This window comes from Uloborus diversus, chromosome 2 (assembly GCF_026930045.1).
Source record: "Uloborus diversus isolate 005 chromosome 2, Udiv.v.3.1, whole genome shotgun sequence".
Classification (NCBI taxonomy): Eukaryota; Metazoa; Arthropoda; class Arachnida; order Araneae; family Uloboridae; genus Uloborus; species Uloborus diversus.
Window position 1 is genome coordinate 150546069 of NC_072732.1, and position 127493 is coordinate 150673561.

At 34.3% G+C, this 127493-nt stretch overlaps 3 protein-coding genes across 3 annotated transcripts; 1 reads left to right on the forward strand and 2 right to left on the reverse strand.

Moving 5' to 3' along the window:
• Positions 1 to 20220: 20220 nt before the first annotated feature.
• Positions 20221 to 34349, reverse strand: LOC129217414 (3-hydroxyacyl-CoA dehydrogenase type-2-like). The gene is made up of 5 exons (XM_054851713.1): positions 34175 to 34349; positions 33794 to 33958; positions 29704 to 29868; positions 25814 to 26051; positions 20221 to 20472 (listed from the first exon to the last, which is right to left on the reverse strand). The coding sequence occupies exons 1-5, from the start codon at positions 34196 to 34198 to the stop codon at positions 20282 to 20284; spliced, it is 783 nt and encodes a 260-aa protein (XP_054707688.1). The 5' UTR covers positions 34199 to 34349; the 3' UTR covers positions 20221 to 20281.
• Positions 34350 to 34560: 211 nt separating this feature from the next.
• Positions 34561 to 41966, forward strand: LOC129216076 (AP-2 complex subunit alpha-2-like). The gene has a single exon (XM_054850223.1). It carries the CDS (start codon positions 34662 to 34664, stop codon positions 37497 to 37499), a length of 2838 nt encoding a protein of 945 aa, XP_054706198.1. The 5' UTR covers positions 34561 to 34661; the 3' UTR covers positions 37500 to 41966.
• Positions 41967 to 46461: 4495 nt separating this feature from the next.
• On the reverse strand, positions 46462 to 109112 carry LOC129217415 (protein regulator of cytokinesis 1-like). The gene is made up of 2 exons (XM_054851714.1): positions 109034 to 109112; positions 46462 to 48650 (listed from the first exon to the last, which is right to left on the reverse strand). Exon 2 carries the CDS (start codon positions 48620 to 48622, stop codon positions 46721 to 46723), a length of 1902 nt encoding a protein of 633 aa, XP_054707689.1. The 5' UTR covers positions 48623 to 48650; positions 109034 to 109112; the 3' UTR covers positions 46462 to 46720.
• Between the last annotated feature and the right edge of the window lie 18381 nt (positions 109113 to 127493).

Consider the following 127493-nt stretch of genomic DNA (forward strand, 5'->3'; position numbering starts at 1 on the left):
ATTGTAACTACTTTTATGCCAAAGAACAATGATGAAAGATAAATAACACATTGAAAAAATTTTAATTTTGGAAGTATTAAGACTTGAAATATGGAATTTGGTACTGGTGTCGGACGTAAAATCTTGGTGTCGGACGTAATATGTACAAAACTACATATTGTCGGTCGTAAATATAAGTTTTAAATACCAAGTTAAATGAATTTTATTTTTGTTTTGAATCTTAAATAATATGGTAAAGGACAATAAATGAGATATATTACAATATTACTTTAAATATTTTCATTAAATGTGAATTGTCCTCAACTTCCTATTGGGATAGGAGGAGAAATTTTTTTAAAGATATTTTCTTTCAAGTAAAAGATTTTATCCTCTTTCCTTTGGCCATTTAAAGTGACCTTCTGCCCTATGCATCACTGAGACTTCAATCTCTTCAAAATTTAATTGAGTGATGCATCCTGGGTAACGTACAGACTCATACCGAACGATAACCCAGTCATTTACTTTAAGATTTGAAATAAAATCCATTTCTTCAAACTCATCGGAGACAACACTTTCAAACACTTCTTCTGTCAACAGCATAACAGTCTTAAACGTTTTTGAAGAAGAGGTGTCTGAAATACAATTTTATTGGACAAAATCGCTTTGACACAGTTTCACGGATTGAATACTTGGAACTGGAAGGATTTTGTCCCAATATTGGAGCAAAGTTGCGGAATCCTGCATAATTTCTTCCGATGATATGTAGTGTACATGCACGTCTTTAATTAATGACGAAGCCACAGATGCATACTCTTGCGGTGTACTGATGAACACCTTTCCAGCTCTTACATTCCTTCAGACAGTTCTTTTTATTGTACCACCTATGCCATCGACAACCCCTTTCCCATGGGACGTCGCAAAAAAATTCCAGATTAGTTTCATATTGCACTTCTGTTCAAATAAATATCTTTGTTTAAATTGTGAACTGGGCCCATCTGAGAAAATTTGAATGTTTTGAATACTTGGGTAGTTGGCTTTAAGGTAATCTAAAAGGTAACTTACAAATTTATGTATAGTGATTTTAGTGTGATCTAAAGTATCGGAAATTATGGCTAAACTTGGAGTGATTTCTTAGGAAATCCATGCGCGAGCTGTGAAGACTGTGGCTTGGGCATGTGCCTAATGTGCCGATTGAATTTCATTTTGCTGTAATATTGCAGGGTTTTCAGAAAAATCTAGCTGCGTTACAACATTTCACCATTGACTTGAGATTTTAACTGCTCAAATGTCTGAGCTTGATCGTTTAACAAACGTGTGAAGGAGAAAATTTCGTTTCTGTTTTACAAGTTCCCCAAAAGCATGTACTAAGTAATTCTACTTTTGACATTATATTATCACCTTTTTGCCACTGAAAATATCGTATTGGGGTAGATTGGATGTCTGCTTTTGATTTGAACAAGTGAATTTTATTAATGCAAACCTCGCATTCAGAGTACATGCACTCTTTTATTCCAGGATTGCATGTTATTTGCTCAATAAAACTGGAGAATTCTACATTAAGGTCTGAGCCGCATGTTTTCAGCGCTTGTAAACTCAGCCTTACATTCTCATGGTAAATACAAAAGCATACATTGCGCGGTATATATTATATACTGCTGAAGAATGTGTGTGTGTGTGTGAACACTGATTTAACTCATGTTCAACACTGAACTTTGTGGAGTTGAGTTGTGATGTTTGAAAAAAAAAATGTATATTCATAATTCTTTTTTAAGTTCATTTCTTCTAGAAAAAAAATATTTTGTAAAAAATTGGATGAGTAATAGTTAATCTATTTCCTGGTTCATTATTAAAAAGAAATCTTTTAAAGGAAGTACAACTATTAATAAAGACATTTTTAATGACTACAGTGCAAATAAATGAGATTACTGCAGTCCCTCACCTCCTCTGTTTGAATTTTGAGAAATCCCATAGCTAGAACTAGGTATTAAATTTTAAAATTATGGTGTCGGACGTAATGCGGTGTCGGACGTAATTTTTATCTTACGTCCGACACCATGAAAAAACAAAAAACTATTATTTTGAATTTCGATTGGATTGCACATTTTCAATAGCAACTGATGTTCTGATTTGCAGGTAAAATGTTTTGTAAAATATTCCATCCAATTTTACACAGCACAAACATTTAGGTAATTTGGTGTCGGACGTAATTTCATCAAAGTGCCTATTATAAATGGGCTTCTACAGAAAAAAAAAGAAACATTCAGGTCTCATTTTTTATGCTACATTTGTTCTACAGTGTTGTGGCAAGCATCTGAAGTAGATACAATTTGAAAAATATTGCAATTATAGCTTAAAATACTAAGTTCAATAACATATCAAAAAATGAGTTGTGGCAGCGTGTCGATTATACCTTTGTTTAAAGGCTTGTAACTCTCAAATGATTGTAATCTTGTACTAATTTGTGTTATTTTCTTATACTGCAACTCATAAGCTTCAAAATGACACCTAATTTGTGAGAAAAATATGATTTTGAAAAATTGGTCATCAGTTCCCCATTTCTGTGGAATTGCCCAGTAGAGCATATTTTTGGCAAAAACCTCTTTAACGTTAATCATATTTATCAATAATACAAGTTATGAGTATTTTCAATTAGCACAAAAGATGAAAATATATGCATTCTCAACTATAATATGTGCTCACTTTAAACTGAATTAAATCTGATAGAATATATCTGAAATATTTATGTACAATTACAATCAGCTTTTTACATAAAATGACACATACTTTTTTGTTGATTACGTGAAACTAAAGCACCAAGACTTATTAAATACCAATAAGCATTAATTTAATATCAAGCCATCAGATTCCAATTAAGCTTTAGTTAAAATCCTTAAAAACAATCTTTTTTGTTCAACTCTTTCACTTAAAGAAACCCAAACAATCTTAATTTAACGTGTTCTTTTAACGATACAAACTGTATTGCAAAAATCGAAACAGGAAGGAAAAAGAGATTTATTACAATTCGAAAACTCACCCATGTGACGGAAAAAAGTCCAACAAAATAAACATAATTAGTCGCACATCCTAAATGTACCCAAATATGAGGCCGGTGAATGATAAACTTACACTTCAATCAATAAACATTACTAAAGAAACATTTTTCATATGCTGAAAAGAGTTAAGAACGTTGAATGTGAAAAAATAAGAAAGGGCAGACGATAAATGTCCGAATAGAGAAACCAATTTTAAACTAATTAAAAATGAAATTCTAGATGGAAACGTTGTTTTAAGATTTGGACAGCAGCCAAAAAAATCTCTTTTGACACAATTATTAGAATTTTATTTGCTCACCCATATGCAAAATGGCAACAGGAAAGAAATAAAAATTCCTGAATAGCGTTATGTTAATTAACGTTTTAATTAATATCTCCGCTAATTAAAGTCGTACAATTATGAGACTGGTCCTATTGTTTTCTTTGGAAAATTTCGAATTGATCGGTATCTCGTTTGACTTCTGATTCGCAGTGGTTCTCGAGAAGATCGATCTTCAGACAGACAGACAGACAGACGGACGCGAACAGATTTTAATATTATAGTGGATGGATGATCAGTTTCAAATGAAATAAATGTAATTGAAAACTGTCGTCTAAAACTATGCCCAAATAAATCATAACTGAAAGAAAAAATGTTCAATCTCTTCACTGGGGAAAAAAACCGTCTTAAAATAAATATTGAGTGCCAAACTATAGATAATGCTGCCATCTAGCAACCATGCTGCCAAAGTCTTCGCCAAGCCCTTCCACTAGTCACATGATACATCTATGAACCAATTTTCTTCATCAGCAAGAATGAGAAAGCTCGGTCTACTCTTATTATTAGTCTATGAAAACAGCGACTGAACGTCTTTCAAGATTATTTTTTAAAGAAAGAAAATAAGTCAAAATAAAGAAAAAAAAATTTAATTTGAATTTTGACATCTTGAATTCAAATTATGTTTTTCGCTATCACGAGTGTATGTATGTAGTTTTGTATGTTTGTGTGTGGGGAGTAAGTGTGTTTGTGTGTTGAGGATATGTGTACGTGTGTGTAGGCATGTGTGTTTGTGTCTGCGTACTGACATAAGTGTGTGGGTAGTTGTGTGTATGAATGTGTATGCGTGAGGGCGGGGTATGTGTATGTGTGTAGGCATATGTGTTTGTGTCTGTGTGCAGGCATGAATGTGTGGGTAGTTGTGTGTATGTGTGTATGTTTTTGTGAGTGTGTGTGTGTATGTGTAGGTGTCTGTATGTAGGTGTATGTGTGTGTATGTGTTTGTGTGTGTGTAGTTGTGTATGTATGCGCGCGTGTGTAGCACATGGATGCAACCTGGAGACGGTTTTCGCTATAGGAGCAGCATCGCACAGTGGTTCAAGGGCGGAAAAAATAGCCATTTTCAAGTTTTAAGATAAAAAATATTTCATGCCGTAATTACTTAGCCCTTGAGTTGTAGTACTTACTCCATAAAAGTTTTTTGAAAAAAAAATCCTTTTTTCACAAAAATAAGCCAAGATTGTTGAACAATTATGTTTTTACTTTTTTCGAACGTACGCCTTATACTTCAGTTTTAATTCATTCGTTCAATAAGGAGGACTAAAATTTAATAAAAGTCATTTCTGACTGTTTTTTCACACTTATAGGATGCATATTACATCGTAGTTAAAAATAAAAAAATCATGAAAATTGAAAACTACCTGAAATAAAAAAACATTATTTTCCAAAAAATATAATGAAAAATATTGTGGAATATACTTTTATCGGCGGCTTCCGGTGAGCTAAAATTTACATATATCAGTAGTTTAATACTTCCTGTAAATAAACAACAACATTTTAGCTGCGACCACCTGCGACTGTGGTCGTGGCAGATGTTTTGTTTGATTTCCGCTATTTACAAACACCAATATAGTAAGCTGTAAAATAACCCGTAACGTTAAGACGGGGTTAAATTGCTTTTTTTATCAAAGAAATTGGTCATCAAACTTGAGATGCTCCAGACTAACGTATGTCACAGTTTCACTACTTTGTAGGAGAGCCTAAAAACGTTTGTTTACTATTTCCGAAAGTTGGGGCTCTTGAAACATTCATCAATAAATATAGAGGATTTTTTTAACAGATTTACGTTGTTATGGTTTGCTGCTGAGCATTATTCTACATGCAATGCAATAGTAACCTGAAAATAACAATTTTCGGACCCGTTTCGTATGGCTTTAAAGAAGATACATATGAGAAAGAAATTTTTAAAACTCACCCATAATTCTGTATGAAAAGTTAAATAACCATTCTGTTCAAAAACAATGAAATTAGAATATCATCAAACGTTTGAAATTTCTGATTTCCTTTTCGAAATCATTCTAGTATAAAGCTGTTCTCAGTTTGTCAACATTGCCAGAAAATATTGTTCAACGGTATCAATTACAATAAAAAAACCTTGCGTGTGGCATACAGCTGATTTAATTTATATTTTTCACTAAAAACAGAAATGAATTTGAACTACAGAGAAACCCCGATTTCACGTTTCTCAGTGGCCTGAATCAAACATAAAATACATAAAATATGGGAAAACATAAAGTATGAGAAATGTATAGAAAGCAAAAATCAGATAAGGAAACAAAAATAATAATAAATGTTGCTACGATGACGCTTATAAAAAGGTAAAAACGCGATATTTTGCGAAAAGAACATTATTGTGCATACCAATTTAGATCATTCTAACATATTAAGTTACGAATCCGGGCGTTTAGGTTGAAAATAGTCAGTAATAATGAGTCATTGAATTCATCCAGGATTGAAATACTTTGCAAAGTTTTTTCCTGGTTTTTATGATAGAGAAAATAGTCTTTCACTATTAGTAAGCTCTTAAATACAGTATTGAAAGAGGAGACGAGTTGTGTTTCCTCTTCTTGTTCATCTTCATTGGCAGCCAAGGTTGGCTACGGATGAAGCAGTAGCATTTCTGTTTTCATGGATTATCTTTTAACAGAGTGGATTATGTTTAAAAATGCACAGAAGGAAACACGTTGCTTAATTTTAAAACTTTTTTTTTTTTAACTGCCAAGGGAAAACGTAAAATGCGGGGTATTCATAAACAATGAACTTTCCATACGGGTTAAATTAATATTATTAAAACACGGAAAAACTGGAAATTGATGATAAAAATCGTAAAACGCGGGGGAAACGTTGATTCGGGGGACGTAAAATCGGGGTTTCGCAGTGAATACGATCAGCCAGCAGGAAGATAAATATTACCATACAACAATTTCAACAATTTTTCATAGCATTTTTTAAGAATATTCAAAGTTATTGAATTTTTTTCCGCTTTTTTGTCGTTTTGAACCACTGTGCATCGTGAGAAGCCGGTCGACGGTGATGGTGCGGAGGGTGGCGGTGGGAAAATAAAATGATAGGACGCCAAAAACAGTCAAGTGAGAGCAATAAGCAATCGTGATTTCTCAAAAATATATATAACTCACCCTATGTTGTCAACCTTGTTCTTTCAAAAAATAAAGAGAGAAATGGGAAACAACCCAATTGTATGATTAATTAATAAAAAAAACTGTTCAAAATTTTATGTGTTTGAAAAAGATTACTTTCGAGTCCCTCTAACATTAAGATGTCATAAATAAAAGAAATTTTAACCCGTCAACACTCATGCCTGACTCTAGTCAAGAATACTTTTACTAAAAATCATTCTGCAAATTCTGCCTATATACTCTTTCGGATCTATCACGTTTTTCATCTTGTCTCCTGGAAAGTAGAAGATAAAAAATGCCAAAAGCTTGGCGATAATTGCGAAGTGTTTGACAAATTATAACACCACTTGAGTTAGCATTGAAATTAACAATGATTCCCCCCCACCCAAAAAAAAGGTGTAAAAGACCCTCTTAGGAACATCCGAGTGCAACCAAAAGGGAAGGTGCACAACTAGACCCCACTAGGAACTACGTACCAAATTTCAGCTTTCTAGGACATACTGTTTTTGAGTTATGCGAGATACATACGCACATACGTACATACACACATACGCACATACATACGTACATACGGACGTCACGAGAAAACTCGTTGTAATTAACTCGAGGACCATCAAAATAGATATTTCGGGTGTCTGTACGTTCCAGTGGGGTACATTCATTCGGGGATGAGCAAAATGGAAATTTCGGCCGATTTTTGAGTGAAAATTTTTTTGCGAATACAATAGTACTTCCTTTTGCAAAAAAGGAAGTATTGTATTCGCGAAAAAGATTTCACTCAAAAATCGACCTTAATTTCCATTTTGCTCACCCCCGAATGAATGTTGTTTTTTTTTTTTTTTTTTTTTTTTTTTTTCGACCCGACCACACGTGCATAATACCTAAGAATGTAGAGACAGCCGAAATATCCATTTTGACGATTCAAGAGTTAATTATAACGAATTTTCTCGTGTTGTCTGTATCTACGTATTCATATGTGCGTATGTACGTATGTGCATATGTATGTCACATAACTCAAGAACGATATATCCTAGAAAGATAAAATTTGGTACGTAGACTTATAGTGGGGTCTAGTTGTGCACCTCCCCTTTTGGTTGCATTCGGGTGTTTTTAAAGGGGTCTTTTGCACCTTTTTGGGAGGAAATCATTGTTAATTTCGATTCAGACTGAAGTGGTGTTATAATTTGGTGGACACTTGACGATCTATTGCCAGTATTTTGGTCGCCTAGTTTTGGCGTCAACTTGGCGACAAATTTGGCAATTTTTTTAAAATTTGTTTTAATATGGTTACTGTTGGTGATATTTAGAGTTAACTATTGAATCACATTAAAATTTCAATAATGGGGAAATAACATTAAATTGGTGTAAACGGAAGTCATGTGATGCACACATCAGCTCGTTTGTAAAAGGAAGTAAAAAACGCAATTCTGTACTAGAATTCTCCAATTTGGCCGAATTGTCAGACAAAATGTGTCGAATAAGGAATTTTTGGGAGGTATCAGTGACCTCCTGTTGGGGATACAATACCTTTTTTTTTTCTTTTTAATGAAATAATGGTAATGCCTACTCAAAACTGTTATGAGAGGGTCGAATCCTCGATTTGCATGTTGAATTACTAATTCTGCTTGAAATCCTAGATAACTGAACTCTGAAACCTGAACTTGGAAAAAACTGAACTCTGGAAGCAAGATTGCCCCATAGAGTTGTGTTCATTGCACGGGTGTCACATGAAGCAGTAAAATGATCTGCCATCCCACTCCCGCCCCCCCCCCCCGCCAAGAAAAAATAAATAAGTCAATAAATAAAAACCTGTTAAGATTTTGTGTAAACACGAAGTTCGTAAAACTTTCAGAGAAACAACTCCTCTTTACTTCTTCTATATCTAATGTACGTTTAGAAAAAAGTATTGGATCCGTGCAAATTTTCGAATTTCAAATTTTGACCGGATTCGAACGTTTTGAGGTGTGCTGAATTCATTTCGACCATTTTTGCAAAATGTTTGTTTGTGTGTTTCACGTATGTGTGTGACCAGTTTTTTGTAGCCGCTCTACAGCAAAAACTACCGCATGAAATCGAACGAAATTGGGTATACATATGTGCCCCTATGCGAACTTGTGCCCATTGGTTTTTGGCGCGAATTCCTCCAAGGGGGGTGCAACAAAGGGACGTTTCTTGAGTAATGCGTGCCTGCTATTCCCCAGGAACTAACTGGCGGAATCAAACAAAATTTGGTTCATATGTTGCCCCAGGCAGGTACAGGTGCTGATTAAAATTTGGTGTCAATAGCTCAAATAGGAGTTGAGCTATAGAACGTATTTTGTCGTCAATTGTGACTGCTGTATCTCAAGAAATAATGAACGGAATTAAACAAAAATTTATCGACAAGTAGCCCTTAGAGGGTACAAGAGCTGATTCTATTTTGGCGTCAACAGCTGAAAAGGGGGTGGCGCAATCGAACGTTCTTTCTTTTCCATTGTTAGTGCCATGTCTCAAGATGTAATGCTATCTTCTGGATGAAATTTGGAGTAAATGTGAATCCATATGTAAACAAGTGTTGGTTCAATTTTGGAGCCAATCGCTCCATGGGAGACTGATTTTTTTTTTTTTTTTGAGCAATCACGATTGCTTATTGCTTTTATTTGACTGTTTTTGGGCGTGCTATCATTTTTCCCACCGGCGCGGCGCCACCCTCTGCCAGCACCACCCGTCGCGTCGGCCGGCCTCACGATGCTGCTCCTCTAGCGAAAAACGTCTCCGGTTGCGTCCATATCCTACACACACACGCATACATACACGCACACACAAACACATACACGCACCAACACACACGCACACACAAACACATACACACACATACACACAGTCATGCATACAGACACCTACACATACACACAAATACACGCAACTGCCCACACATTCATGCCTGCACACAGACACAAACACATATGCTTACACACACATACACATACCCCGCCCCCACGCACACAAACACTCATACACACAACTACCCACACACTCATGACTGCACACAGACACAAACACACATGCCTACACACATACACATATCCCCCCCCCCACACACACATACAAACACACACTCGTGATTGCGAAAAACGTAATTTGAATTCAAGATGACAAAATTCAAATTAATTTTTTTTTTGTGTGTAAATAAAAATAGTTTTATAATGGGGTTGTTTCTTTTAGTCAAAAGTAGTACTTTTTGTCACTGAAATTGATAGAATAAGCAAAAAAATAACATGGACCCAGAAAATGCTTTCATTTTTCCAACAGTTATATTTTAATTAATTTTTTAAAATGTCCGATTTTTCTAACAAGGCGTGGTCTTTATGACGTCACAAATGATGCAGTTTGGATTCAGTTTCATTCAGTTCACAAATGATGCAATTTGGAAATTTCGCTTCTTGATTATCATAACGTTTTCACGTAATGATAATCCAGAAGCGATTTAAATACTGCGCTCTACGCTTGCTATGAACCATATCGTTGCTAATACACGTGAGTAAAGATGCGAATTAAATATTTTGCTCTGTGAATAGCAACACTGAATGGCATTTCATCATTTGTGATGTCATCGGCAGAAGCATAAACAATAAAAGCGCACCGATTTAAGTAATTTTTTAAAAATATTAAACTCAAACACTTTATTTAAAAAATGGTCAGATCCTTTGATTTTAAGCATGATCTTTCAGAAAAAGAAATACCTTTAAAATTTTGGAAACGACCCCATTCGCAACTCCAATAAACTATAGGGGGCGCTGCAGCCACTGCGGATGAAGAAGGTAAAACAAAAAAATGGCGTAACTTATAACTTGCTTTGACGCTTAGTGAATGACAGTAATTTTTCATCGTGTTTGTGGGAAGCTTTCTTTTCTATTATTCTGAAATTACATTACACGACAAACTGTCTGAATCCTGTAATTTTCCCTAAAGAAAACACGTGAAATGGAATGTTTAACCTTTTTTTTAGTATTGTTTTAGTATAGTAAAAATTTTCACTCAAAAATCGACCTCAATTTCCATTTTACTCACCCCCGAATGAATGTTGAGTTTTTTTTTTTTTTTTCGACTCGACCACACGTGAAAAAATGCCTAAGAACGTATAGTCACGCGAAATATCCATTTTGACATTCCCCGAATTAATTACAACGACTTTTCTCTGACGTCCATATGTACGTATGTATGTACAGTGGCTCCCAAAAGTGTTCCTACACTTTGAAATTTTTTAGTAAAACCAAAATAACGCGAAACTAAATTCGAATATGAAGTCAAATTTTTTTTCACATCATTCCTATGTCATTCTAAATAAAATCCTGTATTCGTTTAAAAATATTGACGGATCTTCTTTTTGAAATGGGTCAAAAAAACGAAAGAGACAGAGAAATAATATGCCACAAAAGTCATCGTACACTCAAATATTTTTGAATAAATTGATGATTAAAATAATCATATGTCGTTTTTTATTACTTTTGCATTGTGTTGACCCTTAAAAGTCATTTGGCTTTATTTTTTTGTTTATATATTCCTTAATACTGTGCTTATTACTTTTAAATGGCTGGTATTCGTAAAAAACCACAAACACCATTCCAAATTTGAATTTTTTTCTTCATAGTAGCGGTAAATTGGTTTGAAATGTCTCTAAACTAGTTAATTTATTCCATTCTATATTAAAGTGCTTGATAAAATGTTTAAAAAAAAAGAATCGGACCGAAAACAAAGTAAGAAAAGGTCAATCGGCAAAGTTGACAAAACGTGATTGGAGATTTAATCTTAAAGAAATTATAAAAAAAGACACATTTGAGTGCTGTGAAAGTTTCTGCAGAGTTAAACTAAAATTTTTACATTTAATTTTCACCTAAAATTGTTCGCCAAGCTCTCTGATTAGTTGGATTAAATGGGACCTCTTCCCGCAGAAATTTTCTTGGCCGTGCGAAAAACAGAAAGCTTACGCTTTTCGTCGCAAAATCAATGATAAATAAGCTCAAAACGTTTCGAAATTACGTCTTACTTACAGATAAAAATATTTTTGGTTAAACTATTGTATAATTATAAATAGAAGAAAAAAATAGGAACTTAATCTTAAGAACTTAGTTGAACCAGTTAATCAGGACGGTGACGGCGTTTTTGTGTAAAGGGTGCATATCAGCATCAGGACTTGGTACTTTGAAATTTTTTGATAAAATAATGAATCATGCTGTTCATTTAAATATTTTAAAAACCAATTTTAAACTATTAGCCAAAAATTTGGTTATCGGAGAGAACTTTGTTTTTTATCAAGACAACGATAAGAAGCACACGTTTTACGACATTTGCGTCTAGTTCCTCAAAAATGGTCCTAAAGTTTAAAAAATACCCCTTCAATCTCCAGATTTGAACTTAATGTGATATTATATTATCCAATATTTAGAGATATTTGGAGGCTAAATTACGAAAATACGGCTTTAAAACGAAAATAGAGCTAGTAACAATGGTCTGGTTGAACACTTACTCAGAAATTACGCAAAAAAAGAAAGAAAAAAAAAGAATGAAATCCATTCCCAGACGTTTAAAAGGTGATATTGATACTGCATGATATTCTATTAAATAATAACTTAATAAAAAGTTAGATTGTTCAATAATATATAGACATTTTTTAAAGTGTACAAAGACTTTTGTGAGATAAAATTTCCGGCACATTTTGGTTTTTGATTTTTAAAAAATTAAGTTCTAATATTTTTTTTTTTAAATCATGTAGTTTTGTTGAAAATTGAGCATACATCTTATGATTAAATACCTATCCCGAAACATTAATTCTAACAAATGGATAGGGCTCTATTTCATTGAAAGTCGTAGGTGTACGAACACTTTTGGGAGCCACTGTATGTGCGTACGTATGACGCATAACTCAAGAACTACATGTCCTAGAAAGTTGAAATTTGGTACGTAGGCTCCTAGTGGGGTGTAGTTGTGCGCCTCCCCTTTTGGTTGCATTCGGGTGTTTCTAAAGGGATCTTTTGCCCCCTTTTGGGGGGAAATCATTGTTAATTTTGATGGATACTCAAGTGATGTTATAATTTGGCCGACACTTGGCGATATATCGCCACTCTTTTGGTCGCCAAGTTTTTTCGCCAACTTGGTGACAAATTTGGCGGATTTTCTTTATTTTAAAAATCTGGTTTCAATTTGGCCACTGTTGATGATATTTAGAGAGTAAACTATTAAATCACATTAAAATTACCAATAATGGGAAAATGACATTAAGTTGGAGTAAAAGGAAGTCATGTGATGCACACATCAGCTCGTTTGTAAAAGGAAGTAAAAAAAAAAAAACAAAAAAAAAACTTATTCCCATATAGGCAATATTGTAGAAAGAAGCATCATTCCCAAAATGTAAACAAAAACAAATAAAGAATGTTTATGTTTGAAGAGATATCAAATTCTCACTGGTCGAAGACCCACCGTCGTCATTAATGGTGGCTGGGCGACGTTAAATATGCTCGTGGTCACAATGTCCTCCAAGTGAAACGATACCTCTGGAGTTGCCAGACTAGGAAGTTATTCGGCTCCTAGCCTGGTTCTAAATTGTCTCTCGAACTGTTCATAGATGGCACCACCATCTATTGTGTTGTCTGTGTGCTGTCCTGGAAAACAAAATTCTGGAAACATTGTGTGGATTAATAGAGGTATAAGCTTCCCTAGTGGAATAGCAGAAACCTCAATATGTGTGTGTGAAAGAAAGAAAGAAAGAAAGAAAGAGATATCAACTTAACACAAAGGTCGAAGATAAGGCCCTAAAAATTTTCAGGAAGGAAAAAAAATTCTTGAATTCTTTTTCCTTCTGCCTCTTTTAATTTACTAAAATGCTTGGATAAAATTCTATACTTTCAGGGTGGGGTACAGTGGTCATGGGTGTACCTTGGCTATGCATCAAATAAAAGATATCTTTGAAATAAACAGAGAATAAATAAATTTTTTATTAGATTTTAACAATTATAAATTAAGCTTTAAAGTCAAAATTTTAACACTGGCAATATTTTATGAAGTGGACCAAGTTTCGTTTGTCTTTGAAACATTTTAAAATCAGAACACCACTTGACCACTTTGAACTTCTCTGTGAAATTTTATTTGACTTTTCATCGCAGAAAGTTTCTCTCATGCCTCGATACTGTTTTCTCGTAACAGCCAAGACAGATTCATTTCATATAATATATATAGAGATTCTGGAACAGTAGCTTCTAATCTTTACAAGCTCCCTCTCCTCCTCACACGCACGCTTTCTTCCTTGAAAAAAACCATAAGTTGGTGATAGTGAAGATTGATATTATTGAAAGTATAAATACCTAATTTTAATTGGAAATGAAATGTAATAATATATAAAGCAATTTTATCCCATCACTCTTAAACTAAAAAATAATTAAATAAATAAATAAATGTACTTTTTTTTTTTAAATCTTCCTTTTGAAAAACAAACTGAGCTATATATTGGAAGGGAAATACTTTTAAAATGCCATTTACTCAAGGCCTAAAATTGAGGCCCTCCTAGGCCCACAATAATTTGGAGGCACCATGAAGATTCTATAAGGGAATACACATACAGTGGCTAATTTACAGGTCTGAAGTTCGTCGGAATGCATTTTGGGGGGCCTCTTTTTCTATAACAGAACTATGTAAATCATTTATCATGTGCATTTATAAATCCCCTTTGGGGTCGGGGCCCCTCATAATTTTGACATGGTAAATTCACCACTGGCAGAATGAATAAAAGTCCTCCTTTAAGGATTTTTTTTCTTCCTTATTACAAGTCATTACTTTTTTTAATTTATTTTAAAAATACATGTATTTTTCATAGTTTTAATGTTATCAGGGGCCAATCCAGGATTTTTTTCTCGCTACCTATTTTTGTGAAAGTATTGCATCATTCTATTTTTGTGAATTTTTTTTTTTTTTTTATCAGCATTGTTTTTGTGAAATTTTAGACGCATCCTATTTTTTTTAAAAGAAGTAGTGGAACAAGTGAAATTTTAGTTCGAAAAGTGTAAATGTCATCTAGTATTATTTTTAACAGGTTTCTTTTTTTTAGGGGGGGGAGCTAAAAACCTAAGTACGAAAAATACCATCGTAATTTCAGCTTAATGGTATATGTACTGTGTACAATATAGGAAACTATGAGAAAAACGGTTCCTTAAGACAGATGTTTGAAGATTGCGATAATATTGCATAAATACACTTTGGTGTGAAACAGCTAAAAATTAGTCAAAATACCACAAAAAGGTTTCTATTTAAGCGACTGTTCATATAAACCTGCTTATAATTTTATTGTATGAGTATAATTTGTTTTAAACAGAGAAACAAATTTTATATTTTAAAATGCGAATTTTTGTGAAATTTTCGATGTTTTTGTGAAACTACTGATTTTATTACTTGACTCTTGTGAAAGTACCGATTTTAAAATAAGATTTTTGTGAAGATACCGAAAAACGGTAGCAAAATCAGCCTGTATTGTGCCCTGGTTATGCATAATTCTTGAACTAAAATCTGGTCCTTGTGCCACGATCTCTGTCAGCCCTCTCTAGTTACATGCCTGCTCTCTCCTCCAGTCTGAACATACAGTAGAAAACCGTTATAACGCACACCTTGGGACCAGAGCTTTTGCATTATATAGGTCATTTCAAATTTTGAAACTAATATTCATAATATATCAAAACATTAGCACTTCAGAATGAGTTTTATCTGCAATGAGTATTAAAGTACTAATATTACAATTAGTTATTCACTAATAAATGTGTTTCACAATCAAAAGAAAATGAATTATCCTGCACTTCTGCGGGCTTCATGGTTTGTATAACAGCTACATATTCAAGAGTCATCTGGTATTTTCTGTTTACTGTGAGTACTAATTTTCATTTTAAAGCTTTGAATTCAGATGGTAAGATGAAAAAATGTTTCAAAATTTATTTGCCTAATAATTTTTATGCTTGCAAAGCAAAACAAAAGGATTTTTTAAGCTTCAAAACCTATTGTTTACTTCTGAAAAGTTGTGCGGTTTATACAGAATTGCGTTATAAAGGTATTCTACTGTATAACCTAAAACTTGGTGTTAAAAACAGTGTCAAAAAATTGCTGGGTGCAGCCTCCAAAACTTTGATCTTTCATCTAACGTGATTGTTAGGAGTTCTCCAAAGATTGCCTGAAATTGAGCTTTACAGCATGCAGTTTCAAAACATTTCCGAGAGAGAATCCTAAACAGGGAGATTCTTTCCTCGCTTAGCATCTCAAAGGTAGCATAAAATTGTGTTTTTAAACTCTAATCTAAATGAATTTCCATGGGAGAGTCCCCGACTTTTCACCCCTTTATCTAACATCACCACAAATAGCTTAAAATTCAGATTTTAGAAAATTCCGCGGTACAGCCACCCTTTTGCTTCTAAAAGATAACGTCAGTTTTGAAAACATTTCTAGAGGGAATCATCAACTCTTTCCTGTCATTATTAAAATAGCCCAATCTGCGTTTCTAACACTTCAATATTGACAAATTTCCGGAGAGTCATCAGACTCCCTAACCTCACCAAAATTAGCTTAAATTTTCAAAATAATTCAGTCCCCTTTTCTTAATTTTACTGAAAATTACCTAGACTTGCGATTTTGGAATCAGTTTTCAAAATTCTTCCAGAAGAGGCTTGTGAACACCTCTCCCTTCACAAACCTCTTCTGACTAAAACTGCGTTTACAAGACTTCAATTTCTAAAATTTTCCTGGCGTCATCAGTCTAAATTTAGATCTTTTGATCTTGTAGCATTTGGTATGTAATTTCTCCGCAAAAGCAATAAATTGTGCATAAAGAGTTGTCTTATGTTTTTAAATTCACTCTAAAATTTTGCTTTCGTGTCTCAAATTAAATGCAATTCTTCTCTAAAGGATTTCACCAGAATTCTCCAATTGGGTTCCGCATTAAGTAAGGCCGGCTCTGGCCCTGCCCAGGGGAAGTCATTCCGCCCTATCTCACCCGCCTCTAAACTCTAAAAAGGGCCGGAGATATAAATTGATAAAAAGTTTACAGGACATTCAAGGCAAAGAGCATTAAAATCACCAACTGTCACTTGACACAGGCGGCATTGAACCACCACAGGGGGCAAACAGGTCTTGACAAGCGAAAAGAGCAAGCGGCGGAGCCCCCTGATATATATATTAAAATTAGTGCAAGATTGTAATCCTATATTATTTGATGATAAGATCTAGCACTCCCTCCTTTTGCAGCTTTCAATTTTGTCTAAGGGGAGTGGGGGAGTTAAGTTTTCTCTGTTGACTGTAGTCAGATTTGTATATGAAAGTCTAAAACTAGAATGAGACATTAAAGCTAAGATAAAACTTTATTTTCCCGCATAAGTACCAAGGACCATTGAGACATTTTTCATACCACTTGATAAGCTTCAAAAAGCTGTTCAGGAAAAACTCAGGATTTCACATAAGAAAAAAGTGTTTAACGGCTCATTTGACTGCAGCACTGCTTCTAAAGCACCTTCCGCCAAGATTCTTCTTCAAAGCTGGAAATATATCAAAGTTCCTCGGTGCGAGATCAGGAGTGATAGCGGATGATGTAAGCGTTGCCAACCAAGAATTGCAATATGATTTTGTGTTGCTGTCGCTGAGTGTGGTCTAGCAATGTCATCAAACATCAGAACGGAAGATTTGAGAAGGCCAGGCTGCTTTTTTCAAATCACCTCTTTCGATTTTGGCAGGGAGTCATAGCACAGCGTAGCATCATTTGTTGGCAAAGCCTGGTGTTCACCTTCGTACCTTCCATGTCTCCTTACGTTGTTTGACTTTCATGCACACTTCTGTTCACAATAGCCAGGGGAACTTATATTCCTACTTACCCTCGTACATTAATTTATGTCCCAAAAAGACTTTTGTTAAACATTAATGAAAAAAACTAGAAACTTAGAACTAGAAGTATGTTGCATATGTTGAAGAATTAGATAAAGCTTGATCAAAAATATTTTTCCTTTTGTGTTTTAATAAAGTAACACTTTTTCTTTGTACAATAACAATGATCAGAATACATGTAGGAAAACATACCCAGAGGTACTGATATACAAGTTTTCCTTCTAAAGGATTGCTTGCAATTTGCAACACTTACTTGCAGCCACTCATTATGATTTGCATGATAAAACCTTTTCGTGAGTGATCCCTTACAATTCGTCGCCTATCCGAGAATAATTAAAATGCTGCTTATTAAATAACCAATATCTTTCTAAATTTCAAAGATTTGCAAGTGGAATTTTTTCATGAGTTGTCAAATTCATTTGGTTACAAAATGTTGAAAGTTATAAAATGCTATCTTTCGAACATGTTCAGTGGCAAATTAACTGCTTGTCTATTCATGTTTCATCTAACTTTCAAAATTTTTAGTTCAAATTTTTAGTATAATGACTAGGGGGCTCAGCCACCAGGACGGAAAACTCTGCACCTTCTGATGGAAGAGCCAAGAACATGTGAAAAAAAAAATTATATTTATGAAAGAAATGCGCATATCTTTTGTGAATATAAGTGATACTTTTACGAAAATCTATAAAATATTCGTGCATGGTAAGCAAACTAATTTCTGAAATATAGCTTATTCCATGTTATTTACGATGAAGTATAATCAAAAAATTTTGTTTTCTTTAATTTGTTACTGGTCCTCTAAATCAGCGATTCCCAACCGGTGGTTCGCGAACCCCTGGGGGTTCGCGAGAGGTTTTCAGGGGGTTCGGGAAAAAAATATTGTAATGGCGGAGTTTAAATATGCCTGTTTCTGATGAAGTCTCATGGTGCAAGCGATTTCAAGCAAATCATGAATATACGTATAAATATCTAAAATATTTTGATGTTAAGTTTCTTGACCATTAATTTGAGTCCGAGGAAGAGCTATTTCTTTGCTGTTGTGTTGAGCCAAAAATGCATAGAAATGCATAGAAGTGAGATCACTCTGTTGTTTGTTGATATAACTTTCACACTACATATTCTACAATTTACTTCGAGCTTTATCGTCGAAAAAGGAAAAGAATGGCTAGCAACCCAAAAACAGCACAAGAAGTATAAAAATTACTTACTATAAAAAGTTTTGCAATGTAAAACTTTCTGTTTTACATTGCAAAACTTTCTGTACTGTTTACGCAGTAAAAAAAAAAAAAAATCAGCAGAATTTAATCATGCAACTTAATCTGCACTCCACGTAAATGAGGAATTTGAAATTTGTGAAGAAAGTGTCTTTTGAGGTAAGTGAGCAAAAAAATATTTCTTTTGTTAAAAATTACCTTATTTGTGCAAAAATTAAAGTAAATGCGTATTTTGAGCATAGATGCTTCTATTATTTTTTAATATACGCATTTTACTCCTCACTTATGCACTAATTACAAGAAAACTTTTCAGCAATCAAACGACTGATGCACTTAATATATCTTTATCAATCAGCTAGGTTCGTAATCCCTTTCAAGAAGACTTAAACATTCAGATCTTTCTCATTTTGCTGTAAGAAAAAAAATCATTTACTTAATCTGAGACGGTCCCCTGAAAGGTATTTTAAAGATCATTCTTTATTTGATTTCTGATTTAGTGATAATAGAGATGAAAGTACCCCTGTGTCAGAAAAAAATTTCAGCCAAGCTTTGGCCTCTTTGTTCCACAAATATCCACTTTTCAAGTTCTTTTTAAAAAGTTGATTGAAGCTCGACGTAGAACAATTACTGTGTTTATTTTTTGGTGAATTTGTTTTGCATTCATTTTTAGCGATCATTTTAGTTCGTAAAAATATTTGTAATTCTATATTTTATAATTATGTTTTCGCTCTTGTTATAAACTATGGAGCAGCATCAAACTAAGAGAAAAATCTCCCAAATTTTATTGTCTATGTGTGTGCGTGCACGCGTTTTTTTTTTTTTTTTTTTGCTTGTTACTTATTAACTTAGTACCCAAGGGGTTCGCTAACTTCTTTCGGAGTTCGGAAGGGGTTCGCGTAGGGGAAAAGGTTGGGAACCGCTGCTCTAAATAAACGGGTGATATAAATCGAAAATGACAGAAGCAGCATAATTTTATGGGACAAAAGTGACAGAGGATTTAATTGGTGTCTCCTTTCTCAAGAAATTTGTAGAAATGTGAATTTTTGCAAGTGTATTGAAATTAATGAGTGGTAGTGTTATAACGTTTTTAATTAATTATTTTTTCACTTAAATATCAATTTTACTGTTAAAACTAAAAATATAAGAGTACAAAACGCTTCTCATGTATTATTCAAAAATTCAAAGAATATTTTCTTCATGTTCACAAGGAACAAATGTAAGACTTATTAAAAGATGACCCCAACAAGTAGCACTATGACATGTTTAACAAATATCTGTTTGGAAATTTCACCTTTAATCTCTCTTTCTAAATATTTCATTGCTCTTTCGTTTCTTTCTTTTTTTTGGTGCAATCAGTACTTCTTTTTCTTTGATCCAAATTCTCCTATAAGTCTTTTTTCTGCAGGCAGATGAAAAATGCACATAATGAGCAGCGGTTTGGCTTTCTTCTGAACCAGAAGAAGCATGAAACAAGAGAAAAATAAATGAGTAGGAATAAAGTTTTGTATTTAAAACTACAGTGGAATCCTACCATTCGTCCACTCTGTTCCAATACAATTTTTATTTACTCAAAGGCTACAAGATATTTCAATCCTTTCAATAAATGAAAGATTAATTTTTGATTAAAACAAAACCACAAATGAGTTGAAAAAAAAAAATTTAATGATTTTCTACAAAATGCAACATAGAAGAAACACATATCTATAAACGAAATCGTGATCCACCATCTAATCTTATAACTTCGCCATTTAACATAGGATTTTCTATTATACATTGAACAAGGTGCGCAAATTCATCAGGTTTACCAAATCTCTTCGGAAATGGAGTAGTATCGGAGATAAAGTTAATTACTTCTGGAGGTAAAGTTCCCATTAATTCTGTATCCATAAAACCTATCAAAGATATTATAAATATTTTTGTAATTGATATTATTCTAAATATCATATATAAAATTCATAAAAGTTGCATGCAGTTTACATTAAAACACAGATTAATTTTATTACAAAAACACAATAATAATACTTCATCACATTCTTTTGAAAAAAACAAACATTATCACCTAATTTTTAAACAAGCTGCCATTTCCACCGTTGCCGAAGAAGCATTGAAAATGGCTACAGAATACCAAGGCTTTGCTGGTTTGTAGCAGTTAAAAATAATTTTAGAATGCATATAGTTTTGTTGGGCAAAAAAAAAAAAAAAGCATCCTCATGACAAAATGGAAAGAAATATCACTGAGGAAAATTCTGGAGGTTTGGGGGTTAAAAATGATATTTCAGGGTTCATACTCAATTTCGAAAATTAAAAGTAAGGAGTTCATTTTACTTATTAATGACTAGTTTCTTTTTTAAAGAAGCATGTTTTAAAATGTATTTCAGAAAAATTAAGCACAACTCTTTTAGTATTTACTTTGCTTTCGTTAGAATGTATTGAATGATTGAATGCACAAACATATTAAATTTGTAGTAAAATATGCATTTACTGCTTCTTAGACTTGAGTCAACTCGAAATCAAATTCATATGTGGGGGGGGGGGGGGGTTAACCATTAAAACATATCATATTTTGAAATTGAATAAAAAATAAGTGAAATTGATTGAAAATTAGTATTTTCTCAAAAACAAAACACATGCTAACAACTTCCAAACCAAAAAAAAAAAAAAAAAAAAAAAAGAAAACCAGACTTTAAAAATTAAATTAATGTTAAAATAAGAACTATAATAAGGCGACTGAAAGTAGTAGAGGCCAAAATAACTTCCAACTATCAAAATAATTGAAATATTTACAGGATACAAAAGGACAAACTTCAAACACAACAAACAGTTTTGGGCGAAGCTTGTGTTAGATTTTAGCATATTTTTAAAACATAAGGTTACTCATACGCAATTGAAATACAGAAAATTCAATTTAAAAATTAAGGATCCTTTTGTAAAATTGTACAAATTATATTAATCTTTAAAGTTGATCAAAGTTTTGTAGACGATTTTAAAACTCTAAGTTTATGAACATAGAAAACTGCCAAATTTTAAAGATTTTTCTTCTAAAAACTATGAAAATTATAATTCTAGGAAATACTGGTACTACTGTTTAGCTAATAAGTTGCTCTTTCATCTATCGCATAAAATGCATACCTGCCAGCATTCAAAAAAAAAAAAAAAATCCAGTAGATTTTTTCAATGTGGCGCAATATGGCTTTTTTCCATGTTCTTGAGGGGAAAATAGGGATTTTTTAATATCTCTTAAAGTACAATCATACGCAAGTTCCTTGAGTCATATACACAGAGATCAATTAATGAAAATATTAAATGGAAGAATAAAAGTTAAAGTAATACTTATCCAATGAAAAGTTATTTAGGGGAAAAAAATATTTCAATTATCTGTAGAAATACAATCATAGACAAGTTTTTTCAGGTCTTCAACAAGATTTAAATCTACTTTTTTTGGCCGCAAAGTGCCCGATGATCACAGTTTGGGGCAAATGGAATGGCCAGCTAGATCTCCAGACCTGAATCCAATAGAACATCTTTGGGACCATCTTGGCAGATAGGTTGATGCTTTAATGGTGCCAAGCACCATTTGAGCATGGTTTACTTCATTTATGAAATGTCTCAGTCATCTAATAATATTTTCACCTGCAGTTTTTATAATTTCTATGATCAATTTGTAAATCACATCTGTGTAAGGAAAATAATATACAAAATTACTACATTAAAATCGCTCTTGTGGCGTAGATAAGTTGTCAATCGAAATATTTCAAGTTACTGTCATAGAGGAAGACTATATAGCTATATACAGTGGTAGTAGAAAAAATTGCATCACCCGCGTCGCAAAGGAGAGGAATATCATCCCGACTGCATTCAACACAGTCAAGCATCCCGTATCCAGATGATTTGGGGATGTATTTCTGATCAAGGAGTTGGTGGGCTTCACTTTGTGCAAGGAACAGTAAACGCCCAGGTGTATATTGGCATTTTGGAGGAGAAATTGCTTACTACTATCTGGGGATCACTTTACTTCAGTTCCAAACATCATTTTCCAGGATGATTCTGCTCCGTGCCATAGGGCAAAACTGGTAAGTAACAATTTAAAAACCTTTGTCTTGCATTAGACTTAAATTGACTTCAGGTTAAGTAAATTTTTTTTCTCTAAACTCACACGCAGGTTCAGAAATGGAAAAATGAACATGGGGTCAGCAGTTTTCCTTGGCACAGAAACAGCCACGATCTACGTAAACAATTATTGGATTCCTGCTGCTAAATGTTTATTTCATAAGTTTTGCATAATTTCACATACATTCATCGTTAATTGGTCGACCAAAACTTCTCACATAATCCCATTGTTGTGAAAATGGCAGGATGATGCAATTTTTTTTACCAGCACTGTAGTCTTGAACTAAGAAAAAAGGAGTTTTGAAGGAGTTCAAACCAAAATAATGGAGTTTGACGGGCCCTTCAAAAAAATTTCCTAAATGAAGGAGTATTGGAGGAGTTTTGAAGGAGGTACGATCTCTGTTAAAGGACATGAATTTTGTTAAAAACTTTTTTTAATGATTTTAATAAAAATATAAATATAACTTAATTTTTTGCTTCTTCATAAGGCATAGTAAGTGTCATAAATGCAAAAAATCTTTTCCTATGGCGGATGCAAAGAGATTGCGATTTTTGAAGTGAACACGTTAAAAGTAAAAAGAATGGCATATAAAATAATTTAAGGAAAATATTTTAGAATTGCATTTTAGAGCTCTACAATAGCCGTATTATTAATAGCAATCGATGTAATTGAAGCAAAAGTCAAATTAAACCAGTGATTTAGATTTCAACTTTTTGACTCTCATAAAGGACACAGAATTTCGTTTGAAATTTCTAACTTTGCTATTGTTATACGAATAAAAAGTAATTTCATTTATATGCCCTATAAAAAGCATCAAAAATCAGAAAATTTTGATTCTCACATTGGATGCAAAGAGATTGCTTTAATCAAAATCAAGGCATCAAAAGTCTAAAAACAGTAAATAAAAAAAAATTATTAAAGCGAAAAAAATTTAGAATGGTACTTTAACAAGTCTACAAGATGTATATTATTAATAAATATCAACACAATCATCAGAAATTTAATTAGCGAAAGGAAAAAAATTTCGGATGTGGGGAAGAAAATAATCTAACAAAAAAATAAAACTTCTGGTATTAACAGACGAAAAAATGCCGGAATTCTATTAAAATTCGGTATAACGTATTCAGATTGCAGATAGGCGAAAATCTTGAAAGCCGTGTAGAATAAAAAATAAGGAGTTTGTAAGGAGATAATAGCAAAATTCGGGAGTTTTAAGGGCCCTTATTTTCGTTTCTTAAAAAGCAGGAGTTTATAAGGAGCGTACGAACCCTGTATTTTTCTACTGATATTTTGAGAATTTTTTTTAAAAATTCGATAATTCCCTGATTTTTTCCAGAAATTAAAATTTTCCTGAGAATTCCCTGATTTCCAGGTTTTTCAGATTGTGTTACCACAGTGCTATCTGAAAAGAATGTTATAGTTATTTTAAATGCTATGGGTTATATTTCAATGATTAATCATAGTATGTTGCATTGTTCGTTTCCAACTGTTACAAGCTCTAATTTTATAAATCATGAGTAGTAAGTGAAAATAAATGAAGAGTAATTGATTTCCAGAACTATACTTTAAACAAATAAGAAGTTCTCCATGGAAGCAGTCATATAGGGCTTCTGAAAATAAACCAAGCAAACACAACATCTTCCAAAATAATAATTTCAAAACAATTCAGAACTCTCCCGAAAGAATCTTCGAGAACGTTCTTCACAAATCGGAAATTAACTCCAGATGCACTGGCAGAGGATTTTGACAGGCCTTACATTTCACTTTGGGGGAAAAAGTGCAAAACAGGGCACTCTAGTGCTCATCGCTAAGTAATCTGCAAAGTTGAGCAATAGGACATTATTGATTCTTCCTTGAAACATTTTTTTTTCATTATAAGGGCCATTTACTGAATGTACAACACAATTATAAATATTGTATAATTAGCTGAATAATAAATAATGCAGAACAGCGGTCAATTTAGTGATGGAGTCTTTGGAACAGATTTTTTATGAATTTGATGAGCTGAATTCAAATATGATATTAGTTTTTCCATGGGAGCTATAATTTCTGAGAAATCTTAAATTTATTAATTAATGTCTCAAATGTATAGATCACAAAACACAAAACTTGGAATTTTTATTATTACTATAGTATACAAATACCCAAAGCTTGATTACTGAACAGGCCAACAAGGCTAACCTTGGGAGACTAACTTTTAGAGGCATTAAAATGACTAAAATGTTTCGATGAATAAAGTGAAAAACTGAGGTAAATAAAGAACAAAATCTCAAAAAATACAGCATATAGCTGTTTCAAGGCCAGAATAAAGCCTCTTCATCAGTGCAAAAACTCACTACACAACCAGAAAGTTCTGAGCGAACAGAAAGTCTACGTGAACACCAGTATTCATACCAAATGGGTCAACCAATAGGAATTCAGGATGAGAGAGGACAATCAATTAGAGAACAATACATAAACCCCGGGGCGTGCAGCAAGGGCAATCGATCAGAAGCCAGGAAACAAAAAGTGGGAGAACAGGAACAATCAAAGAAGCAAATTATAAAAATTGCTTCCAAATGTCAGGAAAAAAGGGAGTGCTGGAAAAATCATTGACTAGAGAGAGAATTTTTCCAAATATGAGAATTCACATCTTTGCAAAATTTGGTAAAGCTTCTATGATGCTCAGGGAATAAATCTCTTTTGATGCTCAAGATTTCATGGTTTTTTTCCCCCCAATGGAGGGGTGAACCCAACTCCCCCCCCCCCCCAAGGTGTTTTGCCAGAAAATCATAAAATTGAATAATTCATGGTTTCATGAACAATAAAAATAACTGAATTTTTTGGAATTAAAAAAATCCAAACAGGCCTATAATTAAATTTTGAGTAATGAAATTGTTTTTTTTCCCTACATGTAAATTGGTTTTTTTCCCTACATGTTGAAGAGTAATTTTTATTTATTTTTTTCTTTTACTTAAATCTGATTGTTGAGCATGTGTCACTCGATACAATTTTCATTTTCGAAGTTAACTGTGCAATGCCAGGCAATACAGCTAGTATTTAATATATTTTAAGAATATTACTGTAATGGTTTTTGTAAGGACACAATATGAACACAATGAGCCAAATTTCAATAAAATACGTACCTGGAGCAATAGTACAACAGCGAATGCCTTGTGGAGCAAGATCCCTTGCCATAGGAAGTGTCATGGACACTATAGATCCTGCAGTAGAAGAATAAGCACTTTGCCCAATGAAACCATCAAAAGCTGAACTCCCTGATGTATTAATAAGAACACCTCTCTGTCCATCTTCATTAGGAGGATTTTCAGCCATTAATTCCACCGCTAGTCTGTTGACATTGAAAGTTCCAACAGTGTTGACCTGTTATAAATTCGAAATAATAATACACATAAACAAACTAAATAACCTCAACTTATGTGCAACAAAAAAATTCAACAAACTGTTGAACAGCATTTATATTACACAATATTTTTCAAGTCTTTTAAATGAAAGTTATGCTTTCAAGCACCTTCACAATTCTATTGACCAACATCTTCTTTATGAACAACATTTCAGGAGCACCTGATGTATGCAGAGAAGCTATAAGTTATCTTCTTTCTAAACTAAACCCCAAGACAGGGTTTAGATAGAACTACAAGTATATACTGACAACCTGGTTAGCTGGGATGTCAGTACTTTTTTACGTGTACAGAAGGCGCCGCCTAACGCGATCAGGGTTAATGTTATCATTTGCTTAATGTTCACAAAGTCTCGGAAGACTTGTATATTAACACGCATTAAAAAAGTCAGATAGTAATAATAGTCTTTGTTTATTGTGTCATCACTTTTTTTATAAACTTTCAATTTTTTCCCTGTTTTTGTTCCTTAATCAACAGAAGTACAAAAGCAAACCCTGACAAGACTAATTTTCTGTGTGGCATTCAATAGCAAATCAAACTTTTTGTAAGAAAAAAAGACACAAAGTTCGTACTCAGTGACCACAGACATATTTATATAAAACAAATTGGAACCTATAAACAACCAGCCATATTGAATTTGAGCTATTCTCTAATCAAGAACTTAGGTTTTAATAAAAGAATACAGTATTTTAACTATTAAAAAATAGTAAAAATATTTACTTATGTACACAACTCAATTTCAAATGATCTTATTATTAGTCAAAAAATCTTTTGTAACAAACATTGAAATGTAAAAAAAACAATACTTAATTTCAAAATTTATAGTATATAACTTGGTTTTAAAATAAAAGAACTTAAAAGTCGAAAAAAAAAAAAAAACCCTTCGTGTAATCTAAAGTGACAGCAAATACATACTAAGATGGCAAAAAACAAAGTTGATTTTCATTTAACATTCAATTTTAGCAATCAAATTGAAAACGCCAAGTAAAATACCTTTTAAGCTCTTAGCAGTATCAATTTAAAAAAAAAAAAAAGATTTTTCTTGAAATCGTGATTACAGTACACTAACTACTTCAAGACAATGAATAAAGGCAATGGAGCAAAGTCTTTAATGGCGGCTTCCTCTTTGCCTGTAGGGTTGTTCATTTTATGTAGCATGGAACGCCAGGCAGAAAAATTCAAACTATGTAAAATAAACAACTTTACTGACACAGAAGCTTAGGAAGTTCATACTGTGGTTAATAACTTAAGGTTCAATACCTTGGCCTTAAGGGGAAAAAAATGCACAAACATGTGTCAGTGTATAATCGCACCAAACTAATTTAACTTTTTTTAACAAATAATTGGTGGAAAATGCACAGGGAAAAAGGGTATTTAATTTTGCAAAGCAAAAAAAAAAATTTTTTTTTTCTTCATTTGATCCAATTTTCCCTGAATTTTAATTATTTTTTCAAAATTCCCTGATATTTCCCTGATCAATAAAGTTCCCTGACTTTTCCCTGATCTCCCTGATCTGTCGCCACCCTGAATCTGCTTTGAAACTTGTTTACAAATATCAGGGGATAAGATGCAGGAGTCAATGGGAAAATTTTATTTCACCTATTACTATGTTTTTTTTCCATTGAATATTTTAATTTTCTCTTTTATAGTCCAACCATTTCCGTTCTGCTGATTTAGTAATTTATAATTTAAAACAGTGTTTAGTTGAGTCTTGTAGTTTTAATTTGCGGCTTCAAAAAAAAAAAGCTTCTTAATTGAAAAAAAAAGGATTTCGTGTTTCCTGGATTCTATTCGGTTATTGTTATTTAATTATATTTGTCCCAAAATGATCACATTAAGCGGCATCTGCTGTATAATGCAGTTTGCATGTAGGGGAAAGTGGGGCAAAGCAAAATATTTACTTTGCTTTTAATATCACCTATCTGGTAATATTTGAACTGTGTAGTAACACATATTCTATTCCCATTCAGGAAAAAGTTACCTCTAAAGGTCACAGTTGTCAGTTTTTGACAAAAATGGTTAGCAAAAATAACTCTAAGATTTGGAAAATTTGAAATCTATTCCGTATGAAAATGGTTTCCGACTCATTTCTTCATTAACTAAAGCCTGCATTATGAGATGTTTTGAACTATGGAAGACAAAAATTCCTTAAGGTTCCTTATACAAAGTATTTTAGAGTCATCTTAGTAAACCTAGTAGAAGGAAAAGCTTCAGTCTGATGAACACTATTGTCTCAAAATCAAGGTCAAGGCTAATGATTTAACATGTGGCAAGCCTTTATGTGCATAAAAACTATCGATCTAAGAATGGAACAGAGAAAGCCCACTGATTATCTGGCTATAACATCACAAACCAGTGACTTGATAAACAAATGTGGGGGACAAGCAAACCAGTGGCATCAGTGAAAATTTTTACAAAAACTTTATATTTTTAGTAAATATTTGAATTACATCAGCAATTATTTTTCATTAACTGTTTGCATAAACTGTTAATGCTGTTTGCATAATGTTTGCATAATTTTTAGTCAATAATTGTTGATTGGTAATAAATAAAAACCGCAGACTTGCCAACCTTATGAAAAGAAAAAACGGGAGATCCAGTCAAAGCTTTAAGGGATAAAAAGGGAGATTTTAAACGATGCTATAATAAGTAAAAAACACTGTTATAACAAGTATTTATTTGATTTTTTCATGAAAGAGAATTCACTCGTATAATCGCTCTTTTTGTTTGTAGATATTTCTTTTCTTCAGACATCGCTAAAGAAGAATGTTAAACAACAACGCACGCTGTAGAAAGATCAAAATGAAAACACATGGCGCAGTTAGCATGCGTCTGAAAACTGAACGATACCGCGAAAACGGCAACGGCGCATGCGTGAGATAGAAGTGGAAGTGCGAACGTAGGGTTAAACCAAAACACCATCTCCGGAAGCATTTCGGTCGACACTCCGAACGCATCCATCGGATGTTTGCCGCTCACCTTGCGTTCGACGAGCCTCACCGGTCGATCGGTAAGTAACCAGACTGTCACGTGATTAACTAACCGGTCGTGCTCGTCGAACGTGAGCTCACTGAGCAGTGCGGGTTTGCTCTGCTAGCCACGTCATCTATTAGGGCTGTGAGTAACTATTTTAAGGAAGAAAATTTAGTTTAATTTTAAAAAAAAAGAAAAAAACCCGAAAAGAATAAAAAAAAACGGGAAAAATGGATACTCAAACGTACAACCGAGAGAATGGAGTAAAAAACGGGAGTCTCCCGTGAAAAACGGGAGAGTTGGCAGGTCTGAAATCGCATAATTTTTTAATGCATCACTTGAAAATTATGTTAATATTCAGTGATTTTACACAATTATATCATGTAAGATTAAATCCTCACCTTCCATGCTGATTGATAAACAAAGCTAGACAAAATCCAAAATTAAATTTCAAAATTTTCATTCTCTAGTATGGCACTCTGGGAAGAAAGAATTTAGATAGAGCATTTTATAATTTACACAAAATAATGCACGATAACATTTAGTAAAAAAGAAATCACATTTAGGGATCTATTACCCAATTAAAACTAAGCTATATAAGCTGAACAAATTTTTTTCAATGATAAAAAGGAAGTAGTCACCTTTGTTACTTTTTCTATATCACTCAATTTGTGACAGGTTTCTTTGAGAAAATTATACAATTTAAAAGCTACACTGATTCCTGCACAATTCACAACAACATCTAGCTTCTTAAATTTTGATTTCACAATTTCAAGAGCCATTTTAACATCAGCTTCAGAAGAAACCTGAAAATAAATAAACATAAATTAACTTATCATACACACTTCATTTGGTATTCATAAAATATATAAAATCAATTACTACCACTAACTAAGGTTTGTTCTAACTCTCCTTTCACAGGAACTTAACTACAGTGAATTCTCACAAAAGCAACCATGCAGCGCTCTGAGAAAAATCAGCCATTAAGAGAGGTGGTTGCACAGAAGTGAGAACAGTGAAATGCGTAAATTAGGGGTTCCCAAAATGGGTGCCGCAGGAAGAGGCAAAGGGTGCAGCAAAATGCATTTGGTAACAATATACAGGGTGATAAAAAATGAAGTTACAATTTCAAAACATTCCAACTTTTAAACCAATGGTCAGAATGGCTTATATTTCACCAGAATAAGAATGAGGCAATGGAAATTTGTTCTGCATAGTCCAAAAAAAGTTCCAAAATGCACTGTCACAATAATGTATTTCATAATCAAACTGCAAAAAAAAAAAAAAAAAACTCTTTACTTATTTTAAAAAAAAAATTGAAGATCAGAAGATGTTTTCACACTTCCCCCAAAGCAGAAAACTTGACGACGTTCCGCAAAGTTAAATTATTTGACTAAAATTGTTCTGCAAGAACTTCAAGCATTGAATACACAAAGCAACAAACGTGACCTTTTCCACAAATCAGGAGCCTTAACTCAAAATCGATTCATAGAGGTGGGGATTTTTTTTTTTTTTTCAGTTTTTTAAAACTTCACTGTTGTTATGCATGGTACAGATGTGATATACCCCCCTCCCAAATTTGCGACATACGATTTTTTGCACAAAATTGGAATATTTTTATCGCCAATGAGATAATTTTTTAATCATGGCATTCATGGCGAAACTAACCTGTGTTTGGCAACCCGAAGGCAATCTTAGATCTGTTGAACTTGTTATTGGTTTCACGCAGGAGAGATTCTTGTTTTTTCGTGCAATATACCCTACAGGGAAGCTTATTTTGTGTTAGTTTAAATTCAGTAGTTGTGTTTTGATGAATAAATATTAGAAAATGCCATAGTTTCATCAAACTTGAACGTTAATTAAAAGTAAACTCCAACTTGGTGTGTATCTGTAAGGTGACATTGTCATATGTTGTTTTGTTTCAGACTGAGTGTGAGGATTTATACCATAAAAAGATAAGTTCTTTTTTTAAGAATTAAAAAAAAAACTCTCACTTCCGAAATTCTTTGTCTTTACAAAATCTTTTAACTTTTTTTTTACTGTATGTAAATTAATTTTACAAAAATAGTACGGTCATTTTATTCTAAAAGTTAATTCTTATCAATGCCACAAATTATTTATACATATTCCATAAACGTGCCTCCTTTAGGTACTGAATTTCTGAAAATAAGTTGACTCTAGCATTTTATAAAAATATGAAGGTGTTATTTTATGTAAAATATAATAGGTATTTTGATAGCATGTCTGGATAGCCAAATCGTATATGCTATTTTTGTATTGATTATGTTTGGGATGTTCTGTTGAGACATTTCTACTTTTCTCGCATCGAAATTTGAGTAACTAAGTTTCTTTTTGGCTGAAATAGTTATTGATTTTGGGGATGTTTTCCGCTTTAAACATCGTAGTTTGAATCGCTCTGCTCTGTTTCAGCTGAGTGTGAGAAAAGTTTTTGTTCGATGAAATGCATGTTGGAAAATAGCTTTTATTTCTATTTATACATATTTCATTGGTAAGCTACACTGCTCAAAACAATTAGGGGAGCACATAGTTTTAACAAAATTATGCAAAGATGTATACTAATAAGGTACGTAATATTAATCATCCATAATTTAAAGCCTACCTGGAAACAGAAGAAGAAAACTTTATAAGCAAATCAGTGTTCATGACGTCAAATAACAGAAAAAGGAGATAAGAGCAGAAATAGGGATGTTGCAGAAATGTCTGTTTTATAGCTGTAACTGTAAAGTTCGATTGCACAGTGAACTTGAGACTACGACCTCAGGTTACTTGAGAATGTGGCAACAAAGTGATTTACCAGAATCCATGACATGGCATGCTATAGGCAGACTGGAATCTGGGCAAATATAACATAGTGTCGCGGACGCTGTTAGAGTCACCAGAAGTGTTGTTGCAAGCGTTTGAAATGGATTCCAAGAGATGGGAAATGTTAGATGTTGACCAGGGCAAGTTAGGCCACACGCCACTATAGCAATTGATGACTGGTATATACTATTAACAGCCCATCGAAACAGAACAGAGAATGTTACGCAGCTGCAAAGACAGTTGCTCTTGACAACAGGTCAAAGAGTGTCCAGCCAAACAGTAGGTAAGCGTTTTCATGAGGAGGGGCTCTATGCATGTCGGTCAATGGTCTGCATTCCGTTTAACCCCCGCCATCGTTTGGCCCGAAGAAGATAGGCCGCTGAACATCGAGATTGGGATCATCATGATTGGAGCCAAGTGCTGTTTACAGACAATTCCCAAATCAGTCTGGAGTGTGACACCCGACGTGTTCTGGTATGGAGAGACAGGGGCACTCAAAATAACCCCACAGTCATTTGTGAAAGGTCCCAATACAGATGAGTTTGTTGGAAGTTGGATGATATGGGGTGGAATCAGCATAGGCGGACGTACGGACCTGCATATCATTCAGAATGGCACTTTTACGGGCCGAAGGTATGCAGACTAGATACTACGACCTCATGTCATCCCTTACTCTGGAGCCGTTCGAGATTCCTTTGTTTTCCAGGATGATAGAGCTCGTCTGGTGGAGAACGTGCTTGAAGCAATAGAGCATACTGAATGGCCAGCGTGCTCTCCTGACCTGAATCCAATCGAGCATGTTCGGGACATGCTCGGACAATGTGTTGCTGCGCAACCAAGGCCGCCTGTTACTGTTCGAGACTTGGAGATTGCACTTCTTGAGGAGTGGAACAGCATTCCTCGAAGGTGGATCGATAACCTCATCGCATCCATACAAACAGTGTGCAGCTGTTTGAGGAGACCACACGCCCTATTAAAACTCATGATTCATCATGTCTAAACAGTACCTTTTTTTTATCATTTACATGGAACCAAATTGTTGCCCTACATCATCTTTTCATGTTTTTTTCCAAATTTTCAAAGAATTAAAGCTAATTTCCAAAACCTTTTACTTTTTTTTTCTGTATTTTGCATTGATACGCATGTTTTATCCATCATATGCCAATACGTGGCTGTCTTGCATGGTTTTCTTCGCTTTTTTGTTTGCTCCCCTAATTGTTTTGAGCAGTGTATTATAGTAATTTGTTAATTTAAGCATTTTAAATACTTTCTAGTAATTGTTCTTTGGGTACAAAAACTTTCTAGTTTCTGGTAATTTTTGAAGCGTATATTCATGATATTTGTTGTGGTTTTATGTTATTTTTATATATATTGTGTTCTGAAGTGCTTGATCATGTTTTTTTACATAAATTTTTCCTGTTGGCACTAAAAAAGCATCGCTAAGAACGATATATAACATATGTCGTCATACATCATTTTCTTGGAGCCAACAGAAAAAAGTCGCCAAGGGTGGGGCATATGACATTAATTCCCTATGCATTTCTGTAGAAGGGGCATTCCAAGGTATTTTTGACATTATGTAGAGTCCGTAACGTGACCTTTTTTTGCCATAACTTTTTAATTTACCGTTTGATTTGCAAATTATTTTAATTTGAGCTGGTATGTTGGTTGGTAAAGATCAAAATAAAATAATATGCTAATCAAACAGTAAATTAAAAAGTTATGGCAAAAAAGGTCATGTTACGGACTCTACATAAATGTCAAAAATACCTTGGAATGCCCCAGAACTTAAACCGATAGAGATTTCACATACAAAAATATTTTACATTCTTTTTTAAATGCATAGCAAGAGCAAAGATACAAAATTTTAGAATGAAGCAGAAGTTTTTGAATTTAAAAAATTCTCACATCTGTAGGTGCAAATACACAACTTTCTCCCAGAGATTTTGCAATTCCATCTCCACTTGATGTTGGCAGATCACAAATTAATACACTACTCCCATTGCGAATGAATCTTTCAACAGTAGCTCGTCCTAATCCCGACGCTCCTCCAGTTACGAGTGCCACAAGACCCTAAAGTAAAAACAACGAACACTCAGTCAGAAAAATGGAATTAGTGCTTCTGATTATATTATTTTAAAGTTCGTGGTTAAAATCAATCAAGTAAATCTAGTATTTAAAGCCAAATGTAAAAAAAAAATAAATCGACATCAGAAAAACATGATCGGAGATTGAAATACGAGCAACAAAGTTGGTACTTTGTAAAAAAATATTACAAATACTGTTTACCTTCAAAGACCGGGTGGCCGCCATGTGTTTTTGGTGTTTACTCCTGAAAAGTTTCCACGCTTTGAAAACAAATGTTCGCAGATAATCATATTCGATGAAAAATTCCTATCCGCGAATCCTAAGAAAAAAATGATCAAAACTTTTGTGAAAAAGTGAATAAATGTTATGAGTTTTCTTTTGCCTTCATCATGCCAGACGATTCTCTACTGAACCAAAATCGAGTGGAGCCACAGGTAGCAGTGTAGCCAAATTAAAAAAAGTTTCATGAAAATTATTTCCTACATATTTGGCAGCATAAAAAGTTTGTTTATAAATGTCAGAAAATTTTGGAGGAGGTAACCTCGATTCCCAGGTCTAAAATCTCGAATGCTTCTATCCCCTGAACCCTTTGGAATTGCGGCTTCAAAATAATACACACTTTCGTCATTTAAAGAGGGAAACAAGTTTTTTTCCTGAGAATATTTCTTGATTTGCACTCTGCTTAACAATGCCTGCAGTACGAGGAGAGGGTATGCGTGGACTTGCAGTTTTTATTTCTGACATACGAAATTGTAAAAGTAAAGAAGCAGAGATAAAACGTATCAACAAAGAACTGGCAAATATTCGGTCAAAATTTAAAGGGGATAAAGCATTAGATGGTTATCAGAAGAAAAAATATGTATGTAAATTATTATTTATATTTTTGTTGGGCCATGACATTGATTTTGGTCATATGGAAGCTGTAAATCTTCTTAGTTCCAATAAATACTCAGAGAAACAAATTGGATACCTGTTTATATCTGTATTAATGAATGCAAATAATGACCTGATGCGATTAATTATTCAGTCTATTAAAAATGATCTCACTTCTCGTAATCCTATTCATGTGAATTTAGCCCTTCAATGCATTGCTAATATTGGTAGTAGAGAAATGGCTGAAACATTTGGATCAGAAATTCCAAAATTACTTGTGTCTGGAGAAACAATTGATCTAGTTAAACAGAGCGCTGCACTTTGTCTGCTCCGTTTGCTACGTACCATGCCTGAAATTATACCTAGCGGAGAATGGACTACTCGAATCATTCACCTTTTAAATGACCAGCACATAGGTGTAGTAACATCGGCAGTAGGCTTGATTAATGCTTTCGTGAAGAAGAATCCGGAGGAATATAAAGGTTGCGTAAGTTTGGCAGTTTCCAGGCTTAGTAGAATTGTAACTGCATCATACACAGATTTACAAGATTACACATATTATTTTGTACCAGCTCCTTGGCTCTCTGTAAAATTATTGCGCCTTCTGCAGAATTATCCGCCACCTGAAGATGCTGGTGTTAGAGGTCGTTTGATTGAATGCCTCGACACTATTTTGAATAAAGCTCAAGAACCACCAAAGTCAAAGAAAGTACAGCATTCTAATGCCAAAAATGCAGTCTTGTTTGAAGCTATTAGTTTAATAATTCAAATGGATAGTGAACGAAATCTTCTCATCCGTGCATGTAATCAATTGGGTCAATTTTTACAACACAGAGAAACGAATCTGAGGTACCTTGCTCTGGAAAGCATGTGCTTGTTAGCAACTTCAGAATTTTCTCATGATGCTGTGAAAAAGCATCAAGAAACTATTATAAATGCATTAAAGACCGAAAGAGATGTTAGCGTTCGTCAGAAAGCTGTCGACCTATTGTATGCTATGTGTGATAAAAGCAATGCAGAAGAAATTGTTGGGGAAATGTTGTCATATTTGGAAACTGCCGATTATTCAATTCGGGAAGAAATGGTTCTGAAAGTTGCTATCTTGGCTGAGAAATATGCATCAGATTACACTTGGTATGTTGATGTAATTTTGAACTTGATACGCATTGCAGGAGATTATGTCAGTGAAGAAGTATGGTGCAGAGTTATCCAAATTGTCATTAATAGAGATGATGTTCAAGGCTATGCTGCCAAAACGGTGTTTGAAGCTTTACAAGCTCCTGCCTGTCATGAAAACATGGTGAAAGTTGCTGGCTACATCTTGGGTGAATTTGGAAACCTCATAGCTGGTGACCAAAGGTCTAGTCCCTTGATTCAGTTTCAGCTTCTACACTCCAAATATCATCTCTGTTCTGCAGCAACGAGAGCATTGCTTTTAACTACATATATCAAGTTTATAAACCTGTTCCCAGAAATAAAGCATGAAATTCAAATTATTTTGAAAAGCGACAATAACATAAGAAGTGCCGATGCTGAATTACAACAGCGCACGGTAGAATATCTTCAACTCAGCACCATTGCTACATCTGATGTTTTAGCAACTGTCTTAGAAGAGATGCCCCCTTTCCCAGAAAGAGAATCATCTATTCTAGCAATCTTGAAGAAGAAAAAACCTGGTGTTGCGGAAGGTTTGCCCCCAAATGCTGTTACCAAAGAACATCCTGCATTATTTAATAACAATACCACAAACAGCATTGAGATGAATAATTCTCAACCTGCCACTACTGGTGATCTCTTAGGAATTGCAAGTTCTCCAACAGCGCCTCAGCCACATGCTGCCCCTACAACAAATGATCTTTTAGTTGACGTCTTTGGCGACCTTGCTCCTAACACTCCCTCATCCCCTACACTAGCTCCAGGTGCTGTTGTAATTTCAAATGAAGAAGGCCTTTACAAGTTGGTGTGTAAAAATAACGGCATTCTGTTTGAAAATGATTTACTTCAAATTGGAGTCAAAAGTGAATTCAGGCAAAATTTAGGACGAATTGGTCTTTTTTATGGAAATAAAACACCATTACAGTTTCATAGTTTCACATCAAATGTTTCTTGTTCAGATACATTAAGCAAAAGAATAAATATTCAGTTTAAACCTGTTGAATCAACTATAGATGCTGGAGCTCAAGTGCAACAACAGTTGAATGTTGAATGTATTGATGATTTTAGTGAAAAACCTGTGTTAACAGTGCAATTTATGTATTCAAATGTTCTCCAAAAATTAAATATGAAGCTACCAGTTATTATTAATAAGTTTTTTGAACCTACTATCATGAATTCTGAAGCTTTTTTCACCAGGTGGAAAAACTTAAACAACCCTTCCCAAGAAGCACAAAGAATATTTAAAGCCAAATATCCTATGGACACTGAAATTACGAAGACAAAATTGAGTGGTTTTGGTTTTCAGCTGCTGGACGGCATTGATCCTAATCCAGATAATTTTTGTTGTGCTGGCATTATTCATACAAGCGCTGTTCAAGTCGGCTGTCTGTTGAGACTAGAGCCCAATCGCCAAGCCCAGATGTATCGGCTGACTGTGCGAACAAGTAAAGATTCAGTATCTAAAGAATTATGTGAACTTTTGATTGATCAATTTTGAAGTTATGAAGACACCAAGAATTGTTGCACTATATTTATTTTATCGTGTGTTTTAGGAATTGAAAAAATTAAACTGATTGTTAGAATTGTGTATTTGGACCGGGAGCAAATAGTAAAAGTGCTTGTGATCGAGTAACACATATACACAATTTTGTTCCTGATCAGTGTAAATTTGTGTAGGCATAAGGACATAGATTTTGTGTTTAAGAAGGGAAACTTGAAAATAAGTTGGCAGATGTTGCAGTTGATTAGAAATATAAAATATTATCAATGCTAGGAAATTGCAACTTCATTTATATTCTTCCTTTTGTCCACCCTTAGAACTGATGTGGCACAAGACTCTGTGTTTGCTCCCTTTTTATTCTTGATTTATATCCTCTTAATCTGTGATGATCATACCAATCTCTAGTAAAAATGCCAAATGAGGCTAAAATTAAACTCAAAAATAACTTTTTCCTCTATTATCCAATGGATTGAAAACTGGAAGCTCACAATTGTCCCTGAAAAAAGTGTTGTCATCAATTTTTTCAGAAAAAAAATCTCCAAACTTCCACTTTGCATGGAAAAATTATTCCTGGAATAATGAAATTAAATTCCTTAGCATCATTTCACAAGCAACTTCATCTTCAAAATCATATGAATAACCAAAAAAAGAAACCTTTTTAGTTTTTAAATTATCCTAAAGCCATGGCCAATAATAACAAAAGTATCAGGACCAATAACATTATTATTATTGAGCAATGTCTCATTGGAGGTTTGATTGACTTTGGTGCTACTATGTATGATGCTGCAAGCAATAGGAGTTCAAGTTTTGTATAACAGTGAGCTTCGCTGGGATCTGGGTCTTCCTCCATTGGGCTTCTCTCCCTGTCATAAATGGAGAAGCTAAAGAGAGTCTTATTAAAGATTGGCGCATGTCCATGATCGATAAATTTGCCATACGCCACATTTCTCTCGACTTGATGTCTCTCATACATAGCAAAACCAAAGAAAGCAAAATTGACAGTCACTATAAAAAAAAAAACATATTTTTACTATCCTTTACGAGTTCCTCTTGACCAAAAATACTCATCACAGTAAAATAATTTTTAAAAAAGTACCAAAGATGGTCTTCATAGATTGAAAAATCTTTCAATTATTCTGGATGGACTTCCTTTCTGGGACAAGGATGTTATTCCAGTCACCACTTGCTCCCTTTTTACTGAATACATCCATAACAGTATCAAGAGCAATATCATTTTATGCACCGATGTTGCCAATAACAATAATTTTACTAGCACTAATGCTATTAACATTACACAGAAGATTGAAAAAGCTGTCATAATTAACAAAAACACTGCTATCTTCACTGCTGAAGCTCTTGCCATCTCGCTAATTTGTTTCCAGTAATGAGAATTACGTCATCTTCACTGACGGCAAATCCAACTCTAGTGCTTCTTTCCTTTAACCTCGAATCTCACTCTGCTGTTTTTTTTTTTTTTTTAAACCTTAGAAGCAGTTTTTGATGTTCTGAATAAATTGACTACACTCATCTGAGTTTCTGACCATCTCCATTGATGGACGTGTTAACAGTCTGGCTAAGAAGGATCTTTCAACAGTTCTTTCATCTGTTAGTGTCTCTGAATACATCGTTTCTATGAGTAAAGGGGAGGAAAGGTGAAGATCAATGTTGATTATATTAGCAACACATATACCATATGACTATAACCTAACCATAGGACTCAACTTGGTCAAAACTATATTAAGTAGATAGATAAATGATAGATAATAGAAAAATGTTAGTTCTAATTATTAGATTATGAACCAGGTACTAAATAACATCCTTCATTGTTTTAACTGTAGCAATAGTCCTCTTGGCACCTTTTGATCCAAACTATTGAGCATATTCCCCTCATTTGACCAAGATTTGTTTTTCCCTTTTTACCAGTCTCAGTATTTCAGCTAATGAAGTTTCCTTTCGTGCCAATTCTCCAGTTTGCTAAATTGTTCGTCTGTGTATGCTTTCTGTGCCTTTATTGCCCTTTCTGATGGTTTGGGTGTCTCTCTCAATCACTCGATCAAGAAAGTTCATAGTATTTAAATTTTGAAATTTATGTTCACATAACTTGTAGAAAATGTAAAGTATTAAGGAAAGTGCTAAAAGAGTTTGAAATTTTTTAAACAGTATAAAATGAACTGACTAAAAAGTTCAATTTTTTTTTTCCACTGTTTGTTAACATCAGTTATGATTAAATTTCATTATTCTTTTATATTTTCTTGTAAAGAGTACTGTACAGCAGATAGAAGGAAATCTTTTATCTAAGACACTTGTTTTGGAGGTTACAAGAAACTCCATTTTTAATGCAAAAGCGGGACAAAATGACATCCAACAAAAGCGAGTTCGTTTACCCCTGTTTTTATGTGTTTATAGCGTACTAGCATGTCATCTATATTTAATTTGATTCCAATCATATGCATTTGTATTAAATTGGTTTTATAGCACGTTATGAAAGCTGTTATTGAAGTAATATTTGTAATATAATATTTTTATATTTTAAAATATATCAATTTCAAGCTTAGTTATATTAATAATCACAAAATTTTCTAGAGTATTTTTGAATCAAAAAAATTTGAAAAAATCTGATTTAAATGAAAAAAATCTGATTTTTTTGACCTATTCAAAAAATTATTTTTTTACTCTGCTTTCTACTATAAATAGCTACGATTTGATTGGTTCTAAACCATTTATGGATAGGAATACTTATGTAGTTTTGTAGTAGGCTGTTTTAAAAAATAATCATTAATTTGGAAAAAGAAACTTTTCACATTTTTGCTGCATGTTTGATGTCCTCAAAATAAATTTTAATTCATGAAAAATGTTTTCAAAATTTCTATTCATTATTTCTTTACATTTTATTTTTGAGCAGGATTTTTATTCTGGATGTTAAAACAGCTGTGTGCTATCTAAATAGTAATAATATCTACCTAGTTTTTCATCAATTTTCAGAAGAAGCTTTTGCTCTATAAGTATTTGACTAATTGATTGAAACTTAATTAGTTTTTTGTGACTTGAGTATGATGATTGAGAATATTGTTTAAGATACATGAAAAGCTTAAGTAATGTTTCCTTTTTCCAAATGATTCTTTTTTTTTACAGTTATAAGATTTTTTTAAATGAAATTTGAGACTTGGCCATGATTTTTTGAACATTTTACTCAGTATAATTACTTATACTCATTTATAATTTGCTTTTAAGTTTATCCAATAAGCCATTTCTTGAACTTTTTACTGATAATTTTAAAATTGGGCTCCCAAATTCCTAGAGATGCACATTTCAAAATAGTTTGTGATATTGCTAAATTATAATAAATGTAAGTAATTAATCAAATATTTCAAGTTGAAATATTATAAGAAAAATGTATGGCTAATGCAGAACTGTGTTAGCAGAAAATCTTTTTCCCCTCTTAAGGATATGACTTGTCTTATTATCATTGTTTTTGGATCTTGTAGAGAAATTAGGCAGTTTGTAATTTGTTAGTTATATAAAAACTATTCATGGTTGGAAGATTCTACTATTTTTGATCATTTGAAAAATTATCAATAAATGTTTGACAGTTGTATGTTTCGGAAATGTTTCTTTCATTTTATGCTTTCGAATCAAGAATGTTGGAACTATTTCAAAGACTTTTTGTTCAATGGAATTCTTAAAAATAATTAAGAGAAGTTAAAAGTAAAAGGAATAGTTTAAAACTTTCTAAAGAAATTCATTACAAGTAAAATCAATTGCAAATCGTTCAAGTTTATTCGATTATTGATCTTTTTTTTAATCAATAATTGATGTTTGCGGCATCCAAGACTAAAGGCAAGTTGGTCTAGTCCAAAATGAATTTTTCTGCTCTGAATCCAGAGCTTACATGATTAAATAAATACAAAATATAGAGTGAGCTTGTCTGCCCTTTATTCCTTTCTTTTATGTTACTCACCAAGGTTGCTTTTAGCTTTTCAACATTTCTGATTTATCTGTTGCAGAATTAATTTTCTGAATTCCTTTTGTGTGAGATAAAAATGTTTGGAAAAGTTCTGGTGAGTTGATTATGTTTGGCAGAAATAATTTATAAGATGAAAATGTTACTCAAATCATGATTTTATGTACAAGTATAATCTTTTTCTTTGTTGTTACTACTCAGATGGCTCTGGTGTTAAAATGAATATTAAAGCATGAACTTGAAGTGTGTATAATTGATTTACTCCTACTTGCTTTTTGTTTTTTTTTCTGTTAACAGTGAAATCACACTGTAATTCAAAGTTAAACTTTGTTTACAAAGACAAGTAAATATATTTACATCAAATTTTCAGTTATAATTATTTGGGAAGGTTCCAATTATTTGACTGGAGAAAGTTTGAAAGCTCAGTTTTTGTATCTTTTATTGTTTCTTGATATTGTATAAATGATTCTTTAAGGCTGTATTAAAAATTCTTAAAATTAAAACTATCTTGTGACAATTATTTTTATTTTTTTTTAACACTTTTCTCCTTTGAGAAACAAAATAATTCATCAACTTTGTGGCAAACTTATAGCCCAAGGGTTTCCAAACTTTCCTGATTCATGATACTAAAGGTCGGCCAGTAGCCACTAGACCCCAAAAACTTAGTGCCCACCACTGTTGCTGAGCTTTGAAATATAAAATTGGGGGGGAGGGGGGAGATTTACTATTTTTTCATTCAAAAAAATAATTAAATGGAACTCTGCATAAACTAAGAGAATTATTCAATACCTATTTAATCAGAGATTTAAAATAATTTATTTCCTTCCAAAAAATAAATGAGGTCGGCAGGAAACTGCAATTTAGTTGAAATAGCTTTAGTTTATAGCCAAGCCTGCAAAGCAATAAAGATCAATGTGCAAATAAAATTTCACACTTTAAGAAAATAATTATATAAGAAAAATAATAAACAAACATGATCTATTGCATATTTGATGTTAGTTTCAATAGTTTGCATTGAGATAAACATCCAGTTCTGTTTTTGGAAACTTGGGCATAGTCTCGTCTACTTCCATCTGGCGAATGACCAAACATGGCGACTTTGCAAAAAAAAATTTTAAAAAATTTTGAATTTGTTGCATAAAAGTAATTGTAGATAATTAAAAATCCTTTAATTTAGATCACATGACTTCTCTATGCATGTTCTGCAAATTTTGGAAAGGTCAACTCCCATACTTGTTTTGTTTTACCAATAGTATTTTAACTTTGATTATTTAATTAGTGTTTTTTGAGAATTTTGTCTAATATCCAGTCCAAAAATAAATATATTTCCCATTAAATTGTTCTCAGCGTAATCATGCTGTCAATAGAAAATATGCTGATTTTAATGAGATGGTTTAAAAAAAAATAATTTCTTTAAAAACTTTTTCATATCCAGTCGGAAGTTTTTGATTATATGTGCATAATATTATAAATACACTTTCATTTTACAAGGATAGATGTTTTTCAACAAATTTAAAATGTGAATTATCACTTTAAAAGGATATAATTTTATGCAATTTTCTGAATGTAAAGAGAAATACCATGGACTAGGATACGTTTCTGTTGTATATGAATGATTTTCCTGTGTATTATATATAATAACATTTTTGTTATAGTTGTCCAATTTTGCAATTATGATTATAGAAGAATGAAATTAAAAGTAATCAAAATGGTTATAATTAATTTATTGGATGAATTGGTTCCAAAAGACACAGAAACATCATTCCGGCACTGCGGTTTTGGGAAAAAATATTTTCTTTTCACATAAAATTGGTCATGATTCTGGATTCAGTTATGTCTTATTGCAATTCCCATAAGGGAAGTTTTTTCAGTTCATCCCTGAAATACATATGGACCATTTTATGGATTTTATTAGTGGCGGGTACTGTATATATACAACAATATCAACTAAAACTATAATCTTAGGTGCCAAGCAAATTATTTCTCAGATTTTATTGACAAATTCGGTGTAACTTGGCATTTTTTTAATCGCCCAGGATTTATTGGACCTTATGAAAATAAGTTTTTTTTTTCAATGGTGTTCTTTTGTTTAAGGATAAAAAATTGAGCACGAAATTTTGTCTCTCGTAACGAATTGCCATATCTAAGAGCAGGTTGTGGAAAATTTTATTACACTGGAAGCCTAAAATTTTAGGGGGTAAGTACTTTTGATTGTCAACATGTTCTAGTATTTCTATGGATTTCAGTTCATTAACTTTTGTGTAGCACGCATGCAAATTCGTAAAAAAACGCAGTGGAGAAACTTTTTCCTAAATTTTAGAATATCATAAATTCTGAACAAAAATGATTCAAAAGCTCGTACTTTGTAATTCCATTGTCAATATACATGTCTATAATGGGTTATAGTTGCAGAGCGTAAATATTGATTCTCTAAAAGATATTAGCATCCAAAGAACTGTCAAAATCCTTCACATGAAAAATGACATATTTTTAATGCGCTGTAACTCAAGTTTGTCACCTTGCATCTCCTTTTCGTTGGTACCATTAGAAATAGCATATTTTTCCTATGAAGATAGTTTTTCCTTCTGATGGTGTTCTTTCAGATAAGGGTATAAAAATGAACTTGCCGTTAGACTCAATATCTCTCGTTGCACAATTTCCATGGCATTCACAATAAATAAAGAATGGTGAATGCCATGGAAACTGACTAATAAAGATTTTGCAACTGTTATAAATCAGAAATTGTTTTTTATTTATCTTTTAAAAAGATACTTTCCAAATGAAATATGATAGAAGAAAGTTATATTGTTTTGTCTATGTATCAGTCTGCTTTCAGAACAGGATATTTTTATGTTTCTATCATATTTAATTTGCAAAAGAACTTTTAAAAATAGAATTAAAAAACTATTTCTGACTAATAACTGTTGCAAAATCCCTATTAGTCAGTTTCCACAGCATTCACCATTTTTTATTTATTGTAGAACGAGATTTTCTCGCTATCGACAAACAGTATTTCAAGCTCATTTTTTAATTCTTGTCTGCAAGAACACCATCGGAAGGAAAAGCTATTTTTATAGGAAAAAATATGTTATTTCTAATGGTACCAACGAAAAGAAGATGCAAGGTGAAAAACTTGAGCTACAGCGCATTAAAAAATGGCCGTTTTTCATGTGAAGGATTTTGACAGCCACTTTGGATGCCAATATCTTTTAGAGAATCAATATTTATGCTCTGCAACTATAACCCATTATAAACATGTATTATGACAATGGAATTACAAAATACGAGCTTTTGAATCATTTTTGTTCAGAATTTATGACGTTCTAAAATCTAGGAAAAAGTTTCTCCACTGCGTTTTTCTTGCGACTTTGCATGCCTGCTATGCAAAAGTTAATGAACTCAAATCCATAAAAATACTAGAACATGTTGACAACCAAAAGTATTTTATCTCCCTAAAATTTTAGGCTTCCAGTGTAATAAAATTTTTACAACCTGCTCTTAGCAGGTCCTGCACCATCAAAAACAAAACTTATTTTGAAGCAAAAAATTTGTTCTTTCTAATGGTTTTAACGAAAAGATATGAGGTGACAAACTTGAGCTATAGCGTTTTGAAAATAGGCTATTTTCCACTTGAACGGTTTTGATAACCACTTTTGATGACAATATTTTTTATAAAATACATATTTAAGCTCTGCAACTGTAACCCATTAAAAACAAGTATTTTTACAATAGAATTACGAAGCACGAGCTTTTGAATTATTTTTGTTCAGATTTTATGACATTCTAAAATCCAAGAAAAATTTTCTATATCACGCTTTTTCACAAGTTTACGCGTTTGCTACACAAAATATATGAGCTCAAATTCACAAAAATACTTGAATATACTGACAGCCAATCGTACTTTAGGTGCCTGAAATTTCAGGCTCCCAGCGTGATAAAATTTTCTGTAAACTTTGTCTGAACTTGGCAATTTGACACAAAAAGCCGATCTGCCATTTTGGATCACATTTTTCGGAGATCCTAGATCCTCAGAATTTTGATATAAGAAGCTGAAAATGAGCATTGGTTAGTTTCAAAGACATCTCTACACCTTTGTAACCTTTCATCCAAATCGGAGATGGTCAAGTGGGGACCCCTAGGTTACTTGACATGCAATATGCCAACAGCCCGGTTATCACATGCACAGATGGCAGTTTCATCCTTGTGGACATGGTTTTCATCCTGGATGGGATAACCGGACTGTTGGTATATTGCATAAGTTCTGCCTTAGCCCTGGCTTAAGGACAGTAACTTACTGCTTAATAGGTGTTTTTTTCTTTAAATAAGTTGCCTTGTTCTGCATTTCCAGGTTTGATTGAACAGCAAGTATTACACAAGTGCTATTAAAGCATAAATATGAAACTCCCTCATTAGCATTAAAAAGTAAAATCAAAGGTGAAAGAATAAACAAATCCTATATCTGCAACAAAATTAAGTATTTATCTTGCAGAATTCTATCCATATTAGCAATTTTTTATTTTGAATTAACAAAAATAACCATAAGAAAATATGTCTTTCAAATTCTGCTACGGAATTTTTTCGGTTAAAAAAAAAAGCATCTGCATATTTGGCACAGCAATGTGTAGAATGCACAGTCATAAGCCATCAGGGAAAATTTCTTGAACTTCACCAGAAATTTTATATTAAGGTACCTAAGGTCTTTGTGTTAATTTTTCACAAATTTAACAAGTATGTACTTGGTAAAGGTACAAGTTTAACAATTATATACTTGGTTAATATTGCAAATTTCCCAAATGCCTAGAAGCATTTAAATGCTAAGCAGTTTTCAGTGAAAATTTAGCAATCTGGTAGTGAAATATTTTTTTATGGAAGGTATAGCACAATATTATTATAATGTAAATTTTTGATCCCTTGTATTACTGCTCATGTACACATTTGTTAAAAGTTTTGGATTTTAAAAATCAACACCAGAGCAATAAAACAAAGTTTAATGTTAAAATAATGTATTAGATTTCTAAAAAAAAGAACAGGGAGATAATTATACACAATCTTTGCAAAACCTTATGCTACAACACATATTATTTACAAGCTGCTGTTAAAATGTTTATAAGCAAACTAAATTCAATATATGTCACTTATCACAATAGACAAACATACTCAATTATGACAATGTATTCATCAAATTCCAATTAAAAATTTTTGAAACAATTCCACGAAATATAAAAAATCAAAAAGAATAAATCCAAGCTAATCAATCTTATATGAGAAATGGCAAACCAAGATTTCCCCTGGCTGGAGTGGTGAATTTTGCCGAAACATTATTTCTTGTAGATCTTCGCAATGATTTATTAGTACTTCTTTGTTTATTTTTGTTACTGTTTGAAATACGTTTCTTTTTGTTACCATTTGAAATGCGAGTGCCAACAGTCTTCTTAGACGTCAATACTGAACTACGGAAAAGATATCTGGAGGATTTATCCACTGTACTAGCAAAAAGGGAATAAGTAGTGTCATCTTTTGATCCTGACACAACATTGTTTTGCGATTTCTCTTTCAAAACAGCTCTTTGCTGGGTGCCATACAAGAGACAATTTTTCACAGAAGATAGCTTGGTGACACTTTTCTTGCCGGTAATTCGAGGACTGTTTTTAGTTGCACTCAGAAGGGGAGTTCGACACATTGCCACACTCGAAGAAGATTTAAAGAGCTTACTAGGTGTGTTTCTGGGAGTAGCACAGAGAGTTCTCTTTAAACTGGGAGTTCCTAAGGTCGCTTCACTTTCCACTTGTAACATACGTTTCTTGTGTCTCATTATCTTCTCATTTTCTTTTTGCATTCTTCTTTCTTCCCACTGCTTGAGAACTGTCTCACGATAGTTCTCTCCATGGTAGAGAAAGCTAATCCCATTTTCAGCTTCAAAATTTTCAATATCGATAAATATTTCATTTTCAAGGGCAGGTAGGTCTTCTCCCAATTTCTTCCGATCCTTCTCTTCTTTTAAAAGATTTCCTCTTCGATTTTTAAATCTGTTTGGATCGTTTGCTTTATTTTCAAACACAGTCAGCAAATCCCACAATTGATTTCGCTTCTCAATTTTCTTCCTTATATTCTCAATCTTTTCATAAAATTTTCGCCATTTTTCAACTTCAATTTCATGTGCTTTTAAGTTTTCTTCTGTAAACTCCTCAGACTTGAAAAGGTGAAAGTTTTCTTTTTCTTCATCAGAAGCAAAACAGTCCTTCCAAAGTGATGACAGCTCTTCTCTTAAATTACAAATGTACTTTTTCAGGTTTTGTCGCTTCAGCTCTTCACAATTTTGGATTTCATCTTCGATAGACTTCAGAGTTGAAACTTTATAATCCTGATGCTTAGATAGAAACAATTTTCTTTCATTTTCTGGAATCTGCAATCTTTCCCATAGATCATTAAGTTTCTTTAATAACATTTTCCTTTGATTTTCTAAGTCTGCTTTCCTGCTTCTCACTTTCTTCAGCACTTCATCCAAAACTTCAAATGTTTCATTGGTAAGAGTAATGGTATCTTCACTGCTACTTAAAATTTTTTTCTCCAATGGCAATTCAGGCTGTATTTCAGTTATTTCTAGAATAGTGGTAAGTTCTCTTTTTGCAGTACATAATCTTTGAAAGCGTAAGTTTCTTTCTTTTTGCAAAACAGATACATACTCTTCCAACTCTAAGATATCCCGCTCGCTAGGGACTCCAGTTTTAGATGTAATTTCCAAGGCTGACCAATCCAAAATTCTGCAATACTTGAGTTCCACATTACGAAGTTCTTGAAACTTTTTCATTCGTACATCTTTCATTTCCTTCAAATCATTTACTTTCTTCCTTAAAATTTCTTCTTTCACAAGTAAAGTGCCTTCAACTTCTTCCCCACAAGGGACGGAGAGCTGCTTTGATAATTGTGAAATTTCTTCTGAAAATACTTTAACCCGCAGCAACAGACTATTATAAGTTGTATTATCTTCATTGAATATGTCTTGAGATAGTTCAAGGACATGCTGCCAGGCTGTTTTACATCGGATAGCTTTCTTTTCTTCTTTCATACCAATCAAGTCCCATATTGAATAAAGATTATTCATAGTTCTTTTCAATTTTAAGATGCTTTCATCTTCAATACTTTTGACTGATTCGTCCATGATTGAGTCAATAAAACATTTATGGCACCTGAAAGAATTCAAAACACCATAATAATTAAAACGTCACAACACAAATGAAAACAATATTTTAATAACATGGTATATAAAGTCAGAAATGAATCTTTCAAGTTGTTGGTGAAAAAATTTTATATCGGAGGTGAACAATCAATATGAGGGTTCGCAGAGGAAAATTTAAAAAATATAGGAATTTTTAAACAAATTATTTAAATAATTAAAATCAGGGGTCTGGCCAGAGGATATTTAGGTCCGTTAACGGACCCTTCACAAAAATCCGATCAACCAAAACGGACCTTTCAAAAAATCCCGATCAAACAAAACGGACCCTTCACAAAATTCTGATAAACAAGATTGGATCTGTCACAAATTGTTTATTGAAAGAGCAAATCTGAAAGCAAAATAACGCATATTTCTGTGTATAAACAGATAATTTTTGGAACCTTTGTTTAAGTCAAATTAGAGGGATCAGCTTATACAAAATCGGCTAATTTTGAAAAAAAAAAAAGGGGGGGAGCACTCTTGCGATGCTCCTGCAAGCGATAAATAATTGCTACTGCCAAATAAATATAATGGTTGTTTGTTTTATCACAGCTCATTAGTAGTGGTGTTGTTGTTGTAAACTTTTCTGAAAAGGCATTAGTAAGCACTTTTTTCCTCTCATGATTTAATAAACAATAATATATATCTGTGAAATGAATTTAGAACTGCAAAGGGATAGTAAGGGTGAGGAAAAAATATGATCGCTTCAAATAGGGTTACCAACTTTAAACATGTCACCACTCAGTGTCTGGCGTTGAACCTTTATAATGACTTGATTAGAAAATATTCTCATCATTTTGTGGGCTTGTCAATATTTGCGTTTTTATGGTGCAGTGAGATGTTTAATTGTTATTTTGAGAGAAAATTATGTGAGTTTTGATTTTTCGATGCTAACAAGGATGATTAACTTTAAATAAACTATTTTAATTACCGTTTTTTTTCTTTAGATGTCTACATTTTGAAAAATGCAATCTTTTAACATCCGATATGAGAATTATATTTTGTTCTTTTTTCAAGCTAACTTCGCTTTATTAGGATTCAAATAAATGAAAAGTCTCTTTATTTCTGTTAGAACTCTCATTTCAAGTTTTTAAAGCAAAATTCCATTTTCTGTTATGAGTCAAAAATTTATTTTATTTTTTTTTTTTTTTTGGGGGGGGGGGGGTCAACTGTGTCCACAGATATTGATATGTTTATCATAGGACTCTAAAATGCAATTTAAAAATAATTTTATCAAAAATATTTCTTTTACAAGCCGTTTCTATACTTTTGATGCCTTCACTTTGACCAGGGCCGGATTAGCTATAGAGCAGAAGTAGTAAATGATACGGGCCCCGCGCTTCTGGGGGCCCCGCGCATTAAGAAAAAATTCCAGAAAAAAAAGCTAATTTCTGCACTTGAATTCGTTTAAATTTATCTCTATCTTTCTCTTTTTATTTAGATCTAGCTTTTTTAAATACTCAGGTAAATTAAAAATCTTATTTTTTTCGTTTGATTGCTTTCCAGAAATTTCTCTCAACTGAAGTCTTAAAAACGCAATCTTAGTTAATCTTTCTTAATGGAAGGAGAAAAAGCTCCGTTGGGTCAGAAAAGTTTCAAAACTGACCTAAAAATTACAATTTTAGGCAATGTTTGGAGAACGGAAAATTAGGTTTTCTCTAGATTTTTTTTTCTTTCTTTTTTCAAAATGAAGTTAATTTTAAGGTAACTTAAGAAATCTAAGGGGGTTAGGGTCCTAAAACTTTCTGCTATTCAAACCTAAAAAAAAAATTAAAAAAATTAGGTTGTTGGATAACAATAGAGGATAGGGAAAGGGGTTCTTTCCTGAAATTGTGTTCAAAACTGAAGTCAATTTTAGGCTATCTTTGGGAGGAAAGAGTTTGAGGGATCGTCCCACGGTATAGCTGAAAACGAAATTTCAAGCTATGTGGGAAGATTAGAGAAAGGGAACCCCCCCCCCCCCCCTCCAGAAACAATTCTGACGCGATTTTAGATTATCACTGGAGACGTTATCGGGGGGGGGGGTTGCTTCGTAAAATGTTAGAAACTGAATTATTTCCAGACGCAGGCTATCTTTACTTTTAGCTTTGGGTAAAGTGGTGGTTTGGAACCTTTCATCCCGAATGTTGAGAAGCTAGGCAGCAGGGTATTCTCCTTTGGAATATTTTTGAAATTTTGAAATCGAGATAGTTCAAGGGCTTTCTCCGGAATTTTTTGCAATTTGGGGTCTAAAAATTTAAGCAATTTTCGTTGATAGCCGGAGATGGAGGATGCTGAAACTCTTAAAGCACAAATCCTAAAACCACATTTCAAAGCTCTCTTTGGCGATGTTTGACAAGAGATGGGAAAGGGTTACCATCCAGAAATTGTTTGAAAGTGGCTTTCTTCTTAAAACTTTCGAAATAGGCGTTCTGAAAAGGTAATTTTTAGTCATCTTAAAATCCTCTTTAGTTACATAACTTCATGTCAATTTATCACCCTCAAAATCTCCCCCCCCCCCTCCCCGTGACACGAGCCCATACATCCGGCACTGTAAACAACAATGAGCAAAATTAAGAGATCATGCTAGAAGAAAAGAAAAAGATTCTGAGACTTCACACTTATGCTGAGCGAAATAAATAAATTGGTAAGAGGATATTATTTTTTGATGATCTAAAATAATTATGGGTAGAACAAAGACTTTAGATATCGTTTTTAGCCTACTTTCCCAGTAAAAGTCAGAAAAAGAAGAAAAAAGCATGAAAGAAGGTTTAATGCATCTTAAAAATATCGCGAAAAACAAAAAGAGTCAAAAATAAAATAATTAAATAAATATCGAAAAATTAAAAATTGGAAAGTAGGGTATTGAGATGGGGAAAAATGTCTGTCGGTCTGTCTGCCCCCCCCCCCCCAATAACTTTTGAATGAATAGTCCGATTCGAAAAAACTTTTTTTGTTCGAAAGATCTCGGCAAGGACACTTCATTCCCATGTTTCACTTTTTGATTTGAACTATTTTTTGTTCAATTTTGAACAGTTCAAAAAAACAACATTAGCGCCTACGGGGGAAATTCAAGGCAATTCCGAACTGTGAGGCGAATTTGCGTCAAACTATGTAGGAAAATGCTTTTGATGAAAAACTTGTTTATAAGATATCTTTTTGATTTGAACAATTTTCCGTTCAATTTTGAACAGTTCAAACCCCTTAACATTAGTGCCTACGGGGTAACTGAAAGTCAATGTAGATTCCGTACTTGAAGGCGGATTTACTTCAAACGAATTTTGTTGGAAATAGCTCTTGACGCCGAACTCCAGACTCCGACTTCACGAATTTAGGGGCGCCCGACTCCGACTCCTGTGCCCGACAATGAATCGAACTCCAACTCCCCGACTTTGACTCTGACTTCGTAGTCTTGGCAAAAATTTATACACGAAGGACAAATGACTGAATACGAGTCTTGAATATTCGACTCCGACTCCTTTATCACAAAATGAGGTTGACTCCGCAGCTATGGTTTTAACTGTAAAATAATTATTGTTGATATGACTTGTTTTTATTTTCACGCTAAAGTTTTAATTTAGGTATTCAGTTTTCGGCGAATAAACTCGAAGTCATTTATGTTTCTACAGAAAAATATGCGCAGACGATTTTTTTTTTTGACAATGAAAATTATTTCTTTAAGTTGACATTTTATTGATTTTTTATTTATTTTGGTAGGTGCATTAATTCATTTAAAAAAATTTTGGCAACCGGGGAAAAAAAACGATTTTTTTTAATATATTTATTTTAATGAGCTTATTAATTTTAATTATTATTTTTTCGTTTTGAAAGCTGTTAAAGAATTATTTTTTAATGAAAAAAAGTGTATTAGCTGCTTTGTTTAAAAGGTGCTGCTATTTTATTTGTTTGTTTTTTTTTTAATTTTATTTTTTTTACGCATCTATTTTTTTTTTAGATGAGTAAGGAATATTTTATTCCTAGAAATCAACTTAAAATATTAAAAAAATATGTTTGAAACAATTTGCGATTTTAGCTATTTTTGAGAATATTGATCAGGTACTAGAAAGTAGTATGGGTATACGGGAAAGTAGGCTCGTTTAGTTCTAGACGGAACTTCTATATTAATTTTTTCCTCTGAGTATGAGGGAACTATAAAGCTGCTGCCCATGCCCCGAACCTAACCCATTTCTTTTGCATAACCAAAGGTAGCCAAAAAAAATTTTATTCAAACTTTAAATTCAGAAAAATTCAGGAAGAAAATTGTTTAACATAATCGAAAACCAGCTAAAACTGCTTCCTGGAACTTCAGTTTCGAAAAATTTCCACAGGTGTAATCCCTAGCTCGATCCCATCCTATAACGTCGTCTAATAAGGTGGCCTACAAGTGCGTATTTTGGACTATAATTTCGAAAATTTTCTGTGGTAGTGTACATCTCCCCCTCCAACATCGTTAACGATGGTCCAAAATGTACTTTTTAGATTTCAATTACGAAAATTTTCCGGGTTGCCTTGAAGAGTGCCTGAACCCCATCTCATACCGAAACGTAACCCGCGATGGCCTACAATCTATCACGTTTTCACAACTTCACTTTCAAGCAATTTCCAGGGGATGGCTTTCGTGAACTCCGCCCCAGAATCACCAAAGAAGGTAAAAAACTACCCTTTCAGAGTACAGTGAAACCTGTGCATAACGATACCTTCTATAACAAGAACCTGTATATATATATTTGGCCCCCGCAAAATGTCAGCATGAATAATCAAACTGTCTATAACGATAACATGTCTATTACGATATTTTTTTAATGTCCCAATAGTATCGTTGTAGGCAGGTTTTACTGTACATAATTTCGAGAATTTTTGCTTAAGATTGTGTTTTTATATTAATAATACGTAATAAACTCAAAAATTTTCCAATGGGACCTCCTTGAACACCTCTCATTCCTCTCTCTGCAGTATCATTAAAGATAATCTACAGTTTTATTTAAGGGTTCAATTTTAAAAAACTGCATGGAGAGAGTCGTTGTGAACCCAAATTTTTTCCTTTGACCTTACCTAAGATAGGATGCAATCGCGTTCTTTGACTTCAGTTTCTCCAAATGATGACCTCCGAATTTTCTCTTCCTAATATCACCAGGAGTCGTTAGACGTCAGTTTTTAATATTGAAATATCTAAAATTTTCTGGGGGTAAGCCCCCGAACCCCCCTCCCTTTATATGTCCAAACATTGCGTTTTTGTGTTTAGAAGTTGAAAACGTGTAGTAACGGAAAGAAGAGGGGCAACATAAGAGGGTCCTAACCGTCGTAAAGTTCTAAAATTATATCCACATTTATGTATTCATGCGTGTTATAAGTGCACCTCCCATCTGCATGAAGAAGAGCTCTATTGTTTACTATATCATGCAAAAACGAGGGCCCCTTGAAAACATTTGCTACGGGCCCCGCGCTGGCTTAATCCGGCCCCGACTTTGACAATTGCGATCTCTTTGCATCCGCTATGGGAATACGATTTTTCGAATTTTTGATGATTATTACGCTTTGTTAAGAGGTAAACAATTGAAATATCTTTTTATTTTCGTTAAAATCACGGAATTTATAAGTTTTAAACGAAATTCTGTGCTTTTTAAGAGTGTCTTGGGTCAAAAAGTTGAATGCTGAACCCTATTCTGAATTTTATTTTATTTATTTATATTTTTGTTACAATTATTTTAAATACTGTACAGAAATATATCTAGTATAATTTAACATAATGTAGAATGGTAGATAAATATTGATACTTGAAAGAGCGATGCCCCCCCCCCCCCCCGCCAAATATCAGAAAAAAAATCCAGAATGATTTTCTCATCATAGAAGAGGAAAACACTCAACTTTAAGCTTAATTGATGCAGTTTGTACCATCTCTAAATTCTAAAATTTCGTTTTAAGAAAAAAAAATTTTTTTTTTTTTTTGAAAATTTTTTTGACTTTTCACAAAATTAATTCATTTTTCACAAAATTATTTGATTTTTCACAAAAAACGGACCCTGTGAAAAATCCTGGACAGACCCCTGAAAACTGTACTAAAATGATCAATAGAAAGATTTCAGTTTCATGCTTCCTGCATCAATAAGAGCTTTTTGTCAGTTCTTGAACTTTTAATTCGAGTAGGGTAAGAGTTGGGATAAAAGGAAATGGGTAAATACAGGCCCGGCTCCTGGGGTAGGAGACCTATGCCACCCTCTAAGGGATCATTCCACATCAAATCAACACAATTTTTGACAAAATTTTACCTCACCCTCTCAGATTTTGATGAAATTTGGTACAGAGGTACTGTTAATGTAGACATAATAAAATACAATTTTTTTTTTGAAAAATATTAAACGGTTTTGAAGATACAGGGCTGTAAAGCTACCAAAAAGGGGTCAAAAAAACGTGAAAGATCCAATTTTCAAAATGACCTAGAATCTTTTCTAATTAAGATAAAGAGTTGTGGCGAGTTTCATCTGACAGCACTTTTAATGACCTTTTCAATGATATACAACATGGTTAGGTTTGAAAAAAAAAATTATTTTAATTAAATTTGAATTAAAATTTCTCAAAATGCACATCCTCAATTTCTTTCAAATTTTTTTTAAATAATGCTTATACACTACTCAAATGGCTGTAGAAGTTTCAAGATGGGCTTACAATGGGTTCATGTTGAATGCGTTCATAAATATTACCCCACGCCGACCTTCCCTAAATGGCAGGACTGCCTGTTGAAACATACTTGAACTGGTAAATGTGAGTAAAAGTTTGTCAGTCGCATAACCCCAAATTTTAAATCTATCATTACTTCATTTTTTAAAATAAATTAATGTAAGAAATTTAGACAATAATTATTTTGTTCTAAGTAATTTTTATGCTTTTAAATTTTTTTAAATATAAATAAACCTTATGAAATGTAATGAAATTAATTTTGAGGCATGCTTGCTTATTATTTAAAAAAATATATATACAACTGATTAAAACCAAGTTATCAATTATTTGAATGGTTAACTTGCTAGATTTAAAAAAAGGGGGTGGGAGTGTGTGAGTTATTTGGTAGTCATTAAGATGACCTCACATAGTTGAGAAAGAAAGATGAAAAAAGTAATAAATTTAGTTACTAGATCTCCATACGGTTTCATTAGGCATAACCAAGCAAGAAGGAATAGAACTTTGTTCATATTAAGCTACATCTGGCATATGTAGGTCTGACATATGGGCTTCATTATAATGTGCATGTCTGGATAGATTTTGTATATCACCACAGTTCCTTGTTTTAAGCTCAGTGTTAATTCTGATCAGCCCCAAGTCAGATGTGTGTTTCATTGGAGTGTGTTAAAGAGATAGGGAATATATTGAGTTTTTGTTGACTGCAGTATTATAGTGAATACAAGGAAATTTTAGTTTAAAATTCTTATTATTTTTAAATTCTTATTATTTTGTACATACCAAATTTAATGTATTTAGTAATCACAAAAGTTTTTTAAGTATTAAGTTTTTGTAAATATAGAGTAAAATGTAAATATTATGTAAAATTTAAGATATGGCTGATCAAAGATACTTGACTGCACAGTGTTTTAATCCATTTAAAAATGATAATCGCTGTGTTAGAGACAAAAAGAAATTACGTGAAGTTGCAGGTTGGATGACAGAATACTTGAGTGGAGTTCCAGAAAATGCTAAAATTTGCCATACTTGCAGAAAAGAATTGTCTCTTTTAAGGAAAAATGAAGACTCAGGTCAGCATATTGAAGACTGGATGTTCTGAAAGTTGTGATCCAAATTTTGCCCCTAAGTCAGAAATTGTTGAAACCTTAAATGTGTCTTTACAAGAATTGGGAGAGTCTCCGATTGATAAAAGGAAATCAGAAAACAAAGGTTATTCAGCAAATAAGATGAAAAAGATTAGTACTGCATTAAAATGCAAACTGTTTACTAATATTGAAACATCTTCTGAGAGTGAGCCTGAAACAGCTGAAGAAACACTTTTAAATAATTTGAAAACTAAATTCACAAATTCTTCTTCTAATGTTAACAAATTGCCTGCCTGAGTTACTTACCTGCCTGCCTAAGTCATGGAGTATACGAAAAATTATGCAGGAATTCAATGCTCCTAATTACATGGTAAGAAAATAAAAAAAACTCTTACAAGATAAAGGTATCCTGGCCAGCCCGAATCAAAAACCAGGGAAAAGTCTTCTCCTAAAATTGCAGATAATATAAGAGCTTTCTATGAAAGTGATGAAATTAGTAGAATATTACCAGGAATGAAAGATTGTATATCTATTCGCACCGAAAATGGAGATAAAAGTAAAAATATCCAAACGGTTGATTCTCTATAATTTGATGGAGGCGTATAGATCTTATGAAGATAAATATCCCAACTTTAAGATAAGTTTCTCCAAATTTGCTGAACTAAGGTCGAAAAATTGTGTACTTGCTGGCCAGAGTGGAACTCACACAGTTTGTGTATGCACCACCCATCAAAACGTAAAGCTGATGATTGAGAATGCAAAACTTGATTTATTAACTCATGGTAAGCTGAAGACTTATAAACATTGCATAGCTAAAATTATATGTAATCCTGCATCGATCGAATGTTTAGGAAAATGCTCTTTTTGTCTAGGAACTAAAGAAATCAAAGACATGCTGGAATATTCGTTTGATGAAAACATGATAGAAAAAATAACTTTTTGTCAATGGATATCAGTTGATCGTTGCAACCTGGAAACTATAGAGAAATCTGCAACGGACTTCACAGATTTATTTTGTGAAAAGCTTTTTGCTCTTGCTCGGCATGATTTTATTGCAAAGCAGCAAAGTTCATTTTTGAATGACATTAAGAGTAAATTAGTAGATGCAGAATTCATAGTAATGTGCGACTTTTCTGAAAACTATAAATTTGTCCTACAAGATGAAGCTCAAAGTTACCACTGGGCAAGTGAACAAACCACAATTCACCCATTCATAATTTATTATATTAGTGCAGGAAAACATGAACACATGAGTTTAGTTGTTATAACTGAATGTTTAGAACATAATACAGTGGCAGTGTATTGCTTTCAGAAAAAGCTGATTGATTTTCTAAAAGGAAAATTTGATGACAAGATTAGGAAGATTTTTTACTTTTCAGACGGTTTAGCAGCTCAGTACAAAAACAAGAAGAACTTTACCAACCTGTGTTTCCACAAAGAGGATTTTAATATCAGGGGTGATTGTGAGTTCATCAAAAAATACCTGAAAGTTTCAAAGCGAGAACGGGGGGGGGGGGGGGGGGGTAATCTTTGGTCACTATTACTTAAGTGCACCTTTGCCATAGTATTAAACAGTTCTGAGTCAAAAATATTGTGTGTACATGTGATTAAATTTTTAATGGGTTACAAAGTTACTTTTGAGCAGGTGTTATACAAATTTTCTTGACATTTGTCCATCTTAAGGGATAGGTGTCCATCTGAAAGCTCTTGCAGGTATATTTGATGATTATTATATAATTTTAAAAAATGTGGAGGCAGGGGAATAAAAGCATAACAAAAACAAACATAATTCTGGTATTTTCGGACATAAAAATACCGGAAATACGTCCGAAATACCGGAAATTCGGTAAAATACTGGAACACAATCACCCCTGTAATATAGAAGCTGAGTGGCACGTTTCAGCCACTGCACATGGTAAGGGGAGCATGTGGTGGTATTGGTGGTACAGTAAAGAGGTTAGCAGCAAAGGCAAGCCTACAGAAACCTTATGATAATCAAATTACAACACTAGTACAATTGTATGAATGGGCTGTACAAAATGTCCCATCTGTCAATTTCATTTATGTCACTCCAAATGAATATATGAACACTGAAAAATTCCTTGCAAATCGTTTCAATAAGTCAATAACCATTGAAGGAACACAGAGAGTTACATGGATTTACTCCTGTAGCGTCTAGTATATCAAAAGTCAAAGTCAAAACATTTTCTCATTCAGCAGAATTTGTTATTGAGAGAGTAAGTTCTTCAGAAGATAGGCTCAAACTTTCAGAAATACAAGGTTATGTATGTGTAATATATGAACATAACTGGTGGCTTGCATATGTGCTTGAGAAAAATGAAGATACTGATCAAGTCAAAGTAACTTTCCTTCATCCAGCAGGACCTTCATCTTCTTTTTCTTTTCCAACACAGCCAGATACACTATGGGTATCAGTCACTCAAATATTATGTAAAGTAAACCCAATGACTCCAACAGGTCGGGAGCGTAGCTAAGGGGGGGGTTTGGGGGACACCTCCCCCCCCCCCCGAAACGTTAGTCTCAACAAAAAAGAGAGAGAGAAAAAAAGAAGAAAAAAAAAATCAAACCGACTATTTTCGGAGTAACAAAGGTCAAAAATTCATTTCGCTCCCCCCCCCCCCCCATGCCATTGAAAATCTGCTCCATGTGTGACCCTCAAGCATAAAGACGCCTCCCTCTACTGCGAAAATTTTTTGATAATTGAGTGAAATTTGACACTTCGCTTTAGAAATGAGATTGATTTGTAAATCCACGTATATGCAGCCTTTCTTTGTCATAGACTTTGCAAATTGTTAAATACAGCGAAACCTGTGTAAGTTGACCACTCGCGGTGCAGCACTTTGGCGGTCAACTTAGACAGGTGGTCAACTTATAAAGGGAGGTAATACTTTTTTTTTTTGTCATTTCTTGCACTATGTATTCATTTTTTGAGGAATTCACCCTTACTCTTTCTGTTCAACTCATTTTCATTGTTTAATATTATTGAAAGTGAAACAATAATTAAAAATACTATTCAAATAATTTTGTTAGTTTTTAATTGCTTTTAACTATATTAAACACTTTAGTTTTAGAAATTCCTTATATGCCAGCTAATATTCTCTGGCTTTTTCCATTTTCAGTTAAATTAAATATTTCATACTTTTTATTAATCTCAAGTTCAGCTAATTTTCTTTTTGAAGCCCAGTTCATAAAGGCAAAATCAAGATGTCCTATCTCTTAATCCCTTGCACCAGAAACATGTAACTTTACTCATTAGCAAGCCCAGATCTGCGTACCCGCAGTGTGTGAGAGGCTTGCTTCCTTAAAGGGGCTAACGGCCCTAGAAATTGAAGAAAAAATAGAAAAAGAAAAAAAACTAGTACTAAGACTTATTCACTTTACTAAGAGACACTGCTGGCCTGTAGGTATGGGCCCTACATATTGTAACGGATTCGGTGCGACTTCCACTTTCTTGAAATGAAGACACAGTTCTTGATAAAAACACAGGAGCTTTATTTACACTATGTACAGGAGAAATCGTTAACAACTGCTAAATTAATCATCAGCAATTAAGCAAATATCACTCAACACCGTAAACTTAACGGTTACACACGTATTTACTTCCAAACACGAAAACAACACAGCGAAATGCCTCGCTATAAACAGAGCAAATACGTTCTCCCTTCGAAATCTCAATCGAAACTCTCCTTTTTTATCACGCAGGACGCTTTTATAAACATCGAAGAAGTTTCCACAACATTCTTACTGCTTCTCGAAATGCGTAGACGGTTATCAAATTTTATCAATGAAAAGAAAAGGAAATGGGGGATCGCATACTTCGGCCGAATGAAAAGGGGTTGAATATTCATTACGGGAAACTATTTACAGGTTACTATTTACAGAATTTGTAACATTGCCCTCTTCCCAAGGACTGCACGTCCTGGGCAGTACAATCCCCAGAAAGGGTGCAAACTTCAATCACAAGTTCACAAATACACACATTAAATAACAACCAATAATGCATAGGAAACACAATAATAACAAGAAATATTACTTAACATTAAAAGCAAAAAAATTATCTACAACTTTTATGTTATCAACCATGGTTGTTTACGTAATACTCATGAACTATGGCCATAGTAGGGGGCTAACCGATCATAATGTACAACCCTAGGTTTTGCATTAGGTGATTTTTGGATCCTCACTACGACGTCATTCAGTCGGCTAAGGACTTTGTAGGGTCCATCCCAATGCGACTCCAACTTGGGTGAAAGACCATTCCGTCGGATGGGATTCCATAACCAAACCTTGTCGCCTTCGTTGAATTCATGTCCAGTAGACCTTGTGTCGTATCGGGTCTTCATCTTCTCCGCCGCGATGTTGATTCGCTTTCGCGCGAAGTTATGAACGTCTTCCAACCGGGCCTGGAGATCCTGGATGTACTCCTCAGGCGATGCAGGCGCATCCGGAGGACGACCGAAAAACGAGATCACAAGGTAGCCTTAGCTCTCGTCCGAAGAGCATCAGAGATGGGGCATATCTGGTAGTCTCGTGGACAGCACTGCGGTAGGCCAGCAGGAACAAAGGTAGCTTCTTGTCCCAATCCTGTTGATTTCTGGATACCATAAACGAGAGATTATTCAGGATTGTGCGGTTAAATCTCTCCACCATGCCGTCCGATTGTGGGTGTAGTGGTGTTGTCCTAGTTTTCTCAATTCTGAAGATTTGACATAGGCCCTTAAACACAGCAGAGATGAAATTCCTCCCTTGATCGGAATGAATCTGCAAGGTGTTCCATATCTGGAGATCCAGTGTTGGACTAGAGTCTCTGCTACGGTGGTAGCTTCTTGATCTGGAATGGGATACGCTTCGGGCCATTTGGTGAAGTAGTCGATGGAAACAAGAATGTATTTGTTCCCATCAGCAGTTCTTGGTAGAGGACCCAGGATGTCGATCCCAATTCGTTCGAAAGGAGCTCCAACGTTGTACAGATGTAGCTTCCCTCTGCTTCTCTTCTTCGGTCCTTTACGAGCAGCACAGGCGTCACAAGAATGGCACCACTTCTCTACGTCATCCTTCGCCTTGCTCCAGAAGAAGCGCTCCCGAACTTTATTGAGGGTTTTCAAGACACAAAAATGTCCTCCAGTCGCACTACTATGTATTTCTTTCAGAACATCTGAAATCCTTAATCGGGGAAGTAGTAACTGCCACCTAGATGTTTTGCCGTCATCAGATTCCCATTTTCGGTACAGTACGCCGTTCCGTAAATGGAGTGAGTTCCATAAAGCCCAGTATCTTTTTGTTGCAGGACTGAAGATGGAAACGTCCTGCCAGCTAGGTCGCCAACTGTCACTCTCCATGAACTCCAAAATTGGTTTTATGTCGGGGTCTTAGAGTTGATCTTTTCGAACTTGGTCGTCACTCCATGGATCAGGTTCTGGTGATGCTGGAGTCACTGTCACCTGATAGGCAGTAGGGCTAGTCGTTCCATACTGTTTCTCGATTCGGGAACAATAATTGCAGTTCTCAGGACAGGGTCTCCTTGATAAAGCGTCTGCATTACCGTGAGACAACCCTTTTCGGTGCTTGATCTCCATGTCATATTCCTGGAGCCGCTGTATCCACCTGGCTATCTGGCCTTCTGGATTCTTGAAGTTCAAAAGTCAAGTTAATGAGGCATGATCTGTCCGAAGCAGAAACTTTCGGCCGTAGAGGTAATGATGGAAGTGTTCTTCAGCTTTCACTATGGCTAGTAACTCCTTTCTGGTGACGCAGTAATTTCGCTCCGACTTTGATAAGCATTTGCTCCAGTAAGCGATGACATGTTCATTGCCGTCAATTTCTTGGGATAAAACAGCTCCGATGCCCTCGTGGCTCGCATCAGTGTCTAGGATGAAGGATTTTCCAGGCTGAGGATATGAGAGAATAGGCGTTGATGTTAAAGCAGGGTTGGCAAAAACCCAGGTTTTTTTTAAAAAGCCCATGGACCCAGGGTTTTTTGGGTTTTTTTGAATAAAACCCAAAAAAACCCAACTAAAGCTGGGTTTTTTAAAAGAAATGTGGGTTTTTTGTCTTTTTTTAGGGAAAATGTGGGGTACTTGTAGCATATTGTAGCGTAAGTATATGGACAAAGCACAAAAATTGTCTTAGGGTAAAAAAGCTGGAAAACTAATTAAAATTCAGCGTTTTCTGAAGAAAAGTATAAAAGACAACAAAACCCAAGAATGGTGAAGTTTCAGATTTTTTAGTTTTCATGATTACCAACAGTTGAGGCAAAGTTACTTCTCGAGTGAGAAAATCTCTTGTTCGTTTTTAATTGCTACTACTTTTTTTTTGCATTTTATTTTCCTGAATTTCATTTTGTTATGCAAAACTACTGTAGAACCTCAAGTAGTTTTTGCTCCCTTTTTACTGAATTCCAGCTTAATCAAGATATTTCTTTCAATTTTATGTTGCCAGTTTTTCTATTTCTGTGTACAAACTAAGAAATATTAAACTTTTTCATAAGATAATGAAAATACTGTACATCCTGTTCTGTTTTCTGAACAACCGTTTGACAAACCTGTTAATTTCTAAAAAATATACCTTGTGTTTATTCGAGATTTGCGACGTGTTTGTTTGCAGGAAATAATTCACATGAAAGCCTTTTAGCTAGAGTAGTTTCCTCTGTACAATCTGCAAATATTTGGAAAATCAGACGTGACAGGACTTAGTCAAAATAATTTGAGTCCATTTATTTATCAGTTAAAGAAAAAAGTTAAATATATTTAGTTAAAATCTTTGAAACATTTTTTTAATGCTGTTAAGAGTTGAGAAATATTATTTCAAAAAAATCATTTTTTTATGTCCAATGTCTATGGTGAAGAAGAAATGAAAAAGAAGTTTAAATTGTGAAAGTATTTAAATTAATTTTTTTTAAAACTTCTCAGAAAATTTAAAAAATCCAAAAGTGGGCTAAATAATAGGTTTTTTTAAATGGGTTTTTTCAAAAAAACCCATTGGGTCCAATCCGGCCAAACCTGTGTTAAAGCCTCCTTCAGTCGTAGAAATGCATATTCGCATTCTTTGGACCATTCAAACTTTTGCTTGCTCTCCGTCAGCTTATGCAAAGGTCGTGCAATGTTGGAAAAACCCTTCACAAACTTCCTGTAGTATGTGCTGAGCCCCAGGAAACTTCGCAGCTGATGGGTGTTTTCGGGACGACTACAACTCTTGACCGCAGATACCTTTTCTGGATCGGTTTGTACACCCTCAGAAGAGATGATGTGACCAAGGTAGTTCACTTCCCGGCGGAACAAATTACATTTGGACGGGCTTAACTTCAGATTGGCTTCCTTAAGCTTTTGCAGCACTTTCCTAAGATTAGCCAGATGTCCATCGAAGCTGCATCCCACGATAATGATATCGTCTAAGTAGACCAGACAGGATTCGTAGGAAAGTCCTCTTAACACTGTCTCCATAAGAGGCTCGAACGTAGCTGGTGCATTGCAGAGGCCGAAGGGCATCACTTTAAACTGCCATAAGCCTTGTCCAGTTGTAAACGCTGTCTTCTCTCGGTCATCAGGGTGTATCTCAACCTGTCAGTAGCCGCTCTTCAAGTCCAGGGTCGAAAACCACTTGTGTCCGGAAAGAGTGTCCAAGGTGTCGTCTATCCGTGGAAGAGGGTAACTGTCTTTCTTGGTGATTTCATTCAGTCGTCGGTAATCGACACAAAATCTGGTGGAGCCATCTTTCTTTCGGACCAAGACGATGGGAGAGGCCCAAGGACTGGATGAAGGTTCGATTACATCATTCTCCTTCATCTCTTTCAGGAGGGTCTCAACCTCTTCCTTCTTGGCGAACGGTAGTCGTCTTGGATGCTGTTTGATAGGGGGGTGTTCTCCAGTGTAGATCCTATACTGCGTTAAATTCGTCCGGCCCACATCCTCCGATGTAGATGAAAACAGATGCTTGAAGTCGTCCACCAATTGTTCCGCAGCAGTTCTTTGATCTTTCGTTAATGGTGCACTCTCAATAATTTCGATGTCAAGGACTCAGAAGACACAGTCTCGGGGGAATTGATTCTTCTAATGATGCAGTTTACTGGAGTACAAGTTGCTAACACTTCACCTTTCCGGATATTCCTTGGCCTTTCACTCACGTTGGCGACTCTCACAGGAATTACATCCTTAGAAAGGTCCACAAGCGTAGATGCTACCAGCACTCCTTTTAGGTTATTGCTTAGGTTAGGGTATTCAATGAGTCCAAATCGAAAACTATTGCTTTCTTCAAGGGAGCCGGGTATTAATGATTCTGACCTTGAGGGAATCAATAAATCTGTTTCGGCTATTATTTGATGAGCGGATTTTACATCACTTTCTGCAGGGAAAACGGCTATGTCTTCTCTCATCGAGTGCAGCTCATTAGTCTTGAAGTCGAGAGTGAAGTCATATTTCTTCAAAAAGTCCAATCCGAGAATGAAGGGGTCCGTGATATTAGCGACGAATGCCGTATGATGGTAGGTGGCATTCCCAAACACTATTTCCAAGTCCACTTTACCGTCAATCTCACTCCTTTTGTCACCTGTCACAGTCTGGAGATTTACGCGTGGCGATGTCCACAGCAGTTTCAATCCAAATTCACGAGCCACATCTGTCCTAATGATTGTCACATTGGCTCCAGTGTCGACAATCAGTCTGCAGGGGTTCCCATTTACATGTGCGTAAATGAAAAGTCCATCACTGCCACTACTAGAAGAGGAAATCTGCAGAGCTCTGGTGGTGGTGATTTCTTTCCCTCGCGTAGCTTGGCGAGCAGGACAACTCCTTCGCAGGTGCCCTTCACTACTGCATTTCCAGCACTTCTGCTCTTGTTTCTTTTGGGCTGTAATGCTGTTCAGATGTCTTGCCAAGTCACCGAGTTGTCTCTCAAGTTCAGCGAGATGGGACGACCTGGAATCAGACTCATCAGCTTCCTGAGTCCGGATTAGATGGCGATCCACACGGGTTGCTTCTTGGGCGGCCTCGTATCTCATCGCATACACAACAGCAGAATTCAGGTCTTTGACATCCGCCATCCGTAGAGCTTTCTGGATTTCCGGATCTCGAACCCCGTCGATGTAGTAGTTGAGTGCCAGGTTGTCTCGAACATCCGCAGGACAGTCGCAAAAAGCAAGATGAGACAGTCTCTCGACGTCCGCCGCTAGCTCTTGCAGGGTTTCCCCAGTTTTCTGGAAACGGGACTTCAACTGGAGTCGGCTGAAATCTTTCTGGCACTTCTCGCCGAAGCGAAGCTCCAACGCAGATGTGAGGGCGGCGAAATCCAGGCGCTGGCTGTCCGGAAGGGTCTGAAGATTGTCCGCTGTGTCACCTCTCAGGGATGCTGCAAGATGGCAGGCCTTGGTAGCAGCGTCCCATCCGTTCACTTCCGTCACTATCATAAATTGAGTTTTGTAAACCTGCCACGAAGTTTTCCCATCAAATGTGGCAAGTTTAATGGACGATCGAACAACCGACGTGGGAGCGCCAAACTGTACAGAGCTGCTTTCCGCGGTCGCCAATCTCCTTTCCACGTCCTTAAAGATCTCTTCTTTAAGTAGATGAAATCTTCTATATTCTTCTTCAAATTTATTTTCTACAGCATTGAATCGGCTTTCAACGGTATCAAATTTTTCTTCAATAGCATCAACTCGATGCTCTATGTCATTAAATTTATTTTCCATCACAGTCTTAACCGAAATAAGGTCGTTTTAATTTCTTCTTGGTTAGACGTTAAGTCCTTTTTCAGCACCGTTAAATCACTTTTTAACTGGTCTTGATTTGCCAACATACTTGCAGTCAGATCACTTTTTACAGAGTTGATTGCATCAAGCAGTTGTTTTAATTGTTCATCCATTGCGCGAGTAATCACCATAAAAATAAAGTCCAAATTTAAAAAGTCTTTATGAAAAAAATGTCCAAAGTCACACTTACTGCAAGAAAGTCCTGAAGTAGCCCCACGTTAGGCGCCAATTGTAACGGATTCGGTGCGACTTCCACTTTCTTGAAATGAAGACACAGTTCTTGATAAAAACACAGGAGCTTTATTTACACTATGTACAGGAGAAATCGTTAACAACTGCTAAATTAATCATCAGCAATTAAGCAAATATCACTCAACACCGTAAACTTAACGGTTACACACGTATTTACTTCCAAATACGAAAACAACACAGCGAAATGCCTCGCTATAAACAGAGCAAATACGCTCTCCCTTCGAAATCTCAATCGAAACTCTCCTTTTTTATCACGCAGGACGCTTTTATAAACATCGAAGAAGTTTCCACAACATTCTTACTGCTTCTCGAAATGCGTAGACCATTATCAAATTTTATCAATGAAAAGAAAAGGAAATAGGTGGTCGCATACTTCAGTCGAATGAAAAGGGGTTGTATATTCATTACGGGAAACTATTTACAGGTTACGTTACTACAATAATTACTATTTACAGAATTTGTCACAATATTTTGTTGCAGGGGAATCAAAATGTATAGATCCGGGCCTTCTCTTTTTAGCACAGTTCCTGTGTTGTCACAACAATTGCAACTGAAAGAAAAGACTTTGAACTTTACTACTGACATCTATTTTCATTGAACACAGTACAAAAAGCTATCTCAAATAGAACAACAAATGAAAAACAAGTTTGGAGAATAAAGAGCAGCGTTAAGCTTTATGCTGCTGTTTAGTTAGTAAAATGCTGTTCCGTCATTAAAGCATTAAAAACATTCTTAGAAAGCTATGAAAAATAATAATAATAATAATAAATAAATAATAAAATAAAATAATTTGCTGAAGAAAGTTTTAAAAAAAAAATCAACCAAGTGGTCAACTTACAAAGGGTTTTTTACAATATTCCTAACCAAATTTGGCGAACATTAGTGGTCAAGATAGACAGGTGGTCAAGATAGAGGTGGTCAAGTTACAGAGGTTTTCCTTCATTATATGAAATAGGACTAATTCCGTTCCTGACAAAAGCGGTCAACATAGACAGGTATTCAACTTACAAGGGTGGTCAACTTTACAGGTTTTACTGTATGTTTAATTTTTATGAGCCGCGCAGTGGGAATATTGCATACAGTCGAATCTTTATATTTCGAACTTCGTATTAAAGAAAAAATCGAGATAAAGAGGTTTTGAGATACGGGGGTTTTAAGAAACTTTTAATAGATATTTGAAATATGATGGTGAAAATTTGAAATCGATACTAAAGACAATATGGGCTCTTGATTAAAATTCCTCTTTATTAGTTTTGTTAGGTATTTATTCTATTGTTACATTATTAAGTGCTTTATTGAAAGTTTAAGGAATCATTTTGACAGTAAAAGAAACTTTAAGCACCTCTTTTTCAAGAAAAAGTCTTTTATTGCTTTTTGGCCCGTTTTTTTTTTTTTTTTTTTTTTTTTTTTGATTTATTATTTATCTTCTTGAGGTTAGCAATTGCTGCAAATCTAACTTGGCCAGTATTCTACGGTTTTCCTTTTTTTAATCACTTGAAAAAAACTTATACTTCTTTTCACTCCTATCATTTCGGTTTTCTAAGGAAACAATTATAAGAAAGAGAGCAAACAAAGAACAGTACTAATCCAGATAACAGAGTGAAATGGTTTTTAACTTAAATGACCTTTAACCGTGAACTTGAAATGTTCATTTTACATGTCAAACCTGTGAATTTCACCCCTTTACTCTTCTTCCAAGAAAGTGCGCGAAACGACTGTCCTTTGGTTAATCTTCCAGGAAAGATTATTCGTGGAATACATTTCTCCCTTTTTTCCACTGCCTCCTCAGCTCTTGAAGACAATTCCTCTGTTTCTGAGTTGATGAAAATGTTTTTGTTTGCTGCTTAAAGATCATTGGGCTTCGAATCGAAAATGATAGGATAACCGGAATTCGAGACGATAGAGGTTTTTGTTGGTCTGGTCTCGTGTGTGTCATAACGACCTTTGCTAACCAGAGTATCCATTGCAATCACATTCATTTTCCAGCCAGTATTTAGTGCGTATTCTTTTGGAAATGTCCGTCTGTTTAAAATAGTACATTCTAAGTGAAAGTTGTTGCATAATGAAGCGAGCAAAACCGATAACAAGCTTTTTTAAACCCAAAGAAAAAAAATTAAAATGACGAAAAGGATTGCTTTAAAAAGAGAAAACGAAGTAGTCTGCAAAACAGCATTAGTCCCATCGGACCCTTCTGAACGTAATTTTATTTTAATTCAAAAGAAAAACTACATAGCATTACATGAATAAAATGTTTAAAAACGAAATGAATCTAGATTATCTGTTAGCTTGGTTCGCATTAAAAAGTAGAAAATAAAAAAGACTTTTGTTTATAATACTCAAAAATTGCTGTTGCTCTCTCAAATAGATATTTATGTAAATTCTAAAGCAGCTAATAAAATTAAAAATAAAGACTTGAGAGGAGAACAGATAGTATGCATTTGAGCGAATAACTTTCTCCGCCTATATTTCTTCCCTAACTTTTTTATTCAAATTTTATTAACTGCTTTAGAATTAGCATAAATGTAAATACATAAAAAGCAACATATAAATATAACAATATGAAAAGAAATTTCATTTTTTGCGGGTTATAATTCAAGAAGTCTTTTTTTATTTTATTTCATACTTTTAGTGCAAATCAAGTTGGTAAAAACAGTCTTTATAGTCTGACTACCGATGAGATTGTAAGTTAAACATCCAGTTTACAGGCGGAAATGGAAGTATCTATTAGCTTTCAGGGATACCAGCTTTTGTAAATGTGCGTTAGCCTCTAAGTTAAGCAGTCACACTGAAATGAACAGAACATGCGCATCAGATATGTGATTTCCCCCTGATTTGGATAGACTGGTTTTGACAAGACGTTGCTAGAAATTTCACTTTAAATTAAATGGAAGGAAAAGAAAAAAAAAAGTTGAATTTTCCATAACATTTAAAAAAAAAATCTTTGGTTTAGTTTGACACAAGTATCAGAATTGGGGCACCCCAAAGTATGTAAGATTCACCTCCCTCTTACTTTTTTTTTAACTGAAAAAATTTATATATATATATATATATATATATATATATATACACTGCTCAAAACAATTAGGGGAGCACATGGTTTTAACAAAATTACGCAAAGATGCATACTAATAAATAACATAAAATGTATGTACATATAAACATCCATAATTTTAAGCCTACCAGGAAACGGAAAAAGAAAATTTTATATGCCAATCAGTGTTCATGACGTCAAAAACCAGAAAAAGGAGATAAGAGCAGAAATCGAGATGTTGCAGAAACGTCCGTTTTATTGCCGTAACTGTGGAATTCGATTGCACAGTATTTTTTCTTGAGACAAGGTTACTTGAGAATGTCTTAACAGAGTGATTTACCGGAATCCATGACATGACATCTTATAGGCAGACTGGAATCCGCGCAAACATAACGTAGTGTCGCGGACGCTGTTTGAGTCTCCAGAAGTGTTGTTGCAAGGCTTTGGAATCAATTCCAAGAGACAGGAAATGTTAAACGTCGACCAGGGCAAGGTCGGTCACATGCCACTGAAGCAACTGATAACCAGTATATACTGTTAATAGCCCGTCGAAACAGAACAGAGAATGCTACGCAGCTGCAAAGACAGTTACTCTTGGCAACAGGACGAAGGATGTCCAGCCAAACAGTACGTAATCGGCTTCATGAGGGAGAGCTCTATGCACGTAGGCCAATGGTCCTCATTCCGTTGACCCCACGCCACCGTGCTGCCCGAAGATGATGGGATGTTGAACATCGAGATTGGGAGCAACATGATTGGAGCCAAGTGTTGTTTACAGATGAGTCCCAAATCAGCCTGGAGTGTGACATCCGACGCTTTCTGGTATGGAGGGACAGGGGCACTCGAAATAACCTCGCATTCATTCGTGAAAAGTCACAATACAGATGAGTTGGTTGGATGGTATGGGGTGGAATCAGAATAGGCGGACGTACGGACCTGCATATCATTCGGAATGGCACTTTGACTGGCCGAAGGTATGCATACGAGATACTGCGACCTCATGTCATCCCTTACTCTGGAGCCATTGGAGATTCCGTTGTTTTCCAGAATGATATTGCCCGACCGCATAGAGCTCGTCTGGTAGAGAACATGCTTGAAGCTGAAACAATACAGCGTATGGAATGACCAGCGTGCTCTCCTGACCTGAATCTAGTCGAGCATGTTTGGGACATGCTCGGACGACGCATTGCTGCGCGACCAAGGCCGCCTGTTACTGTTCGAGACTTGGAAATTGCACTTCTTGGGGAGTGGAACAGTATTCCACAAAGTCAGATAGATAACCTCATCGCATCCATGGCAAACAGGTGTGCAGCAGTCTTAGGTGTTCGAGGAGCCCACACGCCTTATTAAAACTTATGCATCATGTCTAAACAGTGTCTTTTTTCATCATTTACATGTAACCAAATTGTTGCCCTAAATCATCTTTTAGCGTTTTTTCCATACTTTCAAAGCATTAAAACTTAATTCCAATTATTTTACGTCTTTTTTTCTGTATTGCGCATTGATACGCGTGTACTATCCATTGTATGCCAATACATGGCCGTCTCGCCCGGTTTTCTTCACGTTTTTGCTTGCTCCCCTAATTGTTTTGAGCAGTGTATATATATATATATATATATATATATAAGAAGTAACCCCCCCCCTCTCTCCGAAAGTCGGGTCTAGCTACGCCTCTGCAACAGGTAGAGCACTGCCAGAAATTGAAACTCTTCAAGTTATTGAAATATTCAAAACTTTCAAGTAAAGGTATGCTCTGGTAAAAATTATATTTAAAATTAATACAAAATAAATTATTTGCTAGAAAAATAATTACAATAGGCTTTATTAATTTTTTTCTCCTATTTCTTAGAGCTTAAAGCATGTTATCTAATACCTATTTTGTGCTATCACTGCTTTATTCAATGATTTATTTTAATATGAACCACTTATAAGCCCACTTTCAAATTCATTCAGACATTTTAGTCAGCACTGAATAAACATTTATAATAATTTATTTATTTTTTATGCATAAATATTTTATTAACACTAAAATCATGTTATATTATATGTTATAATTGTGTTGTAGATCCAGGGCTCCCAACACATTTTAGCCATAGAAAAGGGTAAAAGAGGACCATTTTGAATCAAAAAGGGGACCAGAGAGGACCAGTTAGGATTAAAAAGAGGACCTTGGGAGCACCATTCATAGTTAAACCCAGGGTAGCACCAAAAGGCAAATTAGCTGCCTGGCAATGAATACATGAAGATAATTCGTTAATTAACCAAAATAATGATTTTTTAATGATAAATTCTTATCACCTTCTGTACATCTGAACTTCTTATCCATTGAATTATATTATTCACACAAACATTTGGATGGGGGGGGGGGGGGAAGACAAGCAAACATGTGGCTGACCATCTTACAGAGTAACTTTAATTGTAAAATAAATTTTCTACTACTTAACAGGTAAAAACTGGCTAGTTAAAAATAATCACCCAAGTGACCGATCAATCAGTGCATACCTAATAAAGACCTTTTAGATACAGTTATTACAGTAAACACCTTAGTACAAAGTAGTTTACAAAATTTTTCCCATAACCAGTTTAAAGAGAATTCATTTTGATATACTGCTTTTACTGGATAACTTAATGTAATAAATAAATGTGTAAGTTTAGATTCATAGAGCTATATTTTGAAATTGAAAATACTCATTATGAGTACTTAAAAAAATAAGGATACAAAGTTTTTTAGTTTTTAAAAATAAAATTAAATTAAATAAAAAAATTTGAGGTAGCACATGTCAAAATAATTACAAGATGCAAAAGGATTGAAATCTTGCGCAAGAGAATCAAATTTTCGCGAAGTATGTTCACTGTTGGCATAGTTTCAAAAAAAAAAAAAAAAAGAATTCTCTAAAACTAAACATGACTAAAATTGAACATAAAATATGCTAGTCTAGGATAGCATATGTGAAAATAACATTCGATTGCGCAAAATATCAAAATATGTACAAGATGCAAAAAGATTGAAATCTCAAAGACAAGAAGCAATTCCTCGCGAAGTTCAAGTAAGTGCAATGCTGCTATGGTTCCAAAAATAAGAAAGTTTATTACCTATTAAAATTAAACATAAAATAAGCTAATCTAAGTTAATGAATGTTAAAGAAACTTCTGATTGTCAAAAACACAGGGTTGGCAAAAACCCGGGGTTTTTTTTAAAAAAGCCCATGGACCCAGGGTTTTTTTGGGTTTTTTAAAATAAAACCCAAAAAAACCCAACTAAAGCTGGGTTTTTTAAAAGAAATGTGGGTTTTTTGAATCTTTTTTTTTATGGAAAATGTAGGGTACTTGTAGCATATTGTAGCATAAGTATTTGGACAAAGCGCAAAAATTGTCTTGGGGTAAAAAAAAGCTGGAAAACTAGTTAAACTTCAGCGTTTTCTGAAGAAAAGTATAAAAGACGACGAAACCCAAGAATGGTGAAGTTTCAGATTTTTTAGTTTCCATGATTACAAACAGTTAAGGCAAAATTACTTCTCGAGTCTATTGCTCGTTTTTAATTACTTTTTTTTTTGCATTTTACTTTATTGTGTTTCATTTTGTTATGCAAAACTACTGTAGAACCTCAAGTAGTTTAAATCTCTTTTTACTGAATTCCAGCCTAATCAAGACATTTCTTTGAATTTTATGTTGAATGTTTTTCTATTTCTGTGTACAGAGTAAGAAATATTAAACTTTTTTGTAAGATAATGAAAATACTGTACATTCTATTCTGTTTTCTGTCCGCCCATTTGAAAAACCTGCTAATTTCTAAAAAATATACCTTGTTTATTCGAAATTTGTGACATGTTGGTTTGCAGAAAATAATTCACATGAAAGTCTTTTAGCTAGAGTAGTTTCCTCCATACAATCTACAAATATTGAGAAAATCAGACATGACAGGACTTAGTCAAGATAAATTGAGTTATCTATTGACCAGTTAAAGAAAAAAGTTAAATATATTAAAATCTTTGAAGTATTTTTTAAATGCCATTAAGAGTTAAGAAATACTATTAAAGTTCAAAATTCATTTTTTATGTCCATTGTCTGTGGTGAAGAACAAATAAAAAAAGTTTAAATTGTAAAAATATTTAAACTAATTAATTTTTTTAAAAACTTCTCAGAAAATTTTTAAAAAACCCAAAACTGGGCTAAATAATGGCTTTTTTTTAAATGGGTTTATTCAAAAAAACCCATTGGGTCCAACCCAATTGGGTACAATCCGGCCAACCCTGCAGAAACATCAAAATATTAACAAGATGCAAAAAGATTGAACTCGCAAACACAGGAAGTAATTTTTCGCGATGCTACAACACAAGTTCAGAAAATTGCACTGATGAAACATTCTTGATTTTTTTCAAGTGCGTACGAACCCGTGAAAAATATCGGTAGCAAAATGCTTTGATTTCACGTCATAACTCTTCCCCCAAACTTCTTCATTTGCTAGATTTCCATGTAACCGAGGTGGGAGGAGGAGTAATGACGTAAATCTGAAGCGAAATAATACCAGAAAGTCAAGTTCAATAGAAAAACGGCGCCGCGGCAGCGTGTTCGAGCTTAACATAAGTCCGCACACAGTATCTTTTAATGTAATGAAAATTTTTAAAATCTGATTTTTTAGTAAAAACAATACAAAAGCGGACTAAACGGACCAAAATGTTAAAAAGCGGTCTAAAGCGGACTTTACCCTAAAAAACGGACTTTGGTGGGAAAAGCGGACCATTTGGGAGCCCTGTAGATCCAATAGTTGTTTATTCAATGATTTTTTTAAACATGAACCCATTATAAGCCCATCTTAAAACTTCAGAACTTTTAACACTAAGAATTTAGTTGTTCTGCCTTCTTTCTTCCCTGGTATTAGTTTTCAGGTTGCTAAGATTCTGAAGCGATTCCAATTCCAAGTGGTATTTTCTCCTATTAATAAACTTTCTTTCTCTTCTCTTAAAGATCCTATTCATCCTCTTAATTGTTGTGGGATCTATAAAATTATTTGCAATTGCGGACTCGGATACATCGGACAGACCCGCCGTTCTTTGAAATTTCGGTTAAAAGAACATCAAAACTATGTGAGGAAACAACAGCTGAATAAATCCAGTATTGCCCAACACTGTTGGGAATCAAATCATTCTTTTGATTTTAACTCTTATCAAATTATCCAAAAATGCCCCAATTCGTTGGATCTTGATTTTTGGGAATCTTTCCACATCCTGAGGAACCGTTCTAATTTAGTCAATGATCTTACTGCAATTCCCTATTTTTCTTCTGTGTGGACTCCTTTGTTAAAATTGGTTTAGTTTTTATATTATTTTTTATGTAAACGTCGTACATTTCTTACTTTTATTTTTTTCATTTTTTGCTTTCTTATTTCGTTTGGTGATTAACTAATTCCAATATGTTTATCCTTCACTTTGTTCTTAAATGCATTTCTCCTTTTGATACATTGCTTTCATACATAGTTTTTCCCGCTGGTAAATTTATTGCTAATTTATTCAGAGTGGTTTCATTTTTGGACTTTTTGCATTGTTTATGGGTTTTCTTGGAAAATTTATTACTTAACGGTTTTTTTTTCCTGATGGAATTATATAATAAATTTTGCCTCCAGGTGTCATTTTATCTTTTTTGTTTTGTTTAATTTCTAGTTTTTGATATTTATACTATCTCCTGTTCCACCGTGTTGCTTTTCTCGGATAACTTTTCATCCAGAAGCTCACATTTCTTTGCATTGAAAAAGGTGTTCCTTGTAACACCGAAACACGTGTCTGCAATATCTTGCAATATTTGTGCTTTCTGACGTTGGATTACTGATTTTTTGAATTTTCAGCACAAAGGTATTTATTCGTTACCTTTTTGGTAGTTTTACAGCGCTGTATTTTCAAAACCGTTTCATATTTTTCAAAAAAAAATTTATATTTTATTATGTCTACATAAAGACAAACTCTGTACCAAATTTCATCAAAGTCTGAGAGGGTGAGGTCTGATCACTGTGTTGATTTGACACGGAAAGACCGTAGGGCGGAAATTTCATCATGGCGAAATGTACAAAGGCAAAAAAAAAAATGAAAAACTAAAAATTGTTCTTTCATTTTTTTTCTTTGCAGCTCAAATTGCAGCAATACATGAGAATGCTAGGTGATTTAAAAATACATAAATTAATAAACTGATGGGCGGCACTTGTCAACATCGCCTGGATCACCAAAACTACTATAGCCGTCCCTGTGTAAATAGAAACAAACACTAAATTACCACACATGCAGTAATTTTTAAAACTAAACTGTAGGTGAGTGAAGACTAGGTAATATAGATCTGAGAATTCGGAGTAATTCTAAAGATTTATGTAGGGGCATCATTGTTTGAAGTCGACACTACTGTGAAAAAAAGTTGTTTTTTAAAGTTCTACAAATGCAAAGTAACTGATACTACTAGTCATTACAAAATCATTTATTTATGAATTTTACCTTCCCAAATATTTTTGATGTGCAATTTAGGAGTTTCCATTTACTTTACTCCATACTGTACTCTGGGATGAATGGAAACCAATCAAGATTTCATTCTTCTTATTTTTTGAAAAATAAAATTTTGATATAAATTACTCTTAGTGTGTATTTTGCATTAATTCAGCATATAATTTTATTTTTTGAACTTAGGAGGATTCAGCGCATGTGACCTACAGACCACAGAATGAATATTGTTGGTGTAGAACTTCTTAAGATTCTAAATATATAATGTGCATTGTATAAAGTAGGTTTTTTTGTTTTTTTTTTTTTTTTTTTTTAAAGAAATGAAGAAAGTTGGATTTTTTAAAATTTAAATCAGGTATTTTTTTTAAATATTCAAAAATTTGTAGTTATTAATTACTTTACATTTATAAACATAGTATATTTCATACAGAAGATGAACCCATTCAGCTTACTTTTAAAACTAAGATAAGTTCTCTAACTATTCAATACATTTTTAAGATATATAAATTAAAATACATTATAATACTTAGATAAGAAGTGATTTTTTTTTTAATGCTTTGCTTTAAAATAAGGTTTTTGTCATTATGTACATTTTAGTGTAAAAGAATATGTTAAGCAATTACTTTTCTTAACTATACAGTAATGATGGTGTATAAGAAAAACTGCAAATTTTTATTTAGTTCTGTACTGAATTGTACTCTAATTTTGGAGTTAAAGCAATATTGCAAGAGTGAAAACCTGTTTCACAAACAGAAAAAGGGATCTATGTAGTTTGGCCTGTTGACGTTAAGATTGTATAATGCAAAGTAGTTAAATTTATGGCAACACATTCTAACAATGCAAAATCTATACTAATAATACTGTGCAGAGTTTGAACACACTAATGTCAGGAACAACTGTTTCGAACTGAAAAAATCTTTTTGGGTTGAATAGCCCATTCATTGAGGAAGGTTATAGGCTATATAACATCACGCTATGACTAATAAGAGGGGAGCAGCAATTTTTTTATTGTTACGAAAATGGGAAAATTTATATCTATATTATAAATCTGAAGAGCCCCAAAGCAGAATCCTTTAGGATGTTCTGCAACGTAAAATCATTTGACCAAAATTGTTCTGCAAGTACTTCAAGCATTGTACGCGAAAAAACATTTCCACAAATTTGGGTGCCAAAAATCAAAAACTTTTTTTTTTTAACTGGACTGTTGCTATTTATTTCAGTGGAAATGAGATATTTCCGGAAACATCACAGTTTTCAACCAAATGACTAATTAAAGAGCATTGAATTTGGAAAATTAGTTGATCATGAAAACTATAAAATTAAAAAAACTTTAATAGAGTGTCAAACCTAAACCGATTGAGATTCTCCAAAAATACAGTGAAACCTCAATAAGTAGTCGACCGGTTAAGTGGTCATTTCGTTAAGGTGGTCGGTTTTTCTTTGGTCCCGACAAGGTTTCATTCACAGTAATGTAAAATGACCCTCCTTTACTGGTCACCAAATTGAATTTTACCCGCTTAACTAGTCACTCAAAAGTTGTTTTCTAAAACTCCTTTTTCTTATCGGATCTTAGAAAATAGTGTCGGACTTAGTTGAAAGGCTGTTTGATATTTATTTTCTTTGAAATCTCGATCCTCGGTTCTGGTCATTCAAAGCATAATTCTTGCTGTGACTCTGCTAAGTGCCGAGAATATGTATCGAACTCCTTCCAGCAAGACAGACAAAATCTAATACCTGGCGAAGGTTAGTCAGTATTTAACATCCGTTCCCAAGGAACAAAAAACACAAAATTTAAAGCTTGATGTACGTTAGAAGAGATAGTTCTTTTCCGTAAGCAACAATTTCATCAGTCAGCGTTGAAGGATTGTATTAATGAACCGTGACTACATTAAAATAAGTTGTTGTTATTAAGTAATGTATAAGTAAGAGAAACCAAAACAAAGTAACTATCATTAGTATTTTTCCCCCTTTTTAAAATTTCCACTAATTTATAGACATTTCTTACATAAGCTATTGTTTTTCTCACAGAATTCTACTGCTATTCATAAATATTTGTAAGGCTTTTTTTTTCTTCCGTTAATTTCCCACTCCACATAAGTGGTCACTCCGCATAAGTGGTCAAAAAATTTTGGTCCCTTGAGTGACGACTTAACGAGGTTTTACTGTAGTTGATTTGCTGTCCAAAATGCTTAGAATGAGCAAAGATACAAAATTTTATAAAAATCCTAACCTAGGTGGCAAACCACTTTTTTTTTGGTTAATTTTACATGGCATGAAGGAGCAATTAAAATAATATTACTAAATAAATAAATTACTAAAATAATAAATAAAATGAGTCAAATTTGGGTTGCATATAATAAAACACTTCAAAACTTTCTAAATAATTGAAATATTTTCTGGGTGCAAAGGGATTAAAATCTCAAACAAGACACGCGATTTTCGGCGATGGACGTGGTTCAATGTTGGCCTGTTTCCAAAACATACGTGTATGGCCGAAATTGCAGTGGATGAAGATTAGAGACGTACCGAGTACTCGGTAACTACTCGGTACTCGGCCAATTTGCTGAGTACTCGGTACTCGGCCAAATTCTGATCAGATACTCGGCCAATACCGAGTAGTTGCAAAAAATTGAATATTGTCCAAGGCAGATACTAAAATTTATAGAAAAAAGAGCAAGCATTATATTCTGCAATCATTTAAAATTAAAATTTATAAGTCAAATTTTAAATTTTGAGAATAATGAAGTTTGTAATGATTCAATGGAATAAATCTTTATTTATATGTCCCCAAAGTTGATAAAACTTATTTATGTAAAATTATGCAAAAAAAAAGTATAGAAAATATGGAATTTTTATATTAAAAATAAATTTTTGTTACAAACAAAAATTAGTTATAAAAAATTATGAAAATACCTTTGCTTAAAAAATAAAAGGAAATAAAATAACGTTAAAAGCACAGTGCAGGAACACTGCGGACATGTGTTTTGGCATTACAAGGAATTCCTTTTTCAATGCACAACATGGGAGCTCGTGGATTTAAAGGCATCCGAGAAAAGTCAGATTTTTTTGTCGAATGTCTTTATTCTTTAGCTCACATGTTATGCACTGAAAAAGACGTTCCTTGAAACGGGGGGGGGGGGGGGGGGGGGGGGGGGGGGGGCAGAAACACATGTCTGCAGTGTTCCTGCACATTTGTTGTATTAAAATTATTTATGTTTGGTGGACTAAAACTATAATTGATTGGTATAAATTTGTTTTAATTCCAACTTGATTAATCATACCTTTTATCTATTTATTTTTAATTTTAAAAATAACTTTTTTGTAAAATTTTTGACACAAACAAAATTGTTTATAAAATGCGTAAATTGAATTTCAGCAGGAATTTAGTTTTAAAAACTATTATATGGACAAGGAGGTCTATACTACTATTCCAATAAGTTCAAAATTCATCACATGTGTGTCGGTGGTTCTTCATAAAACATAATTGGTACTTGGTAACTCGGCCGAGTAGTGAAAGGCTGAGTACTCGGTAACTCGGTACTCGGCCGAGTAGTAAAAGGCCGAGTACTCGGTAACTCGGTACTCGGCCGAGTACTCGGTAACTCGGTACTCGGCCAAAGTGCTACTCGGTACGTCTCTAATGAAGATGGATTGCAGAATTTCTGCAAAATTCTATCTTGAGTTGGAAGATATTTGTAGAAAATTTGCAGTTTCTACAAATTTTCTGTACCATCGTTTCTGCAGATTTTCTGCACCGTGGTTTCTGCAGAAAATTTATCAGTTTTCCTCTCACATTTGAACAGAATTGTTCTGCAGCTCAGGCATATGTTCTGCTACGTACGTTGCAAATTTAGTAGTATTCTGCTTTGGGGCTGAAGACTTTGTTTGAAAGCGCTAATTTCAGGAGGAACTATTGAAATAATTTCAGACTCCAAAGCAGAACTACTTAACGATTTTCTGCAACGAAAAATCATTTGACAAAAATCGTTCTGCAAGTACTTCAAACATTGCATACACAAGCAACCTATGTAACCTTTTGCACAAATCTCCAAAATCAAAACCGTTCCATACAGATATTTTTTATTTGTTTATTTATTACAAAATTTTATAAAATTCCGAACCTAGGTGTCAAATCATGTTTTTTGGTTATTTTACCTGGCATGATGGAGCAATTAAAATAATGTTAACAAATAAATAAATTACTAAATAAAATGAGTAGAGTTAGGGTAGCATATAATAAAACACTTCAAAACGTTCTAAGCAACTGAAATATTTTCAGGATGCAAAAGGATTGAAATTTCAAACAAGACACGCAATTTTCGGCAATGGACTTGTTTCAATTTTGGTATGTTTCCAAAACATACGTTTATGGAGGAAATTGCAGTGGGTGAAGATCAATTAATAAAAATTTCGGAAAAGGGGAACCAAAAACACTAGAAATCAATCTTTTCAAATATGATATTTCTACAGAAAATCTGCAGAAACTGCAGATTTTCTACAAATATGTTCCAACTCAAGATTGAATTTTTCACAAATTCTACAGCTTCCTTTAAGTTTAAAGTATATCTAAAGTTCCTAGCAAATGACTTATCGAATTCAACATTTTCCACTAGCTTTTCTCCGAATTATCGTAATTTGCGAGAATTTTAGAATTTTTTTCTAATTTCAAGAAATCTGCAGAATTTGCAAACTTCTGTCTTGAGTTGGAAAATACTTGTAGAAAATCTGCAGTTTCTGCAGAAATCTGTAGAATTTCTACAGAAAATTTGAGTGTTCTCACATTTGAACAGAATTGATCTGCAGCTTATGCATCTGTTCTGCGACGTACGTAGCAAATTTAGAAGTATTCTGCTTTGGAGTTTTCAGGAATTACATTAAAAATATAAATTTTTTAAAAAATGCACAAGTTTTAAAATATAAGTGCTTGCATTTAATCATCAAATTATTCTTTCATTTATGATTAAAAAAAATTTTTTTGTTAAAATATCATGTAAAACTTGCCTGTTGTATAATGCAGTGTCGTTAAATTTAGAGCAACACATTCTAAAACTACAAAATAAATCTATAAAAGTAAAATAAAACAGTTTTAATTAATGATTTGGTTAAAAAAAGCACTTGATTTAAATCAAAGATTTTTTTTTTTTTTTTAATCACTTGATTTAAATCAACGAATGCAGGTTTTAAATCACTTTTTCTTGATTTAATCTTACATGATATTTTATATTTATTTATATGATACTCATTTTTACAGGGCACTCTCATATATGTAATCAGTTTAACAAAGAACATCAATATGATAATCAATATCCAATGCCTGTATTAGTTATGTTACATTTCATTTTTACAACATTAAGTTATCACATTTCATAAGTGATTCCAAACATTCATATGTAAATACCATTTTAATTACACGTCTTTTTACATAAAATATATATCTATATTTGTTGCTTTAAAAGCCACGCACAGTTTTTTGTCATAGATCATTGTCAGATAACAGCTAGTAACAAGCATAAACATTTTTCTGAGCCAAGAATAGACTGTAATTTTATTTTAAACATATATTATATACACAAGCAACAATAAAATTAAAAATTTTAAAAATCGCCAACTGAATCGCAACTGTACAATCAGGAGAGAAAATTGAAAATGCTTTTAAAACCCTTATATTATTAAAAATCAATGTTAAGTATATTATTTGCTATTAAATAAAAACTGCCAACAGATAAAATTTTAAATCACTGCATTTTATTTCCTTGTCGGCCAACAATGAATTCGGTTATCAATGATGTGAATAAAGGCTTAGCCGTTATTAAAATCTGCTTTAAAAAAACGTTATAATTCGAATTCTATGAAACATTGAAGTTCCAAACACATTTTATCAGACGCGGGAAAAAATTCTCATTATTTTGTAGGGTTGCCATCCAAATTTTGCTTCAAAATAGTTGCTTTAGTAGCCTAAATTGTAAAAAAAAGTCGCCTAAATAGTCTCCTCAGCACAACGATTAAGCTGCTTTTTTCACCCATTTAGTTGCTTTTCTAATACCTTTTAACTATTTACTAACTCAAAAAATACTTAGTGTAACAAAATCACACAACAATCTTAAAACATAGCTATTTATAGTAGATGCAAAAAAAGAAAAAAATCAATACTTAATTTCTCAGATCTAACATGTGTTTTAACATCATTCAACATTTTTTACTGAAACTACTACTTCAAAAAAGCAACTCTCAGAATAGTAATGAAGTTGATATTTCCAATATTTTTTAAATACTTACAAATTCAAAAAATACATTGTGTCACACAATCAAAAGATGACTACCTATAGTAACTACAAGAAAATAAAAACTTATTTTCCCAAACATAATATTTTTTTTTCAAGATTGACTTGGTTCCTTCAGCATTTTTTTAATGGTACTAATAATAATAGACTTTAATGAAGATATTTTTTTTTAAGTCAAGACAAAGGAATTATAAGTTGAGTTTGAGTGTGATTAAAATAGAGATTTAAACACCGTATGATTAAAAATCTTTCATTTAACACTTAGATGACAAAGTAGAAAATTTAGTTATTTTTTGATTTTTTAGCTATATAAATATCTATTAAACTTGATTTTCTTTTGTTAACAATACGGTTTAGCTCTGTTTCTTTCCGTTCCACAGTTCTTTTTCTCGTAACTTCTCTGCACCTTCTATCATCCCCTGTGCTACCCTAATTTCTAACTAATCATTTTTCTTAATAGCTGATTTTAGTCGTTGATTTGCTAATTTTAATAGCGAATCTGAAGACTCTTGATTGGATTTCTTTTCTTGAGCAGCTATTTTTGCTTTGTCTTCCAGTTGTTTAATTGATTGTGCTTTGCTCTTTATTTCTTCTTCTCTCTGTTTCTTTTTTTCAATCATCTGTTCACGTTCTTTGTTTTTTTTTTCAAAGTCTGCTCCTTCAACTTTCTTTGTTCTTCCACTTGTGTACCCCATATGCCAATTTTAAAAGTTTCTTTGTTATTTTTACCTCGCCTACATGTTGGTATTTCGTTAAAGCGTCTCTTATAATAAGTCTTTCATTAAGCATCCGCTCAGACATTTTTGACTAATCTTCAGCTTGGATTCTTTTTGAAATAGAGAATCCTCTCTCCACGTCTCCATTTCCATGAGACAAGCATAAGCTAACTTTGACAAGTTTATTAAGTAAAGGATATTTTAGTTGCCCAAGAGGAGTTTTCTTGTTTAGAGCATCTCTCCAAAAATGATCAACTCTTTCATGCTGATCATTAATAGATGGGAAGAAAATTCTGATTGTAATACTTTCCAATCATCTTTCACAGATGCAGAATCCACTTCAAGGAAATTTAGGGCCTTTGCTAGCAACAAAGTAAACAACAAACTAGTATAAGGGAGGGGGGGGGGCACATGTGAACATGACACCATGACAACGTCAAGCAAAACATCTTAAAAAATTCTTAAATAATGGCAGGGTCAGTTCTACTTCTTAGCCTAACTTTTAGGGCAGGGACCCAGTTTATGTTCCGGTAGTGACAGGTTTTTTGTTTTAGCAGATGCTGATGTAATGTTATCAGACTTCTACATGTGAAAACATATTTTAAATTACCTAATAAGCTAAACTTAATTATTGCAAACCAATACATGAACATTCAAGTAAATTTATGACTGTTGTTAATTGTTAGATCAATTTTCATTTCATTTCTTTACATTTTATATTTTAGTGCTATTAGTGATCACTTGAAGCAGTTTCCAGCTAAAAGGAGTCAAATTTTCATTTTCATATGAATTTCTCCTAGATTTCAATTTTTAGTTACGTTCATTTCTATGTGAACTTTAAAAAACAAGAAAATTAAATTAGAGTAGCTTTGAAAATATTTATTTTGGGAATAAATTTGAAGATAAACAAGTTTGCTAGTTTGAAATTTCGTTTTTGTACGAAAATACGTAACTAATAACAACTTAAGAACAAAGTTTTAAAAAAATAAGAAATTATTGAAAAAAAAAATCAAAATAAATTGCTTTAAGATAGCATAAGTTAAAATATCTAAGACCATTTAAAAATATTGAAACACTGACTAGATGCTAAAAGATTACAATTTCGAGCACGGTAAGACATTTTCGGCGAAGCACGTGTTCGACGCTTGTGTGTTTGTTCTCTATATTTTCATTTCTATGTGAACTTCAAAAAACAGGAAAATTCAGTTCAAGTAGCTTTGAAAATATTTATTTTGGACATAAATTTAAAAGTAAGGAATGCTAGTTTTAATTTTCGTATTTTTACGAAAATACGTAAGTAATAACAACGTAAGAACAAAGTTTTACAAAAATTAAGAAATTATTGAAATAAAACCCAAAATGAATTGCCCTATGATTGCAGTATTTAAAATATCCAAGACCTTTTAAAATAATTCAAACACTAACCGGATGCTAAAAGATTTCAATTTCGAACACGGCATGCAATTTTCGGCGAAGCACGTGTTCGACGCTAGAATGTTAACAAACAAGAACGGCTTTAGTTTTTTGCCGTACAAATTAGGATAACTTAAGTCAAAGCACTGGAGATCATTATTAATAATGCAATTTTATTACAGAAAACGAAAATTGAGCTTTAGGGGGGGGGGAATCACAAGTGCATCATGTTTTTCGTTTTGGTTTCGCAGAACTTACGATTTTTTTTTCGGGTAGGATGGTGGGAGGCATATTAAAATAATTTTATCCTTAAAAAAGAAAAAAAATGATATTTTAACTTAAAAGTTTGATTGATTTGAAAAATTTAAAATTTCCGAGAAAAATCGGGTGAAAAGTTTTTAAAAACCAAGACAAAAAGCGGCGATCTATCCCTGTTATAATGTAAAGTAAATAATATTTTTTAACACTTACGAGAATGTATTTATTTCACATCGGCTGTTATCAAAATCCTGGAACTACAATCCTTGATCCTTGGTAAACACACAAATAAGAAACAACTGCAATTCTTGGACTAACAGAAAACAATCTAAAAATAGTTTAACTAGAACAAAATAGCAGTGAATAAAGGGAAAGTTCAAAAGAAGATTCTTTCAGCTCAGATCATCCTCCCCCCCTTTTTTTTTGCATTTGAATTCGACCTCAGTAGATCGACGCGTTCGCCGCGGCGAAACGCTATTGGCTGAAAACTGTATGGTGCAATCTCCATAGTGTATTGGAATGCAACTGATTGACTCAAAATTGTTCTTCCTATTTTTTTTTACAATGAATTTCATAAAATATGAAAAAATAGTCGCTTTTTATTGCAAAAAGTCGCCGTTTTTTTTTAAATAGTCGTTTTTTAACTTTTTTTTGCCAAAAAAGTCGCCATAGTTGCCTAAGGTAAGAAATAGTATCAAAAGTCGCCTTTTTAGTCGCCAATGGCAACCCTATTTTGGTATTAAATTTTAAAATTTTTAGCTGCTTTTCACTGCAAAAATAGCGAAAAACCTTTTAGAGGTTTTTAATTAATATCTTTGTTAATTAATGTCATCCAAAGACGCAACCTAGCTAAGAACACTCTCGATCCACTTTTCTTTCAAAACAAAAAAAACCGAACGAGTGGACCGATTTTTTCCAAAATCGGTCCACTCGTTTAGGCGCTAGAAGGCCACAGATACACACGCACACAAATAGACACTTAAAGCTTATAACCCCCTTCCTTTGTGTGTCGGGGGTTAAAAATAAAATTTACATGAAATCAAGTAACGAACAAAACAATTGTTACCACTCTTTGGCTATGTTAATAATGGAAATTAGATTAGGGTGGAGCTACGAAAATAGTTGGCGGTCTAACATATCCCCCTCGTTTTCACAGATCCATACTGGAAATGTTAATATTGTAACGGATCCGCTGCGACTTCCAACTTTCTTGAAAGGACGACACAGTTCTTGATAAAAACACAGGAGCTTTATTTACACTATGTACAGAAGAAATCGTTAACAACTGCTAAATTAATCATCAGCAATTAAACAAGTATCACTAAACACCGTAAACTCAACGGTTACACACGTATTTACTTCCAAATACGAAAACAACACAGTGAAATGCCTTGTAATAAACAGAGCTAATAATAAACTCTCAGTACAAATTCTCAATCTAAACTAAAACTTTTTATCACGCAGGACGCTTTTAAAAACATCGAAAAGTTTCCACAACATTCTTACTGCTTCTCGAAATGCGTAGACCATTATCAAATTTTATCAATGAAAAAAAAAGGAAATAGGGGGCTCGTATACTTCAGCCGAATGTAAAGGGGTTGTATATTCATTACGGGAAACTATTTACAGGTTACGTTACAACAATAATTACTATTTACAGAATTCGTAACATTGCCCCCTTCCTAAGGACTGCACGTCCCGGGCAGTACAATCCCCAGAAAGGGTGCCAAACTTCTATCACAAGTTCACAAATACACACATTAAATAATAACCAATAATGCATAGGAAACACAATAACAAGAAATATTACTAAACATTAAAAGCAAAAAAAAATTATCTACAATTTTTATGTTATCAACCATGGTTGTTTACGTAATATTCATGAACTATGGCCATAGTATGGGGCTAATCGATCATAATGTACAACCCTAGGTTTTGCATTTGGTGATTTTTGGATCCTCACTACGACGTCATTCAGTCGGTTAAGGACTTTGTAGGGTCCATCCCAATGCGACTGCAATTTGGGTGAAAGACCTTTCCGTCGGAAGGGATTCCATAAACAAACCTTGTCGCCTTCGTTGAATTCATGTCCAGTAGACCTTGTGTCGTATCGGGTCTTCATCTTCTCCGCCACGATGTTGATTCGCTCTTGTGCGAAGTTATGAACGTCTTCCAACCGGGCCTGGAGATCCTGGATGTACTCCTCAGGCAATGAAGGCACATCCGGAGGACGACCGAAGACGAGATCACAAGGTAGCCGAAGCTCTCGTCCGAAGAGCATCTGAGATGGGGCATATCCAATAGTCTCGTGGACAGCACTGCGGTAGACCAGCAGGAACAAAGGTAGCTTCTTGTCCCAATCCTGTTGATTTCTGGAGACCATAAGCGAGAGATTATTTAGGATTCTGCGGTTAAATCTCTCCACCATGCTGTCCAATTGTGGGTGTAGTGGTGTTGTCCTAGTTTTCTCAATTCTGAGAGTTTGACATAGGCCCTTAAACACAGCAGAGATGAAATCTGCAAAGGTGTTCCATATCTCGAGATGCTGGACTAGAGTCTCTGCTACGGTGGTAGCTTCTTGATCTGGAATGGGATATGCTTCCAGCCATTTGGTGAAGTAATCGATGGAAACAAGAATGTATTTGTTCCCATCAGCAGTTCTTGGTAGACAGGGTTCATACTCTATTTGGATGAAAAAATTCCATGACTTTTCCAAGACTTTTTCATGACTTCAATGAAAATTTTCATGACCTTGTTACACGAACAGAATAGCACTATTTAATCTCAAACTTGGCAATATTTGGAAATGAGCATTAGCAAAACATCTATATGAATGCCACAGCCTCATTGAAGCACTTACTAGTAATTTAAAAAATATAAGTGCACACTTAAAAAACTAAACTATTCTTATTTGTCTTCATCATATAAATTTAAGTAAATCAAAAATGCAGTGAAGCGAATATGATAATGCTAAAATGTCTGATATTTTTTTTAAACAGATAGAATGATATTGAATGGGACAAGGTTGATTGAGTCATCACTAAGTTTCAATAAATTTTCTTCAAAAGTTACCTTTTGGTATCAACAGTGCCTTTAATCATCCACGTAACTTGACAGTATTTTGGTTCTTTGAAGTAAAGCCATATAGTTTAGTTCTTTATGTTTCTAAACCAGATCTTTTTTAAAAAAACCCATTCAGTAATGAATCAATCTTCTGATTCAAAAGTATATTTGTTTTGTTTTCAAATTTGCATACTTTCAAATCTATATAAATTAATGGGTTCAGAAATTCAGGAACACGTTTAATTCTCGACATTGAACATAGCAGTGGGTCGCATGGATTAGTTTTGCGTGCCGTATATTGAGCACTACTGGTTTAGAGCATAAGAATGCCTCTTTTTCTGTATTCTATCGCCTGACGTAAGATCTTTATTTTCTAAAACATTTAACAAATTAAAATAAACTCTAATAAATATAATAATAAAGTCCTTACGAGTGATGGTATCCAACTTGCATACAATTGAACTGCTTTTTTTTTTTTGAGTGGGCGTGGCAAAACTAAGAACATGAAATTTTGCTACTACAGAATATGAAACATAAGAAGTGTTGAAAATAACAGAAAATTCAAAATAAGTGATGTCCAGGCAGGAAAATCACATCGCAAAAAATGGCAAGGGGCTTCGACAGAAGTAGATGCAATGAGATTTCAAATTTCACATTTGATTTTTGGATCGTTCAATTTTCCACTTTTAATAGCTTTTTTGTGCTATACTGTTAAATCACTCAAAATTTCTAATGCTCCTTTAGCTACTGTTCCTTTCTCTTTGTCCAGGAAATTTTTCCATGACTTGAAATAAATTTCCATGACTTTCAATGAAAATTTCAATTTTCCATGACTTTTCCAGGTCTGAAATTTTGTTATTTTTTTTCCATGACCCGTACGAACCCTGGGTAGAGGACCCAGGATGTCGATCCCAATTCGTTTGAAAGGAGCTCCAACGTTGTACACAGATGTAGCTTCCCTCTGCTTCTCTTCTTCGGTCCTTTACGAGCAGCACAGGCGTCACAAGAATGGCACCACTTCTCCACGTCATCCTTCGCCTTACTCCAGAAGAAGCGCTCCCAAACTTTATTGAGGGTTTTCAAGACACCAAAATGTCCTCCACTCGCACTACTATGTATTTCTTTCAGAACATCTGAAATCCTTGATCGGGGAAGTAGTAACTGCCACCTAGATGTTTTGCCGTCATCGGATTCCCATTTCCGGTACAGTATGCCGTTCCGTAAATGGATTGAGTTCCATAAAGCCCAGTATCTTTTTGTTGCAGGACTGAAGATGGAAACGTCTTGCCAGCTAGGTCGCCGACTGTCACTTTCCATGAACTCCAAAATTGGTTTTATGTCGGGGTCTTCAAGTTGATCTTTTCGAACTTGGTCGTCACTCCATGGATCAGGTTCTGATGATGTTGGAGTCACTGTCACCTGATAGGCAGTAGGGCTAGTCGTTCCATACTGTTTCTCGATTCGGGAACAATAATTGCAGTTCTCAGGACAGGGTCTCCTTGATAAAGCGTCAGCATTACAGTGAGACAACCCTTTTCAGTGCTTGATCTCCATGTCATATTCCTGGAGCCGCTGTATCCACCTGGCTATCTGGCCTTCTGGATTCTTGAAGTTCAAAAGCCAAGTTAATGAGGCATGATCTGTCCGAAGCAGAAACTTTCGGCCGTAGAGGTAATGATGGAAGTGTTCTTCAGCTTTCACTATGGCTAGTAACTCCTTTCTGGTGACGCAGTAATTTCGCTCCGACTTTGATAAGCATTTGCTCCAGTAAGCGATGACACGTTCATTGCCGTCAATTTCTTAGGATAAAACGGCTCCGATGCCCTCGTTGCTCGCATCAGTCTCCAGGATGAAGGATTTTTCAGGCTGAGGATAGGCGAGGATAGGCGTTGATGTTAAAGCCTCCTTCAGTCGTAGAAATGCATCTTCGCATTCTTTGGACCATTCAAACTTTTGCTTGCTCTCCGTCAGCTTATGCAAAGGTCGTGCAATGTTGGAAAAACTTTTCACGAACTTCCTGTAGTACGTGCAGAGCCCCAGGAAACTTCGCAGCTGATGGATGTTTTCGGGCCGACTCAAACTCTTGACCGCAGATACCTTTTCTGGATCGGTTTGTACATCCTCAGAAGAGATGATGTGACCAAGGTAGTTCACTTCCCGGCGGAACAAATTACATTTGGACGGGCTTAACTTCAGATTGGCTTCCTCAAGCTTTTGCAGCACTGTCCTAAGATTAGCCAGATGTTCTTTGAAGCTGCGTCCTCGATGATATCGTCTAAATAGACCAGACAGGATTCGTAAGAGAGTCCTCTTAACACTGTCTCCATAAGACGCTCGAACGTAGCTGGTGCATTGCAGAGGCCAAAGGGCATCACTTTAAACTGCCATAAGCCTTGTCCAGTTGTAAACGCTATCTTCTCTCGGTCATCAGGGTGTATCTCAACCTGCCAGTAGCCGCTCTTCAAGTCCAGGGTCGAAAACCACTTGTGTCCGTAAAGAGTGTCTCAGGTGTCGTCTATCCGTGGAAGAGGGTAACTGTCTTTCTTGGTGATTTCATTCAGCCGTCGGTAATCAACACAAAATCTAGTGGAGCCATCTTTCTTTCGGATCAAGACGATGGGAGAGGCCCAAGGACTGGACGACGGTTCGATGACATCATTCTCCTGCATCTCTTTCAGGAGGGTCTCCACCTCTTCCTTCTTGGCGAACGGTAGTCGTCTTGGATGCTGTTTAATCGGGGGGTGTCCTCCTGTGTAGATCCTATGCTGTGTTAAATTTGTGCGGCCCACATCCTCCGATGTAGATGAAAACAGATGCTTGAAGTCGTCCACCAATTGTTCCGCAGCAGTTCTTTGATCTTTCGATAACGGCACGCTCCCAATAACTTCGATGTCAAGGACTCAGAAGACACAGTCTAGGGGGAATTGATTCTTCTAATGATACAGTTTACTGGAGTACAGGTTGCTAACACTTCACCTTTCCGGATATTCCTTGGCCTTTCACTCACGTTGGCGATTCTCACAGGAATTACATCCTTAGAAATGTCCACAAGCGTAGATGCTACCAGCACTCCTTTTATTGCTTAGGTTAGGGTATTCAATGAGTCCAAATCGAAAACTATTGCTTTCTTCAATGGAGCCAGGTATCAATGATTCTGACATTGAGGGAATCGATAAATCCGTTTGGGCCATTATCTGGTGAGCGGACTTTACATCACTTTCTGCGGGGAAAACGGCTATGTCTTCTCTCGTCGAGTGCAGCTCATTAGTCTTGAAGTCGAGGTTGAAGTCATACTTCTTTAAAAAGTCCAATCAGGGGATGAAGGGGTTTGTGATAGCAGCAACAAATGCAGTATGACGGTAAATGGCATTTCCAAACACAATTTCTAAGTTCACTTTACCTTCAATCTCAATCTTGTCACCTGTCACAGTTTGGAGGGTAACGCAGGGCGGCGTCCACAGAATGTTGAGTCCAAATTGACGAGCCGCATCTGTTCTAATGATTGTAACATTGGCTCCAGTGTCAATAATCAGTTCGCAGGGAAACCCGTTTACATATGAGTAAACAAACAGTCCATTACTGCCGCCACTCGTCGATGAAATCTGGAAAACTAAGATGGGGCTCATTCCAATTTGGCGAACTCCGCCCCGCGAGATTGCCATGGCTTAGTTTTCCTGGACCTGAGAGGGAGAGGTACTCTTCCCTCTGGTTTCTTGGTGAACTTCACAGTTTCTTCGTAAGTGACCCTCTGTTGGATATAATTTAGGTGTTATAGAGTTAATAGCCTACAGCTAAGCTGAAAATTAGGCAACTCATTTCCAACTGAATTTTGAGGGAGTGGTCTGCCCGAAGAAAATAAAACATGAATCACTTTTTAACACTGAAAAACATTTATTTAACATGCATTATAAAATAGTTACATTACAATAGTTTAGTCCTCCAAAGAATATTAAATTACGCTAGGTCAAAAAGATCTTACAATAAGTCCATGCAGATGTCAAAAGTCCTGTCGACGTTCCACAGTGAATTCCTCACAGGTAGAAGGACGGCATTGCAATTTCCCCATAATTGCACGCAGGTCAGTTCATGCCTCAGGAGTCAAATTCACCATATCCAGGAAAATATCGAAGATGGACTCGATCCTTTTCTTTGCTTTGAAGACCAAACAACCCACTTAAATTGGATTATAACTTTTCACTTTTACGAACATCATAACAGCACGCGCTTCCAAAACTGAGGACATCAATGACGAATCATTCAGAAAAAATCAGACCTCACCTAAGAGGCCAGTAGCAAAAACTTATGAGGACATGGACGAACACATACACAAACAACACAAAACGAGAAGACAAGTGAGAGAGATCGAGCTACGGCCGGTCCGAGTATTTATGGCCAGATCCGACCGTGCTCGTAACAATGTGACGTTACCTTATTTGCATATTGCAAGAACAGCTCAACCCAGGAAAACACAGCTTGCAGGTTGCACACCTCTTATTTAATTCGACATTCAGCACCCAACACCTCAACATGGTTATTGTATGTGATCGACATGTGCTTTGTCGGAAGTTTACCGACTTCTGCCGAATGACGGCAACCAATCATAGCGTGCCACAAATTTTTCCGAACACTTCCGATTCAAACTCAAACATTTGAGTGTCAGTGGCAGGTGGATGGGATTTCCCGTGCAAGGTTTTTCCCGGAATAGCAAAAGGTAAGTTACAAATCTTTTTTTTTTTTTTTTTTTTAAACAATATTGGCGAAATCCTTCAAGAAACAAAAATAAAGGCATTTAGCCCAACATGTTCCCCCCTCTTGAAGGAATTTCATCAAAAACCACATTTTATACATTAAAAAACACTTAACTACATTCATATTATATTTACAAAAGATACATTTGAAAAATAGTTCAAAATTTGATACGCCCCCCTCTTTTAAGTTAATCCCAATTAAATATAATTTTACAAAGCTTATTTAAACAATTCTTAGATAGGGGTTTAGTGAAAATGTCCGCAATGTTTACATTCGTCCTCACATATTTAATTAAAAAAATCTTTTGCTCAATTAAATTTCTTAAAAAATGGTACCTTACATCAATGTGTTTTGTACGGGAATTCTCAATGGGAGACTTAGAAAAATCAACTGTTGCAGTGTTATCACAATAAATGACTGTATCCCTAAGCTGGAGGTTTTCAATATTTAATTCACTTATTTCTGCAATTATCCTCTTCAGCCAGACCGTTTCTTTTGCAGTTTCACCAAGTGAAATATATTCTGCTTCCATTGTGAATAACGCAACACATTTATGTTTAAATGTCCTCCAATTAATTGGGACCCGATCAATACACAAAATTGATCCTCCCATTGAGATTCTATCTTCCCGATTAGCGGCGTAATCGGAGTCGGAAAATCCCCGTAGATCTACACTACTGATTGAGCTTAAATTTAGTTTGTACGATATTGTATACTTTAAATATCCTAGCAATCTTAATAGAAAATCCCAATGCTTCCTTCCGGGATTTGCTTGAAATTGGGAGAAAATATTCACCGCATAAGAGATGTCAGGCCGGGTCTTTCCCGCTATGTATGCCATACAACCCAACAAATTTCTGTATGGGAGCTTTTCTGCTTCCCTTTTTTCTTCCTCAGTTTTCGGGCAGTCATCTTTCGACAAAACTGTACCCTTTGAGATTGGGAGGGTTGAATTTGGCACATAGTAATCGGAGAATAACCCCAAGACCTTCGAAATGTAAGAGCTTTGGTGAATAAAAAGATTATTTTTATCTTCCACAAATTCAATCCCCAGTAGCTTTCTGGTTTTCCTCATTTCTTTAACATCATACACTTTTAATTACATTAATTACCTTTTTAATTAAATTTTCATTTTTTGCTAGAATTATTATATCATCTACATAAATAAGAAGAAAAGTGTCTTTGTCTCTGTGATATACACAATTACATCCTTTTAATTTTTGAAAACCAAAACCACAAAGAACACTGTCTATTTCTAAAAACCAGTTTCTTCCGGACTGGTGTAGTCCATAGAGAGACTTCTTCAATTTACAGACAAAATTAGGGTGACTTTTACTGACAAAACCCTCTGGTTGTCTCATGTAGATTTGTTCCTCTAAGTCAGCATATAGGTAAGCATTTTTTACATCAATTTGTGAGTGACACCATTTTAAAAGACATATGAAAATAGAAAAGAAAACTCTCACAAGCGAAAACTCAATTACTGGGCTAAAAACTTCAGAATATGATTCAATTGACTGACGGTCCCCCCTCACAACCAATCTGGCCTTGTATCTTACAATTTCACCCCTGTAATTTACCTTGAGGTCGTAGACCCACCTATTTCCCAAAATTGGTTTCCCCTCTGGTGGAGGTACAAGGTCCCACACCTCTCTTTACTTAATGACATCTAATTCAGACTCCATGGCCAGTTTCCAGTTGTCCACCTCGGGGGTAGCGATACATTGCCTATACGAATTCGGTATAGAAATTTCCACTAAACTTGCTTCTTCACCTTCTCCCGAACTTTCACTCTCGTCACAGATTTCCCCTACTGTTGGATTTTTAGTTGAAAAGTCAAAAAGTTTTGGTTTATATTCTATTTTATTTTCACTACAATATTTTAAAACCTGTTTTAGTGAATTTAATCTTACTTTATTTTTACCGGCAATTGTATAATAAATATCAGTCCTATCCCCGGTCTTTCTCTTTTTGGCTTCTCTAACCCATTTAATTTTTTCACAGGGATCTCAACGCTCTCCTGGATTTCCTGTTCAAGTTGAACTTCACTTATAGGCCTGATAAAGTTAAATTTTCTCTCATTTTTATTTTGGACTTTTAATTCCCCCCATTTTTCATTTTCATTGAACTTTACGTTAATAGTCTCTGTGACTGTTCTGGTTTCAGGATCCCAGATTCTGTACCCTTTGGTACGTAAGGCGTATCCGACCATGATCCCCTTGGTAGCCCTCATATCTAACTTTTTTAGTTTAGACTTAGGCTGACCTACATAGGCAGAACACCCAAAAATACGTAGGTGTCTCACTGAAGGTTTATGCCCAGAAAACAGTTCAAAAGGGGTTTTGTCCATATTTCCTATTACTGTCCGATTCCTTACATAATTAAAACAAAGAGCGGCTTCAGGCCAAAACTCATCCCCCAATCCAGAATCATTGAGCATAGACCTCACACCATTCATTATGGTTAAATTGTATCTTTCTACAACCCCGTTCATTTGTGGGGTGTAGGAGTTGGTCCGCTCTATCTTTATTCCCTGATTGGTGAGATATTTCTCAAAATCTTTGTTAACAAATTCTGTTCCGTTATCGGAACGGATAGCCAAAATTTTTGAGTTCAGGAATCTTTCAGTCCTTTTTTGAAAATTGACAAAAACATTAAATGCCTCACTTTTTGCTCTTAAAAAGAAAACATATGACTTTCTTGAGAAATCATCTATAATTATAAAAATATATTTCTTTCCCCCCAAGGACTCGGTCTGAAGGGGTCCCATCAGGTCCATGTAGAGCAATTGAAGTGCAGAGTTAGTACGTCTTTCTGGCATAGATTTAAACGAGCACTTCCTCATTTTTCCCAATTGACAAGGATCACAATTGGGTTTTTGCCCCTTCTTAATCTCTAGTCCCTGGACTGCACCAAGTTTACTCATTTTGGTGATACTCTCCATATTTATATGGCAAAACCTCCTATGCAGTTTTTCCATATCAACACTGACCATATTGGCCCCTTCAGGCGGGTCCTTGGTCTTAAAAACTTTTGTATAATTAACATTTTCACAATCAATATAAAAATTTGGTTTAACATGATAAAGTTTATTTATTAAATTTGCTATATAAATTTGCTAAATTTTAACATTCTCTTGATTAAAAACAAAGATCTTTCCAGGCAACCATTTAAGCTTATAGCCCTGTCTGTCTATACAAGAACCAGAAATTAGGTTGCGTCGCAGTGTTGGAGCATAGAAAACATTATTGAGGGTGATGGTAACTAATTTTCCATCTGATTCAATGTTAAAAATTACTTTCCCAATGCCCTCTACTTGGCTCTTCACGTTTCCTACGGCTACCTCCATTTGTGTGTTTTGTACAGGCTCTAGTTTGGCAAACAATGACTTATCTCGACAAAAATGAGATGTACTGCCGCTATCCAATAGCCATGTGTCTTCACATTTTGGGTAGGTAGTGTTTGCAGAAATTTCGTTTTCATTTACGGAACAAAACATTCCTGCCTGAGGGTCTTTGGTTTTGAATTTAAAATTCTTATCCTGTTTTACTTTGTTACGGCTCCAACACTTCGATGTAATATGCCCTTTCTTTTTACAAATGTAACAAACTTTAATTTTAACAAGAAATTTACTCCTACCATTTGCCATTCCGGAGTTTCCGGGTTTTGAAAACATAGCCGAATTTTCTACATTAGGCTCTTCGGCCAAATACCTAATCCTGCCTTCCTCAGCCAGTAGTTCGTCTTTTACTTTAGAGAAAGTAAATCTCTCTTCTTCCCATCTGTAGATGGCTTGAACAATACTGCTGAAACTTGGAGGTAAATGCCGTATCAATTGCAAAGTTCTGATTTTTTCTTCCATAATATATCCATTGTCGACTAATTGGTTAAATATTCCCCCCAACCTTCCAGCGAATAATCCCACCGTTTCACCTTCTTGCATTTTGCAAGAGAAGTAGGATTCCCATAGTACGGATACTCTGGCCAAAGATGGGGGTTCAAAATTTGTCTTGAGGGCTTTCCAAGCTTCACTAGGATCTTCCAAATTATCAATTAACCTTTTTATGTCTTTTTCTAAATTTAAATAGATGATGGCTAAAGCTTGGCCACATCTTTTTCTGTCAGCACTAGTTAATTCCCCTTCTTGTTTCTTTTGGGTAACTTCCCATAAATCCCTTTCTATGAGCACCATTTTTATGTCTTTGGACCAGGTAGCCCAATTATGGGAGCCCAACTTCTCAACATTTCTATAATCTTTCTTCATAATAAAAAATGATTCAATTTTCTCCGGGCAGGTCAAAAACACGACTCTGCTACCACTTGTTGGATATAATTTAGGTGTTATAGAGTTAATAGCCTACAGCTAAGCTGAAAATTAGGCAACTCATTTCCAACTGAATTTTGAGGGAGTGGTCTGCCCGAAGAAAATAAAACATGAATCACTTTTTAACACTGAAAAACATTTATTTAATATGTATTATAAAACAGTTACATTACAATAGTTTAGTCCTCCAAAGAATATTAAATTATGCTAGGTCAAAAAGATCTTACAATAAGTCCATGCAGATGTCAAAAGTCCCTGTGGACGTTCCACAGTGAATTCCCCACAGGTAGAAGGACGGCATCGCAATTTCCCCATAATTGCACGCAGGTCAGTTCATACCTCAGGAGTCGAATTCACCATATCCAGGAAAATATCGAAGATGGACTCAATCCTTTTCTTTGCTTTGAAGACCAAACAACCCACTTAAATTGGACTATAACTTTTCACTTTTATGAACGTCGTAACAGCACGCGCTTCCAAAATTGAGGACATCAATGACGAATCATTCAGAAAAAATCAGACCTCACCTGAGAGGCCAGTAGCAAAAACTTATGAGGACATGGACGAACACATACACAAACAACACAAAACGAGAAGACGAGTGAGAGAGATCGAGCTACGGCCGGTCCGAGTATTTATGGCCAGATCCGACCGTGCTCGTAACAATGTGACGTTACCTTATTTGCATATTGCAAGAACAGCTCAACCCAGGAAAACACAGCTTGCAGGTTGCACAACTCTTATTTAATTCGACATTCAGCACCCAACACCTCAACATGGTTATCTTATGTGATCGACATGTGCTTTGTCGGAAGTTTACCGACTTCTGCCGAATGACGGCAACCAATCATAGCGTGCCACAAATTTTTCCGAACACTTCCGATTCAAACTCAAACATTTGAGTGTCAGTGGCAGGTGGATGGGATTTCCCGTGCAAGGTTTTTCCCGGAATGGGAAAAGGTAAGTTACAAATCTTTTTTTTTTTTTTTCAAACAATATTGGTGAAATCCTTCAAGAAACAAAAATAAAGGCATTTAGCCCAACACCCTCGCCGCCGCATTTCCAGCACTTAAGTGGTTGTTGATTTTGGTCCTTGGGAGCCGAAATCCTTTTGAGGGTTCCTGCAATTTCTTTTATTTGCTTTTCAAGTTCAGCAAAACGTGACGAAACCGGATCAAGCTCATCAGTTTTCACGCCGCGGATTGAATGGCGATCCTTGCGGGTTGCTTGCTGGGCGGCCTCCAACTTCATCGCATACACAACAGCAGAATTCAGGTCTTTGACATCCGCCATACGTAGAGCTTTCTGGCTTTCCGGATCTCGAACCCTGTCGATGTAGTAGTTGAGTGCCAGGTTGTCTCGAACATCCGCAGGACAGTCGCAAAAAGCAAGGTGAGACAGTCTCTCGACTCTTGCAGGGTTTCCCCGGTTTTCTGGAAACGGGACTTCAACTGGAGTCGGCTGAAATCTTTCTGGCACTTCTCACCCAAGCGAAGCTCCAACGCAGATGTGAGGGCAGCGAAATCCAGGCGCTGGCTATCTGGAAGGGTCTGAAGAATGTCCGCTGCGTCACCTCTCAGGGGTTCGGCAAGATGGCAGGCCTTGGTAGCAGAGTCCCATCCGTTCGCTTCCGCCACTATCATGAATTGGGTCTTGTACACCCACCATGAACTTTTCCCATCAAATGTGGCCAGTTTAATGGACGGTCGAGCAACAGATGTGGGAGCGCCAAACTGCACAGAGCTGTTTTCTGCGGTCGCCAATCTCCTTTCCATGTCTTTAATTATTTCTTCCTTAAATGAAGTAAATTTCTTGTCTTCTTCTTCCAACTTATTTTCCACATTGGCGATACGCTCTTCCACAGTATCAAATTTTTCTTCCAGAGCATCAACTTTATCTCCCATGGCGGTTAGTTGATTCTCCATCATGGTTTTCATCGACGTTAGGTCACTTTTTATTTCATCTTGACTTGTAGTAATTTTAGCAGTTAAATCACTATTTAACTGTTCTTGGTTAGTCGCCAATTCATTTTTCAATTGTTCCTGGTTAGTCGCCAATTCATTTTTCAATTGTTCTTTGTTGGTCGCCAATTCATTTTTCAATTGTTCTTGATTAGCCGCCAAACTTTCGGTCAAGTCACTTTTCACAGCATTAATTGCTTCTAGAAGTTGTTTTAACTGGTCATCCATTGCGCGAGTAATCACCATAAAAAAATAAAGTCCCAAATTCAAAGTCTTTATGAAAAAAATGTCCAAAGTCACACTTACTCCAAGAAAGTCCAGAAGAAGCCCCACGTTGGGCGCCAATTGTAACGGATCCGCTGCGCCTTCCAACTTTCTTGAAAGGATGACACAGTTCTTGATAAAAACACAGGAGCTTTATTTACACTATGTACAGGAGAAATCGTTAACTGCTAAATTAATCATCAGCAATTAAACAAGTATCACTCAACACCGTAAACTCAACGGTTACACACGTATTTACTTCCAAATACGAAAACAACACAGTGAAATGCCTTGTAATAAACAGAACTAATAATAAACTCTCAATACAAATTCTCAATCGAAACTGAAACTTTTTATCACGCAGGACGCTTTTATAAACATCGAAAAGTTTCCACAACATTCTTACTGCTTCTCGAAATGCGTAGACCATTATCAAATTTTATCAATGAAAAAAAAGGAAATAGGGGGCTCGTATACTTCAGCCGAATGTAAAGGGGTTGTATATTCATTACGGGAAACTATTTACAGGTTACGGTACTACAATTACTATTTACAGAATTCGTAAAAATATTTAATCACCAAAATAGAACTCTTTTACAGAAAGTCCATTAACTGTGTTGCACAGTTAAACATTTTGTCAAGCAATCAGCTAAATTTTTCTTTCCATTAACATATATTAAATCAAATTTCCCATCTTTTAAACTCATTTTATAAAGTATCTAGTTTGCAGCAGATATTTTAGTTGTCATTCATGAGTGAACTACCCTTAAAAGCGCCAATGCATAATAATGTAACAAGATTTCATTTAAATTACCCATTAAACATGATAAGAATCAATAGAACTCGATAAAATTTCATATGTGTCATAATGAAAAAAATTCAGCCGAAGCCAAATGTTCGGCAAACGGGATGAATATTCGGCCTCTGCCAAATATTAGTTACATCATTAAAATATTAATGTAGTATTGTGATCGATTTTTGCTCTTCTATTGAAATAGGGGGCAAGGGAGCAGAATCTCTCAAAGTCCCCCAGAGATTTTCATTTTATATGTTAGAACACATGTTAATGCTCATTAAAAACAATATATAAATCAATTAAATTTTTTCTTTATCCTCATGCCAAAAATACAAAATTTTGACAATCACATTTTTATTGAAAAAAATCTTGAATTTCCAGTTTCTTAATTTTTTTAGTTCATTGAATATAAATCTAGGTTATTGGCACTTTTTTTTTCTTCGGAAATATACTTTAAATTTTAATATATATTGTAAAAATTTTCAAAATTTTTTTAACATTAGTTATTGAGAAATAATTTATTTTACAAACAGCTACAGCTTTTGCAAACAGTTCATTCAAAGAACATTGTAAATGACAACTAACGCAAAATTTTTAAAGGTCAAAAAATAAAAACTATTTAAAATAAAGGGGTTAAATATTTTAGGAGGTTACTTAGGACTATGAAAAAAAAGTACTGCCTCTTAACTTTAGCTGAGACCTAGCGCCAATTTGCGCATGCGTCAAGTCTGCTCTAAAGTTATCAAAACAGGGAGGGAAACTCGGAAGTAAAAGGTGCAAAAAAACGTATTCAGCAGTTTCTCCAAACTAGCGCTGAAAAAGACAGCTAGCAAGTGTAACCCAATCATTGTAAAGCACGTGTAGCTAAAATTTTTGAAGCATTTTCACGCATTGGTAAATGTTTGGGGGGGGGGGGGGGGCGGAGGGGGTAATTTTTTGTTTTAATTTTTTCTTTTGAACACTAGTTTTACTGAATTACCAAGAGATAAAGTTACTTCATCAAAATGTTTAAACGTGAGCAAATGTTTCCTCAGAAATTTAAATTTATTATTATAATATCATTGAATCAAATTTCAATAACGTACAAGTTTTGTTAGTACAGAAAATAATGTGTGGTGTTGTAAATGTCGCCCCAATTGCAAAAGATACCAACGACATGAGGACCTTTAATTAGCCCCACAAGTTGGAACATGAAATAGTAATATGTACCACCAATCACTTTTCTTCAGCTTTGAAGGTTAGGAGCGCCCAAATTATTGTTTGTAAGGGGAGCTGACCTAAGTATTTTTAATATTTTGAAATATGCACATGCCAAACTGACACCAGGTTTGGTTTGTCATTTTAAACGCAATTTCAAAATTTTTTTTTTAAACGTAATTTCCGACTATGTTTGGTAGTATTACAAGGAAAATGGTGTTTGGTTGATGGTCACTCCCCTGGAAATTTTTGAAGTCCAGGGATGAAAACAGGCCGAAGTCAAAAAAGAGGAAAAATTGCGAGACTTAAAATTTGAATATATATATATTTTTTACATTAAGTGAAATTATATCAATACTATACTGTCTTTCAAATATTAATAAATAAATGGTTTTTTTTTTTACTAGTAGAAATGCTAACAAATGAATAAATAAAATAAGCTTGCATTTATTTAAGATTTTAACAGATATATCAATTCCATTTACCACTTTCATTTTCCCATAGCCCACAAATCAGGTGAAATTAAAACTTTATAATGTGACATATAATGCTATAAAACTTCCATACAATTAAACACTTAATACAAGCTGAATCACTGGACACCATGATTACAAAATGACATTATCAGTAAAGCTAACCTTTTTGTGGAGTAGCTGGGTATATTCTATAAAAATCATTAAAAAACTAAACACAATCTAAAACTTTTTGAACTTTGATGGTCATTTTAAGCACTAGCATAAAAATGATTATTTTAAAATTGATAAAAAAGTTTTAAACACTATGTCATGATTTGAGAAGATAAGCATCTTTAATTTGCTATATTTACATGTCTGTTATAATAAAATAGCACATTATAATTAAAATAAATTTGAATGTATTAAGATCTTTGGTAAGCCTGATAAGCATTAAAACTAGATTTGAAGAACGATGTTGGCTTAAATTAACTCGGATGGAATAGAATAAACATATTTGAATGGGCGTGGCAGTCTTCACAAAAAATAAATAAAGTATAAGAAGGGTTGAAAATATTAGTCAACAAAAAGGTATTAATGTCTAAACAGTAGAATGGCATAGCAGACAAAAATGAGAGAGTGTAACAGAAGCGGATGCAATCGGATTTCAAAAGTTACATCTAACAATTGCACCCACCATCACTCTCCAGCATTTCTCCCTCCATTCCTATTTCACCCTCTTCACTAACACAGCAAAAAGTTTCTTGCTTCTTTCTACTCAAGAAAGAATGTATGCCTCAGCAAGAATCCTGATGGGAAGGTCGGGGCAGAAGGGAGGTGAGGGGGTATTTGCGCGATTGCTAGAAAGTGACTGTGAAATGGGCGTGGCAAAATAATGAGCGTACAAGTCTTCAGCAAAAAACAAAATACATACAAGAAGGGTTGAAAATAATAGTCCTCAAAAAGTTATAAAGGTTTAAGAGATAGGATGGCATAGTAGACAAAAATGAGCGAGTGTTATGGAAGCGGATGCAATTGGATTTCGAAATGCATAAACGCTGACGTTTTCTATGTCACTCTCGAGCCTTTTTCCCTCCCCACTCACAAAACGAAGCTCCTTCCTTCTTTCTACCTTAGAAAGAACACGTGAGTCAGTAAAAATCTTGACGGAAAGAACGCGATCACGATCGATCGCTGAAAAATGCGTCCGAGAAATGAAAAAAATACAAAAAGCGGAAAATCGCGGAAGATTTTCATCCCTGCAAGTCTTAAAAACGCATTTGTGGCTGACCCCGTAAAATTTTGTTATTAAAGTTGGAACTGATGTGATATACCCCACCCTTGGCGACTTTTTCTTGTTGGCGCCAAGAAAGCCTCGCCAAGAAAACGATGTATGACGACATATGTCATACATCGTTCTTAGCGATGCTTTTTTAGCGCCAACAGGAAAAAATCAGATAAAAAAACATGATCAAAGCACTTCAGAACACAATATATATAAAAACATAAAACCACAATAAAAAACATCACGAATATACGCTTCAAAAATACCAGAAACTAGAAAGTTTTTGTACACAAAGACGAATTACTAGAAAGTATTTAACATGCTTAAATTGACAAATTACTATAACAGCTCATCAATGAAATATGTACCAATAGAAATAAAAGCTATTTCCCAACATGCATTTCATCGAACGAAAACTTTTGTCATACTCTGCTAAAAAAGAGCAAAGCGATTCGAATTGCGATGTTTAAAGCGGAAAACATCCCCAAAATCAATAACTATTTCAACCAAAAAAGCGCTTAGTTACTCAAATTTTGATGCATGAAAAGTAGAAATAGCTCAACAGAACATACTAAACATAAACAATACAAAAATACCACACATTTATTTGCTATCCAGACATGCTTTCAAAATACCTATTATATTTTACATAAAACACCTTTATATTTTTATAAAATGCTGGAGTCAACTTATTTTCAGAAATTCAGTACTAAAGGAGGCACATTCATAGAATGTCTAAATAATTCGTGGCATCGATAAGAACTAACTTTTAGAACAAAATAACCGTACTATTTTTCTAAAATTAATTTACATACAGTAAAAATAAAGTTAAAAACTACAAGAACCCCTCAAGGATTTGTAAAAACAAAGAATTTCGGAAGTGAGAGTTTTTTTTTTTTTTTTTAATTCTAAAATAAAGAACTTACCTTTTTATGGTATAAATCCTCACACTCAGTCTAAAACAATACATCATATGACACTGGCACGTTACAGATACACACCATGTTGGAGTTAACTTTTAATTAACCTTCAAGTTTGAAGAAACTGGCTTTTTCTAATGTTTTTACTTTAAAACACAACTACTGAATTTAAACTAACACAAAATAAGCATTCCTGTAAGGTATATTACACGAAAAAACACCACGTATCTCTTCTGCGTGAAACCGAGTAAACAACCCAAGTAAACAAGTTTGAACAGATCTGTAAGATTGCCTTTGGGTTGCTAAACACAGGTTAGTTTCGTCAGGGATGCCATGCTTAAAAAATTATCGCCTCATTGGCGAGAAAAATATTTCAATTTTGTGCAAAAAATCGAAAGTCGCCAAATGGGGGGTATATCACATCTGTACCTTAAAGTTTTTAAAACGCAATTTTGGGATACATATTTGAAATATTTGGGGAGGAGGAGGTTGCTCTAACTCAGAAATTTTTCGAAGTTATAAGGTTTAGGATTGATGAGGTTGGAGGGAGAAGAGATGAGGTTCAGGGGGCTCTCAAATTTTTGCCAATAAGGCTTTAAAACGCCATTAATTTTTCTTTGGGTGAGTTTACGGGAAGGAGACGGAAATTTAGGAGATTTTCCTTCTTAAAACAGTCTAACGTTCTCTTTGGTAAGGTTAGACAAGGGAAAGAGGTTCCCCAGGGTAAATTGTTTGCAATCTAAGTCCAAGAAATATGATTTTCGATTATGTTTGGTATGACGGCATTAGGGGCGGGTAAGCAGCTGCTGTCCTTCCGTGAATTTTCAAAATAAAAATTCTGAAAATGCAATTTTAAGTTACTTTTAGTGATATTAGAAAAGATAGCAGGGATTGGGGACTCTGATGCGAAAAGCTTCCAAAATTAAGAGCATAAAAACCTAATTTTGGACTGTCTGTGGTTTTGTCAAAAGGGTAAAAACTAGGCTTGCCAGATTTCTGAAATGTTCAACGGGGACACCAGAAGAAAAATCTCTCCCCTCCGCCCTATTTTCGCAGGTATTCGAAAGGCTTCACAACCTTGGATGGTTTTTAGAGTATTTTAGCGGATAATTCATTTGCAGTGCCATGAATAAATGTTTACTAAATTATGAACCAAAACAAGGAGTAATAATACATGACCCAAGCAGATAAATTTAAACATTTTATTTCCTACATGTTAATTTTTTCAAGTTACTTGAAAGGAAAAACACTTTGAATTTTAAAAAAATAAACAATATTTACATGTACTTTTAATTAGCTAGAACTCGTTTGATTTTAATGTTGTTGTAAAAACCTTCACAAGCTAGTTTAATATTAATTTTAGATATTAATATTGCAACTGACAAAGTAATTATCCTAAATAATCCTTCACAGTTAACTATTTTTCCATTTATTTTGGACATCTAACGTCAAATTTATCATTTTCCGGGACGTGAAGTAAACCGGCACGTCTGGCGAGCGTAGTTAAAACCCTCTTTTGAAGCAGCGGTAAGTGTCAGATGCTGCTGCCGGGCATGATCCGACCTTCAGGGCCATTCTGAAGTCAAAAACTAAATGGGAGGTGTATGAAATTGAAAGCCTCTTTTCTATATCAAATGTGTCTTAAAATACTGGTGCTTCTGCCCCAGAAAGTTTAAGGATTTGTAGTCTTGAAAAAGCATTTTTGACAATCTTTAGTAATGTTAGAGGGAAAAGAGGTATGAGCTGGGCCGTCCAAAGAGCTGACGGTGCCCGGGGCAAAAGTTTCTTGCCCCCCCCCCCCTTTATACACACAGAAAAATCAAGTTAGTCATAACATCAATACATAATACATATTTTTTTTTTTACATATTAATGAACAGAAAAATCAGAGGGCTATGCATAATACAAATTAAAACACAAGCAATGAACCTGTTTCGAATATTTGTAACACAATGTCCCAAAAAATTTCAAAAAATAGAAATGTTGAAAATCCAGATATTTATCTAGTAAAACGTTATCCCACTAGATAAAAAACAAATAATTAAAACTGAGTTTGTTATTCATATTGATCAAACCTGGAACAAACAAATAATTTGCTGATTATAAATAAAAAATGTATTTATCGAAGTAAATTACATCAAAATTAAATTTCGATCTGGACTCATCCAATAATTCTTTTCATGAGTTTTTTGGTTTTACTTGTACCAACTTAATACCAGCTTTCATATATGTTATAAACAAAGATGTTATTCTTTTGCATCAAATATTTGTAAATTTTAGGGAGAAGCCCACAAATACTCAACAACATCGAAAATGGGGCCTCGGTGGCCGTGTGGTTTCGCCAACTGCTTTGAAAGCAGAGAGAGGCGGGTTCGATTCCCGCCTTTAGCCCTAGGTGTTCTTTCATTCCTGTGTAATGTACATCTTTCATGTGTATTCTCCTGGAAATAAAATATGGAAAAAGATTGTGGATTATTAGAGGTAAAAGCTTCTATGCTGAGAATAGCAATATACCCCAATGTGTGTTATCATAAATCAAATCAACATCAAAAATCGCTCAGAATCGCATTTTTGCAGCTCTAATTTCAAAAAATCACTGGCCTTAATATTACAAAATATGGCCTTACAAATTACATTTTAAGACTTGAGTCTAAGAAAATATTTGTGCAAGGGTCCCCATGCCGCCTTTCTTTAATATCACTAGCAATGGGTTTTTAAACGACAAGACTTTTATTAATTTAAGTTGAATAGCCCTTGAATGTAAAACATTGCTAAATTTTTTAAACCATAATTTTGAACAATTTTCCTGGGAAATGATTCAAATCCTCCTATCCATAAAATCTTCAAAATTTGTCAAAAGTTCCGTTTTTGAAATTTCAATTTCGAAAATTTGCAGGATGAGAAGAAATTGATTTCAATTTATTTTAAAAAATAATCAATCGGAAACAGTTTCCGAGCTCCCTCCCTTACCGTAACTCAATAAACATGGCCTATAATCGAACTTTTAAGGCTAAAATTGCATTTTTAAAACTAAATTTTCACCAGACAGCTTTTGACCATGGTCAAAAAGAATTTTTTTTTGAATGTGCTCCCTCAAAACTTTTTTATGGTTACGTCACTGAATGCAGGGGCAGAATTCAAGCAAATTTGATGAGAACTAGACAAAGGAGAAGTGCCTTTTGTTTGATTCTAAACAGTTATATTCTCAGAAATTGTATCTGCTTCAATGATGCAAAGGAAATGAATGTTTTTGGAGACTTTGAGAGAATATTTTTGTACCCTAGGAAAAAAAAGAGAATCATTGCAATGATTCTCTAATTTTGTGTATCTATGACTGAGTATTTGATACATGAAATGAGGGGGCGCCGCCAAGGCGACCCTAATTTTATACAATTGGAGCCTTCTATTCAATGAAAGGCGGTGCAAGGCGCCCCTCGTGAAAATGTTGTTTTCGTGTGAATGTCGTGTTCTGTCGAAAACGAGGGGCACCATGCGGCACTCCTTTTGTGGTGATTGCCCTGCTTGACACCCCCCCCCTTGGGACGGCACTGGGTATGAGGATAATTGTAAAACCACAATTGTTATATCTATAATTATGTTAATAAAACGGAAGTTCAGGAGCTCGCCAACGAAATTTTTTTCAATTGTAGCTTTAAAATGCAGTTTCAGAAGATTTTTGGTAATGTTAAAGGGAAGAGAGATTTCAGGGCCTGACCCCGCAAATTTTCTTTGGTGAATAAAATTCCGTATCAATCTCCGGGAATTTTTTCTTAACTGAAATCTTCAGAATACGATTGTAAGACCATCTTTGGTATTGTTAAGGGGACCAGCAATGTTTCCGAATAGAAGTCAAGCAAAAACCTAATTTTGTTTGTCTTTCAACGATGTTAGGGGCGGAATTTCTGGAAGCTCTCTTCAAGAAAATTTTCGAAATTCAAGTCATGAAAACTAATTAAAAGCATTTTGGCGAGATGGGGGGGGGGGAGAGACATTCTTCCAAGAAATATTGGTTAGATTTAAAATGCAGGTTTAAGAACATTTTCAGTAAGTTAGTGAGAGGACAGGTTTGGGATTCTTTGGTAATTTTTGGAGGAGCTTCAACAAAAAGTTTTTCTAAATTGAAGCCCTAAAAATAAAAGTTTAGACGACCTTTGGTGATATTGGGAAGAGGGGGCGAAGAGATCTAGAATTTTTCCCCGAGTTGAAATGCGAAGAAAGAAATTTTTAACAGCATTTTTATAGCATGTACGAATTTGAAAATTTCGGGAAGGGGGGGGGGGCATGGCCCCCCCCTGCCTTTAGCTATGACTTTGATGACAAATTTAACGTTCATTTTGGAACTACTTTGATATACCCCCCAAATCGGAAATTTGGCGACTTTTTTTGTTTTTGTTGACACAAAACTTTAAAAAAAACTCAAAAAATAGTACAAAATACAAGAAAATACTTAATTTGGCAACAGCAAAAACCTAAAAGCTGAAAAAACCTTAATTGGCAACACCAAAATAAGAAACAGCAACCCTAAAAAGTCCGTAGGAAATGCCAGATTTGGCGCGTAATTTTTGGGGGTGTATATCAAAGTTATACCTTCATTTTACTTTAATATTTTTGTCAGAATGTGGCCCTATATTTTATAATAATAAACACTAAAATGAATTTTATATGTCTTTATCATACCATTACAATAAAGGGCTTGTAAGCTTGTAACATTTCAAATTAAAATCTCTTGAGTCAAATTTGATAAAGACTATTTAATTATCTAAATTTGTGGAAATAAACTTCATTTATCTTTTGGTCAAATAGTTCTTGATATACTCTCAATGAGTTATTGCTAAACAAAGATGCTTTTACCAACAACAATAAAGGAGAACTAACAAAAAATCTAATTATTGATATAGAAATGCGAGAGGCTACAACCCTCCCCCCCCCCCTTCTTCACAGTCAGTGCCTCTGAACAAAGGAGCAACAAATCAAAACTAGGTCTAAATCCATTAGCAAAAATCTAGATCAATTAAAGCGAGTTTTGGACTTTGACACAAAATAAAATTTCTGAATTTTAAAAGTTGATCGCAGTATTTTGTTTTTAAAGGACAGAGCCATCATTTTGGCCTGCCCCCACCCCCCTCGACATTGGGAGTTACGTGAACAATTTATGGATGTGAGATGTTTTCTCTGAAATATATATTGAGCATATTCATTTTCATTGATTGTGAACCTCGTTACTGTGACTTTTACCAAACCACTGATTGTTTACGCCCATCGCTCCTTTAAATTTTGAATTGATGAGCCTGTTTACGGATGCACTGATTTGAAGTGCTCACATTTAAACTTTTTCAGAGACGTAGAGTTTTTTTTTAACTGCCGAAATTGTAGTGTAGGAAACTAAATACATTAACATTATTAGCATTTTGAAAACTCACCGTTAAAAATCGAAAAAATTTCTACGCAAACAGTAACCGACTCTGTTCTGCCGTTCTGCAATAAAAATGTAAATCTCGCGGTTATTCTTACCTTCATTTCAGTTCACTCGTGTAAACATTAATTTTTAATAACGGTTATTGAAAAATACTGTTTGAATACCGGTCATCTGCTGCAAAAAAAGGAAACATTTCATTTATAATATTCTGAAACAGAAAATTTTGAAGAAAATGAATTTTTGATCATTTAGAACGATTTTTCATATAATATTGAGTAAGGAAGTGTCTGCTACTCCTCGATTTTTCTAGCAACCTTTGTAGTAACTTGGCGTGGTTTCAGACGTCCTCGATATTTGGCGATCACGTTCGCGTTGTTTATTCCAGCGAGCAACAACTACGCCTCGTGCTTTTCTCAGCATACTTTCCTACATGGATAGTATTTTAATGATCTAATTATTGTATTTATAGAGGAATGACTGTTGAAGTAGGGGCGAAGTTTTCTTCATTTGAAAGCTTACAAATAAATTACGGAAGAAGAGAATTTTGTGCATTTTTATGTGCAAGATTCTGCTAAATTGACTAGTGATGTTCATATTCGACACGTTACAAACATGGAAATGCTGAATTGGTGTATTACAAATTAAAATACACCAATGTTTTTAGCCAAAAAAAAAAGGAAGGAAAACAAAAATGAAAGGAAATCTAAGTGAGTATAAGATTTGTGTGTTTACCAGTACACGGAACTGACATGTAAGAAATTTAATCTAACTTTCTTGCAAGTTGCTTCCTCTTTAAAAAGTAATACTACGTTGCATATATTAGCTGTTTTATAAGGTTATAAATAAATACATTGCTCAAAATGTGTCGCAATTCATTTATGATCCTAAGTTTGCCGATGATTGGTTTTATGAACCGTATTTAGCCACCAAAGAAGCTTTCTGGTGTTTTTTGGGACCTCTATTTGGTGTATTTTTAATCAACATAAATGCTGCTTTCTGTTTGATGATACATTTATTGCATTAACAGCCATTTTTTATACTAAGAGCTCCTACAGCTCAACACGCAATTAAAATAGCTATGGGTTATTATTTTATACTTATTGCCAAATTGCTTCATGTAATATCTTTTCAAAAATGTTTTTGTAGCTCTTTTACGATGTATTATTCTTGTTGCACTGTAATGTTGGTATTATATTCCTGGCTTCTTTTTTTTCTTTTCATGGCAATGCATTCTGGTCTACTTTTTGTGAGGCTACTTTTATCTAAAGATGGACTGCATCTTGTCGAGTGAATGTAAGTAACAGCTAAATCATTGGTGATTTTGACCTGGAGTTTATGGCAATTATGACGTTTTTCAAGTATTAACCTTGAAGTGGCCACTACTGAAGCACTGGCCACAACTGATGTGTTTATCTTATATGTCTGCGAGCACTCCAGGTTAAAATGCATTGTGTGCAAAGTATTTCCCCACTTGATATTTGGTATTCTTGATTTTTTTTCTATGCACAGAAGGCAGAAAAATGTCTAATTCATATTAGTTTATTATAATTGTTCTCCTTTTGGATGCTATTCTATATTGTTCATCTGAGTAAGTAGAAACCTGGTGTAATGGACAACAGAAATAGTATAATAATGTGTTTATGAAAACAGTGAAAACTCATTCATTGCGTACTACTCCATTATGATGCATTTGTAATATTGATGCAATTAAGATTTAAATTAAGTCGTTTTTTTCCCCCACAGTTAAAGAAGTATTTTGGGCGTTCAACTTCAGAAACTGAATTCCTGACTGAATGGTACATGGTAGAGAGATTTGGCTTTATTTGCTGTCAGTCATTTCCTCTGCTTGTACTTTTCAGTTTAGCCTGAGCCTGACGAGTAACAACTGAATCAACAGAAGTATGGATCTGTGTGATGTTTCAAGGGTTTTCATCTGTAACAGGTGATCAAGTAGAAAATCATACAACTTTAAATTTTAAAAGTCGACAAATGAAACAAGCCTACATAAACTTTTTCCCATGTGTTCTAACTTTTGATTGTTTACTGATTTGTGTTCAAAAAAAGTAAAACAGAGTAAGCTATTAAAAACAGCTTTTTAACCTATTAAAACTATTAAATAAATAATTTAATTAGAAATAGATGGGAAATATACAGTTGACTCTACTTAACGACTTTGAGGGGACCACAAAAAATCGTAGTTAAATAGAATGTTTCTAAAACTGCAGTGGAATGTCTGGTACTGTGAAAGTCGTTCAATAGAGCGTTGTTAAACAGAGAACCAATTGCAATTTCATATTTGAGAAAGTAGAAAAAACAATGCATTGTGTATTATTCCAGTATGATTATGATGCATAGTAATATTGGTGCATTTAAGTTTTAAATTAAGTTGTTTTTTCCCCCGCAGTCCAAGAAGTATTTCGCATGTGCAGCTACAGGAACTGAAAATTCCTGACTGAATTGCACATAGTAGAGATTTGCTGTCATTTCCTTTGCTTATGCTTTTCAATTTAGTCTGAGCCTGAAGAGTAATAACTGATTCAACAGAAGTATGAATGTGATATTTCAAGAGTTTTAATCTGTAATAAGTAATCAAGAAGGAAATTATTCAAATGTAAAATCATCAAATAACAAGTGTACATGATTTTTTTCCTTATATTCTAACTTTTTATTATTCATTGATTTGTGTTATGCACAGTTGACTCTAACTCTGATATTTCCTTTTCTTATATAGATTTCATTGGGTCTCTACTCTTAAGAAGGCTGTGGTTGCTTCCCGTAACTCAAAGGTTACAGCCGGTTTTTCAGGACTTTTGAGTACAGTTATTGAGAGTTAACTGTACTATGTAGTATTTTGTCTACACATCTGAGAAGTGTTAGCTCTTTTGCTAACTGAACTGTTAGTGAAAGATAACAGCTCACGCTCATTGATGCCTTGAATTTACAGGGATTGGCATAGCTAACCTAAATTAATTTTTACTGTGTATTTTTTAGTTAAGCAATTTTTATACCTTCTGAAACCTCTTTACACATCCCTGATGAAAAAGTTAAGCAATTTTACTCCATATAGAGATGTTTAGAGTTTCTTTAGATCACCTGTTTCTTTCTTTTAGTCTTGATATCTCTTACCCCAACTTTGTTAATAGTACCCGTAATTTTTGTAAAATAGTTTAAATGAAAATTTAGAAAGTAAATTTTTAAGTTCCATGGAAGACTAAGTAGGAGCATATTCTTGAAGATTTAAAGCTTGGATCCTCCTTTTCCTAGATCTTTGCCTAGAAGCTTGTTAAGACATCTTTAAAGGCATCTTACGTAGAACATTGAAGGAACAGTGTGAAGCAGGATAATGGTAGAACTTACGAGACATTGGGGCAAGATATTGAAAGTATTTTGTGTAATTTGTCTGCTTGTCATTAAAGAAGGGTGGAAGAATCTGAAACATAACATGCCTCATAACAATTCATTTAAGAGGAATTGGTTAATTTTTTGAAGGTTTTTACCATATTGTTTGGAGACTTACTCCATTTCCCTTCAATTAAGATCTTTTGATCAAATCCAATCTGTTAAACAGTTATATTTCTGTTTCATTCATGAAGAAATAAAGATTTGATAATTAGAATCGGTACCCACTATGCTTATATTTTTGGAAGCTATAAATAAAGTTCTTGTATCAAATCTATGTGTCTGTATATTTAATTTTTTCTACCAGATTGTTATAAATTTTCTTCTGCAACCTCTCACATTAACTTCTATGTGTTTTTTAACAGCTACATCTAGCCATTTCATATAAATCTTACAAGTGAGGTTTAAAAAAAAAAACATTTTAATATTTGAAGTTTGGTTTGCTAATATTGCAAATAAGTGTTGGTTCAGTTATGTTTTAGGACAAATGATGAGTAAAAGAAATTGTCCCAGACATGCACTGCTCCTGGATCCTTCAAGTGTGCATATTAGAGAGGATATGCCTTTCTTTTTCAAATTAATACATGATTTATAATTATTTATCTGTTTTTAGCTGATAGTCCTCACACATTTTCATTTGTTTTAGTTTTGGCCATAATTTCTTAGGTTTCAAAATTTTGTTTCTTTCCTTTTTTTTTCCTAAGATTCTGTCACTTTTTCAAGCATTTGCAGCGTAGCACATTCTGGCCAAGAGACCCCGCGGTAATACAAAAGGCCACACATAAACTTTGATTTCACAATTTTACTTGCAAACGTATAAATTGTTATAACTTGGAAAAAAAAAAAAAAGCTCCTGGTATTCATTTGAATTTTGACGTTTTGAATTCAAATTATGTTTTTCGAAATCACGAATTGCGATAGGACCCTACTCGTTGAGTTTCTTGTTTCTATAAATAGAATGGAAGTAGAGGACAAATTCACACTCATATCATTACCAGTGATTTTCTAGGTAAGGTAAAACGAGGCATACTCTTAAAAAAAAAACTAGTAATTAGGATGAGGTAATAAAGATAAGATATGGACAATTTGCACTTGTGCACTTATCATAAAGATTATACTTACAGCGTATAACATTATCAGTAGTATTAAGTTTTTTTTAGATGTGCTTCCTGAAAATACGTGATTTTACACAAAAAAAAAAAAAAAAACTTGATGCAAGAGCTATTTGAGGTAAGCCTTGAATGAATGCAGACGATTTGTAACCATGACGACGAAAATTAGTCTCGCTAAATAAGTATTTAAAACAAAATGTTATTTGTTTATAAATATTTTATTAATTCCCTCATTATTTGGGGTTTGAGTATACAAATTTAATACTTGTTTTCTCCCATTATGGGAAGAAAAAAGTAAAATTAATTTTTTGATTTTGTATTTAATGACTCAAGAATCTCAACGGAATATCAATCTCCCTAATGTGGAGTTGAGATACGCCCATTAATTAAAATATCGATCGCTTAAATTTATTTTACCGATTAATCCGTGAAAAGATTATTGACGCTTTTTTTTCCTACCCTAACCTAAACTCCGAATTCGACTTACAAAACTGCCTTTCCCACTTCTGTAATGCGCTATGGCAGTTGTTTCTAACTATGACATGAATAGAGAAATCGATTTTTTTTTCTTTCTAGGAATAAATGTTTTGGATTTATTATTATTATTTTATTTTTTGACCAACGTTTCAGGGTTGTTTTTTTTTTTTTGTCACCAACCCTAATGTACGCTACATTGGTTGGGAGTTGCCCCCCCCCCTCCCCAAAGGATGAATTAATTTCACTATTTTATTTATTACTTTTTAATTGACCTTTCTTTTGCATTTTTTTACGTAGTTCGTCGTTACCTGGTCGTCGTATTCGTGTTAGTTAATCAGCACAAAGTATTTTTTTTATCAGGGACAATTTCAAACTGCATTGTTCACGATTATCATAATAAGGCTATATAGTCGTGGGGGGGGGGAGTCAGGCACGTTATTTGGACAGTTTGGTCTTAAAGGAGGGTATCTCCGATTGAAAAAACTATAAGCTCTTGAAGGAAAACTCAAGCTCTCTGGAGGCCCTGTATTGGTGATCCCAATTTTTTTCTTGACCAGGGGCTCTGTTTTTTATTTTACTTTGAACTGAGCAGGCCCGGATCTATAAATTTTGTGCCCAAAAATCTGTAGGGCCCTTCCCCTAGTAGTATGTTTGTGTATAGTTTTTTACTTTTTTTTTTGAGCAATCACGATTGCTTATTGCTTTCATTTGACTGTTTTTGATGTCCTATCATTTTATTTTCCCACCGCCACCCATAGGCGGATTTACACTCCCAAAATTTTTGGTTGCGTTTTGAAAAAAATTAATTTAGTATATTTCACCCAGAAACGCAGCTGGCAAAAAAAAAAGTTTCATAGCTGCTATACTAGTAAATTTACTTGAAACAAATTCAGTGTATCCTACACGTCGCTAGTGCGAGAAATATATAGCTGTGCTCATATTAAGAATTGAAGTAATTTTATCCATTTGAAAAGAAAAAACGTAAAAAAAAAAATTCATCCAAGTAAAGAAATTTCTCAAACAATTTATTGTTCAGTGCTGTCTTATTGTATAGAATAATTGTATGTTCTGTAATCCTGTATTTATTCGTATATCAATACAATTTCTTCTATTTTGAATCAACTATTGCTAATCAAGTCCACACACACACACACACACACACAAAAAAAAAAAAAAAAAAAAAAAAAAAAAAAAAAAAAACATGACTCTTGCAACAAACTTGATCAATAAAATCTACTCCGAAATCAACTAAAAACCAACATTTTTATGGTAAATTTTCTAAAGTTCTTGAAGGAGGACTCCCGGACTGCTTGCTGCAGTGGTGTATTCACGGGGGACGGGGACACAATACTGGTGACCCTCCCTACAAAATGCCGAGTTGATGTTTTTTTTTAAAAATGTTCTTTATTATTGAAGGGAAGAAAAGATCTCATTTTGGAAAACGCAATTATTTTTAGAAGAAAAAAATGATGGGGAAAAAACTTTAATTTTTTTTCAAAAAGAAATATTGACAATTACATTTTTCAACAGCTTCAGATTATCGGGGGCGGATTGTGTGCCTCCTCCCCTCCTCCTTGCACAATCCTCTTTCTTTCATATCCGCCCTCCACCTTTTTTTTTTCATTTTTTCTTTTAGTCCTCAAAATTTGTCTTCTCCGAAGTTCTCTCTCCAGCCAAAGTGATTACAGAGTATCTCAAATTTCGTTTCTTGGGCTTCACTTTCGCCAAATTTCCAAGATCCTCTAATCGCCTAAAAATATCGAAAATCGTTTAAAATTGCGCTTTTGGAGATTCAGTTTTGAAAAACTGCAGTGTCTCTAGCGTTACTAAATATGGTCTTACACTCACGTGTTTAAGAGTTTAATTTTGGAAAATATTCGAACAAGGGTCTCCGACCCCCTTTCTCTAATATCATCAAAGATTGTTGATATTTTGGTTTTGAAAACTATTATTTCCTAGTATTTAAGTGTAGGGAATCTTTTGGGACAGCAGCCTTTGAAATTCTCTTTATAATACCATGGAGTATTGCATAAGAACTTCATTTTTAGGACTTCAATTTCGAAAATTTTCCAGGAGAGAGCTTCAGAACACTCCGTTCGGTAACAGTATCAAAAATTGTCCACCATAGCGTTTTTCGAACTTCAATTATGAAAAATTAGACGTAGTGTGAGAGGGAGGGGGGTACATATTTCTATCTGTTTTTCAAAAAATCGATCGGGGATAGTTCATGAGTCTCATTCCTAACCCAAATTATAAATATGGACTATAATCACATTTATAAGACTTACATTTCTAAAAATAGCCTTGGAGCCCCACGTACCTTTCTTTCCCCTAAAATATCACCAAGAACTGTAAAATTGCGTTTTCAAAACTACTATTGCAATTTTTTCTGGGGTCAATCCCCTTCCAAAACCAGAAGCTTTATTCACCCTAGCTTCTAACAACATCGACTTACGTTTAAGACTTTTTCTGCAGTTTGAAATATTAAGAATTGCCGATCCCCTAATGTTACTAAGTATGGTTTACATCGCGTTTTTTAGACACAAAAGTGTGCCCCGCACTAAAATATTTTCTGATTTCGCCACTGTTTTGTTGTTCCGGTAATACCCCCCCCCCCCCCCAGATCCTTGTTATTGTTGCACCCCCAAAGTTTTCGGCCTAAATCCGCCTATGCCGCCACCCTCCGCACCATCACCGTGGACCGGCTGGCTCCTCACGATGCTGCTCCTATAGCGAAAGCCATCTCCAGGTTGCGTTGCGTCCATGTCCTACACACACGCGCATAGATACACAACTACACACACACGCGCGCACATACACACACACACAAACACATACACCTATACACACAAACACATACACACAATTACCCACACATTCCTGCCTACACACAGACACAAATACATATGCCTACACACACATACACATCCCCCCCCCATACGCATTCATACACACAACTACTCACACACTTATGCCAACACACAGACACAAACACACCTGCCTACACACAAACACACATACCCCACACACAAACACGCACGCCTACATACACACACTCGTGATTGCGAAAAACATAATTTGAATTCAAGATGTCAAAATTCAAATTATTTTTTTTTCAGTTTTTTCCCCAATTTCTTGGGACGTTGGGCCCCCTCTGCACCGCGGGGTCTGCAGGTACGCAGATCCAGGCCTGGAACCGAGGACACTTTCATGATCCCCTGCTCCCATTGTGCATATATACAGTAGGGTATTCATAGCTATATCGTCCAAAAAGCTGTCTGTTTGTAGATCAGAAATATGGTTACAAAGCAAGATTCATGCTTAGGAACATATGACGTTAACATAATGCTGACGCGCGATATGCATACAAAGTCAGAAACAGAAACAGGCAGTGTCGGCTTTCTCTCCTGAAGAAATACTAGAAATGATGCTAAAGAAGAAAAAGTCAACAGTTTCGGAATAGCGTCAGCCGTGCCAATCTTCATCAAGATAAAGTATAGCAGTCGACATTGGTAAAAAATTCAGTCGACACCTCCTGATCCCTAAAAGTGACGATCTTGGAATGAAGACAACAGTTTAGTAGTATCATGGTGCCTAAATCTTTCTCATGAGCGATGTCCTGACTCCATTTAACCCCGGAGAATATTGATATATCATATTGATCCCGGAAAATGGGCGCCCATAAACAAAATTTTAAGAGGAGAGGGCCTAGATATTTTCCGCATGGTGTAGCAGGATATATTTTCCCCGTGGAAACCGATTTCTGTACAGGTTAGAGTTATTAAAATTTGACATTTTTAATAACTTACTCATTTAGCTAAAGAAATGTTACATAACATTTCTCTAGCTACATGAATACATTTTTGCAAAGAAAAAGTACTAAAATCAAGGAAGTTCTGATTTCCGAGGGTGCCCAACTGGGGGGGGGGGGTCATGGCGCCGACTGCGCCATTAACATTTTTAGGGGGTGAATTGAGGGGTATTTTTCTCATTGGGGGGACGACGCAATATTGAGAGGGGTGCGCCCTTGCCCTTAGGGGGACACCTCTTTGGAGGGCTTGAGCCCTCAGTTTCCGCACATATAAGCGTCTATGACCGGAGTACCCCCTCCATAAAGAGAGTCCCTCTAAATAGAGGATAAACATATCACTTAAAACTACCCCCTTAAAATCCTAATTAAAGCAGCCTGTGCACCATGAACTCTCTTTCCGCTTATATTCCTTCCTAAATAACGTCAACGGTCCTGTTCAAGCGACGCATCAAATTAAGGACAGTAGTCCCTGAAAAGTTTCATTTGAATGACAGGGGTGCTCATCCCCGATGGGCAAGGGCACATCTCCTCAATATCGCAAAAAAACACCCCTCTCCAAGCAAGATTCCCCCCGAATGAGAAAAATGCCCCTAGAAGCACCCCCCTAAAAATGCCATGATCCCCCCTAGGCGGGTACCCCTGTGAATGAGGACATTTAATACTCAAGAACTCAAGCTATATTATATTTAAAAAAAAACATTCCCTGAAAGTCTCCATTAGAGTATATAGACAGCAGTTATCTCTAAGAATACATAGCTCTCCAATACATAGCTCTTAACGCCTTCCGTCCTCTAAAAATCTCTGTAGGGACTCTATGGAATACTAGTTCAAAAACCCATGAGAACTAGTACTAGTACATTCTCCCCCCTCCCAAAAAAAGGAAAAAAATAAATCCAAGGGGAGTCCTCATAGCAATAACGATCCCACAAAATTCTCATGCACATCAGCATTTCCTAAGTAAGAATAATAAAAAAGGAAACATTTAAAATGCTTTTGCTTATGACAAAGCCTCAAAGCTTTTGCAACATTGATTCCGAACATATTTCTCTGCACGCAAGAAAAAAATGGCAACCGACAATATTACTCAAGTGTATAATTCGTCATGTAATGTATTTCCTGTAGAATTAGAAGTTTCTCGCCAAAATAAGCGATTACTTTGTCAATAAGTAGCCCCTACTGGAGTAGACTTCGTTAGCCAATCATAGCTGCTTATTTTCGAGGAGTGGTAGCAACGTCCATTGAGGAAAACCATTATTTTACAAAATTTTATACGAAAATTATTTTTAATTTTAGGCAACATCAAGATCAAGTTTGTTTATAAATAAAACACGGGAAAAGAGAAAAAAAAAAGGAAAACGAGGGAGACACATGTATCGAAGTGCCGGTGTTAGGATTTTACATTAAAATTTCCGAATTCATATAACCATTATCAGTAGAAAATGCAAAATATTAAAGTAAGAATTTCAAAATTCTTGAAACGATAAATTGAAAACAAGTATAACTTCCACTTCGCTTGTTCAATTAGCCTGTACAATAAGATATTACTTTTAACTTATAATTCACTTGAGTGAGATAGAATTGATAATTAGAAAATCAGCTGCTTCACTGAAATTAAAATTTTAAGGGGAAAGTCAATTTTTGTTCTCTTCATTTAGTTAGTTTTGTATCCAAAGGGATAAGCGAAAGGTGCTTGGTTTTTATTGTTCTAAATTAGCTACTCTTACAGCACTTATTTTCGCAAAACTAAAGATGTCGGTAATTTCGTGAGCTGGAAATTTCGTATTAAAAAATATAATTTGCGAGGCTTAAATTTTCGCGATTACGATGCTCTCGCGAAAAGTGTTTGTAGAGTACTTAGCTAAAAACTTAAAAAACCGAAATTTGTAATGTCTCGTATCATATAAATCTTTTTGAAACTATGATTTTGCAATTAATATTTTTTTCCTATTACATTGTCCATTTTATGGCGTCCTTGAATTTTTTACTTCCTTTTACAAAAAAGGAAGTATTGTATTCGCGAAAAAATTTTCACTCAAAAATCGCCCTTAATTTCCATTTTGCTCACCCCCAAATGAATGTTGAGTTTTTTTTTCGATTCGACCACATGCGGAAAAGTGCCTAAGAATGTATAGACACGCGAAATATCCATTTTGACCATCACCGAGGTAATTACAACGACTTTTCTCGTGACGTCTGTGTGTATGTGCGTATGTGTGTATGTATCTCGCATAACTCAAAAATGGTATGTCCTAGAAAGTTGAAATTTGGTACATAGACTCGTAGTGGGGTCTAGTTGTGCACCTCCCCTTTTGGTTGCTTTCGGATGTTCCTAAGGGGGTCTTTTGCACCTTTTTGGGGGGAAATCATTGTTAATTTCGATGTAAACTCAAGTGGCGTTATAATTTGTCGGACACTTGGCGATATATCGCCAGTCTTTTGGTCGCCAACTTGGCGAGAAATTTGGCGGAGTTTTTTTTTTTTTTTTTTGGTTTCAATTTGGCCATTGTTGGTGATATTTAGAGAATAAATATTGTATCACATTAAAATAGCGAATAATGGGGAAATGTCATTAAATTGGAGTAAAAGGAAGTCATGTGATGCACACATCAGCTCGTTGATTCCTGTCACCCAAATCGGAGCATGCTGTACGTTCGGGGAAAACTATCATAATGTGGATCACTTGCTTCTTTTGAAGTATGCTGTTCAGTTTTGGTCTCTTTATCTTAAGAAAGATATTAATGTATTGGAAAGGGTTCAAAGGCGGGCTACAAGGCTAATAAATGGACTTTCTAACTTAGACTATGATTCCAGGCTTAGAAGGCTAAAAATGTACAGTCTTGAGCAAAGAAGAGACCGAGGGGACATGATTCAGTTGTTTAAATTTATTAAAATGAAAGATGTTATGGGGCTGAAGTTTATCACTGAAAACAGGACAAGGAGTAATTGTTTTAAGCTATTTAAATCTCAGGCTAACATGAATATTAGGAAAAATTATTATTTTAGCAGGGTAGTGGAACCTTGGAACAGCTTACCGGAAGAGGTGGTAATGAGCAAGGGAGTAGATAGTTTTAAGAGGGCCATTGATCTTCACTGAGATTGTAAATTGACTAGGACCAGTCTAGCTGGGCCCAGAGCCTGTTGCTGGTCGTCACTTTTGTATTTGTATTTATTTGTATTTGTAAAATTTTTTGCCAAAATGGTCAAAATAAAGCGCTTATTTGCTTTTGTAACGCTGCTTAATCAATAGTGCTGAAATTTAACATTTTAATTTTTGGACAACGCAATCCATTAAATGAGACAAAAGATTACGTTAAAATTTAAAAAAAATAAAAAAACAACTCACCAAGTAAATAAACTAAGCTATGAAAAATGTCACATTTAGCATATGTGGTGTCAGATAGCTTAGTAGCTCCTTTTTTAGTAAGTCACCTTTAAGTAATTTTTGTGACAATAAGACCTGTTGCTGTAGTATTAAAATTCATTTTTTGAGCTTCTTTATTTTTTTTAATAGAGCAATTTCAGAAAAACCAGACTTTACAAATCCTATGAGCTCCAGGAGTAGAAATCAAGGGCATATATATATATAAGATGGTGGGCTGGCATGGGCGGATTTATAGGGGGGCTATGCCCTTGCCCCAGGAAGGACTTTATACATAGTAACAATACACCTTCCATTATCTTAAAAGAAAAAATTATGATTTTTTTTCTTTTTGAATAGTTCAGAAGCGAAAATGAAGAGAATAGTGACTGTCCTTTTCTAAAGGGTTGGGAACACCTTACAATGTATTACAACTGATAAAGTGGTCATTGGGATCCTGAAACGTGTTTAAAAAGACTACTTTGAACTGGAAGCAGGCAAGTATATAAGTGAAAATATCGATTGAACGAGCTGTGTATTCCGCTGCAATACTTAAAATAATCAATGATTATTTCAACAAATTAGAAACTGAAACTTTATTCCACAGAAAATACTGCTACAATGACAAAATCAATGATCAATGGGAAAAAAGACATAAATTAAAACCAGTACGGTACGAAAAGTATGTAGTAAAAAAAGCAAATGCACTATAGTTGTAATATACAGTAGATACAGTTATGGTATTTGCAACTTAAAGTGAAGGTGATGATTATTTATGTTGTGTGATCAAAACGTTATTCTTATATATTGTTAAACACACAATACAGATGCTTCACTTGTTTTTTTATAACGTTTCCATCTGTGTCAACACTCCGCTTCCTGGTTTCTTAAATTCACAATACAAGAGCAGCTTCCATTTTCATAATTTTTGCATTTTGATTAGATACCGCTTGGTGAACTTTTACGAATTTCTTTTTTTTTGAATTTTAATTGCATACTTATGGAAGATTCACTCATACCTATTTGTTGTGCTATCTTCGACGCATTTTAAAGTTGTTCAAGCACATAAAATCTTTAGCTTTTCTTTAATTGTCGGAATTTTTCGCTTTTTCTTTCTATCTTCACAAACTTTATATGAAAAAGCACTCACAGGTGTTATTACACAAATTACATTTCATGAACTTTTATAATTAGAATAAAAAAAAAATAAATGGATAATGAGGAGTAGAGTTATTTGTGTAAGCTGCGTTCAGACTAGTATGGTGTGGGAACATCCGCTGCGAGTGATGCTAAAGGGATGAAGGTGCATTCACCAAAAGAACATTTTTAGTAGCCAATAACAAAGTCGATACTTATACACTGCGATTCTCTTTCGAAAAGTTTCGTGTTGCGGGCGAGGAATTCGTGTTAGATCTAAAATTCTTTACTGGTGAAAAAATCGCCTTATAGCCATTTCGCTTAAGTCAGATCTTGTTGTAGCGGGAGTCGACTGTATTTCATTCAGAAATGAACTAAATTCTATGAAAATGTTTATGACTAATCTAACCACAAGTACAATCATTACCTCCCCTTAAATTATGTTTCATTTCGTCACTGAAATTAAGTACAAAATTTTTTTATATTTGAACTTATTCCCTTTCTGCAATAAATATCCTGAAAGAATAATTTAGAGTGATGAAAATGCAAATCAAAGGAAATAGATTTATTTTAAACTGATTTATGATAATAAAAAATAATATAACAAAGTGACAAAAATAATTAGTGAAGTACATATTCATAAATTCTTTATTTCTTGAGAAAATACATAGTATATTTTCCACTTTCTCACATCTTGTTTTAGTGAAATAATAAAGTCTGGTGGAAAAAAAATAAAAGAATGCAAAAACCAACAAATTGAGATAAAAAGTAAAAAGTTTTACATGTGTATAAAACTATATTCATATTCAGCAACTAAATCCTCCATGGAAATCTTTTTCTATCCTCTTGTCTAGTTTTGTGTACCAAGTTCAATGTACATATTAGTATGAATATGTTCAAAATTGCACTGAATAATCAGCTTGATATTTGTTATTGCTTCCATCAATATGAAAATTTTTCATTTGGGCAGTTCTCAAAAGGTGGGTACAAACACAGACCTCAACTTTGAAGCTTCAACACCAAATAACTTTCATTTTAATTAACTCAAAAATTTTTGAGTTAAACTATAATACTGTATAGAGACAAGAATTGACATAAATTATGGAAAAAATGCTCTTCAAATGCCCTTAAAAAATATTTTCTTTGCTAAAAGGCACAATTTTGGACATACCAAAACGTTAACTGAGCAAATGTACCATTAAAAAAAAAATTTTTTTTTTATTATTTCCATACGTTTCAAAAAAAAATTAAAGGTATGAATCTTACACTGAATAACTTTTTGTTAATATTTTACACAAATAACAAAAGTAAAGATAGATTATTTACTTTGTAAACAATTTTAAAAAAACGTAAGTTTGAAATTTGATGTATGTCCAAAAGTTACGATCTTTACAATGCTATTATTTGAGAACTAAGTATATGATGTTTTCGTTTTAAAGGTATTTATCGATCCTCAGAATCAATTTTTAATTGTTTTAAAGTGTTTTCATAAGCTTTTATGCAGTATCTTAGAAGAAAAATGATTTTTCTTAAACATACATGTGCAATGTCCAAATGGTGTTACGATCTTGACGCCGATAGTTCTGTCCGTTTATTCATAATTTTTGATGATCCACTGTCTTCTAACCTCAATAAAAATGGTTATTATAATGTTATCTTCTTTAATCCATTGGTATTTTGCATAATTAATACGTTACACATTGAACAATACATAAATTACAGTAGAAACATGGCTTGTTATGATCGAACGAAAGCCATTTTGCACGAAAATCGCCAAGCAAACCTCCGTTGGCGACAACACAGTATACGATAAGCTAAAGGTTACCAGAGAGGAATTCCAGTTTGACAAATGTAGTTGATCGTCAGCTGCACCAGTTTTGACGACTTTATCACCTGCGCTAGCAATTTTTTTATTTTTAATTTTTTAGAGTTAAAAAAAATCGTCTGCAGTTGATTTGTAAACAAATATTAGTTGGTAATTTTCATTCTATCTTGAGATTTGAGAGATAGTAAGCCTTTTGAATTAACATGTTTTGAAAAAGTGCTTTAAACAATTTAATCAAGTTCTTTCATGGAATTTGTATTTATATGCTTTTTGAAGTCATCATTGATTTTTAATACCTATTTGCAAAAGGATTTATTGCAAATTTTAATGCTCACACGAGATTGTCTCCTAGAAGTAGAACAAAAAGTGAGGTTCTGGTAGAAGTACATTCTAAGTTTGGAAAATATCTGCAGAAATGAAAGTTAATAATCCAGAGAAATACAAATGTTATTTAATAAAAGAAGCTACAAGTTTGTATAGTTATTTCCATGAAGCTTTTTTTTACCTTTCATCAATTTCTTCAAAATCATTCCAAGACTTTATTATATGTAAAGAGCAGTACGTATAGCCATTCAAGTACTTCATTAATATCATCTTTATTATTAAATTTCAAAATTCAAAAAGTAGTAAATAAAATTTTCATTTGAAAAGTTAAAAATCAGATTAACAATTGTCAAAAATGGTGAAACTTACATTATGATGATGTCCAAAATCTGTTACCTACAGGACAACAATGTCCAAAATCTGTTACCTACAGACAGCTGATTTAACCCCTTGAGGACCAGCGCTCGGAAAACGAAGCGCAGCTACGGGACCGAACGTTCTGAAATGGAACGCCGCCATCGGCCCGAGCATTTACAGCAGTTAAGCCTAACTGAACAAAAATATTCATATAAAATCAGCATCTCAAAATAATGGCTTGAAATTTTAATTTTGTTTAAACAATGTACTACTGATTACTAATTACTAATATAAAGATTATTACATTATTAGAAGGAACGAAATAAGTAGAATACTAAAACTTTAACCATGTGCACAAAATTAAATGATATGTGCACAAAAACAAAGTTAGAGTTTGACATCGTGAGTGTGGAATCAAAGAAAAAGAAATGTAGCAAAAAAATATGTTCCTTATATAATTTTGATTAAAACAACTTAGGTCAACGAATTTAAACTAGTTATATTTCCCACGCGACAAGTTTCAAAACTGCTTTATAATTCACTCGAAAACATTCCCTTTCACTCACTTCGCTAATCATTTTTATTGCAGTTTCCCATCCCCAAATGAAAAAGAATAAATTCAGAAGAACAATATCAGAAAGGATTCAAAAATAATCATAAACTTCAGGCCTCTTGAACTCATTCCTGTACTCTCATTGAACGGGGAATCCCAAAAGTTTGGAACACATACGCGAAAATATTTTAACCTTCCTTCCCTTCCCCATAATTTATTCAGCTAGATGTATATCTCTTTCAATTACTCGTAAAAAAAAGAGAAGCAAAGATGTAAGCAAGAGCGATTGAGACCTCATAAATCATATGCGCAGAGCAGTGATTCACTGTTGTTTACATAAAAAAAAAAATCTATCCCATTGAGAGGCCCAAATAAGAAACTAAAGCGTGTACATGAAGGTCAAATACCATGTGACTCGAATATGATCAAAGTTATAGCCATTTAGCGCCATCTAGTATCATTTAAAAATTCAATTCAATCGTTCCATTTCGAGAAAGCATATACGTGACGCTGGGACTACAGCGTCGATCAGAGCGCGTAGCGGATAAGTGACGCTGGGCTGATAGGAGAGGAATCGTTGCGTAGCGTCCGCGTGACGCTGGGTGCGAACGGGTTAATTTGGTAATTAACAATTTTTACAAATACCTGCTGTCTTTTTATGTTCATATATTGGGTTCTAGGTATGCATGCTGTAGAATAAAAGCAAAATTGATGTCAAATTTGAAAATTTTTGAAATTGCTCAAAGTTAACTTTTTTGTTCCCACCTTTTGAGAACTGCCCATTTATACTTGATATTGGCAAAGGTAGTTCAGCCGACAAGCATTACTTTGCAATATTCTCGTGAAAACTGTCTATAAAATGCTAGCCTTAAACCGTTCCTTTGATGTTCCATCCACGAATATTTAAACATAATGAATGTTAATAATTGAAAACATTTGTCACCCAGTAGAATCGGTACAGATGTGATATACCCCCCCCCCCTTGGCGAGGATAGTTTTTAGCTCATTTCGAAAATCGCCAACGTTGGCGATAAAACTTTTTCCGGTAGCCCTAGTAACCCTGCAGAATATACCTGGGAAGTACAGATGTGAACTAATTCTTTTCGCACGTGTGTCCGTGGAGGTAGGTGCACATATGTTCCGCTCTTGGGATTTTACGACGTGGTGTTGTTTCGTGCAATATACCTTACAGGAATGCTTATTTTGTGTTAGTTTAAATTCAGTAGTTGTGTTTTGAAGTAAAAACATTAGAAAATGCCTGTTTCTTCAAACTTGAAGGTTAATTAAAAGTTAACTCCAACGTGGTGTGTATCTGTAACGTGCCATTGTCATATGATGTATTGTTTTAGACTGAGTGAATATTTATACCATATAAAAAGGTAAGTTCTTTATTTTAGAATTAAAAAAAAACCTCTCACTTCCAAAATTCTTTGTTTTTACAAATCCTTGAGGGGTTCTTGTAGTATACATAACTGTGATCATACTCCGACTGTAATGTATATTAACAGTCGGAGGGATAACGGACCGAGCGGAGCGAGGTCCTGGCGAGCCAGAGGTCGCATAGTACTTTTGTAATGAGACCGAGGCAGGGCCGGCGAGCCGAGGTCTCATTACGAAAGTACTATGAGACCGAGGGCTCGTATCCCGGAGAAATGATGAAAAAAAATTAATGCATTAATTTCGACTTGTAATTAATACAATAATTTATTTCATTGTATTTTAATATGTTTACAAAAAACCCCGCCCCTGTACATTTTTGAAGCATATATTCGTGATGCTTTTTGTTGTGCTTTTATGTTGTTTTTATATATATTGTGTTCTGAAGTGCTTTGATCATGTTTTCTTATCTGATTTTTTCCTGTTGGCGCTAAAAAAGCATCGCTAAGAACGATGTATGACATATGTCGTCATACATCGCTTTCTTGGCGACGCTTTCTTGGCGCCAACAGGAAAAAGTCGCCAAGGGTGGGGTATATCACATCAGTTCCGTAGAATCTTTTCCCAAAATCTCAATTTCAAAGATAAGTCCTCTTAAAAAATGAAGGGCACCTGTTTTAGCTGTTACAGATTTCATTGTTTACAACAGATTTGACGGTGAATCTTGGTGTAAT

What these genes read in the sequence shown, in the direction of transcription:
- LOC129216076 (XM_054850223.1), top strand. Translation starts at nt 34,662, where the DNA reads ATGCCTGCAGTACGAGGAGAGGGTATGCGTGGACTTGCAGTTTTTATT.
- LOC129217415 (XM_054851714.1), bottom strand. Translation starts at nt 48,622, where the DNA reads ATGGACGAATCAGTCAAAAGTATTGAAGATGAAAGCATCTTAAAATTG.
- LOC129217414 (XM_054851713.1), bottom strand. Translation starts at nt 34,198, where the DNA reads ATGGCGGCCACCCGGTCTTTGAAG. An exon ending in GTGTATTTGCACCTACAGAT is followed by an intron (nt 29,869 to 33,793) that starts GTGAGAATTTTT and finishes ATTTATTTTCAG; the next exon opens with GTTTCTTCTGAAGCTGATGT. An exon ending in CTGTTGTACTATTGCTCCAG is followed by an intron (nt 20,473 to 25,813) that starts GTACGTATTTTA and finishes TATCTTTGATAG; the next exon opens with GTTTTATGGATACAGAATTA.